The sequence below is a fragment of the Phyllostomus discolor genome, chromosome 6 (genome assembly GCF_004126475.2).
Source record: "Phyllostomus discolor isolate MPI-MPIP mPhyDis1 chromosome 6, mPhyDis1.pri.v3, whole genome shotgun sequence".
Taxonomy (NCBI): Eukaryota; Metazoa; Chordata; class Mammalia; order Chiroptera; family Phyllostomidae; genus Phyllostomus; species Phyllostomus discolor.
Window position 1 is genome coordinate 17,714,521 of NC_040908.2, and position 111,985 is coordinate 17,826,505.

Consider the following 111,985-nt stretch of genomic DNA (forward strand, 5'->3'; position numbering starts at 1 on the left):
GAAGTCTGTCCCGGGTTTGGCCAGTCAGAGTCTCAGGGGGACGGTGTTAGACATCTGTTGTGCTCCGCTGTGCCTTCCTCTCCTCCCCAAGCCTGCTCCTCGGCCTTCCCCACGCCCTTCCTCCACCTGACTCATCAGAAGCTAAGCCCTGCCCCTAACCAGAAGCTCAGAGGTGATGAAAACAAGGCTTTTTTTTTTCTGTTTTCACCCACTTCCTGTGAACTCACTTCATTGTTCCCAGAATTATCAGGTCACCAGGAAGCTTGCTATCTCGGGCAGGTTTTATTGTTGTCCTTTGTTTGTTTTTCTGGAATCCAGGCCCACTTGGGATCCAGACCTGTGTGTAAAGTGTGAGCTCATGGGGTTTCTTTGGAACTCACTTTTTAGGTCGATCGTGGGAGAAGCTGAGCGAGGGCATGGGGCTGAATGACAAAAGAAGGTGCCCTGCATGGTGTGTGGTTCCCAGAAGGCAATGCCTTCTTTCCTGCAGGAGCGACACACACACATTCTCTGAGTCTCCAGCGCTGAGCCGTGTTAGCTGGAAACAATCACGGCGGGAGTGTTTTGTTTATATCCCACGCATCCTTCTCCAGACTGCGATGGATATGAACTGGCCTGAGTCAGAATCAGGCCTGAGTCTTCCTAGACCTTTTGCTTACTCGGTTACTGCCAGAAGACCCTTAGTTTAGCCTTTTGTCAAATGGGCTCATCACGCCATTCATGTGCCTCCCCATGGACAAAAGCTTGGGGAGAAGCAAGAACAGTTCTGTCCTTTCCCCCGGGAAGCAAAGCCCTTGGAAAGCTGGTGTTTCTGCCAATAATGCCACTAAGTGTGTGCATGGAGGGAGCTGCCAGCTGGGAGCCTGGTGTAGGTCCCACTCTAGCGACATGAACTGAGTGTCCTCCAGCACATCACCTCTAAAATGAGGGTGTTGGCATGAAAAGATGCTCAATATCGCTAGCTATCAGAGAGATGCAAATTAAAACCACAATGAGATACCACTTCACACCAGTCAGAATGGCCATCATAAACAAAGCAACAAACAACAAGTGCTGGAGAGGTTGTGGAGAAAAGGGGACCCTAGTGCACTGTTGGTGGGACTGCAGACTGGTACAGCCACTATGGAAAACAGTATGGAATTTTTCTCAGAAAACTAAAAATGGATCTGCCTTTTGACCTAGCAATTCTACTGCTGGGACTATATCCTAAGAACACTGAAACAGCAATACAAAAGAACCTATGCACCCCAATGTTCATAGCAGCACAACTTACAATAGCCAAGTGTTAGAAGCCCATCTAGGTGCCCATCAGTAAACGAATGGATCAAAAAACTATGGTACATTTACACAATGGAATTCTATGCAGCAGAAAGAAAGAAAGAAGGAGCTCCTACCCTTTGCAACAGCATGAATGGAGCTGGAAAGCATTATGCTAAGCGAAACAAGCCAGGCAGTGAAAGACAAATACCATATGATATCACCTTTAACAGGAACCTAAACAACAAAACAAAGAAACAAGCAAAATATAACCAAAGACACTGAAATAAAGAACAGACTGACAGAGTTCAGAGGGGAGAAGAGAGGGAATTTCAGGGGAATTTCAGGGGAAAAGGAAGGGTTTACAGGAATGAGTATAAAGGACACATGGATAAAAACTAGGGGCGGGTGGAAATGGGAGGGAGGAGGGGAAGGCTGGGTGGGTGGGTTGGGATGGGAGTAAAAGATAGAAAATTGTACCACAACAACAATTTAAATAAAATTTTTTTAAAAAGAAATGAGAAATGACAACAGTAGGTATCCTAGCCTTGTTCCTGTAAGGAATAAACATTCAATATTTCACCATAAAAATAAATAAATAAAGGAATTTAAATGAATAAGTAAAAATAAAATAAAATAAAATGAGGGTGTTGGACTTATAACCTCTTTGACCTCTTCTATACCTATTTTTTAATGTTTTCAAGTGACCTTAGCACTAGCCAGTAGAAGTTTATGTGCTGATGGACATGTCCACTAAAACCAAGAGACAAAAACTGGCAGCCAGTAGCTCCAGGTGTCCACTGAGCACTTGAAATGGGCCTAGTGTGGACAAGCAACTTTTCTAATTCATTTAAATTCAAGTAGCCGCTAGAGGCTAGTAGCAACTGTATCAGACAACACAGGTCCAGGGAGCAGAATCCTATCTTTAAAAAATGTGTGTTCTTTCCATTCTCCCTGAAAATGCTGTCACAAGTCTATCCATTTCTCATTTCCATGGTGTCCACCCTTCGGCACAGCCACTGCCATCTCCCCTTGCTGGTTTCTCTTCTCCCACTTTCACCTCCTGTGATCCTTTTCCCACAGCACAGAGTGATCTTAAACACAAAATTAACCAACTTACTCTTCTCCTTGAAACCCTTCAAAACGTCCCCATGGCAATAAAATTGAAAACCGTTCATGGGCCCGCAGGGCCTGCACACAGAACTGCCTGCCCCTCAGCCCCGCCCCGCTCCTGTGCGGCCCCCCACCCCACACCGCACCCCAACACTCTGGGCTCAGGTACTTTGCATAAACATGCCCTTTGTTCTAGAGCTGTGCGGTCCAGTACAATGGCCACTAGCCACAAATGGCTTTTTAATCCATACATTTTAATTAAATAAAATTAAAAATTCAGTTCCTCGGTCACACTAGACACAGTCCCGGTGCTCAGCAGTCGCATGTGACTTGTGGCAACCATGTGGGACAGCACAGATATGGAATATTTCCATCACCACAGAAAGTTCCTTTGGACAGTGCAATTCTGGAACATTCGTCCCCATCCTCAAGCTTGCCTAACTGCTACACGTCCTTCAAGTCCCAGATTCAAGACCACATTCCCACAGAGGCCTTTCGGATCCCCCAGTCTAAATTAAGAGCCCCTGCTTTCTTTTTTTAGAGCCTGAAATTTTTCCTTTTTCTTGCAACTGTTCACAAAGTTATAGTTCCATGCATGGTTGTCTAATGCATGTGTCATCTACTAAAGTCTAGTGTCTTTTTTGTTCACCAATCAACCCCTATCTCAGTGCCTGACACTTAGAAGGAGCTCAATAATGTTGGGCGAATGAATAAAACAATGAAACAGGAGCTCGCTCGGGAGCCATGCGGTCCTGGAATAAAACCCTGACTTCCACACGTGTTTCAGCCAGTTGAACCTTCCCGAGCTGCCATCTCCCCACGTGTGAGAAGAAATGCTATTGTCCGCTCAGAGCACTGTGGTGGGCAGAGAATGGGGAAGGTCGAGCCATTCGCACACGGTCGGGGCTGCGTGTGTGTGTATCCTTTTCGTTTATCACTTCCCCTAAGTCCTTCCAGCCTTCTCTGTGGTCCTGTCCCCCTCACACTGCGTCTCAGGCTTTGACCTCTAAGTCTTCCATCCCTCAGTCCCAACCCCCTCTAAGTGGCCTTTAGTTTCCTTTAAACTGTCAGAACTCGAGGATCCAACTAAAAAAATTCTACAACGTAGGGAGACCACCTTGTCTGGGTCCCTCCTCGTTGCCTCCCCTGTCTCTGGCTATCACACTGATCTGGCCCACCTTCCCTCCCAGAACTCATAAAGGGACATTGTAACCCTGGGGATAGTCCCCGAGTAGCAGGTGTGCACAGCACCTGGCTGGAGGGGTCCCTTTCTTCTTCTGGGGCATTCTCAATCAATCCATATCTGTAGACCACCTGTATCAGCATCACCCCCCCCCCCAAGTGCTTATTTAAATTGCAGACTCCTGGGCCACGATCCTGACCCATTTAATCCCTGCATGGTGGAGCCGGGGCAGGGTGGGGGGGAGCGGGAAGCTACAGTCAGTAACCCGTGCAGGTGATTCTACTGCTCCAGCTGGAGGCTTCCCCAGGTACAATATTTAGCCCCACGGGGCACTGAGAGGCTTTCTCTGATATGTCACTCACTGGTCTTCTAGATAATTTGTATAAAATTCTTTTACATTAAAAGATTACTTACCAAATACCTACCTACCTAGGGAGTTAAGTAAATTGCTATTATTTTGGACCCATGAACTCCCATTAAACGGCTACTTGGGTTTACACCGGAACCAGACTCACCACTCCCCCACGGAGGAAGGCACTCCCACAGAACGATGAGCACCACCCTGTGGACTTCCAGGGGCGGTGCCCACACACGGCGCCGGACGTCCCCACAGACATGCAGGAGGACTCGCTGTAATCAGAGGACTGTCACTGTTATCTTGAGTTGATCATGCTTTTCAATTGCTGCCCTTTTTGGTCTTCAGTGAAAACTTGGGTTGGTTCATCATGGTCGATTTAGTTTATTGTAGTATACAGGGGTGCACTATATATAGTATATAGGGGTGCAGAATGGCATTGACACAGTGGGGCCTATCCGTTCCCGATAACTAGACTTGATACCATGTGGCTTGCTATTCAAATACAAATAATCTTAAAGCTAAAACAGATACATACATACATATATATATATGTCTATGTATACATAGACATATATGTGCATCTATATGTGTATAGACATATATGTGTGTATGTATATACATACACACACACAATACCTCCAAAATTTGCAGAGAGATTTCTCCGGCCCTCGAAGTAGCAGTTAGACGCCTCCCCAGCCCGATCTTCTTTCCCCTCCTCCCAGGGGCCCCCTAACCCTTCAGCGCCTTCCCCGGGCGGGAAACACAGAGCACAGCGGCAGCCCGGAGCTGGCTGCAGGCCGCCCTGGAAAAGGTCCCCTGGGTTCAGGAACGTGTCAGCCACCATGCTAGGCTCTTATGGGATCTTAACCCCTTACCATGGCACACGGCTGCCAGGTCAGGCTTACGTCTGTCTCTCTGGAGCAGATGGGGGAACTAGGGTGGGAGCTGAGCTTCCCACCAGGGACCCCTCCCTCACCATCTTTCATGGGAGGTCAGCACCTGGACGGCCTTTTGTGCCTTTTTCCTGTTTTTACTCCACCTAATCCCATGTATGTTAACTTGCTTAAAATCAGCAAGATTCTGCTGATTTGCAAACATAGAACCCATTTAACTCTTCAAAATATTGAAGATCATTTACCTACAGTGAAATGCGTAGTTCTTAAGTGAGTTTTGATAGATGCTTAACCCACACCCCATTAAACACACAGAATGTTTCCGTTGCCCCAGAAAGATCCTCCTGCTCTTTCCCAGTCAACCCCCACCCTCCAGAGGAAGCTGGGGAGGGACGTGTTTAGTTTTAAGATCTTCCAGTTTGTTCCAGCATCTGGAAGCAGCGGAAGGAGCCTAGGGAGAAAGCAGAGAAGCAGAAGTTGGGTAGAGTGAAAGCACAAATGCTGCCACTGTCCGAGCTTCGGCCTATAGCTTGCCCATTTTGCCTTCATCCCTTTGAAGCAACGTGTCTTTTGCTGTTTTCTTCCCTTTTCTCCCAAAGGCAACAACTTCCAGGAGCGGGTCCCAGCAAGCCTCGTGCCTGTCTCCCTGGTGGCTGCTGTCCAGGACTTGGAGCCTCCCCAGGCCCCCCACCCTGAGACTGAGGCCCTGCTGAGCTCCCACTGTCCCCCACAGCTCTCAACCACTGCTCTGATGCCCCCTCCTCATGCTGCAGCCTCAGGGTCCCAAATGAGGCCCTGGGGTGCAGCTGGATGGAGTTAGCAGCAAAGTTATACACACAGGTACAGCCGAGAGGCCCGATGAAGAATCCGGGCAAGGGGCCGTTCCCCTGACAGTGGCGGCTGCACCCAGGCCCCCTCCGCATTCCTGCTGAGAGTCCAATGACATCCTGTCCGACATGTCTGTGAAAACAACCCTTGTTGTGTTCATCTCCGCGTTGTTTATGACGGTGAAAGGGCTTGGGAACGAGCCAGATGTCAACATCGGCAGATTCATGAAGTAAAGCACGGTGCCATCCATACAATAGAAAACGACGCACCCATTAAAGATAACATTGAGGAAGAATATTAATAGGCACGGAAAGGCGGGTGGATATATCGGTAAGTTTTAAAGGCATCTCACAAAACAACAAAGCCTGAACAGTTGTTCGGTCAGAGTGTCAGGGTTATGGGTGATTATTACATTCTTCTGATTTGTCAGGAATTTGTGCAACCAGCGTGCAATATTAAATAAAAGGTATTTATCAAAGAGTCTCAGAATCACACTGCTCAACTCTGAGGACCAAAGCATACACAGGAAGTGTAGAAACGTCACCACAGCAATTTTGCTTGCAAAACTGAGGCTAGTGGCACTGTGCTTGCCACAGCCACCCTGCCAGGAGGCTGCGGCTGCCTTATTTCCATCCAAAGGACTCACTCTACCCGAGAGCCCGCACACACAGCTCAGCGTTTGGAAGAAACTTATTGGTCCACACCCTGGGAAAGGCTGGCTGTTCTCACTGCTCCTTGCACGCATGAGGTCTCCTTTGTCCTGCTTTGTTCTTTGCCTTCTCTCTCCCTGAAGAGCTCTGGCATGGCTCAGCACAAGTAAATTCTGCCCATGGGTGGTAGGCAGGATAATGGCTCTCCTAAGATGTTCATCTTCTAACCCCTGGATCCTGTAAATTTGTTAGCTTGCAGGACAAAAGGAACGTCACAGATGTAATTTAGGTTATAGATATGAAAGCAGGGAGATGATTCTGGATTATCCAGATGGGCCCAATCTAATCACATGAGCCCTTAGAGACAGAGAACTTTCTGGAGCCTGGGTCAGAAGAAATGTGGCAGAAGGAGGAGTCAGAGGGGGGCGCCACCCCCACGGCTGCAGGGGGCAACTGGGACAACATGAGCAGGGATGTGGGTGGCTTCTAGGAGCAAAGACAGCCCCCTCCTGCCCGCTGACAGCCAGCAAGAAAGAGGCCCTCAGTCCTGCCACCACAAGGAACAAATCCAGCCAGCAGCTTGAATAGGCTTGGAAGCAGATGCATCCCCAGAGCCTCCCGAAAGGACCACAGCTCGGCCAACACCTTGATTTTGACCTTGTGAAACTCTAAGCAGAGGACCCAGCAGAGCCACACTGACCTACAGAACGGTGGAATAGTAGCAATTCTCTTAACAACTTTTCAATACACAGGGCAGCAGTATTAACGACCGTCCCCATGGCGAACAAGGCGCTGTTGTAATGCACTGACCTGTCGATCTGTTAGGGCAGCAACAGGAAACTAACACACTAACACACCGCCCTTCAGCACCAGTGCAAACGCCACCCCATGAAGCGGTCTCTGGTCCCTGCGCCTGCAGGTGAGCGTCCCCTCTGAACCCCAAAGCCTTCTGCCCCTGAGTCTCCGCAGCTGTTCCCACAGTCCACCCCGCATCAGGGTTATTTCTGCACCCCTCCTGGGATTCCTTCTAGACTCTGTGCTGCTCAGCACAGTATCTGAGGCTCACTCATCTTTATTTTTCTTCCAGGGCACACATAACACATACCTCACGTGTAGTTGGTGCTAAACTTCCGTGGGAAAGATGCCTCATGACCTGCAAGGATGGTTATTGTTTAATAAAATGAATGGCTGTGGCAATGAGGAATTGACAGGTGGGCCCTGGAAATATTTGCAGATAGAGAAAGGAGCAGCTGATTGATGACGGATACTGACAGCGTAAGGAAAACTGGGACGTGCAAAGGCAGGACATACTAATGCAGGGACGCTTGGAACCTGAGTGCTCCGGCAGTGGACTCTGGAATGCAAGCTCATGCACAAAATAAATAGGATTGCATTGGGGACCAAAATGTCTTAAAATACAACCTCTTAAAATGTTCGACTTCTGGCAACATTAAGTCTTAGTTGAATTAATATTCTATTTCTGTTTCATATGGATATAAATGTTGTGGGAAATGCAACACAATTTTAACAGTGTTAAAAAAAGAAGAAAGGGAAACTCCCAAGTTTCAGAGAGAGAGAAGAGGGAACTCAAAGTCAGGATGTTAAGAGCAAGAGTTCCAGAAAGACCCCACATTCCAGCTGGTACAACTGCCAGACAGCGGAGCCGCCGTTCCCCTTGGCCTCAGAGTGAGCATGCAGAGCAGGCTGCACCAGCACCCTGCGACATGGCACAGGGAAGAAGACGCAGAGTGAATCCGCAGCACAGTGAAGAAAAGGGTAATTCATACCTAACCCAGAGAGGCAGCCTTCTGGCCCTGGGGACAGAGTCTAGTTTGGAGGGGGAGGCAGGCTTTTGCAGATTCGAGTAACTCATCGGAAAGCCTAGGACCACTCCAGAGCCACCAGCTACCATGGGACCAATGCCACCCATCCCAAAGGGCCTGTGAAGTCCACCAGATTCTTGCAAGAAGCCCTTACCCCACCTCCAAGAGGACAGAGAACACCTCCACTTGACTTTTCCTGGGACCCCTGGCTCTCAAGAATGAAGAAAAGGGACAAGACCCCATACACCCACTCTGCCATACATACAACCTGTATAGAAGGGCCTTCTTCCCAAGACGGACAGTCAGAGCCTCCCAGTGGACGTGGAAGAAGTGGCCCTGGGCACTCCTCAATAGTGGCCTCCTCGCTCCCTCCCTCCTGAGACCATTCGGACATGCCTCTGGCCCTGCAGGCTGTTCTGGGTTTGGACAGAGAGGAGAGTCTTCCTTTGGTGGTAGGTACTTTGCTTTTGGCAGTGAGCCAGGTCCTGCTCTTGACATTGGATTCAGAGACCGGGTAGAGGGGAACAAGAAGAGGGGAGTGGGGGGATGTGTGTGCATGCGTGTGCACATGTCCATGAGCTTTCCAGGGCTAGCAATCAACGCAAGTGTGCAAAGTAAAAAATTAAGAGCCAGCCTTGCCCCACAGAAAGAGCTCCAGCATTAGCTTTGGGAGACCTGGGTTTAAGTCACCGCTCAGACATGCGCTTCGTAAAAGTAGAAGCTTCCCTGTCAGGTGCTGAGTTTAGTGCTTCACCTGCATCTTTGGAGCCTACAGGAGAACCGTCAATATCCCCATTTCACAAATGAGAAAGTAGAAGCACAGAGATTTAAGCAATGGGCCCAAGACCACCCTAGAGCTAAGGGAGAGACGTGACACTGGAACACAGGAGCTGGCTTCACAGTAAGTGCTCTTGGCTGCACCACATCTCCCCGAGCCTCTGTCGGCCCATCCGTAAAATGGGTGCAATGGTACAACACACCTCAGAGGTGTATTGCGAGAGTTCCAGGAAACAATGCAAAGTAAAGTGCCTTGCATGAGGATGTCTGTTGTGTCATGATCAGACAAGATTAAATGTCACAGGTACCAGAAGGGAGGGACTGTCTCCTTCCGGCCTGTTGACAAAGGCCTGGGAAGACAGCGGGTGAGACAGCAGGGTGAGCCTGGAGGGCTCCATCTGCCTGGAGGGGTCTCGTCCGAGCCACTTAGTCAGCTGTGGGGAGCTGAGCGCCAGCCCTCCTCCCGCCCCAGCGTGCTGGGGAAATCGCATTTGTGTGAGAAGCCAAGACATGCTAATCAGTCATTTTTGTCATTTGTGCTAAAATCTAATAAGAGCTGGTCTTACCTGGTTTAAGACCACAGCTCTCCGTGTGCCGCCGGTTCCCCACCGCCCCCACCGCCCTGCATCTCATTACAGCCCAGGGAGCCTTTGACTCATTTCTGCACCTTCCCGCACACCTGCGTTTTGATCAAAGACCTGGAAACCCCAGCTCTGCGTTCTTCGAGGTGCTTTAAGCACCACTCTCTTTCAATCCTCACAACCGTCCAGCACGGAGATGGGTTTACCCAGGCCTATTTCACAGATGAAAAGACTGAGGTTCAGGGGAGCTAAGTAACTTGCCCAAGAGAGAAGAGGGGGGTAGAGGAGAAGCAGAGGGGCTTGGCCAGCCCTGCACTGCTACATTCAGGTCCTAGATAACCCAGCGTGGGCTGAGGTGGGTTCCCTGCGCCTGCCCCAGAGCAGGCTCTCGGGCCAGCCTCTGCGGGGAGCAAGGAAAGGAAGCACCCCTCACGATGTCAGGCAGCAAGGAGGACCCCAAGAAAGGAAGAACACGGGACAAATGCATGGGCTCGAAGGTCAGGATAATTGGCTGCAAAGGAGACAGCACCTGGTCCCCACCCCACTAGGACGTGGTGAAGGTGGGAGGTGAGGCGGGAGAGGAGGGAGCAGGCCTCTTTCTGTTTCGACACCCAGAACTGCGCTCTGGGCTCCCAGGGCTGCTGCAGACAACGCTGGAACAATGGGAGCAGCCTGGGCACCACCGTCCTCATAGTCCCCCCCCAAAAAAAGTCAGGGCTCAGTCCCAGGAAAGGGACCCCTGGTCTCCCCCTCAGGCTGTCACAAAGGCACAGCAGAGAGCCCTGCTGCCTTCTTCCCTGCTGAACAGGTGTGGCAGGGGGAGAGGACAATGTCAGGCTAGAACATAAGAAGCAGGGCAAGCGTGTGTATTTCTCCTGGGCCGCACTGAGAAAGCTGACCTAAGGCTATTTTGGTTCCTGGGCACAGGATGGTCCCTCCTTCTGTTGGAGTCCCATCACCACCACCACCCCCAGGCGGCCCTCCTGGGTGGCTCCCTCTAGTGCAGCCACACTGGTATTGGCGCCTGACACTGGGGGCAGTGCAGCTCACTCTTGCTCCCGTCCTGTCCCTCTCCTGCTGCCTCAGGCTGACCACACACAGCTTCTCAAGCAGCTGTCATGCTTCAGGCTCCTGAGTGGTCCCCTCGAAGCTCCCCGTCCAATGGCCTGGTGACGGGAATAACCTCCCCTCCCCTTCTCCTCTCTCTCCTCTTTGGAAGGGAAGAGGCACAGCTTGCTTCTTGAAAGAAATCCACTCTCTTCAGTCTCTCAAACTCTGTATTTCAATCCTTGATTCTCTTGAGGTAGGTGATGAGCTAAAGGGGGCAAGAGCGGTTTCCAGCCAGCCCTCCCCAAGTCCTGCCTACATGACTTAGCACCTCGCTTTGGAATGAGAGGATGTTTTGCACTTACTGTCTTGCGCCTACCTGTGGGACTTAAGAAAATCCCACCTCAGCTTCCTGTCCTAGGAGCTGAGGCAGCAGCAAGGCCTGTACCCCTCCTTGTCACAGAGTTCATCTCAGGCCCCAAGCTCTCCATGTCTTCTCCCTGAGCAGTGTGACTGGATGTCTGTCACACCCCCCAGCAATCTGACCCAAACGCATAAGAGAAGGCCCACGTGAGGAGTAGATGTATGACTTAGTGTAACGAGTCTGGATCACTAGTCAGACAGCCTTGTCGTAATCCCATCTCTCTTACTAAAGGGCTGTGCAACCCTAAAGGAGTCACTTACCCTCTCTGGGCTTACGTTTCTCAGCTCTAAAACAAAGGGCTTGAACTTGATGGTCTTCAAGGTCCTTCCAACTCTGGGATGCTGAGCTGGCATTGGGGATTGTGCAAGGCCAGGGCCAAGCCAGTTGAAGGGTGCAGATGATGCTAAAAACTCATTGGGCAGTGCCTGATTATTTCCACGCCCATCAGCAGGCTGCTTTGTGTCAGGTGACAAGGCTGCCACAGGATCTGTCTCCTGCCTTAGAGGACAAGTGCTCCCCTGGTTCAGGACAGAGACAGAAGAGCAGACCCCTGAGCCTGGGGGCCCCGGATAGCGTCACACCTAGCAGGTCGGGGAAGCTGCATGCTCCAAATAGCTGTATTCCAAGATCTAAAATAGGCAGCGAATGGGATGGTTTCCAGACTCCCCCTCAGCTAAAGATAAAAATATCACGGGCTCAGGGATGTCCCCAGTCATAAATCAACCAGCTAGGACTATTTCTGTCCTTGTCCCATGCCAGGGGTCCCATCCTGCGACCTCCATCCATCTCGTCCTCCCCTTCCTGGTCTCCCAGCTACCTCGGCTCTGATGCAAGAGGAGGCTCACTCTCTGCCTCCGGACAGAAGCTCAGCAGCTGGGCCACGCCAGCGTGAGAACCCTACCCCTGGCTACAGGTGAAGAGACAGGCATTCTGGTGCCTCCACCAGCCTCCATGAGCCTGCTGAGCGTGCATCCACTCTGACAGGCTGACCAAGTCCCGGTCCAGGCCAGGTTTCCCGCCTGCATGGCCAGCAGGCAGTCCCTGGGCTGGGCCGTGGTGCTTTTCCAGGAGTAAACATCCCTGGGTAAGCCCGCTGCCTGGCTGTGGGTGGGGCTTCTCCTCCATGTCATCACAGGGGTTAAAGTCCCACTTCTTAAGGGCACTGGGAGGATTAAATGAGACTCTGTACGTAAAGCGCTAAACCTAGCACCAGGCAAGTCACACAACTCGGAAAATAAGACTTTCCCCCCTGGCCACTGTCAGGAGCTGAGACTTTCACGGCTGACCCATGTCTTTAGGGAGCTCCTTTGAGGAGATTTTTGTCCATGTGAAACCCCAAGTCAGCTTCAATTCCAGCTCTCGGAGAGATCTTTGAAGACATTTCGTGCCCTCTGAGATCCTAAATCAGTTAGTTCCCTAGTGACTAACCACAGAAGGATGCGGCGGCGGCTGGGCCAGCAGAGACCGCAATCTCACGTCCAGTCTCTCACTGCCCTCTGCAGGTTCCAGTCGGTACTGCAGGCGTTGTGGGCAGCATCCTTGGGGCCTAGGATCCTTGCTCTGTAGACTTGAGGCTCATGGCTACTTAACTAATTACAAAAATTCTGAGGCACGCCATTTTTTTTGCCACTCTGACAAAAAATAAGTACACTTGTGATTCACAAAAAAAAATAATAATAGTAATCAACTACTCTTTTCACTCCAAAATGACTTTTTAAAATATCAGGTGCCTATACTTGTATGATTGGATTTCTGGTACCAAGACTTAACCAATCTGATGCAACGTCATTACGTGACATGACCGATAAAATGCAGCTCTATGACATACGACCTGTACACTGTGGTTTCCTGATGGGGCATTCACACTGGACGATTGTAATGTGGGCTGTTGTCATTTTTTTTACAATCTAAAGGAAAAGAGGCCAGTGCCCCTGACTAAATAGTCAGGTAGTGCATGTTTTAAACATTCTTGTGGCATACCTGTGGAAAATCACAGCCCTAGAACAGTCCAGAAAAAAAACATTTGAAACAGACAGGTGTGGATAGCAGTGTAAATACTGGATCAATTTTTCAAGCTCTTTAGTTTTGGTCATGTTGGAAGGGAATTGTGTAGGCAAATGTGTGTGTTAGTGAATGAAGGCACGTGAGTGTCGTGTGTGTGCAATCTCCAGGCATGACGGCGGGCTGAGATGGCAAACATCGGCATTCGGTGTGGCTGTAATGACTGGTAAACACTGCTCCTGTGCCGGCCAGTTCACGGTGGAGTTTATCAGTGACATCAGGCTCCAGGCTCAACCGCACGGTTTCCGCTCAACTTCCGAGGCCAGAGCCGTGGACCCTGTCTGATAACACATGGGCACTTCATGCCATGAGGGCACATGACAATGTCCCATCATCCACCTGGTTCCACAAAGCAATGAGGAGGGAAGTTCTCACCTGCTGGAGCAACTACAGGGTATCTGCCCTTCTCTCGCTCTTTGCCAGCCCTGGGGACTTGGAGGAATCTCAGCAGAGTTCCTTGGGCCCAGATATTACATCACAGTAAGCAAGCCAAGCTGTAACTGCAGATTCCTCATCTAACTGGAGTTTTCAGGTCACATATTTATAGACTTGAGAGCTAGAGAAGACCTCAGAGGTTACTCCAGTGCCGTCCTTTCATTTGGGAAACTGATGGACGGGAAAAGGGAACTGATGTCCAAGGTCACACGGGTGAAGACAGAGCTGGGTGAGAATCCAGGCTCCTTAGCTGTTTTTCTGCTGGCTGATCTTGATTTTGAGTACTATCCTTTCTAGATGGAAGTTACTCTGGCTTAAAGGAAGATTTGAACCCTGATCTTTTTTTTTCCTTTTCTTTCTTTCTTTTTTTTCTTTTTTGGACATACACAAAGGGGATGAGAAGAAACCTAGCACACTGTAGGTGCTCAATTAATCGTACTTTATGCAGCTTAACAAATTAGATCCAATTAACCTTGATTTGCTTTAATTCTTTATTTTTCTTCAATGAGCCAAAGGTTGTTAGAGGTTTGAATCTCACCCCACTGTCCCACTGTAAAACTGGGCACAGATCTAAAGTTACAACGTGACATTAACTGGTTTGAAAGAAAGCCTTTTGAGGAAGGCACATGGATTTAAAGCAACTTTGGTTTAAGCTTCTGGAGGTTTGTATGATTCTCTTTGAAGGACACTTGAGGTTATACAGTCTGCCCAGTGAGTAGCACGTAGCACAAACACTTCCTAAATCAGTTTAATCGTACACATGATTAAAACAGACATGAAATGACCCTTAATTGCATATTACCCACTTCAGTCTTGGGCCTAATAGTTTAGAATTGGCTTATCATTATACTTGCAAAGCACATTTTTGATCAAAATCTTCCAGTGCATTCAGTGTTCTTCCAAACACCATTCGGATGAAGCACAGCACTGTCACCCTGCCACTCCTGTAGATCCGTGTTCCGTGCTCCGTGGAAGCCCCGAATAGCAGAAGACAAGTCCGCTGGGGGCTTTCTCTTCAGACCCTCACAGACCAGGGTTTGCAGTTCTCTGGTATGCCCGTGACACACTGGAAAGGAACGATAGAGAACTCACTGCTTGGGTCTTTCCATAGTACATGTCTCCCCCTGTCCGTTCTCTCTCTCTCTTTTGTTTAATCCTCACCCAAAGATATATTTATTGATTTTAGAAAGAGAGGAAAGAAGAGAGAGAAACATCAATTGGTTGCCTCCCACAAGTGCTCTGACCTGGGATCAAACCCGCGACCTTTTGGTGCAGGAGATGCCACTCCAGCCAGCTGAGCCGCCCAGCTGGAGCCCCTCTGCCCTCTCGTACACAGTCACCTCCCACCACTGCCAGCCACCACCGTGAGGACCAAATGCCACTTCACAGTCCCGGCTGTTGGAAATGCCCCCAGGGCAGGACCCCTTATGTCCCTAGTCATTCCTTTATTTTTATTGAGCACTTTTCACGTGGCGGCCACCCCAGTAGGCTCTGGAAACACAGGGATGACCAGACACAGAAGTGGTCCCTCCTGCGGCACTCACCGTTCTTCAAAAGCATAGAATCAGCTACTCAGTCGTATCCACTGCAGGGATGTTAAATCAATGGTGCATTTTTACATAGCAAAGGGGCTTAGATTAGAATCTCTGCTCTAGGTCTGGGGCCTTGGAGTGGCTCATTAAATCATTGAGTTGTGCATCAGATTATTCACAAGGAGTAAGTCTGCAATCCATGCAAGCTTTTAGGGAGCCATGCAGCCCCTCCCCCTCCCCTCGGGGATGGGGCTGGGGAACGGTCAGCACCTCAGCACCGGGGGCCATGGCGGGAAGATTCTGGGCTGGGGAAGGCGGCTGCACAGCCATGGGCGCCCTCACTGCCTGGCAGCTCCACACACTGCATGCGTGGCTCTCGCCCCGGAGCTAAAGCTGCTGGCGGACCTGAAGGATGACCGTCCGCCTCCCTCACTCTCAGTGCTGAAGTCTGGGATGGCAGCTTTGCCTGCCCTGGGGGCTCTCCTGAACCTTCCCCATTCCTGGAACCCTCTGGGTCTGTAAGAACCCACTTCACCTCTAAACCCAAAGGGCCTATCAAATTTCCCACCAAATAACCCAGGAGGAACTCCAACTTGGGGGTCAGGAAGAGCCTGGTTCTGCCACCCCAGCAGAGGCTGCCAGTGCAAAGGCAACTGAAGAACCCTGTGTGTGCAGGAGCCTGGCTTTTCTGCAGCAGTAACCAGTCACCATACAATGACGCCATCTGGCTTCCTGCATCATCTTCGAGGGCACCTGTGTGTCCCCAGCATCAGCCTGGCACATGGCAATCACAGGACCAATGTGGGTCATCTAATTAATTAACTTGTTTCTCTTTTTCTGTCCATGTCCATGGTACCTCATGCTGTGATTTTAACAAAGCAGGATCTTAAAAACATGCTAGTGGTGGGCACGAATTAGGCTCTTTTGGAGTTTTATCCATCACCTTCACCTTCATGGGAAATAATGAAATCTGTGGGTGATAGCTCTGTATCACACAGCCCCCCTTCCTCTAAGGAGGCCCAGTTATAAGCTGCACTTAAAGCAGGTTTCTTATTATTTTTTTTGCAAGTTCAAGGGAGTGCCTCAACTGGCTGGCGGAGGGTGGCATTGACCCAAGGCTGCCCGGTTGAAAAACAGCCTAACATCTCACTGCCCTCTGCAGAGCCTTCCCCTGCAGCTCACAGGCCTCTGCCCCGGCCCCCCGCCCCCCGCCCCCCGGACTGAGTGGCTGCAGGCTGAATGGGTGCTTGAGAGGCATCATACCAGGGTAGTGAACTTGTCCACGCAGGCATTTCGGATCTTCTCCGGGGTGGCAGGGCTGTCTAGCCGGAAAAGCTCCTTCGCATTACCTGCATGCTGATCTCGAGCCGCCCGGATGGCATCCTTGATGGCAAAGAAGATGGAGGCCGCCAGGAAAAGAGGAGGTTCCCCGACAGCCTGAGGGGACAGCGTGGGGGACAGGAAGTCAGGCCAAGAGGCCCCGGCCCCCACAGCAGGAGGGTCAGCGATGCCGGAACCACAGCCACCAGCACCAGCCAGCCTCAGTGGGTCAGGGCTGGGAACAATCAGTCTAGTGAGTGACTTGACCTCACTGGCACGTTTCTTTGGACTCTGTGTGATTCTCTGATGACATCATGCACATGTAACGTATGATTAAAAGTAATATTTAATAGTTGTTCCGTACAAACAAACGAAAACAAAACCTGGCGTGGACTTCCACTCGCTCCTCAGTTATAAGCCGAGGGGAACCATCCACCCACGGCGCTGACCCCAGCATTGACGGGCAGCACAGTTATACTTACAGCAGCTACCGGAATACACACGTCACGGCAAACAAGAGCTAAAGCCTTTCCTAGCAGAGGCGATTTTGGCCCGCAAAGCACAGACCAAACACTATCTGTATCAGAATCACTAGGGGCACCTGTTCAAAATGCATGTTCCAGGGCCCTGCCCCAGACCTACGGAATCACAGTTTCTAGGGGTGGGCCCCACGGAACTGCATTTTTATCATGAACCAATGGCAGGGACTGCAGTGTCCACGGGCCTCCCAGGGTAACATAACCCATGAGACAGGCGAAGGAGTGGGTTTCACTGCTGGCAGGTGATTGTCTGTCTTCCTTAGAACTGTATCAATCAACTCGATTGATTTTCAACCATTTTTTTATACTTGTTGGGGACAGAGAAGAAACAGAGGACGGCTCCCATCCTTCAGACGTGTGGATCAAGTCTTAGGTCGGGTAGCAGCCACTGAAGGAGGTGGCGGGGGCACACAGAGGCGCTGCCCCATTTTCAGTGGGTCTGCTGGCTCTCACGGGATGACAGGGTGCTGTATCTGTGAGATCATCTCTGGGAGGAAACAGCAGGGATGCGTGCCCGAGACATGGGCGTAGGTCAGGGTTTGACCCACAGGACTGGGCTGAGGAATTCCTCCCGTGCCCTGGCTTCAGCCACATGGAGGTGGTGTCATGCTCAACCCGGTCCCCTGGTTCTCAGGCAAGGCTGCCCGCCCCTCCACCACTCTTGCCAAAGCCAGTGTCAAGCCCTCTTCTCTCTTCCAGATGAGCCACCTGCAGACCCACATGGCAGGCGGCTGGAGCCCCGTCACCACCCACGGCCTCCCACAGAGCAGGCAGGAAGGCAGCCCAGGCCCAGGGCAACCGTACCTTGGATGCATAGATGGCCTTCTTGTTGGGGCAGTCGCGGAGCAGGGACACCCTGAACTCAGTGGGGATGCTGCCGAATGCCGGGATCTTGTAGGTGCTGGGGCCACGTGTGTGCAGGACCCCATTGGGGGAGTAATGCAGCTCCTCCATGGTGAAGAGGCCCAGGCCCTGGACAAAGGCCCCTTCCACCTGCAGGGCAGACAGAGACCGTGGACACACTGCCTTGCCCACCCCCAGGGATGGGTCCTGCTTCCCACAGTGGGCACCAAGCCACCCGGACTGGGGCCTGGCAAGAAGCTGCAAACAGCCCTGCACTGCCTACCTCGCTCCTGCCCACCCTGGATGACCACTCTGGGCCTCCGCCAGGCATTGGCGCAGGAAGAGCACAGGCATTAACCCTGACGGTGAGTGTCAGAACTGGTCAGAGAGCCCAGGAGGCTCGAGCCAGGGTGGGCATGATTTCCCATTAAAACCTGACTTAGGGCAGGCGAAGATGTCCCTCCCATGTCGTCTTTGGGGAAATGGTGACCTCAAGCTGAGACAGAAGCTCACAGGCTGATGGTTGCTGAGTGTCCCCCAGGCGCCCACGCTCCTCCTGTGTGCTGAGTGGGACCGTGCTTCCGAGCAGCCCCACAGGAGAGGAGCAATTTTTCGGACAGTATATTCTAGGCTTTTTGAACTCCCGGCCCTCCCTGCCCTCTGGGAAGAGGAGTGGCCCTGCGGTAGCTTTCCGGTCTGTTCGGGGGCACCGCCACACTCCGCTGGCTCACTCGTCTGCTCCCCCGGCCTCGCTCCTCAGAATCAGGGAGTGGCGCGCACAGCCAGACAAGAAAGTCGGGGGACCAGGTGCTAACTACCTTCACGTCTGCAGGGCCCAGCGCAGGGTCTGCCCAACGGCTGATCGGTGAACGAATGAACTGACTGACCAATGATGCGGTTTCTGTGTACTCAGTAATTGTCCGCTTTTGAAAAATACAATTTACCTGTTCTACCAGATGCTCAGTACTTTAGGTTCTGATTCCTCCTTCTGTGTCTTCCTCTCCTACCTGCTCTGTGCAATAAATACTCTCATATTTTTTAAAGTGTGTTTCTTTGGGCCATCCCTTTCCTCCTGTTGTTGGAACCCACGCTGCAGTACATTGCTGTTGTGGGCGGAAGGAAAATGAGGAGCGGGTACCTTCCCTGACCTCGGACCTCACTTTCTGCACGTTGACCCCAAACTCAATCTCTATCCAACCGTGCTCCCTCTCACACTGTGCATGTGCACATGTGTGTGCGCACACGATGTTTTCTCCATTCATTTTGTTTTCCAAGGCACGAGTGCCCTTTCCAAGTCAATCCACAACTAATTTGTCCTCTGCCTCAAGAGGGTGGGGGCCCTCTCCATCTAACTCCCACTCTGAGGAAGACACTCTTGCCACCACATTCAGACCTGCCTAAAAATGACACTGGACAAGAAGCTGTGGCTGGTGGCCCTAGGAAGGGGATGGGCACCTCAACAGCCAAGTCTGTCACCACCCAGGCTCCTTACCTGTCCAATATCGATGGCAGGGTTCAGACTGGAGCCCACATCCATGACAATGTCTGTGCGAATATTCTACAGGGGAGGGCGAAATAACAGCAGTTGAGAAGAAAGGGATGTGTGGAAGCACATGTGGGTCCCGGTGACCCTTAGACTATGAAGCACCAACCCAGATGGCACTTTCCCAAGCAGAGTGCTCGGGGCACGCTCAGACAGGAGCACGCGCCCTCCTGCCCGCCTCTGCTGCCATCTTCACTGCGGAACTTCGAGTTCTCAGCAGCAGCTGGGAAGGGGTTGGGATGGCAATGGTCTCAGTAACCCAAAATAACTGCTCATCCACCCACGTGTGAGTGGGAGGGGCAGGTCTGTAGGCCGCTGGGGCTTCAGACCTGAGTCTGGGTGGATAACGTAAGGAAGGCGTCAGCAAAGTACGTTCTGTGGGCTGAATCCAGCCCCCTGTGTTTGTACAGCCTGTGAGCTAGGAATGGTTTTTACGTTATTAAGTAACCAATAAAAATAAAAAGAACATGTGGTGGCATGTGAAACCCATTCAATACATGCCATTCACACTCAGCGTGCATCAATAACATTGACGGGACACAGCGACGCTTATTCGTCTTCTTGCGTCCACAGCCGCCTGTGCGCTGCCATGATGATGTCGAGGCAGCATCTCCGTGGCCCAGAAAGCCTGGAGTTTTTACTCTCTGGTCCCGTGCAGGAAGTTTGCCAAGCCGCGATGTGAGACACCGTCTTCCCAACCACAGAGTTTGTCTCTTGGTGGTCCGGTTCAGTTGTTTCTCTTTTTCCTCCCTTTACTGCTGAAGTTCTGCAAACTTCTTACCTTATGATCCCCTGTGAGGCAGTCAATCTCCACTTCCGAGCAGGCCACCCCGTAGGAGAAGTAGTGGAAGGGGTTCCCTGAGTTGGTCTCAAAGCTGTAGCCAAGGTTGGGTGTTCTGGAGCAGAAAACGAAAAAACATTGTCTATATATATTGTGATGAATATAATCCCCCCATAAATATACGAGCAGCTTGTCCCACGAGATCTTAAGACCCCAAAGATTGTATTTTTTCATTCATCTGTTTTCCAAAAAGTCCACATGTTTGAATATTTTAGTAATTTAACAAAACCCAGGTATTCCAGAGCACTGTGTCTCTTGTCTCTGTTCCATTTTGCCAGCGGCCCTCGTACGAGTCATTCTGTGTGGCCGAGCGGTGTTTGGTATCAGTGCGCTGGCCTCTACGTGGTGGAAACAGAGGTGACAGAGTTCCCTGAGCTCACGAAGGACATGAAAGTCACACTCCAAAGGATCCACGAGCTACAATTTACAATCTCAGAACCAAAGGCTCCTGTGTGGACTGCCGGGCTGTTCACACAGGCTCAGCTTGGGCTGCTCACCCGCCCTCAGGGCTACACACCTGGTCACAGGGGAAAGTTAGCAGGATCACTATCTCAGACCAGCCTGGTGCATCTTTAAGCAGCCGCTTGTCTGCATTACCCTTCCTCTACAGGTCCCTTCTAAATTTCAACAAATGACTCGAGGAAAGTGTTAATAATAAAAGTAGATGCTCTCTTACATGTTTTTTTCCTTTTCAGTCCTGAGTATGTTATGCAATTCTGATTTTGCATGTCATGTATATGTATGTATATACTTGTGTATATTCTCACATCAGAGTTTATAGTACTCTGTATCTAATTTATTCTATACATGACACAGGAATAATGTGATGTGATCAGAATCTGCATGAAAATAAAATCGATACAGGACTGAGAAAGAAGGCTTCTCCCAGGAGGAAGCTCAACTTTCGTTGACCTCTCTTTCTGCCATCTTCATCTGGGTATTCCCTGATATAACCCCAGTGTTATCAGCTCCAAAATGAAATAGGAACTTATCAGAAAATCCACACTAGTTCATGTTTGCACAGACCAAACATTACATAACCCAGGGAGCATTGGCAAAACATTACTTTGCCTAAAAAATAAAAATAAAGATAGATTTATATATTTACAAAATTTTTTTAAGCATACAATGAACTATTTCCCAAATCCACTGATCTGTGAAAGGAAAAGTCCTAGTTAAACTTCCCAGAGAAAGCTAAAACATGACAGCTGACAGTCACTACAATCATATCTTTTCACAGCTTCTAAATCAGATGGGCCGACCTCCAGCTCTTCAAGCTACTACTGGACTTTACAGTTGCAGAAGATGGGTGCTCTTTTCTAAACCTCACTGTAAGCTCTGTGAGTCTGGCACGTTGTAACAAGGCCACATGCTCTAAATCCTCCTTCCATTCTTTTGAAGGGAAGACCCCATAAAGAAATCCAGTGCATGGTACACACTGACATACCAGGAAACTCAGAATACATGCCCCCCACCCACCCCAGCTCTCACAGGTGGGCGCTGATGGAGGCATGGTTGGAAATTGTTCCATTCTGTCACAGGTTTGTAGGGAAACAGTGATTTCCCCAAGGCCCATGTATTTTAGAACATCTGTAAGTGGAAATTAGTGGAAGTCCACTGAAAAAAGCAGAGTTTTGGTGGAACTGCTCTCTCCGGGCCGCAGGCCAACAGAACTGAGTGCTGGAAGGACCCCGGGAGGCCAGGATGACAGCACAGTGTGGGACGCGTGAGCACCCTACGTACTTATAAAACCCGGTGGCAGACAAGCTCACGGCACCCTGGTAGGCAGCCACGACCTGTGGAGAAGAAACGGCCATCAGGAAGGGGTCAGCATGGTTCCCACACACCCTGACCCGGCACCGAGCACCGAGCTTTGGTAAGCTCAACCTCCTCTTCTGGAACTCAAATGACACTTCACTGGCGGCTCTCACTGCCGCCCCCCCCACCCCACCCCGACCGACCTCCAGCCCTTGACTTGAAGCCTGGAGTGCTAACCGGTCTTCCTGCCTCAGGCTGCCTCCCCCAGCACAGGCAGAGTGAGCAGCTCACATACCACACTGCCCACGGCACTCTCTACTCTAGAACTGCTGATGACTCCCTGTTGCCTACAGAGCAAATACCTGATACTAAGGACCCCAGTCATCTCTGGTGTAGCACATACACCATGGCCACACCGGCCAAACTCAAGTGTTAACTTTCTCTTATCCCTTCCATATCCCCGTACCTGGGCACATCTGTGTATGTGGCTCCTCTACCATATCTGTCCAAACCCTCTTCTTCCCCCACCAACCAGCTCAAGCTTTCCTCTCCAATAGCCTCGCCTCGACAATTACTCCCTATACTGGCCATTATAATAGCAACTCTCTGTATTGCTCATTTGATACCTATGTTCTTGTGGATACTTTTCTATTAATAAAGTTATCCATCTATCTACCCACCCATCCTATCTCCTTAACTACATAATAAGTTTTTGAGGGTACCCTCAACACCAAGATCTAACTTATTGTTGATATAGTTTGCATTGTAATTGTCATCAATAACCAAGCCCTTAACTATGCACCAGGTGCTATTGAGTAATCTGCACACATTATCTTACTGAATATTCAGCATCACCACAGGACTGTTGAAACCCTGGATCAGAAATGTTCCTTAAGCAACTTCCCTCAACTATGAAAACCACTAGGAAAGGGGCCCAGCAAGGCTGAGCATCTGCTTGTCCTGGGAAAGCACCTGGACCCCTCAACCCCTCCCTGCTGTGCGACTGGGTCATCATCTCCCCTTCCTGCTCAGGGCGGGGACAGGGGCCTGTTCTCCATTCCACTCTCACTTGCAGAGGCAGCTGGGACCAGCTCAGACTCACCCAGTCTTCCCAGGAGCCAGAGGGATTCTTTTTCTTGAAGGGTTCCAGCCTTTTCAGGATGGTCTGACACGCTTCCTAAGGAACACACCCACCGCACACCAGACACGTCAGTCCTCTGCACGCCCTGGCTCAGGGAAAACCTCGAGGGCCCCCACAAAGCCACCTCCAAGTAATGTGCCCAGGGTGCTACTCAAACAGCTTTGTCACCGCTAAGGAATTACCGAGGCCCAGGGTGGAAACCACTCGACCCTTCCAAAGGGACCACCACTGGTGTTTGCTTGGAGAGTACTTCCTGACCCAGCTCTTAGGCTGACGAAGGGTGAAATGTTTGAGGGATCCCTAGGGAGGCACCTTCTCCCATCAAACTCTTTTGTTTGATTATATCCTCCACGTGGGAGAGAAGCCAATAGGTCAGACCTGGCCAACCCCACAACGGATTCTCAATTTCAGCCCATTGTCTGTGGCCAGTTCTCATGCCACAGAGTATGTCTTCCCAGAACCCCCTGCGTTTTCTCCAACTCTCCTCCCCCTGCTCCACTCATCCTTCTTGACTTTGGAGGAAGTAGTTATGGTTCTTGGGCCCCTCTCTCAGCTCAGCATTTGGAGCAGCAGGGTCCTCCTGGATGGTCAAAGGCATGGTCAACAGCCAAAGAGCCTGCAAGGGCTCTTCCAGCTCCCACCCCAGGGACTCCCTGCGCCCAAAGCCCTGGGCTGGCCCTCAACTCCGCCGGTTCCTGAGGCTCCTTACGTAGACGGCCTGCCCGTTGATGTCGCTGCTGACCGAGGCGGCCGTGGGAGAGGTGTTGGGCACCGTGCTAGTGCTTGTCTCGCTGATGTAGATCTTCGAGGTGGGGATTTTCAGAGCTCTGCTGGCTACCTGTGAAGAAAGACGGCATCGCCCTTTAGGGAAAGGGTGAGCGTGGGGCTAGGCTGCCTTTCACCCAAGACAGGACTCGGGTTCACAGGTACAGGCAAGAAAACGATTTCCGCAAACTATAATTCTACTGAGACTGGAATGTTCCCACATCTGCCTGAACCTGAAGCACTACTTTATGGAATGGTTTAGCTGGAAAAAATACTTCATAAATCTCATGGTGATTAAAAGTGCCTTTTTACAAATTGGTAGTTACAAGATAATCACAGGGACGTGAAGTGCAGCACAGGGAATATAGTCAATAATATTGTAATAACTACGTATGGTGCCAGGTGGGTGCTGGAAACAGCAGAGGGGACACTGTGTAAAGTATATGATTGTCTAATCACTGTGTGGAACACCTGAAACTAATACGATATAATATTGAATGCGAACTGTAATTGAAAAATAGAAACAATTTTAAAGTGCTTTTTAAAGCTAACCCTCATTTTTAAAAATCCCATTCAGCCAGTCCCCCGGAGTCAAGCAGGTGTGCTCACTCCAATCCAGCTCCACCATCCCTCTCCGCTGTGAGGGGTCGCGCATGCGTGCAGAGCAGACCCTTTATACACACAACACACCCACCTCACACGCAGTCACAGTACCCTACGATGTTGGTAACAGAAGTGACCTCAGAGATCACACGGCCAACACCTCTACACAAATGAAGACACCCAAGCCTTAAACCGGAGAAGTCTTGCTCAAGGCCACATTTAAGTGAGCAGCAGAGCCAGGGCCAGAGCCTAGACCTGATTCTGCTTGCGGTAGCTCCCGTCCTGCACACAGACCCCGCAGTCCGCAGGCTGCTCACCTGGACCATCTTGGTGTGAAGGCCTTGACCCATCTCAGTGCCCCCATGGGTCAGCAGCACAGAGCCATCGGTGTACACGTGAATCAGGGCTCCTGCCTGAGGGGAGGGAGGAAATCCAAACCCAGAACTTAGTGAATCCTTGTACAGCTCAAGACTTGAGACAAGAGGGACCACAGCCCAGGGAAAAAAAGAGACTCGACCAACAACATTTAAAATTAAAGTAGTATCAATCTCATGGTTTAATGAGAGAGCCCTTGAGCACTTTGGAAAATTTTTTCATCTTTTTTCCTTCTCTGTCTCTCTCTGCCTCCTATGCTCAGAGGGAGGTAAATCAAGTATCTTTGTCCTTGCTCTGTAGATGGAGAAATAAGATCAGAAAAATGCAGCGACTGTCCATGGTTCTGCAGCCAGGAAGGATGAGAGCTAGATTTGACCCCAGGTCTCTGAGTCTCCCGTTGCCCTCACTGCCTCATGCATGACACACTGGACAAAGACAGACAGGCAAACTCACACAACCGGCAAAGGGCCCCTCCAGTCAGCTCTGTCACCTAAGGCTTTCCCTTCAAACAGGAGGAAATGGGGTCCCAGTTCCACGGAGATAGAATTACATATAGCAATTACCTGATTCAGAAAAGCAAGAGTGAAGCTTATTCCAAACTTGGTGGGAATGATGCACAGTCCTCTCTTTTTCCAACAATTCTCCCTGGAGAAAAAGGAACATTCTCATAGAATCTCCTCCATCATGTTTATGCCAGATTGAACAGATTTTCAGTTAGCAACTTTGTAGAATCGCAATGAGGCATCCTCGGAGCTTCCCATATGGTCGCCGTGATAACTGCATTGTGCCCCGCTTGTGCAGACAGAATGTGAAACTCGGGAATTTGGGTTTTGGGTCCTTCCATGCCACTGGAGCAGGGCCCACTCCTGAGCATCTGACTTTAAAGTATCATCACCCTTCTTCCCCAGGTGTAACTCAGATTGGGTCAGAGTATCCTGGTGACCTTGAACTGAAATTGTCTCAGGGAGGACCTGTGGCTCACTGAGGATAATGGGAACACCTCCTCTGTGCTCTATATTTGGTTTTCTGAACAACTCAGTAGAGAACACAAAACCAGCATAATCATGGCCACCTTGCAGATGATGAAATGGAGGCCCAAGGAGATGGAGTGACCACCAAGGTCACATTTATAGATTAGCATTAGAGGCAGTCGCACAGCTGCGGTGTTCACAGTCCTGCACTGGTGTTCGCTGGAACGTGGTGTGCCCGGGAGGCAAATGAGCACAGAGAGATGAACCACGCTGAAAAGCTACGGTTCTCAGTGCAGGCTGGGAGCCCGCCTGCCCCCAGGCTGAGATCACTTCATAAACTTAAAGAGATGGCTATGAACGAGCTGGCTAACGCAGCAGCCTCATAAATTATTCATTGAATTACTAGCTTTGTATTCTGAGGTCAGCAAAAAGCCTGTAGAATAGGAAGCCCGAGAGGGTGCCAGAGTATCGGACTCTTCCCCTCCCGGCACTTACTTGTTGAACTTGTCAATCTCACTCTTCCGAGAGTGATACTGAGAGCTTTCAAGACACTCATCCCAGCACCTGGCCAAGGTGAAGCCCTCGAGCTTCTGGTTGAAATGTGTCCGGTCCCCTTCTTTGTACATGTTCTTCCTCCGTACCTTCGCGGGGAGAGAGACACTGAGGCTTGCTGTGCACAACAGGTGAGGGGGGCAAAACCTAAAGTGAAGCATCCGGGCCCCTCTCGTCAGCACCTGCCTATCCTCTGCCCCCCAGGGAGATGCCCAAAATGCAAAGCCACTGTCCCTCGGAGTAGAGTAACCCACTCTGACTGGTGCCACCCAAAACTCCCTGCTTACTTCTTCGGCAGGCAGCCCACAGGTCACTGCAACTTCACTCATCCAATGCTCGGCAATGAGCATCCCCTGGGGCCCCCCGAAACCCCGGAAGGCCGTGTTGGAGGCCAGGTTGGTCTTGCACAGCCGCCCAGTGCCCCGGACGTTGGGGATATTGTAGCAGTTGTCCATATGGAATAGAGCTCGTTCCATTATCTGAAGCAGAGGGAAGCAAAATGGGAGGGAAGAGGGCGTTGGTTTCATTGGGTCCCTGCCTTCCCCAGCCCCACAGTCCCCCGCCCTTCCACAGGCCCCGGTGCGTTCTTCCTGGCATACACTGCGGCACCTCTTCCCTGCCCCCCGACCCTCCATGCCTCCACCCTCTGACCTGTGCCTCCTCTGAGGTATCAGGTCACGTCAGGTCAGCAACTTGCTTAAAACCTCCATTTACTATCTTCAGAGTAAAGTCTACCTCCCAGCATAGAATTCAAGAGCTTTCTCCAATATACATTTTTTCCTCTTTTCTGAGCACAGGTTCCTTCCCCTGTCACACACTCCCCCTCACCTTATCCACCTGCTAAAGCCCCCATTCCTCTGTGAGGAAACCCTTCTCAGACCCTCTAGTTAGAATCGATCGCTTGCCTCTTTTTTTAAAAAATGTGACTTTATTCATTAATTTTAAAGTAGTTTTTATTCCCGTTCAAGTTAGACTGCAAGTAGATTAAAGGTTTCAATGCTTGCATAGATTATATTATGCAAAACAGGGCCCCCCTCCACCTTCCTTCCTTCCACTCCCCAGAAACAACCATTTGCAATTCTCACAGCTTATTCTTTAACCGCTATTTCATTACCATCCACATTTCCAAATAATGTGTGTATATTGCCACTTCCTGAGTTTTTCAGTTTTAGACTTAAAAATTTTTAATTTCACTCCCGCCTAACCCCTTTTCCCTGAATACACACCAGTTTCCTATCCCCTGTCCTCCCCATGTAGTTGTATTTTGATCTGATCAATAGTCAGTTGTGTTATTATTCTGTAAACATTACTTACAGCTGAACCATGCAGTGATATTAGGATTTCTTGCTTGATAACATTTCCCCCTGGAGTTAACAAATGGTCCTTATTTTTCCATTTGCTTAGATTTCTGTGCACATATTAATAAGTTAACTTAAAATGGTATGCTCATCATTTGGGAAAATTGCTTGAATTACTCCTGATAGTTCTGTCTTCTTTTTTTTCATTCTTTCTTTTTGAAAGTTCCATCCCATAGATTTTCTCAATTCAGCTGGTCCTCAAATTTCTCTGTATTTTGTCTCCTATTTTCCCACATTATTTTCTTATGTTTGGGGAGAGCTCCTTGAGCTGCCACAGTTTTAATTCATAAAGAGTTCATTTTAATTCTCTGACTGTTCCATTTCTATAGCATACTGTTCTTTCGTTAAGTTGTAATGACTCACCTCTCTGATGGAACAAATGATGGTTTTTATTTGTTTCATTTTGGGTTTAGCTTACTTCCCCACGTATAGTTTATCTTTCCCACAGGTGGTTTCGCGTGTCTAATTATTTCAGTCCTAATCATCCTGGACGATTTTTGTACATCTCAGTTAATTCCCTTTGTGCTTTCCCTCGAGTTCTGTCAGCTTGCACTTTTATTTCCTTTTGTTGGTTGTTGTCTGTCTCCCCCACCGCACTGTGAACTTCCCGGAGGCAGAAACAATGCCACATGCTTCCTGAGGTTGCCACCCTGGGCACTCGATAAATATTTGCTGGATTGAATTTATGATCTTTGGGGCCAAGTACTGTATTATCCTCAACCTCATTTTTCCTACCACACCAAGAAGCCAATGTTATAAATAGTAATAACACTAAAAGTGTTCCTTCTGCAAACAGCTTTTCACCAGATCTGAAGTGTGAAGTTTCCTGACTGAGCCAATTAGAGAGCCCCTAGGGGGGAGGGGGCGGGGAGGAGGCGAGCAGTGAGGAACTTCTGCTTTCCTGAAATGTTCGACTTTTTTTTTTACAACAGGAATCCGAGCACGTGCAACTAGTATTGTTATAAAATTAAGACTTAAAGAGAATTTTAAAGTAGTATCACCAAGATAACTTTGATCATTCTCAAAATTGACAAAAACTTGTCTGTCCAAGAGTTGGATGAGAATGGTCAAAGTGGCATTACCCATCCAGGCTATAAAATGCACATCACCCCAGCGTCCGCCGCGTGGTGAATGGAAACCAAACTACGGTCTATTCACATCAGGAAATACGACTCATCAATAAAAATGCATGGAGAAACGATGCATGCTCTAACTTAGATGAACATCAGGAACATTATTCTGAGAGAGAAGAGCCAGGGACGAAGGGCTACACAGTGTATGGTCGTAGTTACGTGAGAAGGAGCATTTACAAAGGCTAAAAGGAGATTTGTGGCTATCTGGGCCTGGGAATGGGAACCAGGGGGACTGCAACATGGGCACAAGAAGTCATTTGGGGGTAATAAAAATGTTCAAAAACTGAAATGTGATCATGGTTGCATGACTTTGAATTTACTAAAGAAAAACATTAAATTATATCATTCAAGTGGGTGAACTTCATGGTATGTAAACTGTTCTTCGATAAATTGTTTTTTAAAAGTAACTCAACTCATTATTTAAAATTCAAACATTACAGAAGCGTGCAATGTAGAAAATGCCCCCTTAACCCACCCAGTCACTGTCTGGTGTCTCTTCTTTCTGACTACAATATTATACACACATGCCCACACACACACAATGTCACCATACTATATATTCAGTTCTGTAACTAAGGTTCCTTGCTTGTCAAGAAACCTTGCACAAGAAAGATGAGTTTCTAATGAGAGAAGTAATATGATCACCTCTGTGTTCAGAGATGAACCAAGGATGGAGAACCCGAAGGCAGCGAGGACCAAATGGGAAGCTTTTGCAATAATAATAGGCAGGAATAGAGGAGGCTTGTAGCTGCCTGTGTGAACAGGCTGTGGGGCATGCCCTTGACCTCCCAGCCACCCCGGATGCAGGAGGCAGTCCTACTTACACTCTGAGACAGATCCATGGAGTTCCCGGCGTTGCTGAAGTGATCCACCTCCAGAGCCACAATCCTTCCGGTCCTCGTGAAGCCAACCTGAAGGGAAGGAAGTGATTTGTCAAGGGTCCCCTTTATCTCTACCACTCTCCCCCCTCTTATGTTACCCGGAGGAAACAGAAAGAGCAAGACTCCACACCGGGAAAAAAGGCGAATATAAGAGACCACCAGAACAAGAGACCACCTTGTATCTGGCCAAGAAGGGATGTCTGCCGCCGGTTATCAACATGTCCTCGTCACGATCCAGCATGCAGCGCACCGGGCGGCCGGTCCTGCGGGAGACACCAGAGGGTAAAGAAAACTGGGGTCTCTACAACAGCCCAGCCCCAGGCATCTCAGAGATGAAAACAGCAGGAAAGCCTTTCCCCACTTGGCACACTCAGAAGACCTGGGCTGGGCTGCTTTGCTGTCTAGGCATTGGGCTGGACAAGCTGAGCAATGGAGGATGTGAGCTGTGTGCTTGCCCTCAGAACCCTCACAGCTAGACAGGGGAGATAAGATGTGGACACAAAGAACTAGGTGATGTTATCTTCACCCCTATGTCCAAAATTTCTAACAACACAAGGCTGTGAAAATGCAAAGCAAAGAGAATCTGCTTTCCAATGGGAGAAATCCAGAAAGCCTTCCTGGCAGAGGCAGCTTTGTTCTTTTCAGAACCCACTAGGCAGACTCACTTGTATGCAGCCAGGGCTACTGCAGTGGACAGTAAGGTGCTCCGAGTCTCCTTCCCTCCAAAGCCTCCTCCCATTCTCTTCACTCGGACTGTAATCCGATTGTCTGGAACCCCCAACATACTTGCAACAAAGCTCTGTGGGCAAAAGAAAAAACGCTTGCTCTGAATGCATCATGTAGACTTACTTCAGGCTTGACCTAGCGCTGACCTGAAATGCGCAGGCCTAATTACTGCTGCGAATTCTGAAATTCTTACCTTCAAGAATCCCACTCCCTTCCCATTGCTGACCCTCGGGTAGTGGTGCTGGAGTCCAACACTCATCAGTCACTACAGACTGAATTTAGACACTTGTTTTTAACCAGAGGGGCAAGCAGCTAGTCACAGCATACTCTCAGAGCAAACTCATTCCATTAGGCCATGAACTGGTGGATCAAGAGGGTAGAACCAGGTGCCAAAAATTCTGGTATCCACTGTCACATTATAGGCGGTAGAGAAATGAGGAATATTTGAGCTGCTGCAGATAACTTAGTGGTCCCTGTGGCAATCACTTACCCAACCCCATCATTCTACAAATAAGACTGAGGCCAGATATGAGGTGACCAAGGCCACACAGCACTGGGATCATAATAGCTAACACTTACTAGGCTCTGTCCAAGTGTTAAAACCCATCTGATCATTACAACAACCCTACGAGGATCCATTTTGTATAAAAGAAAGATTATGTAACAAGCTCAATGACACTAGCTTGTTGGTGACAGGGTCTGGTCCAGGACCAGTACCGTCCAATTCCCTTCTGGACCCACCCATGTCTCCCTCTTCCCATTTCCCACAATGCCAGGAGCTCCCTGATGTCCTCCCCAGGCTCCTGAGTTGACCCACAGGATGCCTACCTGGGTCTTCATGGTGTTCTGTGTAGACACAAAGAGCTCCATCTCCCCTGCCTCGCCTTTTGGGACAGCAATGGTGCAGTGAGTCTCCAGGTAGAAGTGCTCTTGGCCGCCAATGTACAGCTCACCTGGGGACGCAACAAGACCCCACACAGTGAGCCTGCTGTTGCAGAGGGGACACATTTGCTTAAGAAGAACATGTACTTGCCAAGTACCCAAGGAAAAAACTGACTGCTCACAGGTAATCTCTATGCTCCTCAACTGATGTGAAAAAGGGCCTCAGTCTTAGCAACCTGGGAGCTGAACCCCAGCACCCCAACAAAGAAATCAGAATGACAATGGAATGCACGGGGCATGAAGCCCTCTTCTTACTGCAGCCAGTCAAAATCAAAGATTTTGGAACTATGACTGTAAAATTTTGGAAATGCGGAGAAAGAACCAACAGATGTGATTGAAAAGCTAAAAATACCGTCCAGAACTGAAGCTGTCAGGCCAGCTAGTGAGTTAACTTACTAGCGATAACAACGCACAATGGACAATGTAGGAAACAATTCCCAAAGGGGTCTGATCAGCAGTGTTGTCCTGAGGTGAGAGCTATGGGCCCAATGTCACAATGTGGAAGGTCGGGGAGAAGGGCCGGGGGGGGGGGGGGCAGTACTAGCTGAAGAAGGGTGAGGACTGCCTTCAGGTGGACAGGGAGTGTCAAGAGTCCATGCAGGGTTAAAGGCCTGGCAGATCAAGACTGCCCAAGGATCTGTGGCCTTTATCTTTCCTCGACTGTCTTCCAAACCTGACACACTACCATCTCTCTGGACTCATTTAGGTATATCCAGCCTAGAATTGGGATAGTGGAGATAATGCGAAGTTCTTTCCCAGCCAGCTGTCTACTATTTTGTCACAAACATCAGAGGAACTCTTTTGTTCAGAAATGATAGGAAATCACTTCCCCGCCCCAGGACTCCAGGTACAGCTCTTGAATTTCACTCATAAACCAGGGCCGACCCATCCCCGTTGCGGCATGATGTGGCTGCACCTGAAACAACGTTGTCTGCTTCCGAAAACCCCTTCTTGAGGTCTCCTTTCTCGATCTTCAGCTCGGATCCATAAAAAGAGTTGTTTTTTATAGCATCCTAAGGATCAAAAAGAAGGAAGTTTCAGTGACTTGACTTTCAGAGGGAGGAAGGTGGCTTCCCATTGAGGGGAGAAAAGTTTTCAGAATTTTTGCCTCTCTCTTCTCACATTGGCATCTTTACAAGCTTCTTATGCAGACTTAAAGTAAGTTCACATGTAGCCCAGAAAGTCATGTTCCCCCATTTCCTTAGACAGAGCTAGACAACCTTGGTCCTTGAGGAAAAGCAAAGCATCCCTCAAGGACTGAAATGGAGCTGAAATTGGGTAGAAGGGACACAGCGTGGCTGTTAGTGGACTGGGTCTAGGATCACGATGGGGAAGGTTTCACAGGACCACACAATCCCAAGGCTGGAGGAGACATAAAAACTATCTAGTCCAATCCCACCTGCAGCTCAAATCTCCTCTGGAGCACAGGTGACAAACACAAGGCCCGAGGGCCAAATTCAGCCCTCTACCTTGTTTTATTCGGCCCAGCACCTGGTTTCTACCCAGCAGCGGCACTGAGTTCCTTGCCCCTAGTTAAGGAGTAGTTATAGTTATACAGTCCTAACATTGCATTTGGTCCTTTGAAGGCAACTGCAAGGCTGATGTGGCCCCTGGTGAAAATGAGTTTGACATCCCTGTTCTAGAGGATCCTAAAGAGAACACTCTCAGAGATGTGGAGCTCACCCCTCTCCACAGGCAGCCCATCCTCAATTACCTCAATGGTGATGATGGCTGGAAGGTCTTCATAGGTGATTTTCACTCCTTGAGCTGCTCTCTGTGCATGTTCTGGGGTGTCAGTGACCACAGCACCAATGATGTGCCCAACACAAGTCACCTAGGAGGAGAGCCAGACTACTGAAGAACATCACAAAGCCCCTCATAAAGTCAATTATTTTGAATTGTCCAGAAAGACAAAGAAAGTCCCACACCCCCCACAATTTCCTATTAAGGCACATCTTAGGAATGTTCTTGGGCCTTTTCATTTCCTTATTCTATTATTTGGGTTGTGTGCTTCTCATAAGAGTTTAGAATCCATAGAAGTAGAATGGAACTTGTAGGTGACTACTATCAGGAGGGCAAACTCACTTCACCTCAAGGGACAATTCTGGTCATTTAGTACTGACAGCCTGTTGGGAAGTTGCCCTGGATACAATGTTGTGATTGATTAGTGATGTCTGCCATGAACAGCAGAATGGGAGGTATGTATCTGTCAACTTGGATCTATTCCAATCCCCTTGTTCTTCATACAAACAGATGGAGACCCAGCAAGATCACAATTGGCTTGTTACCAGACCATGATTACATGTTAGGCCCTGACTTCCAGTTTTATTTTCTTTCTACAACCCTACTCTGTTTTATTTTCTGCTCCCCATATTTATACCAATAGCCCCTCAAAGGTGGCAACCATATCTTATATTCATCTAGATACCCAGAAGCTATAGTTTCCAAATGCTAGTTCTTAGACTAGATGGCCGTTAGATTTATAAACCTGTTAGATTTATAAAACAATGATTATTGTTTTCTTTTCATTTAAAAGTTCAGTTCCAGACTTCTGGTCAAGATGGAGGCATGGGTAAACATGCTTCGCCTCTTCACACAACCACAGAAAGAGTTACAACTAGACCTCAAAACAAATAACACCCAGAACTGTCAGAAAATTAGCTGTATGGAAGTCTGACAACCAAGGATTTAAAGAAGCCACATTCATCCAGACAGGTAGGAGGGGCAAAGACATGGAGATGAGCAGAGAGATGCAGAGATTCAACGTGGCACAAAGAGGTGACAGAACAGGCAGTCCCATGTTCACATGTGGTGGATAAAAATTGGGAGGGATACCTTGGGAGCAAGTGATCACAGCCCCAGGCAGACCACACAACCCAGGGTTCCAGCACCAGGGAGATAAATCCCCATAGCTTCTGGCTGTAAAAAAAAATAGTAGGAGTTGGGGCAGTGGAAGAAACTTCCAATTTTCAGTAGACTTGGCAAAAAAAAGGCCTGCACAGACTTAAAACATACGCAGACCCACCTCCTCTAGGATTCAACACCAGAGCAACAGCTGGAAGAGTGCCAGTTGCACAGGGGGACTGCACAATTGTACTGGGGGAACCTCCAGAAGCCACGCAGCAACACTGAACCCTCTTCAAACCCTCCCCCAACACAGAGACACAAAGTGGTGAAGTGGGTTGCCCGACACTGGTGATTACCTCAGACTCTGCCCCACACAATATACAGGTACCTTTTCTACAAAAGACCACATTACTAAAACAGGGAGTCAAAGCAGCTCTACCTAATACATAGAAACAAACACAAGGAGGCTGCCAAATTGAGGAGAAAAAGAAATATGGCCCCAATGAGGAGAACAAAACCCCAGAAAAAGAACTAAACAAAATGAAGATAATCAACCTATCAGATGCAGAGTTCAAAACACTGCTGATCAGGATGCTCAAACAATTCACTGAGTATGGCAACAAAATAAAAAAGGCCCAGGAAGAAATGAAGGTTACAGTAAGTGAAATAAAGAAAAATCTACAGGGAACCAACAGTAGAGAGGTTGAAGTCAGAATTCAAATCAATGATTTGGAACATAAGGAAGAAATAAGCATTCAACCAGACCAGCAAGAAGAAAAATAGAATTTTAAGAAATGAGAATAGTATAAGGTGCTTCTAGGACATCTCCAAATGTACCAACATCCAAATCATAGGAATGCCAGAAGTAGAAGAAAAAGAGCAAGAAATTGAAAACTTATTTGAAAAACCAATGAAAGAAAACTTCCCTAATTTGGCAAAGGAAATATACATACAAGTCCAGGAAGCACAGAGAATCCCAAACAAGTTGGACCCAAAGAGGACCATGCCAAGACACACCATAATTAAAATGCCAAAGGTTAAAGATAAAGAGAGAATCTTAAAAGCAGCAAGAGAAAAGCAGATGATTACCTACAAAGGAGTTCCCATAAGACTGTCAGCTGATTTCTCAAAAGAAACTTTGCAGGCTAGAAGGGACTGATAAGTGATTCAAAGTGATGAAAAGCAAGGACCTACATCCTAGATGACTTTACCCAGCAAAACTATCATTTAGAATGGAAGGGCAGATAAAGTGTTTCCCAGGCAAGGTAAAGCTAAAGGAGTTTATCATCATCAAGCCATTATTACGTGAAATGTTAAAGGGACTTATTTAAGAAAAAGAAAAAGTTTGAAACTACGAACATTAAAAAGCCAACAAATTCACAACTATCAACAACTGAATCTAAAAACACACACATACTGAGCAAACAACCAGAACAGGAACAGAATCATAGCTATGGGGATCATTTGGAGGGTTATCAGCTGGGAGGGGGAAAGGAGAGAATGGGGAAACATGTGCAGGGATTAAGAAGAATAATTTGTAGGTATAGACAGGGGAATGTTAATAATACAGGAAATGGAGAAGCCAAAGAACTTATATGCATGACCCACGGACATAAACCAAGGTGGGGGATTGCTCGAGGGAATGGGGGAACCGTGCAGAGAAGGGTCAAAGGGGGAAAAATTGGGACAACTGTAAGAGCATAATCAATAAAATATATTAAAAAATAAAAGTTCAGTTCCTATAAAAGCTTAATGAACCTCCTTCAGACATAATTTTCTTCCAACATACACAAAAAAATAAATAACAAAAAAATTGTCCAACTCATCATTTTGGAATATGAGGTTTCTGACAATAAGAACCAATACTTAGTATGCCTGTCTCTGATAATCATTTCCTAAGGACCCTGTTAAGTTATCGACTTAATTGGCTAGTGAGACGGTTGTTGAAGCTGAATGATTCTCACTAACCATGATGCTAGTGGTGCTCCGGGGTGCTCTTGAAGTTTGTAAAGCAATTTGTTTTTCTATCACAGAGCCTCCAAAAGGCTCTCGTTTTGGAGTCCTTGTGTCTCAGGTCTATAGTTTTTCATTTGCTTCTTCACTGTCACAGCAATGATAAGATGAATTTGCCCTTCAGCAATTCCGGCCCACTTCTAATTTGCAACATTAGATCTGTACTGGAATCATAAAGTAGCTGTCTGAGAACTACTCTGTAAGTATATGGATTTTGTAGTAGCAGCTCTCCTGAATGTTTGGAAACTTGTTCATTGGCAGAATTCCACAGGTAACTAAAATTGATAGATGGATTTTCAAATATGTGAATTATCAATACCCACATAGTGGGGGCATTGTGATTTCTATATGGTCATTTATCTAATATATTTTTATTTTCTTTTGGTAATAGAACTTAATATTTTACCCTAAAGAACGTGATTGTTAGTTCAAATACAATCACCAGCCTTTTTTAATGCCACTTTGGCATGGAGTCATCCTACTATGTACAAACAGCAGCCATTAATTAAATTTAAAAGTAAGCATTAAGTTAAAATTAAAAGTGCTACCAAGCACTTTTCTATCTATCTTATTTATCTACTTTCTGTCTACTCTATTCTATCCCTTTACTGACTGTCCTGAACACTGGCCAGTTAGCTGATGGCAAGAACACGCGCAAATGTATAATCTTTTCGATATGAGGGATTTGGAAGAATGCATACAAATTAAAACCTCAATACTCAATTCCACCGACTTTATATTTTTTAAAAAACCCAAGACATACCTTATCCTTCGCAAAGATGGTCTCATCATTAATAAGTCCAGTTTGGTTACTCCCGGGAACATCATCGGCGGAGATAAAGCAAACAAACCCCGGCACCTTCTGAGCTTCTGAAATATCGATGGACCTGCAAGGACAGGCAGCGTGAGGGGCCAGGCAGGGAAACTCAGGGGCAGACCCATCCCCCCGCTGAACAGCTCTGTCCTCATGCTGGCAGTTTCCCTCCACCCTAATTTCTTCCTTCTCTCTATTCTACTCTATTCTACTCTATTTCAGTCTATTCTATCCTATTCTACTCTACTCTACTCTACTCTACTCTATTCTATTCTATTCTATTCTATTCTACAAGTGTTAATTAAATGCTTACCATGGGAAGGCCACTGTTCAGAGTCCTGCTGGGGAAATAAGATGAATAGGACAGGCCCTGCCCTCGTGGACCTAATACTAACCAAATGACAATCAACAGCCATCTAAATGCTGGCTGAAACCTACCTCACAGCTGTTACCCATCCAGAGTCAGCACACTAGGGCCCTTGCTGTGCCACTCATCCAATGCACCTGAACATCGTCACACAGATTTCTCTCACCACATTCGCAGAGCCACTCCAGAATGGCGGGGCGCCCTGGCTGTAAATTTAGACAATTCAGGCCTCAAACAGAAAAGGCCTGGAGAATTCATTAACTGTAACAGTCGGAACTAAGTCCTGCTGACTCTGGCGCATGCCCACATGAGGAAACAGGGCAGAGGCACCTGGAGAAAGTTATGGGAGCCTCTGTGAAGTACCAACCAACTTTCAAAGACGTAATCCTCAGAAAGTCATTGTTGTCACCCCGACTTTCCATCTGAGGAAACTCAAGCCCAAGGAAGTCAAAGAGCTCGTCCACTGCCACCCAGCCGGAGAGCAGCGCAGCGGGGATTAGGACTGGGGCTCAGTTACAAAGAGTGCCCAAGTCAGGTCTGCTTCTGCTCTCTGTCACTCTCCCTTCCAGGTGCACGTGCCAGGGACACCTTGATCACTGCAGTTATTACACAGTCCCCACCCCCACCCCCAGCCCCATCCTCCCACCTCCATTCAGGCTTCGCTAGGGAGGAGCAAAGCCGTTTGCGTGTAGGCTCTGCGGGTCATGGCACTGTCCATATGGGCTCAAGGCAAAGACAAAGGCAAGTAAATTGACCCCACAGTTAGCAACCATGCTATCATAAACAAATATTTTTTCAGGGACTTGGAGGAGTTTCACCATTCCTGGAGCCTTTGGGCTAGGGGGATCTGCAGAGGAAAAACCAATGACAAGGAGACTCGATCCCAAATCCACGCAGTACCAGGGCACCAGGAGGGTCATTCCCAGCCATTCTACTGAGTGGGACGTGTGTCTCGTGCCCACCAGGCAGGAAACAAGGGCCACGGTCTCTGCACTAAACATCCAGAGGCAGCCCAGCGCAGTTGCTGATGCTGCCTGGCTTCAAACTCCGGCTGCGCCACTTACCAACTGTGTGACCTGGGGCAAGTAACTTAGCCTGCCTGTACCTCCGTTTCCTCTTCTGGCACATGGAGATAATTATAGGGTTACTGTAAGGAGTAAGTGAGCCCATATATGTAAAATGCTTTGAACCAGAACATGGCAAATATTAAGTTTCATGTAAATGTCAGGTGTTACTACTACTACTAACTTCTACTATTACTACACAGGTGGCATTCTTGCCATTGAGACTCTCAAACTTCCATAAGCAGGTACAAGTGACTATTCTCTGCTGGGTCTTTTGTGGACACTATCCCTGGCAAAAATGACCACTAAACCTCACCAGAAAAATCCTGTTATGCGTGGGGAAACTCAGAGCTTAAGCACACAGGCCAAGGTCACAGTTGCTAAGCACAGGAGCTAGGGATTCGATCCCAGGTTCTCCCCTTTTGTGCTAACTCAAATTGTACTGAAACTGCACTGAAGTCTAGCCCAATTTCCAAAGTGCAGATCTAACCTGGTCCTGTTAAGGGCCTTTCAGCAGCCCTCCCCCACTCCTTTTTGGATCCAGCGTACCCTCCCCATCAAGCACTGCAAGGCTTTGCTGACCCAGCCCCTGCTTATCTCTGCAAGTCATCCCTGCACCCTCCCAAGCATCCCTGAGCCCCTCACCTCTCCTGCTCCTCTCTCTAGACTGTAGTTTTAAGATGAGCCCCATTTTCCCCTGTGGACCAACCGGGAGGGGTGCATCTCCAGTGCCTGGCAGGGCGGTCCCAACACCCTCCTGTCTGACTGTATTTACTACACTCACTTGATCTTGGCGTGGGCCCGGGTGCTGGTGACCAGCCGGAGGGACAGCTCATTCTCATAGCGAGGAATGTCATCACAGTACACGGCTTCCCCAGACGCCTGCATGGCCGCAGCCAGGTGGGGCAGGGGCCGGCCCACCGTGTCCTCCTCAGACTGACAGTTGGGCACCTCCTGGAAGAACACGGGTGCCAGTCAGGCTGAGCTGTGGAGGACACTGTTCTCCTCCAGGCCCAGGGAAACCATGCAGAGTTGCAGGCTGGGTGGCAAGGCACACCATAGACGTGAGAATGGAGGGGGATGGTGGGAAGGGAACAGCTGGAGGAGACAGAAAGGCACAAAGAAGTCAATGGGAAGGTGGTCATAGGTCACCACATACAGGGACAGAAAAGCCCAAAAGAAGAAGCTACAGGTCCACTCACTGGGGACTGGGTAAACATGTCACTGTCATACAGTGGAACAGTGTGCAACTGCAAAAACATGTCTTTGAAGAATTTTCATTAGAAGGAAGGAAGCTCATGTTAAGTGTAAAAACAGGATATAAAACTGTGTGTGTGTGTGTGTGTGTGCGCGCGCACACGCATGTAACAATGATTTGCATTACATGGTAAAAAAACATGTGTGATATAGTATATACATGTCCATATATGCATAAAATGGAAAGCAAACAAAAATATAATAATGATTTTTCTCTTGTAGGTGAGATTTTGGGTGACTTTTATTTTCTTCTTTATACTTTTCTGTATTTTTCAAAATGTTCTAGTGTATCCATTTCATAATAAAACTCTGTTTTATGTGTTTTTCAAATAATAATAATGGCTAATATTTATTGAACGTTTACGACGTTCCAGGAACTAACACATTTAAACTTCAAAAGGATCTATAAGACAGGTGCCATCATTACCCGTATTGTGGGCATAATTAACTCGCCCAAGAGGCACAGAGAAGTTGAGGGACTCGTCCAAGCTTCCACAGTCACGAAACAGGCTCGAGACCCAGGCAGCCCGGCCCCAGAGGTCACGCACTGCCCCGCTGCCTTCCACTGCGGGGTTAACACGTCGTAGCCCGTGAGCCAAATCTGACCCGCTGCCTGTTCTTATAATTAAAGTTTTATTGGAACGAAACACTTGCCTCTGGCTGGTTTTGTGCTACAATGCCAGGATCGGGGAGTCACAACAGAAGCTGCATGGCCCACAAAACCCAAAACGTTCACAGGAAAAGCCGACCCATTACCCAGTGCCTCTCAAAAAGCTTCTGCAGAAAGTGTGTGTTTGTTTATTTGCTCAAGAGAACTCCTAACTTTGCAGGTTAGTCCCACAGAGGAGCCAGAACAGACAAAATAGAAATAAAAGATCTTTTCTGTAAGGAGCAGCTGAAGACGAGAGTAATGCTGAGAGAGAAGTTTAGGTGAGTAAGGGGGCCAATAGCTTCACTGACATTCACGTAATTCCCACTTTCTTCCATGGAGGCTTACGCATGACAGTAAGGAGCTTGAAGCAACCTACAAACAACTCAAGTAAGTCATTCGCCAGTGGTCGGCACCCTCCGCTGCGGTCAGCAAGGGCTCCTGATATGAGCTCTGCACAGTCCGCACTTACTTGGAAGAGCTGGACGTTGGCCGGAGGGTCTTTCTGGAAGAGTAGGGTGGCACTGTTGAAGGTGGGGTCCAGTCTACCACACTTCTGTGGAGACAAGAGAACAGAAGTGATCATAACTATTTTTATCATTGACTCTGACCTTGGCTGTCCCCAACCGGTAAAAGTAAACTGTTCCCCCTCCTCGTATTTTACACTCCTTCCAGTACTGCCTGGATCCACCTCCACACCTGAGCATGGGCTCTGAGAAGTCAGTGTTGAGTCCCAGCCCCAGGCTGCCTGCCACTGCCCCTGCCCTCTGCGCAACGAGGGGTCGTGCTCCCTCCCGCACACGGACCACTTCGCCTCCTCCCCGTGTTCGTGGGTGCTGCCCTCCCAGCTGGGCCACCCTTCTCCTTCAGCCTTCCTGGGAAAGTCCTCCTTTTCCTCCTCAGTTCTGTGCGAGACGTAGTTAATGATACAGTAAACGTTCACAATATAATCTCCAAGGAATCAAGAGGGAAATAAAATTCCATATGCAGCATGACCCCAAATTTATTTAGAAAACGATAGATCCAAATCAAAAGACAGTAACATGATGGATGGAAGGAAGGACAAACAGAGAGAGAGATGGAGCAATCTCAGACAGAACGAGACAGGGGACAGAGGAACATAGGAAAAAGGTCAGAGGAATAAACAAAAATATTAGCAGCAGTGTAGGATCTTGGAATAATTTTTTTCTTTATACAATTCTGTATTTTTTAAGTTTTCTACAAGTTCTTATTACTTTTATATTCGGAAAAAAACAAGTGTCACGAATGTTTTTAAAAGAGGTATTTTGCTCTGCAGTCCGCACGCCTGTGAAGCTCCCCCCGTTTGGTCCCCAGGCTCGTCTCCACAGCGGTCACACTAGACTGGCCTTCACGTCCTCTCCCACTCTAGGCTGCCCCCTAGTGCCCAAGGCAATCTCACTGTATAAAAGGTGCAAAATAAATGCTTGTTGGCGAACAGATTGGGGAGGGGGCTGGGCCCCACCAGCCAGCACCCCCTCCCGAATGCACACCCTCGCAGTGGCTGTAGAGGCCCCACCTGACTCCACTGCACGCTCCCATCTACCTACAAACCACGGGTGCAGCAGATTTTATAGCGGAGACTTGGAGAGAGTAGTGACCTGGTCAAGTTCTCACATGAGATAATGACACAGCCAGGACAAGAATCCACGCCCCTGGCTGCCAGCCCAGGGCTCCGCCTCTCAGTCACCCTGCTGGCTTCCACCTCTGTGTGGCTGCCTGGGCTGTGACCCTGGCCCTTGGTCCTCTGCCCTTTGACAGCCAGAGGAGAGAAGCAAGTTCACCACCTGGTCCCCAGCTCTGCCTCACCCAGAGCAGCTGCCCAAACCCCCAAACAAAAGTGCCGCAGAGAGTCCGAGCCCGGCCCAGGCCCCCACACTCACATTTTCCGGGTCCTCTTTGCCCAGCTTCTGAAGCACCGTCAGGTAGAACTTGAAGAAGAAGCTGAGGGTGAGCGTGCGCCGGAACTCCACCATGCCGCCAGGGGCGTCGGGGGACAGCTGCAGCTCGTCTGCCAGGCCTGCGCACACCTCCTGCAGCAGCTCCTCGTTCCAGGAACTGCCAGAGAGCACGTGTGGGACGGCGCCCCTCCCCAGCCCGCAGGAGGTTTCGTGTGGACACTAAGCACAGGGCCTCAGAGTCATAGGAATCTGGGCGCAAAGTCTGCTTCAGAGACTCATCGTTACGTGACTGTAGACACGTTACTTAACCTCCTTGAGCCTCAGTCTCCTCATCTTCAAAAACAGATGAGGTTTAAAAGTCCACAAAGTAATAGTTAAATCTACTGAGTCCTTACAAGGTCCTAAGTGCTTTAGATGAAACATCATTTTTAGAAGGAAAAAAATTCATACTCATTTTACCAGTGAGAAAACTGAGGCATGGTTGGCTTATTATAGTACCCATCTGGTAAGTGTTGGAGCCAAGAACTGGAACCAAGGAGTCAAACCCCCAAGTCAAGCCTCATCTATCCATGCGGTTATGGCAAGGGTTACATAGGGTCGTGCCATGAAGTCCTTGGTACAATTGCTGCCATAGAGTAGCCATAGCAATAGCAGCAGCAGTGCTAAGAGAAGCAGTAGCAACACCAATAGTAGTAGTACCTGCAACAATGTTGCTGCTAGTAGTAATGCTAGCATTGACAGACGCAGCACTAGTAATAGTACTAGAAGAAGCAATAGTAATAGCAGTAGTAGCAAGAGAGGTAATATAGTAGTGGTAGTTGAAGAAGCAGTAGTGGTAAAATAATAGCAAAAGCACCGATAACACAACTAGTAGTGGTAGAAGTAGCAGCAACAGCAGTGATGTGCCTACGAGGAATAACAGTAGCAGTAGAAGCAGCAGTAGCAATAGCAATAGCAGTTGTGGCTGTGTAACAATAGCAATTGCAGGAGCAATAGTAGCGGCTGGAGTAGCAATGGTAATAGTACAGCAGCGGCAATACTATTAGTAGCGGTGCTACTAGCAGTAGCGATAATTGTATAGTAGTCATAACCATGGTGATAGCAGTAGCAATGGTAGTAGCAGCAACAGTAATAATACTGTGAGTAGTCATAGCAGCAGCAGCAGCAGGAGTGATATGGTAGCAGCAGGTTTATTTTGCTATTAGCTCTTACTTTGACAGCTGCTTCCGAGTAGTCTTAAGGGCTGAGATGGTTCTGTCGGACATTCCGCCGTAGCAAAGGGCCAGCTCCTTCACCTCTGTGGTCCCTGGATGGAACAGGACTCTCATGCCGCAGGTCACCTTGGCTATGTCATCTTCTCTCCGGGAGGCCTGCTTAAACGCTGAGAAAAACTCTCCCTGAAAAAGAACAGAAAGGTACCTGTTTCTTACCCTGTTTTGCAAGGACCGCAAGTGGCAAGCCTGAGACTGAGGCTCAGTAAGGAGACAGCGCCATTGCAAACCAGCAAGGGGCTACTGATGGGCATGCAAGATCAAGGCATAACTGACGACCACGTTTTCAGGAGAAGTTCCACGTAACATGCCCAGAATCTGGCGGGGTCAGGATTTCTGTCAGTCAGGAAACTGAGAGGCAAAGACAAAGAAGAACAACAGAGCACTCTCAACCCAACAGCTGGGAGGTGGGGGGCTGTTTTCACCCAGTCTCCTGAGAGACCCCCTCAGGCCCGCTCGGCTTCCCCACCCTGGGGCCCAGTCTCAGGGCGCACCGGCCTCTCCAGGGGGCTGTGCCAAAACCTCTGTTGGCCGGTCAGCCTCTCAAGTACACACACCAAAGTGCCAAAGGGTGTTTGAAACCGCCTCCAGCTCACAGCCTCCTTGGAGGCTAACTCGTCTCTCCCACCAGTCTAGTGGCTACGGCTCTCTCCCGACAGAAAGAATCGCACTATGAGACAGTCGCTGCCTCGGTGCTCTGATCATACGTTCCCCTGCCCGTTCATGGAAGCCGGGCTCTGTCTTTGCAAATAGAAAGAACGCATGATTACTTTCCAGGTGAGAACCACCTGAGGTCAAGTCCTTTCTATGTCACGTCCCCCTGAGACTTGAACTCACCCAGGCACCACAGATTCCGACTCACGTGACAGGCCGGCAGTTGAAGGAGAAGTTCACTAGAGAACACACAACGAGACACACCCGGGGGTCCAGCCCGACCTCGGGCTTTTGTGTGAGGGAGCCCCAGAAACCCCTCCTGAGGATCCAGCTAGCTCTGACTCCTGGCGTCGGACGTGGGCCTGGGGCAATGAGCACAGAGCTTGAACTTGGCTCTGGAACAGAGGCTGGGGCCGCTCACGCCCAGGACGGTGCCAGCCCACAGCGACACTTCACAGCAGCCGAGAAGGGCCAGTGTCGAGTTGCCCGCTGTCCTATCTTGAGAAACCTTCCTGCTTCGGGGTGTCCGAGTCTCCTCTCTTTTATGAAATATTCTGTGTGGACGTCCCTTGCCTGGCCACATGGAAACCGGGCAGAACTATGCTTGTTTTCATCTCCTTTCCCAACCTCACAATTTAATTTTTTTTTTACTGATCTGTGAAATACAAATTCCCAGAAAAACTCTGGGAATCGCTGCTCAAATGGTCTAATCTGAGGACAAGCTAGAAAACCATTAAGAAACCACCTCAGGGATGTAATTGCTCTAATCGAATTAGCATTCTCATTAAGGAGGTTAAAATTAGCAAGGGCGAAATGCCTGGGACACTCCTTCGAGCACTGGCTGTGGTGAACCCTTCACACGCGCCCTCCCAGCTGGCTCCCCAGCTTCTCACACATCATTTCTAAGAGGCCCGCCCTGGGACGGGTGGCTGCCGAGAGGGGCAAGAACCACAGCAGGCGAAGCTGCCGTAGGCCCCAGGAACCCGGCAAGGCGGCCAGAGGCTCCCAGACCGGCCTGAGAAAGCTGGGAAACCTGCTTGAGAAGCAGAGCTCTTCGCTCCACCAACCCAGAACACGGTCAGCGGGTAAACAGTTTCTCAAGCCCAAGGGCGGCGTGTGAGGATCTGACGTCCGGCGGCTTCTCCCCTGAGCGTGCAAGCCCCACACGTCACCTTGTGACACCGAGTCTCCCCTGACCTGGGCAGGAACACTCAGCTGCCGCATGGGTTCTTGACCCTGTGTTGCTGGCTGCCAGCTGGAGGTCTCCCCTGGCTCCCACGCATCTGCCACAAACCTTATGGATTATTGTTCAGTCCTCACAATACACTGCCCAGTAGGTACCCTTGTGCCCATTTTACAGATGAGAAAAACAGGGCTCAGGAAGGTGAAACAATGGGCTTGGGATCACACCTTTAGCTTCTGTCTATGTCCTTTGCTCCCTATGCTAAAACTTCTCATCATCCAGAGAGAAATATGGTTAGTCAAAGGCCAAGTTCAGAAATAAGAAGACTGATCTTAAAGTTGAGAGATGCTAAGCTTGGTCCCAAGGCCGACTCTGGTCTCCTTGTCTGCAGCCTGGCAGTTGTGGGGGTGATTTGGGCACCGCATCTTACCCTCCTGCTGTAGGGGATCTCAATGGAAAGCAGAATCTCCTCCGGAGCCAGCAGGGTCTTTCTGTAGGCAGGGAAGAAGGTGTGGTCCATTGGAACGGTTCTTGTGGTGCCTGTGCAGGGGCGAGATGGAGAGGGACCAGCGTGAGAGAGCACAGGACCACCCACCAGTGGGCTCCTCCATCCTGGTCCCTGCTGCCCCCAGTCAGAGGGAGCGGATGGCACAGTTGGGGTCAGGGTCCTCCATCTGAAATCCTTAAGCAATGGTGTGCTGGTGAATGCTTACCAATCGGCTCTGTGGGGTTGGGGGCTGGGGGAGGAACCCAGGTTCTGTGGTATAAATACTCCCACCATAGCCAATTTCAAGCTACCAGGTGACACTACTGAATGTGACGCTGAAAAGAGGGTAACAGAGTTGCCTCAGCGGGCCCGCTGTCCTCTGAAAGGCCCATTTACAAGGCCGGCCACTGTCTGTCCTCCGGGAACTCGGATCCCGGGAAAGGTCCTACCATTCCCTGGTAGGAACGGGTCATTGTGCCAAACTATTTATTAAAGAGCAGCTTGGTTTAAGCTGAGCACCTGCTTCCCTTCCGGGAGTCTGGACTTCGGTGTGTGCCAGGAAGAGCTAAACAACCAGCCCCCGTTAAAGCTCTAGGTGCTGAGTCTCTAACATGCTTCTCCGGTCGACCGCACTTCTTATGTGTTGTGGAGTCAGCCTGCTGCTGGGGAGTTAAGTGCATCCTGTTAAGTGACTCCATCGGGAGAAGACTCTGGAAGCGTGTGCCTGGTTTCCTCCAGGCTTTGCTCCAGGCGCCATCTCCCCCTGCCAATTCTGCTTTGTGTCCTCCTCGTGTAGCAAGTCCGAGCCAGGAGCACAGCCACATGCTGAGCCTGTGGTCCCTCCGGCCAGTCGTCCAGCCGGGGGAGCTGCTGGGGCCCCTCGGACAAGGGACAATGCACAGAGGCCCACCGTTAGATGGCATTTCTGCTGCGGACACAGTAGGTGGAAGTAACCTCAGCAGCACAGGCAATAGTGAGAGGAAGTAAAATAATTAGGAAGTGGTGACTTTTGAGTACTCATTACCTTAGTTATCAATACCATTTATCTCGTGAGTTTACTTAACTGAAGTCTTAACAATGGCCACGTTTAACAAACGCCGAAGCCCCAGCAATCAGCTACACTGAGCTGGTGCCTTCTGGCTCCTGCACACCGCTAGGTGGGGCACCTGGTGACAGAGCCCGTTGTGACTTCCTAATAAAGAAACGGCCCAGCTCTCCTGGCCCCCGTCATAGGGGACCCCTTGCAGCTTCCAGGAAACCAAACTGTAGGACAGCCAGGTCGTTGCACTTTGGACTCTGTGCCTCCAGAAAGTAACTTCTCCTGTGAGATGTTCTCCCCCAGGACCCTTTGCATGAGGCCGCTCACCTGTGGACACGATGGTCAGCTTGGCCCCGCTGGCCATGAACACGGGGTTGAGGTCAGAGATGGGGCTGGCGGTGATGATGTTCCCTCCGATGGACTAGGACGAGCGGAGAGTGCACGTGAGAGCCCACCCAGGAACCTCTGTTCGCCCAGCTGGCTCCCGAGCACAGGACAGGAGGGCGGCACCTGCTGAAGGGACACCTGACCCCCAGTCCCTGTGGACACGAGACTGGCACAGCGAGAGCCCCAGCACTCAGAACAAGGGGCAAAACTTGAGATCCAAGCAAACACTTGGGACCGGGGCACACGGGTCCGAGATCTACGGGTCGGTAAACCAGAGTCAGCACCTTGAAGGGCGTTCGTTTAATTTCACCCCAACTTCTTCTGAAATGGGGGAGGTGGTTTATCGCAGAGGTCACATAGAGTTGGTTCATCAGAAACAGGAGATAAAGAGAAAGGAAAACGAGAAAGAAGACTCAAGGATAAACAACTTGTTCTAACTGGACCCGAGTTTCCTGGAAACTTGGCAAAGACACGGGGTTCCCATTACTGGGAGGAGGAAGAAAACCAGCTGCAGAACAAAGCGAGTTCTTCCTGGAAGGGGAGTCCAGCCTCGCTGGGAACTCAACGGGGATTTCTGGGTTTCTATCTCCTCATCTACAGCCAGAACTGGCAGGTGCTGGGAGCAGGGTGTGGGGAATGAGAATAGGCTGTTTTGTTTTATTTTGGGTTTTGTTTTAATTTTTTAAAAAGTGGAACGGAATGACTAGTTTTCTTCCCACCAGCACCACCAATTACGAGCCTCCGTGGCAGGGGGCGTGTGCACACCCCTGCACCCTGGGAACCTGGAGGCCAGTTTGAAGGCGGGCTGTGAGCCCTGAGCCCGCAGGCAGACCCCTCCCTCCTCTCCGGTAGGTCTACCTCCGGCCCTACCCCCAGCTCTAAAACCCAGAGCCCCCTCCCTGTTTGGGCTTCTCTCTAACTTATCTCTCATCCACCTGCCGAGAGCCTGGGCCAAGTTCAGGATGAGGGGCCAGGAGACTCCACCTCCCCAACCTCAGGGGAGAGACTAAGTCACAGAGTGAGCATTACCTGACTGGCCCACAGACCTTCATCAGAAGCACCTGAGGGGCTTCCCCCCCTCCGCCCCCTGCCCCTAGAGTATCTAGGCCAGAACATCTGAGGGCAGGGCCCAGGGGTCTGCATCTTTAACCAACACCCCAGGTAGGTCTGAGCACTAAAGTTCAAGGCCCCAGAGTCTGCAGCAGAAGCCAGACCAGGCTTGTGAGGAAAGACCCCATCCTCTGGGCCTCATGGGCCCCCGATCAGGGGGGACTCACCGCCACAGACTTGACCTGCTTCCCCGCAAACCAGCGCAGCTGCTCCAGGACACCCCTGAACACCTCCGTTTTGTGCTCGGGGAGCTCGGCAACGGCATCTCGCAGGGTCTTTTCCACGGTGCTCAGGGGGCAAGAGGCGCCGAAGGAGATACCTGGGAACACACGCGCAGAGTAACAGCGATCCCTTCCCAGCACAGGGAACACTTTCCTACCCAGAATCCCCGAAGCTGCGCAGCAGCCTGCGTGCGGCCGCCCCAGGGCTCGCATCCCCGTATGAATGAGGAAGGGAAGGCCCGGAGAGCTCACGTGGCTGGCCCGACAACGCACAGCTAATAAAATGTCCAGGGCTGAACCCCAGGCCTCTTGTCCCACAGCCAGAGTGCTCTCTCCTCTAAACCAGTGGTTCTCAACTCCACAAAACCAGGTCTCTGAGGGTCGAGTCCTGGAATTTTTAAAAAAAAACGCCCAGGCACTCCCCCGCCACCTGACCCCTCACTCATCAGGGATTCTAATGTGCAGCCAGGATTAAGGCGACTATTAAAACTCTCATAGCCTTGCCCACGGGCGCCCTACCACGGATGCTACAGGGAAGAAGGCAGTGAAGGGTGCCCCTTCCCCTGTGCAGGGTGGCTCTGGGACAAGCAGGTGACAGAGAGAGCCAAAGGGGAGGGTGTCCTGGAACCCACCAACCCCTACGGGACCCTCCCCAGCATCCCAGCCCCCCTCCCCCGGGGGTTCAGATGAACCTCCCCTTACCCTCTGGTCCACGCTCCACTAAATTCAGCTCGGGGATCCAGGCGGGGCAGACGATCAGAGGAAACAGCCTGTTCTTAAACTTCACCTCAACGCCTCAAGAGAAATGGGAGCCTGAAGTTAGAGGCCTGTGTGTGTGTTTAATAACAGTTTTAGAAAGAACTCATGGATGCAGACAAGTGTGGTGATTGTGGGGGCAAGGGGGCTGGGTGGGAGAGGAAGACGGTATAGGAGGGGTAAATGGTGGTGAGAAAAATAAAAATAAATATCAGAAAACACAGGGAATTAAGATACGTCAGTAACCCTCCTGAGCACTACGTATGCATTTACTCCGCACGACAGCCCTGGGAGATGCTGTGGTTTCCTCTGTTCATCAAGGAAGAAACTGAAGCTCAGGGAGGCTAAGTTTCTTGCCCAAATTGCACAGGTAAGAATAGGCACATTTCAGTACTTGAGGTAGTCTAAGAGTCAGGGTACAATAGTAATCATAACACAAAAGTCTAATGTTCAGACATGGAGGGACATTGAGAGGGAAAGCTTTAAATCTGCTAATCAAGGTACAAACGTCTATGAACAGACTTGCCTGTCCATCAGACTGAGTGACGCAGGGCCGGAGAGGGACAAGGTTAAAGGAGAAATGACCGCCCATCATCCCACATCCCACACATGCTGCTCAGGAATCGTGAAGGGCGAGCCAGGCTTTGTGGCGCCAGACCCACCTGATAAACCAGCTCCCGGGACAAAGAATGTTTATAGATAGGTTTCTCTCTACCGCCAGCCTCCCCAACGGCCTGCCCCAGCTCTGGGCTACCAGCTACTCTGTTGGGCAGGTGTACAAGGGAGGAGGGGGTGGAGCAGATGGAGTGATCTTAAGAAATTATCTCTAATTTGAAGCTGCACAACTCAAGTCCCCCTGACCTGTTGGCATATTGTGGGACTCATGTCCCAGGTGGTGGCACCAGCAGGGCAGGTGGCCATGTCACAGGCAACACAGTCACATTAGGACATTTCCTCCCCTTTGTCTTGCCACAGCAGCCCCAGAAAAGGGTGGAGAGAGAGATTCGTGTATGGAACGACTAGCCTCCACCAGGCACACGGCCCCCTCCTGACTCAGGCGAGGAGACCCATGAGGAAGAGAGCTGTGTCCGGCTGACTTAGGCACCTCGGGCTCCCCCAGAGTACCTGGCACCGAGCTGGCCCTCTGCACATGTTCATGGAGAACAGTCATCAAGGATCTCGGTTAATACACAGAATAAGCCTCGAAGGAGTTATTATTCACGCACACATGAGACAGGACAATGAGCTCAGGGGGGGAGAGAGGTCGTTTTTCTAGAGACATGTAGCCAGCCTGGGGTTGAACCAGGCTGTTTGACTCCAAAGCCAGACTTCTGCAGAAGGTCAAGCGCCCACGCTTCCTCAGTGGGTCTCTGCCCCGAGGCAGCCCCAGGCCCCCCTTACCGATCTCCGTGTTCCCCACCACCAGCTTGGCATCAGGGTGCTGAACTTTAAGGTCCAGCAGCTCCTTCAGGGTCGAGGCCTGGATCCAGGTCACACGTTCCCCTTCAAAGCGCAGCTGCTTCAGAGGAGTATCCTTCAGCCTCTGGAAAACGACACTTTCTCACCGAGCTGTCTCCTTCTCCCCACCGCCACGCCCACTGCTGCCCTGGCTTTCGCGCCACGGTGGCACCGACTCTCCTACTGACTGATCACTGAATTCAGAGTGGAAACACCTGTCGGGGACAAGGGCGGGGAGCCACCTCGTGTGGCGCCAGGAACTAGGTTGCAGCTCTCACACTCCTGGTCTCGCTGAGTCCTTCGGAGACTCAGCGAGGGAGGCATTGTGAGCCCCGTCTCTTACGGGCAAAGGAGGAACCTGAGGATTGGGGAAGTTATGGGACCTGCCAACAGTCACCAGCCACAAGGCCACCTGAGCTATCCGCACTGTCTCCAGGAGGCGCAGCGGACAAGGTGTGGGGGAGGACCAGGAAAGAAAGGGGTGTCAGAGGGAATGCAACAGAGGGCTGGTTCCCCTGTATGAGGGGTGACTCAGGGAAAGACAACCCCAAATCAAACTGATTCTGTACAATCCCGAGAAAGACATCCCGGCGGCCTGCTGCAAAGCCCTCCTCTCTGGCCTGTTGAACCCGTAAGGCAGTCTTCATGGGCTCAGCCACCCCGGGAGGTGTCTGCACTGGAGGAGCTCTGAGGGTGGCTTGATTCCCTCCTGACCATAAACGATGGACTGAAGGAGCAGAATCATCAAGATAAGAAAGTGGGTGTGAGAGGCGTCCTTCACACAGAGCTGCAGGCCACAGGCTATGCCCTTGGAACACTGCTCTGTTTGTGTGCTTCCTTGCTTGCTTGTTTAATGAATGACTGCGTACAGAGAGGAGGTGGACTGCTGCGAGGGGGCGGGGGGGGGGGTGCGGGTATGCACTAGATTTAGCCAGGAGGTCAGCAGATGCGTCGGAAGCACCTGTGACTATACACAGTGTGCCAGAGAGATTCCATTCGGTGTCCTCAGAGTGACACATGGGAGACGGGGAGAAATGAGGGTCCCTGTGGGAGTCTGCAACAGAGATTTGACCCCTGGCTGTCAGAGAAAGGAAGGCAAGTTCAGGCGGAAACCTAAAGGGCAAGGAGAACACAAGTTCCCAGGGTTATGAAGTCAGGTGGGTATCTACGGGCTTATGACGCACAGCCCCCGATGGGCCTTCCCCGGGGCATCACCTACCAGCAGCTCCGGGGGAAAGATGGGCTCCTGGGTGGGATCCAAGGGCATGAACTCCTCGGGGTTGAACAGAGATGGCGAGAGAGTGATCTGCTGGGAAAGGGAACAGATGTGTGGTTCAGTGTCTCCTCTGTTGAAATGCCCCAGAGGACCAGCCCAGCCCTCGGTCCACGCGCTCCTGTGCAGACCACAGCAGGCTGGTGGAGGGGCAGGCCGCTCCTGCAGGGCAGGAACAGGAGGTCCCACCAGACGACCCAGGGCTGACGGGCACAGTCACCACCCTCTTCAGTCTGGGCACGACCATTTCCTCTTCCAGCCACTGCTGCCAAGAGTGTGGAGAGAGCCTGCTGGCTGGCTGGCTGGCTGGCGGGCCCCTTTGAGCTGATGTTGGCCCCCAGGATTCCAGAGAGAGAAGGGCCCACTTACCGTGCCCTCTTTCTTCTGGCTCATGCAGCAGTTCGGGTTGTCCGCATTTCCTCCGCAGCACCCGCCACCCTAGAGAGAGGACCGTCGTTCACACAGAAAGTACGTGCGAAGGGTTTTCACAGAAGGGGAAGAACCTACATTATTCATGGCCGGTGAAATCCAGCTCTGACATCTATTCCACCAAAAATAGTATTAGTGGGTACCTGGTCCCACCCCACCTGCCTTTGCACAGAGGTAAGGCCTCTGCTTTAACTACTTTTTCTTGCTTGTGAGTAACTTGTGAATAAACAAATGAGCTCTCTCTGGAAAGCAGCAGCGAAACTTAGTGATAAGAACACTTCTCCAAAAGGATATGTCCTCCTACTTTATCAAAGCATATCTTTGGGCCCATTTCCCCTCTCCAGTGCTGCGTCCTCAGGAAGCAATGTGACAGAAATTCTCCCGGTTCTCTCAGCACCCAAGGGCCCCCTCTTCTAGGTCCATCGGGTTCTTGCCTGGGCACCTCGAGGGCTGGAATCTTGGTGGCACTCCTGACAAGAGCACCCAAGGACTGGGTGCTGGGTTGGGAGACGTGCCCAGGGGGTGTGCCTGATGGCCTCGCCACTGCTTCCCAGACACTGCTCACCAGGACACGAGGCACTCCTCACTCCGCGCTCTGGGCCTGTCCTGAAGGAAGTCTACAGGCCTGACAATGACCCCTTACCAGTGGACTTGCTCGGGACCTCTCTGGAGCCAACAGCAGAGCACAGAGTCCGGCTTGACACCTCTCAGAACCGAGGCATCAGGAAAGGGGTGTGCTCACAGGACTGAGGTGCCCCCAGGAAAGCAGGAACCTCAGCTCAGGACCTCAGAAGCCCCTCCAGGATCATGGAGTGGTGCTGAGAGGTGAAAGTGGGGGAAACTTCCGGGCACCGCCGGGCGCATTCCCGGGGTGGCCAACTCCCGGAGGGGCGGACCTGCGGCAGCCCTTCTGCACTGAGTCACGGGAGACACCATTCCTCCCTGACATTTCCCGAAGGACAAGCCAAACCCACTGTTGTTCCCGAGAAGGCGGTCAGAAGGCCACAGTGCCGAAGCTGTGGCCTTCGAGAACTAGACGGCACTGCCAGACTGGGCACTGGCGGAAAAACCTCCCCTTGCCTCAACCCCCTGCAGACGCTGCTGTGCCCCCCGCACGCACGGCTTGGCTGTCAGAGCTCCGGGAAGCCCTGTTTTGGACTTCTGCACCCCCACCTTGCCCTTCCCCTTTCTATGTAGACGGAAAGGAAGAAAGAGAGGTGCCTGTAGTGCCTCTTCTTATCTTTCTTCTCGGGGGAGCGATGCAGGGGGTTCACCAGGTCCCAAGTGAAGTGAGGGGCACCAGCCGCACTAACCCAGTCCTTGCGGGAAGGGTGTCTTTCACAAGTACAGTTGCCAGGTCATTGAAGTGCCGGCACGTTCTTGCTTAAGTCTGTGATCCTGATAATTCACCGATGTGCTCGTGACATAGACTGTTGTAATGAACAGTGTCTCACCGCACTCAAGACCTACTGAGGCTGGGCATGACTGCCTTTTCCTCCCGGGGAGGTTCCCCCTTTTCTCAGTAGGCTAGGGCAGGCTTATTTCTTATGATTCCTTCATTTCCTTCCTCGCTGCTGGGCGGACACTGCCATTCCCTGCTGTGACCAGAGTGCCTCCCTCTAGCAGTCTCTCCTCACCCTTTTCTAGCATGTGCGATGGAAATGAAAACGACATGACCAGGTCTGTGAAAACTGTGTGTAAAGCAAGAGGTCAAAGGCTCTAAATGAAGGCTTGGGGGTCTCTAGTGAGTAACATGCATGAGCTTCTGAGGACGCTCAGCACAGGTCACTTTGGCTGCTCAGTGCACTCAGCTCTGCCCTGCTCTGCCAGGCAGCTGGGGTGAGGGGAGCGCCACCCACCAACAGAAGCAGGAGCCAACCCTGGGAAGGAGCATCATTGTCAGCTACACTGCAAAGCCCTTCTCTTTTGAGAAACTAGGAGGGCTGGTTAAATTGTTTCTCTTTGAGAAGCCTCCTCTGAAATCAATTCGTGGACATGATTAACAATCTCTGGTTCTCAGGGAAGGCTGAACAATTTGTAAAGATCGAATATTGAGTTGTAGAAGAAATGTACCGGCATCATGGTTTATGGATGTCATTTCCTGAATACTTAAGGTATGCCCAGCATCGTTCCGGGGGCTTTCCAAGAGGTACTTTCAAAAGCAATTACAAGGTAGGTGTTATTATAATCTCCCATGTTAGAAACAAGAAAATTTGCCCAAGGTCATGAGTGAGTAAAGGGGTGAAATGGGATTTGAATCGAGGTCTGCAGACTCTGATCTGAGCTTCCAACCACTCTCCCTTAAATTCACACCCCTGAGTTCCCCATCAGCGTGTGGTGTTTTCCACCCTTATAAGCCCCGTCTGCATGTCCACCCCCTTGGAATTGTTTGAATGAAACACTCCTTTTCTACGGTACCAACCCTGCAGGCCAGCAAAAGGCCACAGGAGCCTGTGGCTCTACCATCAACCCCAAATCTCACTGGCAGAGGGTGGTCCGACTGGAGTCAGGCTCAACATGACCCAGCTGGAGAGTCAGGTGAGAAACCTGAGGGGATTAAGCCAAGAAGGCAGAGGCCGTGTGTCTGTTTCTACAAGCAATGCCTGCACACCTTGGCTGGGGCTCCTCACCCGGAGTTCTACGGACACCGCAGGGGTTCACGAACTTGGAGAACTGATTAGCAGTTTCATAAGCCCAGCAGAGTGTCAGCCGCAGAAGGCAGCCAGGAAAGGCGGGAGCGCACGGGTGCGGAGTCGGGCTGGGTGGGTCGTTATTACATCCCACACTCAGCAACTACACCACATGCCGAGCATGCTGGTCTCCAAGGATGGCTGCCAAGCTGAAATACCCCGAAGGAAGTCAGCTCCTGGGCACCAGGCCTCTTCCAGAACCAGTTCCTCTGGGCTTTTTCATGTGGGGGTGGAGGGTGTGAGTCCCAGTGGTGCTGATGAGAACCCCTCTCCAAATAAGAAGGGCAGTATCTATTGCCTATGCCTGGTCCCCATAGGGAAAGGACCTGCCACCTGGCCGTCTGATCTCTCTTCTCCGTAACCCAGAGGCCCTTAGCATTCCTCCCAACTGTGATTCCTGAGTGTTGCTGCTTTAAGGGCGGGGCCACGGATGTCCTGGGGCCACCACTTACCTTGGCAAAGGTGCGGAAGCCCTGGAGGATGGGCCTGTAGCCTGTGCAGCGGCACAGGTTTCCTGGGGGAGGAGGAAGAAGTCACAGGGTCAATGCAGGCCACAGGGCAAGTGAGCAGTTTCTGGCTTAGCTCCAGCATCAGTCAAGTGCCTGCCACACATTCTGTTTTCTCTTCCTGGAATGCCCCTCCTTGTCCTCTTCCTCCCTGTACTTCCGACTTTAAAACATCTATCACTTCTTCCAGGAAGTCTTCCTAGAATGCCCAGACTAACTCAGGTGCCCTTTTAAGTACTTCCCTGGTACCTAGTCACAGCTTTATGAGTGAAGTTATCAAACTGCATTACAAACTCTCTTCCCCTTTAAAGTATCAACTCCTTGGAGTGAGGACTGGATCTTTCATCCCGTGTCCCTTGTTCCCTGTAGAGTGCCTGACGTATGCTGGGACTCAATACAATACGACTGAACAAATGATGGGCTGAGATGGTGAATGGACGAGGAGCCTTCTCTATTCAATGTCGAGAAACAGACACCTGGTCCAGAGTCCTAGGCCCACACACAGAGGGACGGTGAGAAGCCATCCCTGCCCACAGCTCAGAATCACGGCTGCCTTCCTCAGACGTGGCCTTTGCCCGGCAGAATCCTGCTCTGGCGGAAGCTGGGACAGAAGGGAGCAGTATCACTAGCCTCTGTGGATTTCCAAACGATGTCCTGAGCCAGCCGCCCACTGCCACCCCATCCTAGCGCAGAGAGAGGGCAGGAAGACACCTCAGAAAGACGAACTCTAAGGCAAGATGTCTCCAGCCTGAGTGTTTGTCAAACGAAGAGAGAGCCAACCCTCCAGCAGATCTTAGCCACCACACTGGGGTGCCCTGAGCTTTGTCTCCAAAGGACAGTGCCGTGGACTCCTAGCCCATCCCAGCTTCCACCTGGGCCCCGTGCTGACCCCCACAGGCCCCATCTGCCATACCACCTCCTGGCTGTGCCTAGAGGCCCGTACCTTGGAAAGCATCCTCGATCTCTTCGATGGTGGGCTCGGGCTCATTCCGGAGCAGCGTGTACATGCTCATGACAATTCCGGGGGTGCAGAACCCGCACTGGGAGCCATGGCTTTTGGAAATTCTCTCCTAAAAGGGACAGACAGCATGGGCACCCGCGGTGGGAGAACCCCTCTCAGACTCCACACATGGCTCAGCTGAAGCCAGGCCACACCAATGGGCGGTGCGGGGTAGGAGTCACGGCACAGAGTGAAACCCTAGTGCCACCACTCACCAAATGTCACCTTGGGCACATTACCAAGCCTCTCTGAGCCATAGGTCCCTCATGCTAGTGCTCACCTCTAGAGCAGTGGAGAGGATTCAAAGAGATATTTACATAAAACTTTAAACATTATACCTGGCATACACTGGGAATCCTGCCAATGTTAGTTATTCGTAGGAAAGTCCCTTTGAACAATAGTGACTCTCAGAAGCACCTTCTCAGCCTTCATTCCCTTCTCTGAACAAAGGAGGAAGCAGGTCCAGAGATTTAAGAGATTTATGCAAAGACACACGTGGTGAATGAAAGAGCTGCATCACATTCTGTTAACTACACTACCCCACAACCCAACTCAGCCAGCCTTTATTGAGAACCAGCTGAATACATCTTATTCCACACTAGAGTGCCACTGTCTCCTTAAGTGAAGGGAACCCCTGACACCCAGTGGGGACATAGGAATTGAAAAATGTTTCATATAGAACTTGCTATATGCATTGAACATCACAGAATTTTCATTCAAACCTGCAAGATTTCCATTACAAGGAGATTCTCCAGGTCCACATTATTGTTATTATTTTGTCTCTTGGGATCCTCTCCTGGTACTTACATAAAGTAAAATTGCTAGAGCCTCATATCCCCAGGGCCTAGCATTTCTTTCTATTCATTCATTTTGTCAGCATTTGCAAAGACCCTACTGTGCGACAGGCAGTGAAGAAGAGAGATGAGGTCTCTGGCCTCACGAAGCTCATGTCCGAGTAGGAAAACATATTGACCAAAAAAATAAATATACAAACACAAAGAAAAGTCCAGGTAAAGATCAGCACTATGTAGAGAATTTGTGGAGGATGACAGGACCCAGAGTGACTCATGGTTCCTTGGAGGGGTCCGAAATGGTGACTCCGAAAAGGGGACCTTTAAGTTGAATCAAATGCCACAATTTGGATCAGGGAAGGGTGTCTTCCAGACAGAGGGAACAGCAAGAGCAAAGCCCGGCGTGCTCGTCACTAAAAGGTCAGTGTGGGTGGAACCCGCTGGGGCAAGGGAAATCCTGGGGGAGATCACGCGGCTCCTCACAGGCCTGGGGAGGGATCCAGACTTGTACTCTGGGCGGGACGGGAAGCCACTGTGTAGTAAGGTCTAACTAGTGGTTTTAAAGAATCACTCTGGCTGTTGGGTGGGGAATGGGGGATAGGGGGCAAGGATAGAGGGGGCCCATGTAGAGAAACAGGGGACCAGGACGCTGTAGTGGTCCAGACAAGAGGGGATCGTGGCTCAGACCAAGCAGTAATAGGGAAACAGAGAAAATGAAGGTTTTATTTTAGGATTTGGAGGTAGACACTACTTCTGGACAGATGGGGGTGGTGTATAAGAGAATGAAAGATGAGGCCTAGATGTTTGTGTTGAGCAATCGGATGGATGCTTTTGCCACTGACTCACAGGGAGGAAGACTGGGCAAGAAAGGAGGAAAAGAATAGGGTTTTGTTACGTTTGAGACTAAGACGCCCATACAGTGATACCAAGTAGGCAGGTGGGAGTGTGAATCTAACCTCTGAGGAGAGGTCAAAGTGGAAGATACAAATGTCAAGTACTAATCGCATGTAGATGGTACTAAATTCACCTAGGGAGGGTGTGCAGATGCAGAAGGGAAGGGGCCCAGGCCAGTCCCGGGGGCGCTGCAGCCGTGGGGACTGAGCTAACGAGGAGCCAAGGAGCCGGTGCATGGTGCGAACACAGAGAGGGAGGGGAACGAGGGGATGTCATGTCACAGAAACCAGGGGAAAAACTAAGCGCACAGGGAGAAGTGGAATGTGGCTCTACAGCTCACCATATTTTGCCATATAGAATGTGCACTTTTGCCCAAATTTTTGAGGGAAAAATAAGGATGCACATTATACATGAGTAGTACTAATTCCATATTTATATAAATGTGTTTGATTCTTTTATTTATGCTTATGTGTTAAAAGTATAATTCTAGATAGCAATAATGATACCCATATGTAAAATAATACCCTGGAATATGATCATTGGTTTTGTTTCTAAATATAAATAAATTAAACATTGAATTAAAAAATTAAATTAAAAGATTTTTTTCCTGAAAGTATGGGCCAAAAGTGTGGGTGCACATTATATAGGCAAAATGCGGTATTTGGGAGCTGAAATAAGAGCATCAGGAAAAAGGACCTGTGTCATTGGAAAGGCGGGGTTGCGGCCTAATTATATGGCTGCTATTCCAGTGTTCAAACTGCTCATTCTTCCATCTCTTTGTCTCAGAGAATTAGTGCAAGCCCCAGTGAACCTTCCCACATGTCCTGCAGGTTGGAGAGGTTGAGTAATTTCCCTTTCCTCCCTCAGAAATAAAGCTGTAGAGTGAAGTAACGGCACCCCACCCTGCTCTGCCCTCACCTGACGGGTCCCAGAGGCTCCTCGCAAGGGGGTATAATCGGCTTGCTCAACCAGAGGCCCTGGCTCCCAGGTGCACGTCAGTGACCACGGAAGGCATGCCCTGAACAACAGGTCTCCCCAAATGGCCAAGGCAGGATTAAGACCTGGGCCTGCCTCCACACCCTCTGCGAGTGTAATCTCCCAAAGACACCTCCCCTCGCCTCAGCCTCCCCTAACAGAACACACTGGGAACTATGGTCTTTCCTTCCCATGGTGCTCTGCTCTCCTGTGTGCTCCCTGCCCCTCCGCCTGAGATCATCCTGATTTTCCCCACAAAGGCTCCCAGACTACTGCCCACTCTTCCCCAAAACGTTCCCAGTGCCAACCTGTTTCTGGGTGGCCTGATACCACCACGGAGAAAGCCTCAGTCAGACCCTCGCACGTCTCCATTCTGCTATTCGGGCCTTGCTTACCTCCATTCAGTGAGGACGGAGGCCTAGCAGCCCACATTTGTATTATCTGCCGGGGGCAGGTGAGAGGTGCAATGGAATTGCCCCTCAAGGAGCAGGGAGCATTAAGTGGAGCAAGGGGTGTGGAGCATTTGGAATCTTGGATCTGGGAAGGCAGGGAGTTACCTACGCATACTTGAGCTCAGTGTGAGGAAGTTCCCCCATCCCTCCTCTCTCCAGTTTCAGTGCAACTGGACCGTCTAGCCACCAGATCCAATTGGCCCCTTGGTTCCCCTGGAGTCACATTCACCCCACCACAGGAGGGAGCTGCAGCCTGGGCACCTACTCCTCTTTCTGTCTCATAGCGCCCACCTCCCACCTCCTCACCTGTAAGGAGATGGGGAGGTGGCTAGGCCACCATGTTTCCTTTGCACAAGGGTGACACTCAGCCCCACAACCCAAAGCAAGTCCTCACCCTTGTCATGAACTCCCTTTGCTCTGGTTACCTGCACAGGATGCAGCCTGGACTTGGTGCTTCCTATCCCTTCCACTGTCGTCACGGCAACATGGTGCAAGGAGCAGATGGGGGCCAGACAGGCATTGACAGAAAAATGGCTGCAACCGCATGTTAAGGCCATTCCGTTGTCTACTCAGGTCATCAGAGGGGACTGGAGTACGGAGCCTGGACTTTGTGATGCTGTGTGTCATTTCTCTTCACTCTACATTAAGTTCTTTTCTCTTCTAGAGGTGTCCTTGCCTCTCCTCCAAGACTCTGAGAAAGGGACAGAGGTAGCTCTCCTTCTGGTGGGCCCTGAGTCCCTCTAGCTCCTTGTGGGGTCAGGCATCAGTATACCCTAGCCCCCCCCCAGCTGGAGCAAGGGGGCCAGGGTCACTTTCAGACAGCTCTCACTCAGCTCATCCCTGGAGGAAGACCTAAGGGGAGGTTTACGGCAGGTTCCAGGCCCAAGGTGTGTTCCTCTTCCTGTAGAGCCTTCCTTAGCCTCTTCCATTTCAGCACCTCCAGCTGCTTTTGCTTCCGTTTCCACCCACCTCTACTTCTCCCATTTCTCAGAGAACATGAGACACCAACCCCTCAGAGCTTGCTCACATCTGTTCCTTTGCTCATCATTCATTCACTACTACAATCAACCCCAGTTATTGAGTGCCAGCCACACACCAGGCACTCCGCTGAGGGCTGAGAAATAAAGGTGAGTAAAATGAAATCTCTGCTCTTTAACAGCCTGCAGTCAACCCAGGAAAATAGAAGCCAGAGTGCAGGTGTAATCTCAATATCTAATGTTAAGTGCTCAGGAGGGCTGTGCACAGGGCACTATGGGACTAGTTCAGAAAAAGGGCACCTACCAATCTTGGGAGATCAAGAAAGGCTTCCTAGAGGAGGTGATATTTTTCCTAGTCCTAACGAGCTAGTCACATTAGCCATGCAGAGAAGTCCCAGAAGGAAAGATATTGGAAAAGACTTGAAGAACAGCTTATGCAAAAACCAAGGAATTAGTGGGTGTGGATTGTGATTGTTTACAGTTGTCTCTGCCTGGGGGACTAGGACCCACTGATGACTGGAGTGCTGGGCCCGTGTAGAGAAAGAGAACTGGAGAGGAAAGCGGGGTATGTTGTGAAGGGCTTCATGTGCAAAGCAAGGAGATGGGACTTTATCCTGCGGGCAACGGACACCTGTTGAGGGATTGATTACATGGGACGTGAACCCAGTCTGGGTTTTCAGAAAGGCTGCGCATGCACACGCACACCCACTCACTCACAAGCTGACCCCTGCTTCGTCGGCCTCAGATGGGCCATCGGCCAACAGGCAAAGGATACACGATCTTGTTCTGGAGACGATCATACTTGGAAAGCATCACGGTGCAAGCTCCACAGCCCCCTTCTCCACAGCCCAGCTTGGTCCCGCTCAGCCCCACTGGGTGGTCAAGGATTAAGGAACATGAACTTGAAGAGAACAAGAGTCTTTGCTGGGCTGCTGGGAGATACCTGGGCAGACCTGGGAGTGTAGAACCATCGCTGTCATGCACAGGCTCAGGCCCCTTCACCAGGGAGACTGCACATACACCCAGGCCTCCTCCGCTGAGCCCAGAGAGGTGGGGAATAGGGTCCCTCGCACCTTCCCTGAGGGAAAAGGCATCAGAGTCCCGCATGAAAACACCAAGTTACATCCTCTGGGACTTGAGTTCCGGGACTTAAACTTGACCAAGCCTTGAATCCTGATCATTTTCTTGGGGTCAGGGTCTTGTAGGCACAGCTTTGTAGGCCCCCAGCCCTGTGATACCCCAGGCAGGTGAATTAGCAACCTCAAAATCTGAGCAGGTCAGGGCAGCCGTCACATCTGCCCAGAGAGTGAAATGTTGATCTGTTCTGGGGTTTGCTGAGTCCCAGCTCTTTATCCTGAACCTTTGGGGCTGCTGAAGTCCAGGAATCCACCTGAGGGATGGACCAGGGCTTTTGAATATCCAGTCCATGGACTATGTGAAGGGAAATTAAAATGAAGACAGTCTTGAGGTCAGGGACCATTAATGGAGCCATGTCTTACACATACTTGCAGAAATAAATAATCGGACACTTGGCATTTGTAAAAGTGCCTAAGGAATGGGCTATTCTAGAAAACCGCAGTCGCGGTGGCCACTTTCCTGAGACACGTGAGTTCGGTTGCTCCTTTCCCTCAGAGCCACAGGCCTCTAACCATCCAGCTACCCGGTGGGGATGGAGGGAGCTGAGCTCATCACCTCCTGGGCACTTCTCTCAAGATGAGATTAGTTACTAACAATAATACAGCATCTTATACCCGGAAATCGCTTATACTCAAGAACTCTTCACACTAACTGGTAGCAAGCGGGGCAGGGACTGCTATTGCCCCACAGACTGAAACAAAATCAAACTACGACCCAAGAGGTCACGTGAGCCCTGCAAGCTCACACAGCCACTGTGTGCTCCAGAGGTGGGGGCTCTCCCTTCACCATGTGGCTGCCTCCTTTAAAACACATTTGGGGAGGACTTTCTGTGTCCTCAGTTATTCTTCCCGCTAGTCAGGACATGGGCAGTCAGAGCAGTTCAGACAACTCTGGGGGCATGTGAATAGCGATGGTAGCCAGGGTCCAGCTAGATTTTCTTCCAGCCTGGGGGTCTTTCTGGAAACCAGGAAGTTCTTCTCTCTTGCCTGGAACCCTCACAAATGAGCTCCCAACATAGGCAGCAATAAGCCACAGGGACTTTGTACTTATGTGCTGACCGACTTTCAGTTTTGGATTTCGTTTGCAAGTTGATCTTTAAACCAGCCAATGTCTACAACCGGGCCTTCCTGAGGCTTTCAGACTTTCAACACTTTAGTAGAAAATTAAACTTGATGTCGACTCTCTAAAAAACCCACTAGGTTCACGTGCTGTGAACCTCCAGACCTGCTCCCTCTAGCTGGAAAATCCAGGCAAAGCCCGCAAGAGCCAGCAACCCGGTGTGATGGGAAATGAGGGAACCAGAGACGAGGCCCTGGATTCCAGGCTCACTTGTAAACAACCCTGTGTGGTTCCCAAATACGCCACTGGAATCAGCCACTGTATCCCTGCCTCTGGGAGCAGGTGGGGTTTGTCGACAAAGGTCAGGATGAGCAATGTCCTGACAACAGACCCCTGGGAGTTTCCAGTACAGGTAGAAAGTTAAGAGTGTGGCTGTAGGCTTTAGTCTAGGCTCTGCAGGTGTCTGCCCAAAGTGCCTGAGCAAGAAGCAGGTCCCTTAACACGTGCAGGCCTCACCTCCCCCTCTGCGAAAGGGCTGGCTGTGCAGGTCAGTGAGATAACCTACAGAAATCACCTTGAACGACTCCACCTGCACATAGTAAGCGCTCATCAATGTTAGCTCCTATTATATTTTCACTATTATTTTTGTTCTAGGGTCTCAGAATATTTTCCTACCCTTAACAAAAGTCACAGGGGTACATTACAAAATAGTCACAGGGATACAGAGTACAGCATAAGAAATGTAATCAATAATATTATAATAAGTATGTAGGGTGCCGGGTGCGTACCGGAAATATCAGGGGGAACACTTTGTAAGTGTTTGATTGTCTAATCAACATGCTGCACACCTGAAACCAATACAAAATCATGTTGAATGTACACTGCAATTGAAAAACAAATAAATAAAAATAAAGTTTAGAAATGATATGGGGCCTCTTACAGGCACCCTCCCAGCACTGAGTGAAGAGCAGAATCCAAAGTCCCCCTAAGGTGTGGCCTTCTCCAAGCTTCTCAGTGTTGCCATTTCCACATGGATGGCACCTCTACACGGTTCCCCACCTCAAGTACCCCTTTCCCAACAAACACCACTTCTCTGACTCCCTCTCCACCTTCTCAGGGCTAGACACTTTCCCCAGTAAGCCCGCTGATGTATCAGGCAAAGACAGGCCGAGAAGAGCCAAGCTCCTCCCAAGAGGGAATGACCACAAAGCTCACCAGGGTTCAGGAGCGCCTATAGAAGCGGTTTGTTCTACAGGCCCAGGATCAGCCCTTGGCTTTACTAGAGCCAAGGCTAGAAGGAGCTTAAGGAACATCAGAAACAATCTCCATATTCAATGGCTGAGAATTTCAGCCCCAGCACTCAAATGACTTCCCGGGGTCACACAGCTGCCGACTGACAAAGCTGCGACCACAATGCAAGTGTCAGAGCCCTAGCCCACTGCCCCCACTCCCTCACCCCCACCCAAAGTCAGGATACACTTTCTTCTCAGGTAGGCCAAAAGGGTTGTTTCTGGATCTGCATTTTTCTCCACCACCTATAAAAAAACAACAGAAAAATACATCATAGATGTACTCAGCCATGGTCCTGCTGAAGAAGTTGTCAAGTTCGTAGGGATGGGTTAAATAGCTTATGAAGACTCAACAGTTTTTCTTGATAGTTCCATAAGAATGACATATTAACTACAAGCCACATTAGGTGTGTGCTGATAGCTTCCAATTTTCAGATTCTACATTAGTGCTCAGCTCAGGACCCACCACCGGGTGCCTGGGAATTGCACCTGCTGTGCTCGTCTGACCAAAGCGAAGCCCCCTTGACATCAAACACATCATCTCATTTCCAGCTGCTGGATCACACCCATGAAGACCAGGGACAGCCGAGAGCGGCGGCATGCATGTCTCTGGCTTGGCCTCCAGGGGCGTACATGCTCAGATGGCAGAGGGCGAGTCTGTGGGCCTGTGCTCATAGTGCAGTACTGTATGCATTGGGCTACCACAGTCAACATTTAACCCGTGTCAGAAATGGACGAGAAATCTCAAACCGAGAAGGGCCACGAGTGGAATTTTCAATAAGATGGAGAAGGTTGTTTACAACGCAAAATGCCAGTTTCCAATGCAAATTGTCAGGAAATCTGTGTAAAATCTTTCACTACTCCTCACCCATTATCAGGGGTAAAAGGGTTTGGATGGTTGGGATGGCAAAGGGGAGAGACTTTAAGGGGAGAGAAATAAGAATTTCTTTAGAGAGCACTATAGTATGAGTCCTACATTGTCCTAATGCCAGGAGAGGAGTATCTGCCTCACACCTCAAGCTTCATGAGGGTATTTCCATAGCGCCACACGGGAAGCTAACAGGGCACGTGGTGCGCCGGCATATCTACACAGCTAGAGGTGGGTTCGGCAGACAAGCTGAAGGAGAAAGCATCATGTCAATGTTGGGATTGGGGTACATACCCTGAGTTCAGGAGAGCAAAAGATGTGAAGTGTTGGCCATGGATAGGGTAGGCCATGCATGAGGGAGAGAGACGGAGACAAAGAGAGGTAGAGAGAGACAGAGACAGAGAAAGAACTGGCTTGGAGGTGTTTGAGTCACTCTAAAAACAATAACTGCAGGTGATGGGACCTCCAACAGGGTCTGTATGGAGTGGCCCTCCCAAAACCGGAGGCTGAGAGAGAGCAGCTGGCCTGAGAAAAGCATGTCCCCATGTCACAGAGCTGTGACTGAACACTCCCAGTGATGGCCAGCCATCTTATTCCAATACCAATTGAATGAAAACCTTCTTGAGACCCTCCCCTTTCTGTCCTGAACTGAAACTGTATTAGGCAACTTAGAAATGACCATAGGACTTTTTATTGATCAGAATTAATCAAAGAGGTAGCAAAACTGCCAGAATTCACCTCATGAACAAAGTTAAAAGGAGTAGAAGATAAAATGAAATTTCATTTTTGATTACACCCCACAGGTCCAGCTTCTTCAAAGTCCTGGTTACAAAGTTTACACAGGAAGATATGTCTGTTTCTTGGAGAAGAAACCATAAATGCACAAAATAAAGATCTTCATCACCTTTCCTGTAGACAACAGTAAAGGCCTCTTAACCCGACAGTCTCCTCCCCAAGCTGGTCCTTCTTCTTGCCCTCCACCTCTGCTTTCATAGCATCACATCAGTCCCCTGCTCAGTATTTTCAGTGACCTCCCGCATATTCAATGTAACACCCGAGTTCCTTACACTGTCTTTCAAAGCTCATTTCAATATGTTCCAAACCTTCATTGTCAGCCTTTCCCCCTCCTACTTTCTCTGCCAAGCTGGTCTTTGTACTCCTATGAAAATACATAACTTCTGACTCCAAAGCCTTTGACCACTTCATTCCTCTTGCATCTGCATCTTGACCTGTCAGAAGACCCCAACATGTCCCGAGGAAAGGCCCCCATATCACTCCAGCCACAAGTGGCCCACCTCCCTTGAATTCCTACAGAGAATGGCTGTGCCCCTCTCACAGCAGCATGGCTAGAGGGTTTGCCCCCAGCACACTCTGCAGAACTCATTCAACAGGGTGCCAGTGGGTACCCCAAAGGGAAAATACTTGGTGGGGAAATAAGCTTAGGAAACACTGGGTTAAGCAGATTGTTCTGGGAAACTTCAATCACCAAAACAAATAATGGCCAAAATAGGTTTATAACCCATTAAATAAAATTAAAACTTCCATGAATGTGAACTGATCATTAGTAAATAAGCAGACAAACAAATGGGAGGAAGAGGACGTTTTCTTGGCAGAAGAATGCCAGCTAATATACACGGTTGGCCATCTGGTAACCTGCCCAATAATTGGTCCAGCTGAGAATCATCAAAGGATACTAAAACAAGTGGATGAAACGTTGAGAATCAAGATATTTATGTAGTCTCAAAGTTCCTCTCACAGGTCATTTATTAATTATAAAGGCAAGAAGAGTACTACCTGGTGAATACCACTTTCACCAAATGACCCAAGTCCACATCGCACGAATGGGGAAAACTGACATGATGTCCTCCTGAGGAGGACACAGCGCTTCTCTGGCATTCCTGCCCGAATGCAGACTCTGAATCTAATGACAAGGAAGCATGACACAAACCCAAAATGAGGGACACTCTAAAAACTAACTGACTTGACCCCTTCAGAAACACCGATGTCACAAAAGACCAGGAAAGCTAAGGAGCTGCTCCAGACTAAAGCAGACGAAAGAGACGTGACAGTGAACTGCGAGACACAATCCTGGGGCAAGGCTGGGTGTGTTATGAAGGACGTTACTGGGAAAATTGAAATAATGCTGCATAAATTTCATAGACGAGGTAACAGTATTATATCAACACTAAACTTCCTGATTTTTAAAAGTAGACTGTGGTTCTGTCATAATATCCTTATTTGTAGTTTAAGGGGTAAAGGGGTGTGATGTCTGAAATTTACCCTCAGCTGATTCAGAAATAAAATGTCATGCTTTATATCTATTTCTAGTATTTCTATACATAAATAAACATATAAAACTATTTGTGTACTTAGAATACATATATCTATATATACCTGTGTATGCACCTATAAACACATACATATAGAGAAAGAGAGAGAATAAAAAGCAAATGTGGCAAAATGATAACAGGTGGGTAAAGTCTACCTAATAATTCTTTGTATTCTTCTTGCAACTTTTTTGTAAATTTAAAATACAAAGTTTAAAAAACAAATTTCTTTGCCAAAGGATTTCTTAGGGCTTTTGATATTCATCTATTCATTCCATCCACATTAATTGGGCACCAACTTTGTGTCAACACTGGGCTGAGTGGTTTAGGAATATCTAAGAAGAGCATCTCATGGAGATAGTTTTCCATGAAATACATTTTGGAATATATTACTTTGCCTAACCGTAATCCACTTCTCCAACTAGTTCATAAATTCCTGAGTGGCAAATGCCTCCAGCCTACACAGACCCCACAGGCTTAGGGCTCGGAGAAGCTTGCTAAATGATGTGAGGGAGGGAGGGAAAGGGGGAGGGTTAACTAATGCGTCAGTCAGTGACTGACGCTGACTTTTTGTGGGGATAACTGTTGGACACCTTCAGCTGCACCCTGCATGCTGAGTCTTCCCAGGTTTCTCCAGATCCACAATCTCCACTAAACAGAGAGGGATTGCTCAGAAAAGCAAGAATCCTACCCTCCCAATGATGAGCACTGCAATAATAACAAACGCCTGGGCAGCTCCTTCCCTTCTGCTCTGACTCCAGACCAGGAGATGTGAAAACAGCGGTCATCGGGGCCCACCGCCACCACAGAAGGCCCTCAGAGTATTTGAGAGTTGGTGTCTTACATCCTGTCCAGGATCCCAGCCAGAGAGGTGCCAGACAACAGTCTGAGACAGGGAGAAAAGGCTCACATTTAAGAGTGAGTCACTGAGACGGCTAATTACCTACAGGGGAGCTCCCATAAGGCTGTCAGGACATTTCTCAACAGAAACACTTCAGGCCGGAAGGAATTGACACAACATATTCAAAGTGATGAAAAGTAAGGACCTACAACCAAGACTACTCTATCCAACAAGGCTGTCACTTAAAATTGAAGGAGAAATAAAGAGCTTCCTGGACAAAATAAATAAATAAATAAATAAAACTAAAGGAGTTCATTACCACCAAATGAGTATTGCAAAAACCGTAAACGTTAAAAAGCCTGCTTTATGAAGAGGAGTGAGTCACCAAGTTCTGACCCCTTCTTTCGTAACTTCTTTTTATAACATCCTGTAACGAAAGGTCTAGAACATTTGGGAACAGACGTGGAAGCACACTCACAGCTGCCCTAGTTTGTCTTGGATTCCTTTGCCGGGCCTCACTTTTATAGCACTGTTTTCACCTCATGGCTCCTTCCCTCCTCGCCTGTCCTTTCCAGCAGTTTCTCAAGGGGCAACAAATTGTTTACAAATTACAAGCATGGACATCCATCACAGAAACTGGCAGTAATAGATGGTAGAGTTTGATGTAATGATACCATGCAAATTTTTTAAATTGCTTTCCTAAGCTGAAAACAAAATACATGGGAAAACAGTTTTTACCAAGCCAGATTTCCCTTGACATAGTCCAGGGAAGCTCTGGCCCAGTGGCTTAGTTGTTGGAGGGTCACCCTATACACCAAAAGGTTGCGGGTTCGATTCCCACTCAGGGCATCTACCTAAGTTTCGGTTTTGACCCCCAATTGGGGGTATGTATGAGAGGCAACCAATCACTGCTTCTCTCTCTCTTTCTCCCTTCCTCTCTCTCTAAAATCAATAAACATATCCTCAGGTGAGTATTAAAAAAAGAAAGAAATGCTCCAGTGAATCACAACCATTCATTAAGAAGAAGAGAAGCTGGTGCTGTCACACAGGAACTCATGGCTTAAGAAACAATCAAACCTTAAGAGTGAGACGTGGCCTTGGAAGTCACTGAATCCAGCTGCTCAACCAATGTAAAAATTGCTTACAAAGATTCCACAGAAGCCCCGGCTGGTGTGGCTCAGTGGATTGAGTGCTGGCCTGTGAACCAAAGGATTCCCAGCCACGGCACATGCCTAGGTTGTGAGCCAGGTCCCCCAGCTGGGAGCACACAAGAGGCACCCGCACACTAATGTTTCTCTCCTACTCTTTCTCCCTCACTCCCCCTGTGTCTAAAAATAAATTTTAAAAAATATTTTTTAAAAAAATTCCACAGAAGATGCCTTTGTGTAAGTAACCCTTCTAGAAAGCCAGTTCAGCAACTGTTTCTTAAATCTCTGCAGTATAATTGCTGAATGCAACAAAATTGTTTGAAATGTTGGATACGGAAGTTTTACCACCACCAACGTGGAAGCTTTGCCCTACCGCTTGGTTTGGTGCCAGATGCCAACTCCAAAGAAAAGTGGCACAGAAAGACAACTTTGAACCCCGAAGAGCATGGGGACCCCACTCTGCAGTGCCTCCTGGACACAGACATCCCTCAAACCGAATTCACAGTCTTTGGAGCACTGATGGCTCATGGAATTTTCTCACTAGTCATCCCAATACACCCTAACAATTTAAGCACTAGATGTCCTACAAAGCACATTTTAGTTCTTAAAAATTACCTTGAAAGTCACTCTGTTTCTTGTCTCAAAACCACCAATATGGCAAAACAAGTAAAATTGCTTTGGGGGGCAGGCATGTCCCCCTGGGCACATTCACCGCTCACACGACCATGTGCAGTATATGACTACGGAGCGAGGGCAGATGCCAGCGAGCGTGCCAGCAGGGGGTGAGGGAGGGCGCGTGGGGGGCGGAGGCAATGTCATGTATTCCCACCTCCTCTCTCTGCACCCGCATTAGAATTTGCAAAGGTCCTCATTTTTCCAGGGCTACGACGACTGGTTCCCACGTCCGAAGTTCCCCTCTTCCCCATGTCCCCCTCCCCCTCCCTAGGTCCCGTGCACGGATGAAGTGAACCCAAGTGGTCAGTTTTTATTAAAGTGAGAGATCCGCAACATGTGTATGTAGAACTAAGGGTGGGAGGGGAGCCTGCCCCTCGTGAAATTTAACGCGGCTGCCACAAGATGTCAGTATATGTCCTCCCGCAAGTTACCTGTAATACAGGGTCGGCACAAATAACGCCCCCGGTTTATTACAAACCCGTAGCGTGTAACTCTGTAACATAACAATATCACACTGAAGCCCACCATATGACATTTTACATGAAATGTTTAAATTAACACTATAAATGATTACACCATATTATTACCCTACCGACCACACTCCAGCAGGCCTTACTTCTGCCGGACCCTGTATTTCCATACATGAAATATCAGAAGCAAAGGCTGTGCACATCTTATATCCTGATACTGGCATGAAAAGACGTCCCCATCCCCTCCCTCGGGAAAGGGATCAACGGAAGCCTTAGGACACATTTGATTAAACACAGAAACAGAAGTGTGGTGGGTGACCTCCAGTCTCACCTGGAACCCTGTCCCCCTTTTCTCAGCCTGTCAGTGTCCCTACCGCTGCAGAGAGCGGGCAGGGTGGGGTGAGCTCACAGACATCGCTCTCTTCGCTCCACGCCCCCTCACTGCTTTGCCCCTTGAGTGTCTTGACTATGTTCTAGCCCTGAAAAGGACTTCTTTCCCTAATGTTACCCCAAAGGCAGCCCCGTGTTTAAAGGGAGAGAAAAACAGGAGAACAAGTGAGAGCAAACACGAAAGAGAGAGAACGAAATGACCTGTTCCACAGGACACACGGTCCTTCCCAGGCAGCAGGGAAGCCAAAGCAAAGGTCAGCTCCTGCTTACCTTTTTGCCATTCACAAAGAAAACCAGCTCGTCTGCTGTCATTGTCAACAGGTGGAGTGCCCAAACTCCCGGTACCTCACTCCCAGGAGACACTGGCAGTTATTACCACTCTGTAACTAGAAAAACACACCTCCTCTAAAAAATGAAACCAAACAGGCCAATGGGAGGGAGCTAGCTTACAGCTTCAGCGTATAAAAAGTTCCTGGCAAAAGCCACTGGTTTGCATCATCAAGGAAGTGTTAAGCAATCATTCTTGCAAATCACATCCTCCACAGCTGTATCGAAGAGCACAGTAAGGAACAGCGTCATCAAAAATATGTCCGACCATGGGGTCTTGGGCACGGCCCTGGTGGAAACTGCTTCACCCTCCCACTTGCCGAAGGCAGAGAAGGGGCAAGGGCCATTGTCAGAGTCGGGGCAATAGAACTGCTTCTCACCTTCCATGTCTACACGTGTCACTTCACGATTTACAGTTACAGAAACACACACTCGGCACTCACGTGCAGGACTCGCCCTACTGGAGGAGTGTGGAGAGCAGAAGATGCGATGCCCAGTGACTCAAATGAAACACTTGGTGCTGGTCCTCAGCCAGCTGCGTATTGCCTCCAGAACTCTGCTGCGTTCACCCCATAAATGGGAATATGAATGACACCAACAGCGAAAGGCTGAGGGACCTGTTATATGATACATGTTGGAAGTGCTCTGTAAGTTTGCAAAGAACCAAAATATTTATTACTCTTGCTAATATATTCTCAAACAACACAACAAAAAATAATCCTAAAAACAAACCAGTTTTGAGACTTTTCTTTTATCTCTCAGGAATATGCCCTTAATACGTCGCCAGAGTAACTCATAAAAATATTTCATAGTAGCAAAAAAATTAAAATGTGCACACAACCTAGGCACAGGCCAAGTTAACTCTGAGCTGGAACCCTCCCCCCATCCAATACTCATTAACCTTTCGGCGTCTCTGCGCCACCCTGGAAGAAGAAGAGTTGTCTTGGGCCACCCATTAAAGACATTGCGACATATAATCACAAAAACAAATTTCCTAATGTTTTAAGTAAATTTACGATTTTGTGCTGGGCCACATTCACAGCCATCCCAGGCTGCCTGCGGCCCGCCGGCCACAGGTTGGACTCCCGTCAGTAAACGCACATACGTGCCCAGCGCCCACTCAGGCAGCGCGACGGAGCTCTCCGCAGTCCAGCCCCCAACTGCCTCTCCCACACACACCAGCATCCCCTCTGGTCTCCTTCCGTCCTAAAAAGACCCACACAGGTACTCCAACGGCCCCTGTGATCACAAGGGAGTAGGACTAGTGGGGGAGAGAAAGGCGTACTAAGCAGATGGGCTTGGCACGGCAACAGCCTGGAGAAACTGCAGACTGTGGGACAGCCACGGTATCAACTCTTGCCTCTCTCCCAGGCACAGTATTAGCCTTTATTAGCCGGAGGTGAAATTTCACTCGTAGGGCAACCAGTCAACCCAGGGTGCCCCTGACCACCCTGGTGTTAGCCCTGAATCCCTTCAGTCCAGGGCAAACTGCATTGGTTGGTCACCATAAAACAATGATTCTTAACTGGGGCAGGGGACAGCACCCAACCCCAGGAGCCATTTGGCGATGCCTGGGGATATGTGTTAGTGCTATGCCTGGGAAGGGTTGTTACAGGTATCTAGTAGGTAGAGACCAAGCATGCTACTAAATACCCCACAGTGCACCAGACAGCCCCAGCGACAAAGAGTCATCTGGTCTTAAGTGTCAACAGGGCCAAGAGGAGAAACCCTGCCCTGAAAGAAAGAAGGAGAAAGGTGGAAAGAGGGAGAGTGGCTGAGCCTGGGGTAGTGGTTGTAATGGGGGACTTCTCCCTGACCCTTACGCCTTTGTGATGGAGAGGCCCACCCAGCTCTGTTCACTGGCCCACCCAGGTTTCCAAGGCCTCTGCCTCCTGGCCAGTCTCTAGCCAAAGTCCCAAGAAACTTTCAAGATAAAGGGGGAAAGCTGAGGAAACACCGCGGGTCTATTGTTAGGTAGGCTGGCTTGAATATTAGTTCCGCCACTTCTGTGTGACCTTTGGTAAAAATCGCTCTCTGGACCTCAGTGTACTTATCTACGAAAGGAGGGTGACTCTGCCTCGCTGGTAGAAGGCACTGGGGTGAGCGTTCAACAAGACTTGGGTTAGATGTGTGACCCACAGCACATGCTCGAGGTGCAGGTAATGGCTCACTTCTTCTCCCCACTCAGCCAGGCTTCAGCCTACTCCTCGCACTTGGAGGTAAAGTTCCCCCCAGTCACTGTGGAGCACTCAAAAGTGAGAATGCATTTTCAGTAAGGGCTGATGTTGTCCTTCAGATTTTATTTCTGTAATAACTATAATAACAAATTTACTTCTACAATACTGAAGTTTGACTAAAAAAGACATTAACTTAGTACGATTCCTTCTTTTTCAGCAAAATGCGTGTGACCATTTCTTTCTTTGATTTGTCCAGATTCATAAATTAGAGGAAAACCATGTAAAGTAAGCATTTTTTTCCCAAAGCTGACAATCTCCTAGATATGCTTCCAATGTTGAATGAATTCTCAAATTTGGGCTGAATTAATGGGATTTCATGGTCTGGGAATAGGCCAGTGATATCTTACATTACAGTAACTTACCCCATTTTTCAAAAGAATGTCTCGCTCTATAATTCGCCCTGCGTCGGTAGGCAAGGTGCCGAAGTCCGTGGAAAAGCCAGATAAGTCCTGAGGCCCCCTGAGCACAGACCTTCCTCTTGGAACGACACTTGCAGGAAGTCACAGGAGATATGAAGAGTCATAATGCTGCTGAAAGCCAAGTCATTATTTCTGGAAGAGTGAGCTCTTTGGGGCCACACGTTCCCTGGAAGAAGAACGATTGAGGAAAGGCTTCCAGCGTTCTCTGAAGGCCGGGTCAGGGCTGCAGCTCTGGCGGGTGGTGGCCTGGCAAGTCCCCGGCCTCCTGCAGAAGTCCCCGGCCACCCCTCCCCGCCACCGCAGCAGCCCCTCTGGCCTGCTCACTTCCTCTCTTTGCACCCACGTGTGCATCTCTGTTCGTGCCCCATGGGTCTTCCCTGTTCATTTTCTTCACTTACAACAAACCTTACTTGACAAGAGGAGAAATCAACTTTTATTTCAAAATATTCCATTGTTTAAACTTTTTTAAAATTAATGTTTTCTTCTCAAAGATGTGAGATGCCTGTTCTGGATGCAAGATTTTGCCACAGTCTCGGAGCATCACCGCCCAGCACCCACGTTGTCCAGATTAGTGACCAATCTTAATGACAGCTCTTGGTGCCTGAAGAGCATTTCTTTGGCAAATAACATGATTTCTTTTGATCCTTACACAAGCCCTGTGAGAGGGGCAGGGAAGTTGTCATTATCTCCTTTCTCCAGACAAAGAGCGTGAGAGTCAGGGAGGGTGACTTGCTAACCGTCTCACGCCGAGTGAGTGCCAGTTCCCACGTCTGTCACCCACTCCCCAGCACAGAAGTCATCTCTCTGCTGTTCCTTCACTGACTGTGGAGCACAAACCCGGGGACTGTGAGTATGACACTCAGCCCTTCGCAGTCTGGCCGAAACCCACCTGTTGGTTCGTGAAGCCCCTGAGATCGAGGCAGAATTGTGTTTACTACCGTACTGCCGGTGCCCAGCAGAGGGCCAGGTCTGTAAAACGGATCAAGAAATGTCTGTTGAAGTGAGCCCACAATCCGAGGAACAAGTTTTCCGACATGTCGAAGCCTCTGCCTTTTACCAAATACAGAATGTTCTTCCATAGCTAACACCATTCAACTTCCCTCACTCACAACTTTCCAACTAACCTTTTTTTCATTGATATGGAGTAACCAGCTAGTATTCCTCAACATAAAGGTCACACTACTCTATTACTAGGGAGGAAATCACCCTTGATTTTCTTCACACATCAGGGAAGTAGATCCCTTTAGAATCAAGAAGGTGGGATTATCCAAAAGAGGACACAGAGTCAAAACTAAAAGGACATGAACTCCAGCCTGGGTTAGTACTGGCATACTAACTGGCATACTGGGTTAGTACTAGAAGGTGGGTTAGTACTGGTAACCCACCAGTACTGGTACATAAAAGCTACAGGTATGGAAAGGGCACAGAGACAAATTTAAGCCCACTTTATCAGTCTTCATCTGTTATGTTTTTTGATAATATCTTTGGCATTCAGTAAACTCTGTAACTCCAGGGTCAGTGGTGGTGATGACAATGTGGCTTGTTCCAACACAAAGGAAAGTCTCTCTTTTCAGTCTAGCACAATTCAGCATTAAGGGCCTGTACTTCTTTTTTTTCCCCTACTTGAACATTTTTAATTTTTTTATTTTATTTTAATTGTTGTTGCAATACAATTTTCTATCTTTTACTCCCAACCCAGCCCACCCACCCAACCCTCCCCTCCTCCCTCCCATTTCCACCTGCCCCTAGTTTTTTATCCATGTGTCCTTTATACTCATTCCTGTAAACCCTTTCCCTTTTCCCCTGAAATTCCCCTGAAATTCCCTCTCCTCTCCCCTCTGAACTCTGTCAGTCTGTTCTCTATTTCAGTGTCTTTGTTATATTTTGCTTGTTTCTTTGTTTTGTTGTTTAGGTTCCTGTTAAAGGTGATATCATATGGTATTTGTCTTTCACTGCCTGGCTTATTTCGCTTAGCATAATATTTTCCAGCTCCATCCATGCTGCTGCAAAGGGTAGGAGCTCCTTCTTTCTTTCTGCTGCATAGAATTTCATTGTGTAGATGTACCATGTCTTTTTGATCCATTCATTTACTGATAATCATTTAGGTTGCTTCCAGCACTTGGCTATTGTAAATTGTGCTGCTATGAACATTGGGGTGCATAGGTTCTTTTGGATTGGTGTTTCAGGGTTCTTAGGATATAATCCTAGCAGTGGAATTGCTGGGCCGAGCCTTCTTCACTCAGAGGATCAACTCGCAGGTGCTCTGCAGACAATATGGCCCAATGAACAACCGTTTGGGAAAATTATTGTCATAATTGTTTTCACCCCCTTCCCCCCTCTGACTTTATTAATCATCTGAAATACTATATGATGTACTCACATATTTATTGTCTGTCTCTCTGCCCCCAATAGAATGTAACTGTGCAAGATGTCTCCACCTGCCCCCCAAATACTTAGGAGCTTCTTCACTATTGAAGAACTTCTGCTGGCAAGTCACCACCTGGCCAGGAACAACATGTCCCAGCCCCCTTCTACAGGGACAAAGCCCTATGATTACGTTCTGACGAATGTAATATGGGTGAAAGTGATGTTCACAATGTCCCAGCTCCCGCTCTCTCTCTCCCATTGTCTGACAATGGCTAATGTCAATACCCAAGGCGACCAGGAAGCCACACAATGAAGGCAGCAGAGCTTCCAGCCAGCCAGACTCCTTGGATAAGTACAGGAATCTGACCACTTCCCTCTCCCACCTTTGTCATGTATCTGACTTTATAGAAGCAAGAAATAACCCTGTATTGTGTTTGCCTCCTGAGATTTCCAGGTTAGCCTGTTACAGCACCTAGTAATAAATTCACTAATACATTAAGTTCCCCAAGATCAGAGATGTTTATCAGTTTTCTTCAGTGCAACACATTGCGTGAACATGGTAGACACAATTTATATTCAATAAGTACTTATTAAATAATGAATGAATGAATGAATGAACAAATGAATAACAGCAACAACAAAACCTGGTTTCAGCTAAAGGCAAGGGAGCATGGCTCAGATGTCTGGCCTGACCCACATGCAAAGCTGAGGAAATAACACCACTGAGACTCATGGGCTTCCAAACAGAATGGAACTTTGGTCTCATCCCCAAGTCTTTGGCCTTAATTATCTCCATCCTTATACTCTACTTTAAGAATGGATGGGCTTTAGAGCAACTTCTACACTAGATAATATTCATACATTCGTTAATTTATCAACTTCATGAGACTTTGCATATCTCAGGCACTGTGCTGGGCATTGTTTAACTAAAGGGTCAAAGGCGCCTAAAGAGCAGCCTCCTTGTACCTTATGGATAATTCGTGATCCCTGAGCCAACACAGTGGAAACTGAACCCAGAGCATTACCTTCCCTCCTAAATATCACCACTCCCTTGAGCAAAGATGCAGATTTTAGGCTTATTTTTGGTACCATTGGAATATCGTAGTCATCATATGAAAGCTCGAGAGCTTCTTTGACACCTCCCACGGCTTGTGGTTTCATGGCAGTGGCCTCTGAGAACTCAGTTCAGGATGCAACAGTCTACAGGAAGATCACTTGCTGTTCCCATTCTAAATTTGTCCTTGGACTAGAACACTCTCCACAGGAACTTAGTGTTACTAATATTGTTATTTGCTTTATTTTTCTTTTGAAAAGGAAGGAGCCCCTCCTCTCCTGGGGGGGGTGGTGGAAAAAGAGTCCATTAAACCACTATTCACAATCTGAGACATTCAACCTAAAAAGGCAGCATAGTTCCCCAAGCGATCCGGGGCAGAGATCAGGCCGACCACCTCAAGCCTGTTCTCTAGCATCTGTTCAGCTTCCCCAACACTCAAGGAGAGGAAAAGGAACACGGAGTGACCTTCGGGGGACAGGCTTCCCTACTGCATGAGTCCCTCGCTGGAGGTCTTGTCCGTGCCTGGCCAGTGTTGTCCTCTGCTGATGGGACCTTCCCTTCCACCCTTGGGTGTACTTTTGGGAGAAGTCTACCCCTCTCTCCAAAACCTTGAAGGCCAGTTAACCCTCAGCAGATGTGGATGAATGTTTGAGATTTTAGCTACTCATGAGCAATTCTGAAGTTTCACACCATGATACTTGCCATTTTTCTGAAGCATGAATTTCAGTCTCATGAGCTATAATGCTACATGCACACCACAGCCCACTGAGCAATTCTTGCTGACCAACTTAAGAATACTTATATTGTCAGCTTTATTTTGGTTCCTTTTGTGATGACTGGGTAAATTAAGACATTCCCATTTTCTTACTGATCTAACAAGTCATTTTAAACTCTCTTAGGAGAGTACACAGTTTTATAAATGCTACAGGTGGCAGCCTCTAATCCTGAGGCTAGCCTACTGGTCAAGCCTAAATCACCTCCACAGTACAGGCATTTAGAAGAGGACAAAGATTTATGGAGCCGCTGATAAGTACCAGATTCCTAGGCTAGGCATCCTACATGGGTCTCCTTTATTTCCACAACATCTGTATGAGATAGATATAATTTCTTGTTTCAGATATGTGGAAGATGGCAGGGCTCAGAGAGCATAAGTAACTCACGTGGCTCGTAAGGTGGAATCAGTATTTGAAGCTAAGTCCCTCTGATTCTAGAATCTTCTGACAGCAATAGACAGCAGAGAATAACAGGCTTTCCCTAGCCAGATGCCACCCAGAAAGTCCTTTCGCCCATGAACAGGAGGCAGAGGAAGGAGAGAAACCACTTTATGAACAAAGGTCTCAACGCTGAAGAGGTATCAGCGGTGAGAAGCGTTGGCCTTGAGAGAATCAGATTGAGGGGAGTGGAAAATGAAACAGAAAGATTGGTGTGCAGTGTAGACAGAAGCTGGCTTGGGACCCATCAGGCCTGTCTTCTGAAAAACACACAGAGGTGATTTATGTCTCTGTTGACACTTTTACAGTCCCTATAAAGTACTTTGAGAACAAAGATCGTCCAGCGAACAGAAATTAGATATCTGGCTACAAGAATCTTGGGAAATGTTTCGATCTCTAATGAAATCTAGAGTGTAAAAAAGTTACAGGGAGAGAGAAAACCAGACGATGGACAGTCAATACATCCTAGCCGTCACCCAGCAGACAATGTAGCAATTTGGGGACTTAGAAAAGGGCCCAGGTCCCAGTCTCGCTCCGCCAAGATAAGCAAATGAAACAGAAGGTGTGACTACTGCCACCTCTCCCCGCTCACCCAAGATGTGCAGAGAAGGGGCAAGGCAAGAGTATTCTTGCAGGCTACCCAGCACTTGAACTTGGCCCTTTTTCTCTCAGGAGAACCAGAAGGCTTTAGGTAAGCAGCATCCCTTGGTGGGTTGGTTGTTTCCTGGAACACTGAAGGAACATGAACCTGAATGCGGAAGGTTTTAAACCTACATAATGACACCTGTGGACCTGAACCGATGTATTGATAGACTTAGACATAAGCAAGCAAGAAAGAAGGAAGGAGACCCAAAGGCGAGGGTCCCAAGGTTAATGAACACAGGATTGCAAACATTTATCTCAGGGACCATGCCATGGCCTCTTAGTCAAGCTCCCATTCCCTATAATTATACAATCCTTGGCTGTCTTCTAGCTCTAGGTGAGGAGCCAGACCAGAAGAGTTAATAGTCCTTCATGCCCTGGCAACTATATTTGTTTAGCCTTGATCACTATCAGTGTTTTCACTCTATTAAATGTCCCACATTCATCATATCTTATTATCGCCATTATTCTGAGAATCTCATAGGAAAGTAGGAACTGGGCTACCAAGAACCTTGTGAATGAGTCACACAGTCCTAATAGCCACGTCTAGGTGCCAATGAAGTAGCAGCTAGAAGCTCCTGGCAAATCCATGAAGCACCTTGCCTGGAGCTAAATGGAAGCACTTTAGTGGTCAGGCTGTGAGTTGGTGAATTTATTGCAAAATAAATAAATAAATAAATAAATAAATACAACTTTTTCCTGGGCAAAATCTCAACAGTCTATGCTTTTGTTATGAACAGACAGAGGTCCCATTTGACCGGGCTGGAGAATTTTGGCAACAACATGTTAGGGTGAGATGAAGACACAGGAAGAGTCTCAGTCTAGGAGATAAGAGACACAGGATAGCCAAGGATCTGCTCCCCTCCCTGACCCTTCCAGTAAGACCCCTTCCCACCTGTAAACCACCACGAACCCTTCCAGACCTGGCATTCTGGGTATTAGGGTATGGGAAAATACTTAGGCTTTTCTTCCCACCTTTCTTTCCAAAGGCAAAGTCTACTCCAAGTGTCTAATGGCCTTTGTATTCATGTCCTGTGAGCCTCACCCATCTCTGAACCAATTGTGCCTTGTCACAGGACAGTCCCCCTTCTTTTTTTTAAAGATTTATTTATTTATTTTTTAGAGAGGAGAAGGGAGGGAGAAAGAGAGAGAAATATTAATGTGTGGTTGCCTCTCACGTGGCCCGCAACCCAGGCATGTGCCATGACTAGGAATCGAACCTGCAATGCTTTGGTTTGCAGCCCGAGCTCAATCTACTGAGCTATGCCAGCCAGGGCTCACAGTCCCCCTTCTAATCCAGCATCAGTGTGGCAGGAGTGTTAAAAAAAGAGAAATCAATATCAGATGACAGATGTGCTCTAGTTGATTTGATGCAAATCATTTTCATGTAACTGCTTGGACCAGTATTTTCCAATGTAGAGTATCTTGAGTAATCCTCTCCTTAGTACGACTCTGGAATGTTCATAATGTTTTGTAGAAGCACAAAATATGCTGTCTGCCTGAGATCCTTGTCACCCCATGCATAGAGTGGACTCCCTTGAAAGATCCACTGGGGAGTGGGGGTGACGAGAAGTCTTCCGGCGGTCGAGTCTGGTGCTCCCACAAGGTCAGCCCAGGAACCCTGAAACCAGCGCCTACCAAGGATAACAAGTGGCTGATCACAGCCCCACCCTGAGGCCCAGATAAGAGGTGACCCTGTCCTGGGCCAGCCCTTTATAGGTTATCAAACAAACACATTGCCAGCCATAGGACGAGATAAAGAGCCCAGTACCTCCCTGCACTGAGGCTCCTGTCTTAGATCTTAGTTGATTTCGATAACTAACCATTTGGGCTACAGGGGATTTTTTTCTCTTTCCATGCTTTAAATTTCGGCTTTCATGTTTTAAATTCACTAATAATGAGTCTATAAAACTCTAGTCCTCCCACCTTTGACCCCAATAAAAGCAGAACCCAAGGCTCACAGTCTCATTCTTTCTCTCTCACCTCACTGTGTGGCCCCAGGTATGTCATGTATTTTCCAGGTCCTGTTAAGTAATGGCCATTTCCCCCCAGAGTTTCCTAATGGTTACCGCTGAAGAATATCCTGCAATCATAATAAAAACCACAAAGTCTAGTCTAAACACAAGGTAGGCTACTGATAGGCTGAGACTCAAACACAATACGCACCCAGGAGAATTCATTGCTCCCTGCCTGTTTCCACTCTATTTCATGCCTACCTCTAGTATGGCATATAACACAGAGGCCAGATCTTACTTATTTTTGTACCTTTAGTAACACACACTAGTGATCAATAAACACAGTGATCAATGACCTCTGCTTAGCTGTAGAAGGCTGAAGGAAGGGCACCGACTCTTTTCTCAGGATTTGCCTAAGTCTGCCTCCCTCCCAGCCAGAAGTGAAAGTCATCTTACTCTCATGCTTCTTCTTATCATTACTCTTCTCTTTCTTTCTTCCTCTTCATTATTACTGTCATTGTACACTATGGTTTGTACAGTATGGTTTATACAGGTTCCTTTGTAATATTGGATTAATTCATGGTATCCTCATAAATACATGATGTTACAAGCCCCATCTTCATCTGAAGAAACAGGTTCTGAGAGTGAGCGAGGAACAGAGTTTGAACTTCAACCCCAGGTTTTAGTTCCAGAGTCAATGCTCCTTAACTCTACTAAATCTCCAGGATTATTTCTTGAGTGCCTTGATTGCTCTCATGGCTGAGAAACTTGCACAGACTCTGGAAACTGACCAATGCAGAGTTCTAATCAACACTGGATAACAAGAAAGCAGGGAGGAAACCCACAAGATTTATAAAACAAAGCACTGAAAACCAAGAACAAAAATCCAGGGATCAGGAAGTGCGTTCTGCCCTGGCTGGTGTGGCTCAATGGATTGAGCGCCAGCCTGAGAACTGAAGGATCACCAGTTTGATTCCCAGTCAGGCCACATGGCTGGGTTGTGGGCCCGGTCCCCAGATGGGGGCAACTAGTTGATCTCTTTCACACATCGATGTTTCTCTCCCTTTTTCTCCCTCCCTTATCTCTCCAAAAATAAGTAAAATCTAAAAAAAAAATGGTTAAAAAAAAAAAGTGAGTTCTGCTCACATAAACTCCACTTACCAGGAACATTGATTTAAGTAGGACTTTCAAGAAAACGGCAGACCTTAAGGGAGTTTCTCATGGTTTCAACTCTGTGACTGCAGGGTACTCTTGTGAGGAACACTTCAGAAGGGGCTTGAAAGGAATGTTTGCTAAGGAGATGGAATTAGTCCATAAATAAGGCAAGCGAAGACTATAAGGAAGGGTGAGAAAGGGACAGGTGGGAACACTGGTTTGGGCAGAGGATGAGGAGGGAAGCCAGGAAGTAGCTCAAGGAAAGCCAACCCCAGGCAGAAGGAGGGTGAGCCAGGCACATCCGCCCACCTCTGTGGCCCCGTGGTTTCCAGTGCCATGATGCCACCCTCACTGCACTATGCCAGGGGAGTCAGTTCTGACTCAAAGGACATCAGACCACGGGGCTGGCTGTCTGCATCTCCTCCATGGAAAGACCTGGAAAGCTAACATAACCTCTTCTCACCGCCCTTCTGGAAAGGAGCAGCTGCCCTGCTGGGCTGCCGGAGCAAACGTCTTTCCCGCCAGAAGTTCCCACAGGTTCCGCCTCGGAAAGCCAGACTTCCCACACTCAGGTCCCTTTCAGCTTACACACGGGGTAGGGAAGCTGTTATTTACTTTCACATTGTGTGGGAAGCAGCAGGGTGCTGCACCAGCCTTTGTAGAGTGAGATAAGAAATAAGTTAATGCCCAGCTCCTGTCAGTAAACGCCAGTTTCCCAGAATATAAGGACAGGGTATGAGAACCAGATACCGACTCCAAGAAGCAGTAATTGACATGCCCTGAATTAAAGAGCTTAAATTTGCTCCCATTTTCACACGCCTCGCATCTGCCTACTGCCTCAGTAAGGGCCTAGAGATTCAGCCCTTTTTTTTTACCAGCATCCACCAAAAAGAAGAGAAATGTGGGAGAAGAGGGCAGGAAGACGTTGTTTTCCTACAAAACTTAACACAGATATGCCATTCAAATTCCCAGCAAGAACTTCCTTAAGGGCCAGAAGACCACAGGCCCTAAAAAGCCTGGCAGAGCCACCACCGAACAATTAGTCACCGTCAGGAGCTGGTAGGTCAGCCTCGGGACAGACATGGCCGCAGCAGGCAGGAGCCACGGGCAGCATCGTCTGAGATGTGGGTGCTGTGGCTATTCCAGCATATTCCCCTGGTCATGGTGTGTTCTCTGGCTTGGGAAGCCCACGATGACTTCTGGGAAGCCATCTGATGGGGGAGGGACCCTGCAGCTCACCTTCTCATCTAGTGCATTTCACTGTATTCAGAGGGACACCAGGGGATGCCTCGGGGTCTGAAACATCCCCAAGAGGACTATCTCAGGCCAGTGGCTCTAAATAGGAGCTCTAGTAATCCCTGGGCTCACACAGCTTGTGCTGGAGTCACCAACAGGAGGAAAAGAAGATTTTGTTATTTTAATTCTCCAAGCTTGCCACCCTGGACTCTTTCATCACACTTTAAGAAATAGCTTTTGTTACAAAGGTATTGTTTCCAGAACAGATTGAAAAATATCCTTTGATGCCAGACCAGGAAGAGCTCCCGAGGAAAAAAGTCACAGAGATGAGATTTAAAGACTAGTAGTGCTATGTGCAATGCCACTAACATACAGAGAGAGGCAGACAAAGGCAGAGACAGAGACAGAGAGACAAAGAAAGAAGAGGAGGAAGAGGAGGAAATTAAAATGTGTGTTGAAAGTCTAGGTTCTCCACTCACCAGCTCTGTGCCCCGTGCTGTCTAAACTGATATCCCCACTTGTCTAATAGAGTTTATCCTTTCCTTACCTGGTGGTCATAAGGAGATGATGCTTGTTAATTTCCAGGAATGGAGCAGGTATGCAAGAAATGCTTCTTGCAGCAGAAGTTGGAGTGTGGCATTGTTTTGTACTGTATCTTAGCCACTCTTTCAAGAACCTCTTGACCGTGTACATCTGTCAATAAACCAATGACATCAATTAGACACTTTATAGGGGGAAAGTCCCGAATCCCACCAGCAGGCAGGGAAGAAGCATGGATTCCTCCTGAGAGCTTGCCTTGGGCCACACTGCTGCAGTAAGTACACAACACTCCTTCACTTCACTGGTGGGGAGCCAAGGAGAGAGGGAACTGGTGACCTCTGACATCCAAGATTTCAGGACCTTTCCAGGTTAGGTCCTACCCAAGAATGTGCTCAGTAGCCCAAGCCAGCAGTATATTTGTGTTATACTGCCTTATACTGCCTTATATTTATAAGGATATGGATGAAAGGGTCAAGGCCCTTCTGGATTAGGTGCAAAAGGTCTTCTTCCAAGCAATCTTATTCTCTCTCTCTTTACCAGGTCTTAAATATTGCACCTTCCCTACATTTCGTTCCTGATTCTTCACTGTTGCACAGCATTTGGGCCCAGAGGCATGACTTCTGAAGCCTGGAGAGATATGACCAAGCTAAACCCACCAAAAAGTGACACAAGGGACTTGCACTCACATTTTGTTGGTAGAAACAGTTACACTGGCCATATCCAACTTCAAAGAAGTGAGTCTATCAGTCAGCTTAGGTAGGGCTTAACTGTAACAAAGGTTTATTTCTCCCTCATGTGACATGCTACCTGCAGGTTCCCTAAGGCCTTGGGGTCCAGGCTGAAGCAGTAGCCCCTATATGGGACATTGCCATTCTCGTGATAAATGGAGATGAGAGTTTGTGGATTCATGCAATGGCTCTAATGTTTCTGCTCAGAAGTGGCACACCTCACTTACACTCTTAGGCCAAACTGAGTCACCTGGCCTATATCCGATATCAGAGAAATATAATCCTCCTACCTGGAGAGGTAGGTATCACAGGTCACGTGCGCAAACCTAATGGCAAAGGGTCAGGAGGTGTAATGATCTTATCACAAGAAGGAGTAGCAGACATTGAAATAATAATCTAACACAATAGGAAAACATCATCATCCTACCTGTAACATGAGGTGGAGGAGAGTGGAATGTTTGTTTAGTAATCTAACATTAGTAGCCTAGTCAGTGTAAATACAGAAGGCTATAAGATAGAACTTTGTAAGAGGAAATGATATGTAAGCCTGACGGATTAAGAGATTCAGGGCAGTTACACAGAAAAATGGACAATTGATCTCAGCCTGGGTTTGAAGAACTTATCATTACCTACATTATACTACAAAATAAAGTCATTCAACCAATACATATTGAGTATCTACTATGAGCCAGGAACTATAATCACTGATATACAAGGGCAAACAAAACAGCCCTGGTTTCTAAGCTCATGGAGATTAAATGTCTTTAAAGAAAATTGACATTAAACCAATACACATACAAATAAATATGTATTTACAAAATGGGCTGTTACAAGGCTGTCAAGAGATAGAAATGCAGAGAGAAGGCGATACTGAGGAAATGAGGTTAGAACTGAGCGCTAACTCAGAGTTAGGTGGGCAAAGAACATCCCAGGCAGAATGAATAGTTTATACCAAAATTCCCTGAAGGGAAAAGGAATCTGGTGTACTTGAGATGCCAATGCGAGGAGGGAAATCAGTGTAGTGATTGAGTGGAAAAGCAGTTCAAGGCCAAGTCAGGGAGGAAAGTCACATCATGCAGGGACTTCAGACCATGTAAAAGGCTTTAGATTGTGTTTTAAGTGAAATAAACCATTGATGGTTTTCAATGGTGGGGAGGCAGTTTATTTGAGAGTGTGCGATATAATCCTATCCTCATTTATTTAATCATTCTGGCTGCTACATGAAGAGTGGATTGAAGTGGAGCAAGAGCTGAAACAGAAAGACCAGTTTGGAGGTTAGGCAGGAGTCAGACAGGAGAAGATGGCTTGGGTTGTGTCTATGGAGATGAATATGGACATGTCTACGATAATTTCATGACATACTTTGGAGATAGACTCAATTGCAATTTGTGATGAATTAGACTGCATGTTGGGGGAGTGGAAGCAGAGAATGAGAAGAAGGTAGCAGAAAAGATGGAGCTGGTTCTGCCTGAGTGCAATTGCCCCAGAAGAGGAAGAATGATGCAATGAGAACGGGGGAATCAAATGTTTACTTTGAGGCATTGCAATTTTGAGATTTCTGTGAGCCATCTAGTTAGAAATATCAAAAATAGTCATTAACTATAAGAGTCTGGAGACCAGAATAAAGTCTAGGCTACAGATATTCATTCAAGGGTCATAGTATATAACGTAATACCACAAGTCATGGGGATAGAAGGGATGAGGATTTAAAGGGAGAAGAGAAGAGGGCCATGAACTATTTCCTGAGGAACTCAAATATTCGAGTTCAGCAAAGGGGCTGGGGTGGGAGGGAGGGAGGAAGTATTATAAGGTACTAGCAACAAAGTCTAAGAAGACCAGACAGTTGGGGAAAAAACAAGGGAATATGGTATGGAAGCCAAGAGAAGAAATACAATATTTTTTAAGTGGTTAAAAGCCTAGAATGCCTTGAAAGGTCCAATAAAAGGAGGACAGAGAAATCACCATTGACTTTGGCAGCATGAGTGACCTGGCAAGATTGCTTTCAACCTAGCAAGATTGTTTTCTACTGCATGGAGGAGGCAGAAGCCAAAATTGAATACAATGAATAATAAATAAGGGGTGAGGTTGTGATGCAAATAGCTCTTAGAAGAAGTGCAGCTAAGTAAGGAAACAAAGAATTGGGGCAATAGACAGAGAAGATTAGAAAAACATTAATATTCTATATTTGCGTATTCTAATAATATGCAAATATTGATTGGATGGATCCAATTGAAAGCTAAGGGTTCAAGAGGGTAAAAGCAGAAAATCTAACAAAGGAACAAACATCCTCATAAGGCAAAAGGGGAGCCTGGCTTTGCAAAGGAAAAGAGAAACCTCCTCAGACACAGGAGAGGAGGAAAATTGGGTGGTAATACCACCACATGCTTGGATTTGGTAGCTGGGAGAAATGGATAGGGCTTATATATTATATGCCATTTGGGGTTTTAGAAAACTTTACACAAAGCAAGGTGAGAGAAACATAGAATGGGACGCATGCAACTAGAAAACTGGAGAATGTACAAATATTCCTTGAAAAGAGTGAAAGAATGATCTTATCCCACCAGTGAGGTTGTACATCATGAGTTTAGAGTAAGTAGTTGGTCATCACAGGACTGAAAAGTCTTATCAATCTACCCAATTGTGGGATTTTTGCCCTGAAACACTCAGGTGCAGGCAGCCAGGCACACAGCAGGTAGTGACTTGGTTTATGTAAGGTTGAGTTGCAACAGGCAGATGGGTGGAATAGAGGCAAAAAAGAATTAAAGATATCTACAAGAAAGTGTTACCAGACTAAAGGCATCATTTGCCTGTGCCCATCAAAGCCCAATCAAATGCAAACAGGAGAGTGTGCAGCCCCCAAAGGTAAGGGTTCATTTGAGGAAATGTGGCCAAGCCCAGAGTCACAGGTAAGTAATGTCAAAAAACTGGCTCTCCAATGGCTTCTAGGGGATGGGTTATATAGCGGACTAAGGGAGTTAGGGTTATTGTCAGGGTTGTAGTCTCTACTGATGGTTTGGTACTAGGGTAGGAAGTAGTTGATCATTGTATCTAGTCCTGATGTCAGCCATGGCATCATTTAATCTAGTTTTACAAGGGTGTGTTTGGTAGGGTTGTTCCAGTTTTCTGAGTCTGAGACTAAAATGGAACCGAGGCCTAGATATTATCTTTGGTTATACTGAAACTCTGTCTCTGTGGTCAATAGACCCAAAGTTTTGTTCCTAAGATTGTTTAATGCTAACCAGGACCTCATTGTCCTGAGGCCCTAATGATTAAGGGAGCAGACACACAAGGAATGAGGGAGGCAGGTGAGTCATGGTGCTGGACAAGGCCATTTTGAATCAAAAGGAAAGAAAGGAGAAAAGCTCATAAAAGAAATAAATTTTCTGTGCAGTTATACCAATTAGACATACAGATGGCCAACAGACTTAGGAAAATGCTCAACATCACTAATCAGAGGAGAAATGCAAATCAAAACCACAATGAGATATCACCTCACACCTGTTGAAAAGGCTATGATCAAAAAGTCAACAAATAACAAATGCTGGTGAGGAGGTAGGGAAAAGGGAACCCTTGCACACTGTTAGTGGGATTATAAATTCAAGTAATAATATATTATAAAACCTACATTTTATATAGAGATTTTGTAAAACCTAAAAATATATATTTTAGACTTCTGGACAAGATGGAGGTATAAGTAGATACACTTTGCCTCCTCACACAACCAAAAGAAGTAAAACAAATTTAAAAACAAAAAATAACCAGAACTGCCAGAAAATTGAACAGTGTGGAAGTTTGACAGCCAAGGAGTTAAGAAGAAACATTCATCCAGACCAGAAAGAGGGGCGGAGATGGGCAGCCAGGATGAAGAGGACTCTCAGCAAGGCAAAGGCTGGAGGATCAGGGCAGGTGAGGCAGCAGCTGATGGATCAGGTGGTCCCACATTTGCATGCAGGTAAACTGGGAGGAACAACTGGGGAGCAAGACAGACTGTGCAACCCTGGGTTCCAGTGCAGGGATGTAATGCCTCAAAATCTCTGACTAAAAAAAAATCTGTGAGGGTTGAGGCAGTAGCAGAAACTCCCAGCCTCACAGGAGAGTTCCTTGGAGAGACGCACAAGGTCCTAAAATGTACACAAAGCCTCGTACCCAGGAATCAGCACCAGAAGGGCCCAATTTGCTTTTGGGTAGTGGAGAAAGTGATTGAAAGCCACTTCCTGAAGAGCTGAACAAGCAGCATTGTTCCCTCTTGGACCACTCCCCCACATACATCACCACAATGCAGCAACATGGGTTGCCCCACCCTGGCAAATACCTAAGGTCCCCCCCCTAATATGAAATAGGTCTGCCGAAACTAAAAAATATCCCCAAATGAAAGACCAAATCGAAGGTCCATAAAAATACAACTAAGTGATAAACACATAACCAACCTATCAGATGCACAGTTTAAAACACTGGTAATCAGGATGCTCACAGAAATAGTTGAGTATGGTAACAAAATAAAGGACAAAGTGAAGACTATGAAAAGTGAAATAAAAAAATGTACAAGGAACCAACAGCAAAGAAAGGAAACTGGTACTCAGATCAACAGTTTGGAGCAGAACTTTCAACCAGAACAGAATGAAGCAACAAGAACTCAAAAAAAATGAGGAGAGGCTTAGGAATCTCTGGGGCAACCTTAAATGGTCCAACATCCAAATCATAGGGATGCCAGAAGGAGAAGAGAAAGAACAAGAAATTGAAAACTTATTTGAAAACATAGTGAAGGAGAACTTCCCCAATCTGGCAAAGGGAATAGAATTCCAGGAAGTTCAGAAAGTTCAGAGAGTCCTAAAGGAGTTGGACCAAAGGAAGCACACACCAAGACACATCATAATTACATTACCCAACATTAAAGATAAAGAGAGAGTCTTAAAAGCAGCAAGAGAAAAGGAGACAGTTACCTACAAAGGAGTGCCCCTAAGACTATGAGCTGATTTCTCAAAAGAAACCTTGCAAGCAAGAAGGGGCTGGAAAGAAGTATTCCAAGTCATGAAAAGCAAGGACCTACATCCAAGATTGCTCTATCCAGCAAAGCTATCATTTAGAATGGAAGGGCAGATAAAGTGCTTCCCAGATAAAGTCAAGTTAAAGGAGTTAATAATCACCCAGCTCTTATTATATGAATCGTTAAAGGGACTTAACTAAGAAAAAGAAGATAAAAAATACGAACAGTAAAATGACAACAAACTCATAACTATCAACAATGGAACCTAAAAAACAAAAACAAAACCAAACTAAGCAAACAACTAGAAGAAGAACAGAGTAACAGAAATAGAGATCACATGGAGTGTTATCAGTGGGAGGAGAATGGGAGAAAAGGTACAGAGAGCAAGAAGCATAAATGATAGGTACCAAATAGACAGGGGGAGGTAAAGAATAGTATGTGAAATGGAGAAGCCAAAGAACTTATATGTGTGACCCATGGACATGAACTAAGGGGATGGGTAATGCTGGTGGGAGTGTTGGCACAGGGCAGAAGGGAATAAAAGGGAGAAAAAAAATGGGACAACTGTAATATTATAATAAATAAAAATGTTTTAAAAATATATTTTATTAGCATAAAAAAGCTAATAAAAAGTTTATGCTAATAAATCTCCCTTTCTTTTATCTGTCTTACTCAGGAATAGGGCTGAACTAACACACACCTATCCCATCACAAACAAAAATTCCCTTTCCTTTCTCCACCTTTCTCCTCCCCTGTCTTTCTCCTTCTTTCTATTTTCCTACTCTCTCTCTTCCTTTCTCTATCACTCTGTAAATGTGTGTGTGTGTGTGTGTGTGTGTGTGTAGGACTAAGAACCCTGACCCCTGGCTCCCTTTCCTTCATATTTCCTTTCTGTCTCATGAGCCTAGAATGCTTCCCCCCAAGCTTTTCCATCTCCCCCTTACCAACTCCCCCTATGCTGGGAACAGCATATTTCCCACATTACAAATGCCCCCCCTCAGCAGTCATTAATTATAGGTGGCCTTATACATCAAGGAATGCTATGGGATGATCCATCAAGCTAAACATTTATAGTGTGGGTCCCAGCAAGAACCTTTTCCCACACTTTGAATTAAACAGAATCTAAGCGTGCCTGTTAGATATTCTAGCAATAGAAGTTTATTTCAGGAACAGAGGTGACTTCTGGGCCTGAAACTTTCCTAAGGAAACAGAGAATCAGGCGAAAGCCTCTGTACTGGCCATAGGGGCCAGTTCAAAATCCTGGCAGATCCAATACAGCTTTTATTGCCAAATCAATAAAGAAAACAAAAACCACAAGCAAAACTTTCACAGAGAACTCTGTAAGACACTGCGGCTTTGACTTTGGTATGCCAGGGCCAGGCAAACGCTTAGCGTCCCAAGTGCTGAAGAGATGATGGAGCTGTCCCTGCCTTCTCACCTTCTCCTGAAAATGCTGTTAAGAGTGCATGCCTGCTGGGTCTTTAAAACACATATTTTTGTGGATGCTATAACTTCTGGGTGAACGTTTGATAATTACATGACCTCATAATATCTTCCCACAAATTATTTATTCATTAAAAAGGGGGAAATAAAACTACAATGGACAAACCTGGCAGACACCACCTCAACCCAGTGAAGAATTCAAACACCAGCGACAATGGACAAACCAGCACCCTGTGCTTCCTGATACAATGCACCAATGACACAGCATCGCTTTGCTGGAGTCCTCTTCGAGGATACATGAATGAAGGATAAAAACCACGTGATTATATCAATGGATACAGAAAAAGCATCTGATAAAATCCAGCACCTATTTATGATAAAAAACATTCAGCAAAGTGGGAACAGAGAGAGCATACCTAAACACAACAAAGGCCATGTACGGCAAACTCACTGCCAACATCTTATTCGATAGGCATTAACTACAAGCACTGCCCTTAAGATCAAAAACAAGACAGGAGTATCTGCTTTCACTTCTCCTATTCAACAGAGCACTGGAAGTCCTAGCCACAATAATCAGACAAGAAGAAGAAAGAAAAGGCATCCAAACTGGATGGAACAAGTAAAACTGTTTTTTTGCAGATGACATGATACTGTACATACAGAACCCTAAAGAGTCCACCAAGAAACTACTAGAACTGATAAATGAATCCAGTAAAGTAGCAGGACACAAAATTAATATCCAAAAATCAGTCAAATTTTTATCTGCCAATAATAAACAATCAGAAAGGGAAATTAAGAAAACAATTCCATTCACAGTTGCTTCAAAAAGAATAAAATACCTAGGAATGAATCTAACAAGGGATGTAAAAGACCTATACTGGGGAAGCTATAAGACACTGAAAAAAGAAACTGAAGAAGATAAAAATAAGTGGAAGCACATACCAAGTTCATGGATAGGAAGAATTAACATCATTAAAATGTCCATTCTACCCAAACCAATCCATAAATTCAACACAATTCCTAACAAAATAACGATGACGATGTGTTTCACAGAACTAGAACAAATATTTCAAAAATTTATACAGAACCATAAAAGGCGTTGAATAGCAACAGCAATCTTGAGAAAGAAAAACAAAGTCAGAAGAATCACGCTGTCTAATATCAAACTGTACTACAAGACCATAGTAATCAAAACAGCATGGTGCTGGCACCAACACAGATCAATGGGGCAGAATAGAAAGCCCCACATAAAAACGTGCATCTATAGTCAATTAATATTTGACAGAGGAACTGAGCACATACACTGGGCTAAAGATAGTTTGCTCAATGAATGGTGTTGGGTAAAGTGAACAGATATGTGCAGAAAAGTGAAACTAGACCACCTTCTTATACCACACACAACAATAAATTCAAAATTTATTATGGATTATAGACTTCAATGTTAGACCTGAAAACATAAAAGTCCTAGAAGAAAACATTGGCAGTAAAATCACAGATATTGCTCATAATGACGTTTCCCCTGATATATCTCTTCAGTCAAAGGAAACAAAAGAAAAATAAACAATGGGGACTACATCAAACTAAAAAATGTTTGCACAGCAAAGGAAATGATCAACAATGTAAAATATCTGATAAGGGGTTAATATCCAAAATGTGTAAAGTTCTCACAAAACGCAACATCAAAAAAAAAAAACTAATTTAAAATTGGGCAAAGGACCTAAATGGACACTTCTCCAAAGAGCACATACAGATGGCCAATCATGCATATGAAAAGGTGCTCAATGTCACTACTAATAATCAGAGACGCAAATTAAAACCACAATCAGATACCATCTCACACCTATCAGAATGGCTGTCATCAATAAAGCAACAAACAAGTGCTGGTGAAGATGGGGAGAAAAGGGAATCCTGTTGCATTGTTGGCGGGAATGCAAACTGGTGCAGCCACTGTGCAAAACAGCACTGGGCAGTTACCTCAAAAAAATTAAAAATAGAGAACTGGAGGCGACTGGCACAGTGGCTGAAAGAGTGTAGGCTTGGTCCAAATCTCCTGCGGGGGAGCAGAGGCTCGCCCGCCCTCCTGGCAGCTCCAGCCCAGCAGGGCGGCGGCTGCAACGCCAGCCTACCCACCCGCGCCCAGGCCGCGCTGTCCTGCAGGCTGCGCGCGGCCTTGGCGCCTGGTGTGACCCGAAGGCCTTTCCCACAACTGCGCCCACGCCCCACCCTGCGTCTTCTGCCACCCTAGCTGCTGGGGACTGCTAAACCCTGCGGTGGATTAGGCCCCTCCTCCACCATCTCCAGGAACAACTAAAGAGTTAATTTGGGATTTTCCTGAGTAAACAAATCTTGCTAAATGACATCTTTGAAGGATTTTTAAAAGCATTTGATTTTTTTATCTTTGTTTTTGTGACAGTCCCTCACCTGTACATTATTTGTCCTGATCATTTTTCTCTCTGCGCATTGCTCCTTGACCGCCGAGGGAGGGGACTCGGAAGCGGAGTTGGCAGGACGACGCACCAGAGCCCCGCCTTGGCCGCCAACCACAGCCCCCACTCCAGGACCTACGGCGGCGGCGGCGGCGACAGGGCGCCTTCCCGCACAACGGGAGCTGCTTCCTGTTGTCTGTGCACCCCCGCCCCCCACCACACACACACACACACACACACACACACACACACACACACAGGTGAGCCGGTACCCTCTTCGGTGCTGTGCCTGCTGCTCTACCTGCTGGGCGTTCCCAAGCCATCCCCTTCCGAGCCACCTCAAGCTGCGGTTCTGGTGCAGTCACCTTGGGTGCTGGGCCCCGGAAACTGCAGGACAGGCCAGACCGGAGCCTGGCAGGAGCAGAGGGAGCCGCCTGCAACCCGCTGCACGTGTCTTTTCGGGGCACCACCAGGTCGCTGGAAGGAGCTGCTGCTGCCGCACCCGCCACGGCCTGGGAAGCCTCAGCCTACGGCAGTGGCGGCGGATGCGGGCCTGACTGGCCAGGAGCAGATCTGGTGAACGGGCTTCAAAGGCTGCCCGTACTCCAGGCCCTGCCAGGCCTACATGGCAGACCCGGGAGCATCCTGGGCCGCTGCCGCCCCCCGCTTCCGCCGGTCTCTTTGACAGCCCGTCTTACACAGCCCGGACAGCCGCGCCAACCCTGCTGCCCTGCACCCCAGTCTCGTAGATATGTTGGATGACTTCTTGGAAGGCAATGTGTCTGCTGTGGGGCCGTGGCTGGTCCACTCTGGAGGCGGGATGGACAGGGCACTATGTAGGTAACACCTATGGTCTTTACCGCAAGATGAACGGATCAACCACTGCACCAGCTGCACGCTTCCGGCTTCCCACTTCCGGCTTCCGGCTTCCCGCCGAGTGGGCCTCTGCTGCACCCACCGCCTCTGCTGCGCAGGAGTGGAGGGTGAGCCCGCGTGCAGCGTCTGCGGCCTCTACAGGAAGCTCCAGTGTGTTCTCAGGCTTCTTGTGATGCAGAAAGGGGATTCAAACCAGAACACGGAATCTCAAGAACCTTAATAAATCTAGACCACCAGAGGGCCCCACTGGCAGTGAGAGCCCTGCTCCCACCGGCAGCGTTTCCAGCCACTGCATCACCCCCATGCCCAGCAGCAGCAGCAGTAAAGAGATGGCGCCCCACTGAGACAGAGCCCAGGCTGGCGTCCCACTACGGCCACAGGTCCCAGACCTTCTTGGTCAGTGCGATGTCTGCCCATGGGCCTTCCATCCACCCAGTCCTCTCGGCCCCGAAGCTCTCTGCACAAGGCAATATGCATCTTCTGTCAGCCAGTCACCACAGGTCAGCCCCAACCAAGCAGGACCCTTGGAACAGCCTGGCCTTGGCTCACTGTCATGGAGCACCACTCCCCCCCTCCTCAGATTCCTGCACAGACCTGGGACTTGGAGAAGAGCTGAGATCAGGCTCTAGGCTCTCACCAGCTGGCCTGCTCTGTCTGGGAATGGCTCCGGAAGAACAGCTGGGAAGACACTTGAAGTCAAGGATTTGGTGAGGGGAAGTGGGTGTTGGGTTTTATCAGGTACCTTTGCAAGATGGCGGACTGGAGAAGAGCCCTGACTCTGAACTGGGTGCATCGCCATTCACTGGGAGCACACTTCAGTCCCTTTCGTGGAGACAGGGGCTTCTTTCTCATTTCCTGCCCTGCTAGAGCCCCGATGAGAGATGAGCTGTCCCTCTGTATCCTTCCACTACTGTGGCCTGTGGTGATGGTTTTTCCATGGTGTTTCCAGCACCTGGGATCTGAGGGGGGGTAGAGGGGCAGGGTACTGGGACACCTGCTCCAGCCTTTGTCAGGGTATCTGATGTGCCTTTGGATGTGACGGGCAACCTCTGGGCAGCCCCTGCCTTGCCCAACACTCCCCTTCAAGTTCACCATGCCTCTGAACCCTCAAAACTGGGTCTTGACCCCAGAAACACTGGGTGTAGCACCCATGTTATCGGGTCATCCATGGGGAGAGGCAGGAGAGGCTGCTTCACCCACCATACGGTATGGCTTCGGCAGAATCGCCACTTGGCAAATCTGCCTCCCCCGCATGTCTTTCCCCGGCTCACAAACTCATTCCTTCTCTCCTCCTCTTCACCCCAAGGCCTCTGAAAATAAAAATTCCTTCCACTCCTAGGAGTGATTCGGCTCTGCCTTCTGCTTGAACACGCCTCCTCCTCAATGAAGCAAGAGCTCAGCAGTTGGGGCAATCAGCAGCACACCCTCCAAGCCTGTCTCCAAAATCCCCCGCCCCACCCATCACACACAGGGTTCTGAGTGAGAACAAGTTCTGCCAAAGCACTTATCTGAGACTTGAGATCTTTGTAGAGAGGCTGCCAGGGGGGGGACACCCTCCTGGGCCAGGGCCAGCGCTGTATGGGGTGGGGCAGGGGTTTCCATGAATCCTGAGTCACCTGCTCTCAGATCTTGCTGATGCCACTTCTGTTCCGCAGAGATGCACCTCTGGGCCAGAGAACAGGCCGAGTCCATCCAAGGGGTGCGGAGTGCCCACCCCCCATCCTTCTATCAAAAATCTCTCATCCAGGAAGTGAAAAGCTAGGGATTTTGCAAAATCAAGTCAAAACAAACAAACACAGCAAAACTCCTAGAAGGAAAGATGAGGGATGATAAGAGAAGACATTGAGGTGGGCCTTGTGGGCTCTCCAGTGCTGGTCTGGCATTGGCCTTTTCCTGGCCTCCACGTGTCCGTTTCCACCTGTAACACTGGGCTCACAGACCCCTCCTCCCATGCCTCCCTATCAACACAGCTGCCGCCGACTCGGGCCTTCCTAGGTCCTACCTTGAAACACTCAGCCCCATACCCCCAAATCCTACAAACTGTAGCAGAGAATATCTCTAAATGAAGATTCTGCTTTAATCATCACTTACATTACTTTCTTTCATGAAGGCCATCCTCATGTACCTTCTTCCCTAACCCACCAACCTTTTAACATTGTCTTAAGGTGAAGTAGCTATAAAATCAATATTTAACTAATAAATGTATCTGTACTTCTCAAAAAAAATTAAAAATGGAACTATGGCTCAGCAAGTCTACCTCCGGGTATATATACAAAGAAATTCAAAGGACTAAACTGAAAATATACGCACTCCTATGTTCATCGCAGTGTTATTTACAGTAGCTAAGATGTGGAAGCAACCCAAGTAAGTGCCTATCAATAGGGGAGTGGATAAAAAAGATGTGGTACATATATATAGTGGAATATTACTAGGCCACAAGAAGAATGAAATCTGACCACTTGCAGCAACATGGGTGGACTTAGAGGGTATTATGCTAAGTGAAATAAGTCAGACAGAGAAAGACAAATGCCATATATGGAATCTAAAGAGCAAAATAAATGAACAAACAAATTTTAAGAAAGAAGAAGTTCCATGTCACTGAACTGGCTTGAGTCCAGGATTAGGATGAGAGGACACAATTTTCCTATGGGGACACAGTCCGGTGCCTTTTGTCCAGATCTCAGATGGTTCTGGTTATACTTATTGCTTTAGTTGGCTGCCTGTCTCTCAGGCCTAAGGACGCTGGTCAGAGAGCTACCATGGGTCACCACATTTACATTGCTGTTCTAGGCCTACTGACCACTTCAGCCTTTGGTCCCAGGCTGTCTCGGCCGCTCTGATGGTGTGTTGCAACGGGGCACCTATCACTTTCATCACCAGATGGCAAGAGACAGATAGTACAGAACTTTGTGGAATTGTGGTGTTTCTTTCATCAGGGTATTTCTCAATGCTTTGGGTCTGCCTGGGGACACAGTGGAATGTGGGAGGGTCACACCTGTAATACGTATTTCAGCCTTCCTCTTCTTAAGCCTTTGAATTATACCGAAGAAGTTATGGCACCTCAGCCTCGTTGATCAGACAAGATCGGGCGTGTTCAGGGTGGTATGGCCGTGGACTCATCCCACTGAATGAAGCCACTGCCGAGTCAGGTTTCAGTCCACGAAACAAGCACCCTGACAGTAAACACTGTAGCTGCTCGAGGTAATATACAGAGATTTCAAAATTTCTGGCCATTGCAACCATGCCAATAAATACAGTTTTTAATATCTTTCTTTGCTTTTCATTTTATTTATTTTTATTTTTTTCAAAATGTCTGGCTATTGCATCTATATCAGTAAATTTTGATCCAACTTGAGGTGCCCTCATCCATGGTAGCAAATACTGTGTCAGTCAAGATTTAGTCAGAAAATGGAAATCGCCTTAGGTGTTTTCAGCACCGAGGGACTTAGTACTGGAGACACTGTGTAAAGTGTTCAAAGGACTAGAGGACTAAAGTGGGGAGACAGGGAGGGAAGTACTAAAAACCACTTTCTGGCACTGCAAAAAGTCACCACCACTTGTATTAGTCTGCTCGGACTGCCATAACAAAGCTATAAAACTACTGCCGTCATCAAAGGGAGGGAGCCTGGCAGCTGGGCTCCAGGCGAGAGCCGTGGGAATGGTTAGAAGAGGGACCTGTTGGTGAAGGAGACTGTGGGTGGCTCCAAGGTGGCTCAGTAGTGATTCCTAACACAGAAGCCAGAGTGGCCCTTGATCTGTGCACCCCTTCCCTTCCCTCTCTGCACTCTCTCCCACCATGATCTCGCCCGACCTCACGGATTTAAACGCCATGCATTTCTGTGTATGCCTCCAGCGCTGATACCCAACTCGTGTAACAGTGTCTTCAGATGTGCATATCCCAAACCAGGCTTAATTTCTCTTCTAGCTTTTCAAAAATGCTTCTGCTCTAATATTCCCCGTCACAGTGTTAATAAATTACTCAGGCCAAAAACAAAAATCTTGTCATTAGCCTTGACCTCTCTCTTTGCCTCACATGTTACCTCCACTCCATCAGCCATGGCATTAGTTCTACCTTCAAAACGGCATGTAAATTCAACCACTGCCTCTCTCTCCATCAGTGCCACTCTGGCTCTTGCCGCCACCCTGTCTCACCTGGACGCCTGCTGTATCCCCTGTCTGGTTTGCTTAAACCTACATTTGAGCCAGTATTGCCTATTCTCTGCAAAGTGAGAGAGTTATTATTCTTTCAACACTTAAGTCAGATCATGCCTGGCATCTGTCCACTTCCTGCTCCTTAATGGATAGAATGGACTCCACCTCTCACCGTTCGCATCAGGCTAAACCAAGGAGCCACAAAATCCAAACACTCCAGAGCAGAAGCCTACACCTTCCAGGGGGTTGACAGGTCTCCTTGGGCTTTGTATCTGATGCTCAGCCTTTTCAAATGATACTTCTTAGCCTGTCACCCTCACCTCAGCCCCACGTCTCCCTTGCACAAGTTTCTCAACAAAAATTCCTGAAGTGAGTGGCTCATAATCCTTCAGACTTCTTGCTTCCCACGTTTCCTCATTCTCCAAGTAGTAATAGAAAGAATATGGGTTTGGGAGTTAGCCAGACAATCTCTCAAAGTCTCGTATCTTTCTTTCATAAATAGCATGGACTCAATACCCGCTGATCATGGTTTTATGAGACTAAATGGGATAAAATATACAAAATGCCTGGCTATAGTCAGTTTGCTTTTCTACTCCTTTCTCCCAAAATCTGCTTACTTTCACTTTCTTCATTCTTTTTTCTGTTTTGTTCTTAGATCAAGAGTCAACTTGGTACGCACCCTGCCCCAGGAGACCTGCCAGGATGAAATGAAAATTGAGGGAGGTGGCCAAGCTGTCGCTGCACTCTCAGACTCGACTTCTAGTAACAACAGGTAAAACTCGCAGGTTAAAGCCATGCATCGTGCCACTGGAGACTAACTTAATTCTTTGGCTTGCCTGAGTTGAGGAGACCAGGTTTTACTTCCCTACCTGTCCAGCCTGAATTATCACTTAAGAGTCACCCATTTTTTACCATTGCCAAGAGTAATAAAATCTCAGAAACACGAGTGCTCAAGGATCAGGGAGGAGAATTCAATATGATTCAATTTGATAAGATACTTAGACCTCAGTTCCTGCACAGAAAGTCTCTTTTGTTGAAGTATGAGTGCATTTGGCTCACATCATATTTTTACTTATGCCATATAGCTTAGTATTATATATATTATATATATAAATAAATAAATGAAAGAGGCTGACCTTTTAAAACAAACCTGTTCTTAAAGTGTGTCCCCTGTTCCGTGAGAGGAAAGGGAGAGCAATGCATGAACTTTTGAAGGGAGTGAGGACTCCTGAAATAATTAGGTTCCTGGAGATGATTTTATGCAGAAAAATATGCTCGTAAGTACAAGCAGCAAACTGCTGGCAGATAAGGCGATTGTGGCCTCACTTCAGCAGAACCTGATTACACCTGCAAGACGTTATCAGGAAACTGAGACCGATTAAACAGACCGTGTATCTGTAGCAGCTGTTTTCTTGGTTTATAATCTGTTCCCGCATGTTATTTTCCCCTGATTTAATAATACAATAAATTTTTGTTTGGAGTTTTCTTTTACGTTTTAGGGTTTTTTAATGATTTTTTTTTTATTTTTTCGTTACAGTTGGCATACAATATATTACTTTCAGGTATATGTTCAGAGTTTTCAAAAACATCCTTTCCCGGTTTATTTACAAAGAAGCCGGAGCTCAGGCTTAGCTCTGTGTCCTTGGCATCCCTGTGGCATGGAGCTGAGGCTACCGAACCTTGACCCGTCTCTGCCTGCACGCACAGCTCAGGAAGGAGCTGAATCTCCAAGAAAGGGGAGTGACGGTCCAGCTTCCCGGGGGGACCACCCCCCAGCGGGTGAAGTCTGTGGGGTAGAGAAGTGACACAGAGCTCCTCCTAAAACTGACGGCCAGGAGACACCTTCCCAGCAACAACCCCTCTGACTCACACAAAGGAGTCTGACCAAGAGAGCAGACATTAATGAGCGAACTCAGGTGACTCGATCGTTCAGCTCGGGGAAGGTCTAACTGCTGGACAAGCACAAATTAATCAGGCAGTTTATTTGCCATGTTTATAATCAATTACAGCAGGGGCAGAGAGCAGCCACCGTAGATACTAAAAGGAACCTGTCTTCACTCAGGGGACTTGACTTCATTTTCCTTTATTTAAGAGGTGAGCTGGAGCAGTGGAAAGCCCACATTTCCTATACTACTAGTGTGTTGTTGTTGTTGTTTGCACATGTAATGAATAATTCTGCAACATTTTTTTTCAAAGCACCAGCATATTTCCAGACAAGTTTACAACACACCTTATGACAAGGTCTGTGCAGGTAATAAAAAAAAAAGCAAAGCATGCCAGGTATATTGTTGAAAAAAAAAAAACGGGTAGTAGTGGGGACTGTGACAAATTGCACAGATTGGACGGCACAGGCCTGGAATAAAGGGAGTAGCTGCCACCCGGCCCCCCGTTAGTATTGTCATTTGGGAATTCAGGTTTCAAGAGTAGATGAAAATCTGAATTTGTGTTATTTTTTCATTTATTGTAAACACTAGTTTAAACAAGCAAAATACTTTTGAGGCTCCTTGGTTTGCAACCTTTGAGTCAGCCAGTCACTCGGACCTTCCTGAGAAGTGCCCTGATGTTGGGGAGCAGGTGAGGTCCCGGGTCAGTCACCGACACGGTGACCGCAAGGGGACAAGGTATGAGGGGGAGATTATGAGTGCAGATGAGGGCCATCCAGTCTGGGAGAGGAAGTCAGGCACCTGAGGACGTTCTCCTGGGGAACACACCAACGTTTAGAAGGCCAAATGAGGAGGAGGAGGAGAGACTGAGGATTAACAACCCAGGAAGTAGGGGGAAAACAAAGAGGGGAAAATCATAAACACCTAGAGAAAAAAGGGAGTTAAGGTGGTCAGGAGGCTGAATCCTTTACTTGGGGTCTAGTCAGTTTGGGATACTGTAACAAAAATACCACGGTCCAGGGGGCGTACACAACAGAAATGTATTTCTCACACTTCTGGAGACTGGGGAGTCCAAGGTCAAGGTGGCAGCCAGTTCACTTCCCGTCAGGAACCCTCTTCTTGGTTATGAATTATACAGGGAAACACACTTTTCTTACTCCTGAGTTTTAGCTATTAACTATTAAATATAATGCTTGCTGTATTACTTAAAAAACATTATTTGTTAACTTAAGAGAGAAGTTTCTTTTATTCTCAGTTAAGAGGGTTTTTTTGTCATCAATGAAGATTGACATTTCTCAAATGCTTTTTAAGCACCTATTCAAACCATCACATAGCACTTCCTTTAATATGTTAATGTGAAGGATTACACTAGTAGATTTTCTGAATGTTGAACCACCCTTGCATTTCTGGAATAATCCCTCTTATTGTGATGTATGTTATTTATAAATATATGTTATGCAAACAATTTATTTGAGATTCTTGTATCTATACTTGCCAGTTGACAATAACTTTGATGCCAAGGTTAAATGAGCTCTGAAGCTTTCCATTTTAAACCATGTTCATGAGACAGAAATCATCTGTCCCTTGAAGGTTCAGTAAAACGTACCTGTAATAAATCTTCCCTTATCTGGGTGGGACAATTTTTAACTAGCAATTTATTTTAATAATGGTCATTACTAGTATAATAACTAGTGTTCATTACAATCAGTGCACCTTTTTGGTCAGTCTGAATCCCGGTTTTACCATCTGCACCCACTCCTAAAGTTTATTATTATTTACTTATTCAACCTTCTTTCCTCTTGAGACAATTTGGCTTATACTTTTAGAAAAAAATTGGTTTTCATATTTATTGGCATATAGGTTTTTATTGTCAGGTTGCTTTTCTACTTGTAATTATGTTTTTCTTTTCCTTGTTAAAAAATTGCATCTTTTGCTTACCCATAATCACTCTGGCTTAAGGTTTGTCTAGTTTTTCTCTCCAAAACACTACTTTTTAGTATGTTGAGCCTATGTAAATTATTTTTATTTTCATAATTCACTACTTTCTTTCTTTATTATTTCCTTACTTCTATGTCCACACAAGGACTTGTACACAAATATTAGTAGTAGCTTTATCTGTAGAGCCAAAATCTGGAAACAATCCAAATGTCCATCATCTGGTGAGTGAATGACAATATTCATATATGCATCTCATTCATTCAATGGAATACTAGTCAGTAAAAAAAAGTATTCATACACACAGCAATAATTAAAAAACACCAACTATACCTCATAAACATCATGCTGAGTGAAAAAAAGAGTATACACTTTGTAATTATATTCATAAGGGATTTTGGAAAAGACCGACTAATCAATAGTGACAAAAACACCTCAGCGGTTGTCTGATGTTGAAATGAGGGTGAGTTCATTGTTGACTGGAAAGGGAAAAATTTCCACATGATAGAAACACTACACACTACAATACATGCTGAGATCTGTCTGGAAAAGTCGGGCCATCTTTAATACAACAAGAACAGTTTGCGCAACATTGATATAATTTGGTAGTCACAGAGAGTGGCCTGAATGTGCATGTGTGAACAAAGACGCCTTCACTGTACCAGTCAGTGGGGACGGTAGATGCTGTTCAGTGAGCATGTGTACTGTGTGGCCATCACAGTCAAAACAACTGAGCAAGTGGAGCAACGAATCTGCATCTAATTTTGCACTAAGCTTGAATATTCCTCTGTGGAAACTATTCAAATGATTCAGAAGACCGCAGCTATGGGCAACTGGTGATTGGCAGCTTCATCATGACAACGCGCCTGCTCATGCATCATGACTCATGCAGAGTTTTTTGGCAAAATATTAAATCATCCAGGTGACTCAGCCCCACTATAGCCCAGATTTGGTGCCCTGTGACTTCTAGCTTTTCCCAAAATTAAAATCACCTTTGAAAGGAAGAGATTTCAGACCATCTATGAGATGCAAGAAAATATGATGGAGCAGCTGATGGTTACTGGGAGAACTGTGTGAGGTCCCAAGGCGCTTACATTGAAGGGGACTGAGGTGTCCTTGTCCTGTGTACAACGTTTCTTATATCTTGTATTTTCTTCAGTATAAGTCTCTATTTTTCATATCAGATGGCTGGATACCTTCTGGACAGACCTTTTATATTCTATATGTATTTTGGTGGTATTGTAGTTGCATAAATGCATAAATTTTTAAAACTCACCAAATTGTAATTAAAATTTTACTGTGCACAAATTGTACCTTCATAAGCTTATTATTTAAAAATACTATGAAAGAGACTTCCTGCCAAGATGGAGGTATAGGTAGATACACTTTGCCTCTCACACAACCAAAAGAAGGACAACAACAAATGTAAAAACAAAAAAATAACCAGAACTGCCAGAAAATCGAACTGTATGGAAGTCAGACAACCAAGGAGTTAAAGAAGAAACACTCATCCAGACCGGAAGGAGGGGCGGAGCCAGGCAGGCAGAGTGGAGAGGACTCACAGCAAGGCAGCACCTGGAGGACCGGGGCAGCCCCACATTTGTGTGAGGATGAATTGAGAGGAACCAGGGAGTGAGGCAGACCACACAACCCAGGGTTCCAGTGCAGGGAAATAAAGCTTCAAAACCTCTAACTAAAAAAAAACCTGTGGGGGTTGCAGTAGTGGGAGAAACTCCCAGCCCCACAGGAGAGTTCATTGTAGAGACCCATGAGGTCCTAGAATGTACACAAACCCACCCACCTGGGGAATCAGCACCAGAGGGGCCCAATTTGCTTGTGGGTCCTGCAGCAGAGGAAGTGACTGAAAGCCAGCTGAGAGCCAAGCAAGCAGCATTGTTCCCTCTTGGACCCCTCCCCCACATACAGCACCACAATGCAGCAACATAGGTTGCCCCACTCTAGTGAATACCTAAGTCTCTGCCCCTTACTAAGTAACAGGCACACAAAAATTATGGTCCTGCCCTGGCTGGTGTAGCTCAGTGAATTGAGAGTGGGCTTTGAACCAAAGGGTCACCAGTTTGATTCCCAGTCAAGGCACATGCCTAGGTTGCAGGCCAAATCCCTGGTGGGGGCCATGTGAGAGGCAACCACACACTGATTTTTCTCTCTCTCCGTTTCTTCCTCCCTTCCCCTCTCTATAAAGAAAAATTAAGAAAAGCTACTCTTTATTTTTAAAATATATATTTTATTTAGAGATATATATACATATCCCTAATGAAAGGTTAGATCAAAGTTCCAGAAAAAATACAACTAAGTGATTAAGAGATAGCCAACCTATCAGATGCAGAGTTCAAAACACTGGTAATCAGGATGCTCACAGAAATAGTTCAGTATGGTCACAAAATAAAGGACAAAGTGAAGGCTATGAAAAGTGAAATAAAGAAAAATGTACAGGTAACCAACACAAAGGGAAGGAAATTGGGACTCAAATCAATGATTTGGAACAAAGGAAGAAATAAACCTTCAACTGGAAAATAATGAAGAAACAAAAATTCAGAAAAATGAAGAGATGCTTAGGAACCTCTGGGGCAACTTTAAACATCCCAATGTCCAAATCAGAGGGGTGCCAGAAGAAGAAGAGGAAGAACAAGAAATTGAAAACTTATTTGAAAACATAGTGAAGGAGAACTTTCCCAATCTGGCAAAGGAAATAGAATTCCAGGAAGTTCAGAAAGTTCAGAGAGTTCCAAAAAAGTTGGACCCAAGGAAGCACACACCAAGACACATTATAATTATATTACCCAATATTAAAGATAAGGAGAGAGTCTTAAAAGCAGCAAGAGAATAGTATAGGAAATGGAGAAGCCAAAGAACTTATATGTGTGACCCATGGACATGAACTAAGGTGGGAATGCTGGTGAGAGTGTTGGCACAGGGCAGAGGGAAATAAAGGGGAGAAAAAATGGGACAACTGAAATAGCATATAAATAAAATAGGTATAAAAATTTTTTAAATACTACAAGATACCACTTCTAAGCCATTGGAATAGTTATTATCAAAAAGGCTGACAGTACAAATTTTGTGAGTATATGAAACAATTAAAACTCTCATATGTTGTTATATGAGTATAAAATGATAACTTCACTTTGGACAACTCTTTGGCAGTTTTGAATAATGATAAACATAGAGCTATCCTATTATCTAGCAATTCCACTTACATGTATATACCTAAGAGAATGCAGACATATGTCCACAAAAAAAACCCTTTTCCAAACATGTCGGTAGCAGCCTTCTTTACAATAGCGAAAAATGAAAACAACCCAAATGTCCATCAATAAGTGAAAAGATCTAAATAAATTGGGGTGTACTCATAGCATGAAATACTACTGATTTAAAAAAAATAACGCCTTCCTGGTGCACACAAGTTCACGGATGAACCAGTATGTATGTCTGTGTCACGTGTGGATCCGTGTTAGCAGGTGCAACTGCTTGGTCACACGTGCAACAGCTAGAATACTAGGTGTCTATTTCTACCCATCTCTCTTCAGTTTTTGTATCTATTGTCTGCGAGTTGTTTTTGGATGGATTGTGAAATCATCTGATATTTCCTCTTGTTGGAAATACACTGCTCTGTCCCCTGGCCAGCTGGGAAGCTTCGAACACCCTGGTGACGGTCACTTGTCTGTTGACTTAAGATGACCTCTTGGCCAGACCTGATCCAGAAAACCCGTTCCTCCTTTAGTGGGTGAACTTCTCCTTGATTTCACTTCTCTTCATTTTTCCTCACCTGGGAGGCTGAGGACAGGGGGTGGCCCAGAGCAAAGGAATCAAAAGACCTCTCTGCCTGTTTTTGGTGTCAACATCAGCCCAGTGCGAAGACAGCTGGCCAGCTGGCTCAGCAAGTATTTAATGGAAAAAAAACGCAATAATGCACTGTTTTTGCTTGAGGTTTTGCCTCTGCATAGCTCCCATGTGGCCACAGCGACTAATCTTGCAGGACTCTGGGAAGTTACATAAGGTCAGCCCAGTTGCGTAAACAGCCGACAGAGGAATTCTCGCTTTCATAACAATATAGGCACCATGCGGACAAAAATGGCGTGACAAGCATCGAAGAGCAATCCGACCTTCCCCAAGTGCTTTCTTCTCTTCCAGGAGGCATCAGCTTTGGCTGCCTGTTGCCCATTCAAAAGGATCGATTAGTTAGCAAACCAGCCACTCATTAGTAAAATGGATCATCAAAAGAAAGATTCAGAGAATCAATGAGCTGTCCTATGGAGTAGGTTGGCTTTGCACAAAATACGGACTCTGTTTCCACTAGGAAAGACCAACTTCATGGAAAGAAGGCAGAGGGAAATTACCACAGATTTCCCTTTAATAGAACTCTTGGTTCCAGAGAGCCCTTTGCTCTCTGTCTAAACTTCAGATGTTTGTTCGCTGGAGAAAATCTTCAGTGAGCTACAGAGAGCCCTTTAATCACGATTCACTCCCAGTTACAACATTCCTTTTTTTTTTTTCGGCTTTATGGTTATAACATTCTATGCAGATAAGGCAGCAAGTTACTGAGTACAGAGATAAGCCAGAGGGGCTGGAGGCCTGGCATATTTTTAGACTCTCAGTAAAGGGTAGGAAGCAACTGACAGCTTGTAGAATAGAGACTCGGGCCACTGTTCTGTCAGGGGCAGCCTTGATCAGACACCTCGGAAGGAGAAGTTCTGCTGTTTACATCTGTGGCAGGCAGATTGGGACCCAGTCTGCTATAGACAGACACACACATGGTGAGTTGAGGAGTGTTTGCAGGAAAAATGTGCATGAACTTGCATATCCTGGGGGGAATTCCCTGCAAACTTTGTCTTGCGTTGACACCTAGAATTTAGAGTTGAGTTCAAAGCTGATGGGTACAGGTTTAGCCTGAAACCAAGTGAGCCTGAGATCATGGATCTTCAGGGATTTGTGGGTAAGAGAAAGAGAAGAAGAAAGAGTCGCAGAGGGAGCAGAGGGGAGTTGAGGGGATTGTGAAGCTACCTATCAAATCAACAGCGGTTACTGAGCCCTGCATGGCCACACAATGCTTTGTGCTAAAATGGTACAAGGGTGAGTGAGACATGGGCTCTGGGCCACAGAGGGGACAAGACATAAACCCATACAATGATCAAGAAACCATCCTAGGGAGCACAGATTCTGGACCATGTTGTGCAGGACCGCTGGAAATTGCACGAACAGCAAAGCAGCAAGGGGAGAGAGTCTGGCCTCCCTCCAGGCTTCAGGGGTGCTGGTAAGACAGATGTGAGACTTGATGAGGATGCCAAAGAAGAGTTTGGATTTCCTAAAAAAATACACAGGGAAGGGGAGCCAGTCCTGGTTTGGGTGGAAGAGGAACAAAGCTCGCAGGGGGGAAATGAGTACAGAATATTCATGTGCCAGGAAGAAAGTAAAGTAGAGAAAGAGAGGAGATGGGTGTTCATACTGATAAGAACTAAGCAGTAGAGGGTCTTGGAAGCTGATGAGTTTGTTGGGCTCCATGCTTTAGGAAACACAACGCTGTGGCGGTAAATCTATCAGCTCAGGGGCCAGGAGTGAGGAAAAGGAGGTGAATGAGGTTCTTGCAAAATTTAAGGGGACACCAAGAAACTCGATAATCAAGATAAATAATATTCCAGTGTAGCACTTAAAAGACAAATCGATGTAAAAAATCTATAATGAACAAAGTATCAAGTTTCTGAATAAAGACTGGATCGGTTACAGCGGCATGCTGAGCCGTATTAAAGCCTGCGACAAAAGCCGAACTAAAGTCATGCTGATCTTGTCCTCTTTGGAAATTCATAACACATACTAGCATACTAAAGGCTTTGAAAAATACTGCAGAAAAGAACCCCACGTAACTTTGTTTAATCCTGCAGATCCCAAATGCATTTAACCACCCAACTTTTTTGCAAGCAATATCTCATATCACTGCAGACACGGGTGTCCAACCCACAGCCCGCAGGCCGCATGCAGCCCAGGAAGGCTACGAATGGGGCCCAACACAAAATCTTACATTTACTCAAAACCTTTCTTTTGCTTCCAAGTTTTTGTTAGTGCTTGTGTATTTAATGTGTGTCCCAAGACAACTCTTCTTCTTCCATTGTGGCCCAGAGATGAAAAAAGGTTGGACACTCCTGCTAAAATATCTTTCAGGGCAGACTAATATAGTCCAACTTTTTTTCTTTTACTGATAAAGAAACCAAGGCATTGAAAGTCAGCAAGATTTTTCTAGTTAACTGAAAGCAAATCATTGAAAAATGTGGTGAACATATGAGTTATTTTCGTCATTAAAAAGTATAATGACCAGTTTTTAACCTTTCTTTAATTCTTTTTACATTAATGCATTAAGAACTTCCTTAAATATGATTGTATGAATTGTAAGGAATTAAGTAAAATCTGTGCTGACTTCAAGGTAGAATGATACCCCTCGTCTCTACTTACCCTGTTGGGAAATGAACACCCAAAACCCTGATCTCGCTACAATACGAGTTGTAATATCTAGACAAAACCCAGAAACAACTATCTGAGGCTCTCTACAGACAAAACAAAGTGGAAAGTTTTTTCTTGGGGCGGGGGGAGCAAGGAACATGATGAGTTTCCAGGTTTTGTGGATTTCCTCTGAAGGTGGTCACTCAGACAAGGGTCAACAAAAGGCGTGCACCCTGAACCACAGGGAGAATACGACCACAGCCTTGTGGTTACGCGGAACAATTTCAAAAGGTCTGACATATATGCACATGTAGTTAAAGGAAAGAAAAGGGCAGAAAAAGTATTTGAAGAAATAATGGCCTTGAACTTCCGAAACTTGGTTAATGACTTAAATGTACAGATTTCATGGTTTCATAAGTCCTAAAGAGAATACATTTGAAGAGAATTATTCCTAGAAACATCACGCTGAGGCAGCTAAAAACCAAACGCAAAGAGAAAATTGTGAAATCATGATTTCTTAGAAAATGACACATTATGTTCAACAACTATTTGAAGGATCACAGTCCCCCCTCAGAAACCAAGGAGGCAAGCATACAGTGAAACATCTTTAAAGCACTGACAGAAAAAGAAAGTAGTGAATTTTGTGTCCTGCAAAATCGTCTTTCAAAAATGAAGGTGGAGTGAAGATACTTTCAAGTAATGGAAAACTAAGGGGATTCACAGCCACCGCATTTGCACTGCAAGAAATGTTACAGTGAGTTCTTTAGGTTGGAGATGAAGGACAGCACAGAAAACTCAGAGTAAATATAGAGATACCGACATAAGGCTGTTTCTTCTCGTAATTTCTTTGTAACACTGTTAAATGACAGTGTCTACACCAGCCTCTCCCTGAACCCTCCAGGGATGGGGAACTCACGGCCAGGTTTATTGTCTTCCTTAGGGTTAATCAGATCTTTCTCCCTTGAGGTCTACTTTTTATTTCCTTTTTGGGTCCTCTCCCCAGTCCCTGGGGTCCCCAGAGTTCTCATCCCATCCCTGTTTCCCACCACCCTTTCTAAACATCTAGACAGTGACCACCAGAGGGCACTCCAAGCACGGCTCAGTCTCTCACGTCTGTGTTCATTTCTTCCGTGCACACTGTGCATTGTGACAAGGGGTCCACTAGACAAACCAATCCCTGCCAAGAGATACAGTCATACCCTGGTAATTGCCAGCTTTAGAACTCGTCAAACCACGTACTCACGGCATTTTGACGAGAAAAAAAAAAGTTCCAGCACTCGGCGCTTGCTCCAGACTTGTCAGACTTGCTAGAAGTTATGTGAGTCAGGACTCCACCCCAGCAGGGAAAAAAAAAAAGCTTTATCGCTGGGTACTCGTCGGTTTCGGCACTCGACACGAGTTCCGGAAAGAATTAACGATGAGTGCCAAGGTACCACTGTATTTCATTGTTATTTCAGGTCTCTTGGTGCTTTAACCCAACTAGAGCAGATAGACGGGAAGGAGTAGAACTGCCAGGTTGTATGGTAAGCCTGTATCCCGCCAGTGATGGACGAGGGTTCTGATTTCTGCACATCCTCATTAACCCTTGTCACTGTCTCTGTGATTACAGCCCTTCTGGTGGGTGCAAAGTGGTAACTCATTGAGGTTTTGCTTTACCATTCCCTAACAATTAATGATGTTGAGCAGCGTTTTATGTTTCTTTTTAAGATTTTATTTATTTATTTTTAGAGAGGGGAAGGAAGGGAGAAAGGGAGAGAAACATGGATGTGTGGTTGCCTCTTGCATGCCCCCAACTGGGGACCTGGCCCGCAACCCTGGCATGTGCCCTCACTGGGAATGGAACTGGTGACCCTTTGGTTCGCAGGCCAGCACTCAATCCACTGAGCTACACCAGCCAGGGCTTTTTATGTTGTTATTGGACATTTGTGTATATAATTTGAAGAAATATTTTCAAATCTTTTGTCCATTTTTATTGGGTTATTTGTCTATTATTGAGTTATAAGAGTTCTTTGTAAATTCTGTATATAAATTCCATATCAGATATCTGATTTGTACATATTTTCTCACAGTCTGTGGGTTGTCATTTTACTTTTCTTGGTGGTGTCCTTTGAAGTACAAGGTTTTCTATTTTAATAAAGACTAAATTGCCAATCATTCTTTTATTGCTTGTGCTTATGGTATTGTGTCTTAAGCAATCATTGCCTAATGCAACATCACAAAGATTTATTTCTATTTTGCTTCTACAAGTTCTATAATTTTAGTTCTTATATTTAGCTTTATGATTCACTGTGAGCTAATTTTTGTGTGTTTTGTTAGTAGGGACTCACATCCATTCTCCTGCATGTGACTAGCCAATTATCTCCATATAGTTTTGCTTAATGAATGAATGAAAGTTTGATACAACTTGTGTTCAGAGATCACCGGCCATCTAGGTTTTTCCTACTGTCTTATGGGCTAAAAAAAAAAATAATCTATGAAACTGTCACAGGACAGAACAAATCTGCTTTGACCTATCCTATTTCTAAGACTCTCAGAATGGAGAAGAGAGTGCACTAGAACCGTTGAGAAAGCGTAATGGCATTTCAGCCACCTTGTGCTCTGCTAATAATTGTGCTGGCAACCCAGTGGGGGATGGGAGGGTTAGAGTATTCCTAGCACCTGTAAGTTTGGGAGAACAAATGCTTCACTGCCAGGAGAGTAGGCATCAGCTGAATTGCAAAGACCAGATAAGGACTATGCAGAATCCACAAAGTTGAAAGCACTACTATATAAAAGGCTTCAGGGCTTGCTTTCAACTTTGACATTTTTCTATCCTAGATTTTCAATTTACAACATTGAGAGTTTTGTCCATCCTAAAGAGTTCATAATGGACATAACGAGGCCCCAGGTGAGGAGACTGCCTCTCCGAACCCTTCCCAGACTCCTCCGCACACCTCTGCCCTCCGCGCCACAGCGTTCCCGGCTTTCTCAAGTCCTCAGTTCTGTCTTTCCAGCTCAGGGAGGCCAACAGCTCTGTCTGCGTTTC

The 111,985-nt window shown here is 47.7% G+C and overlaps 1 protein-coding gene and 1 pseudogene across 3 annotated transcripts; one reads left to right on the forward strand and one right to left on the reverse strand.

The window, feature by feature from the left end:
* Positions 1-13,775: 13,775 nt before the first annotated feature.
* On the reverse strand, positions 13,776-71,347 carry XDH (xanthine dehydrogenase). 3 transcript variants are annotated; one of them, XM_028516525.2, is made up of 36 exons: positions 71,211-71,347; positions 64,410-64,467; positions 61,512-61,608; positions 60,185-60,293; positions 56,591-56,717; positions 55,594-55,655; positions 52,392-52,460; positions 51,969-52,055; positions 50,693-50,834; positions 49,238-49,330; positions 48,482-48,633; positions 47,145-47,238; positions 45,722-45,831; positions 43,396-43,580; positions 42,166-42,340; positions 40,737-40,820; positions 39,143-39,312; positions 36,877-37,000; positions 32,968-33,087; positions 32,170-32,266; positions 31,140-31,264; positions 30,251-30,384; positions 29,761-29,848; positions 29,529-29,615; positions 26,501-26,692; positions 26,157-26,302; positions 25,254-25,335; positions 24,633-24,728; positions 23,657-23,785; positions 22,909-22,983; positions 21,792-21,844; positions 19,989-20,103; positions 19,157-19,222; positions 17,626-17,814; positions 16,226-16,399; positions 13,776-14,496 (listed from the first exon to the last, which is right to left on the reverse strand). In XM_028516525.2, exons 1-36 carry the CDS (start codon positions 71,250-71,252, stop codon positions 14,446-14,448), a joined length of 3,999 nt encoding a protein of 1,332 aa, XP_028372326.1. In that variant the 5' UTR covers positions 71,253-71,347; the 3' UTR covers positions 13,776-14,445. The 3 variants fall into 3 exon arrangements, with proteins under 3 accessions (XP_028372326.1, XP_035883697.1, XP_035883698.1); XM_036027804.1 differs by having other exon boundaries at positions 51,969-52,058; XM_036027805.1 differs by lacking the exon at positions 71,211-71,347 and adding an exon at positions 69,335-69,426 and having other exon boundaries at positions 51,969-52,058.
* A 16,756-nt stretch (positions 71,348-88,103) lies between these two features.
* LOC114498724 lies at positions 88,104-95,765 on the forward strand (annotated as a pseudogene).
* The last annotated feature ends 16,220 nt before the right edge of the window (positions 95,766-111,985 follow it).

Excerpts from the sequence above, each read along its gene's own strand:
- XDH (XM_036027804.1), bottom strand. The coding sequence starts at position 71,252 with ATGACAGCAGACGAGCTGGTTTTCTTTGTGAATGGCAAAAAG. Across the intron at positions 60,294-61,511 it reads CGTCTCCAGAACAAGATCGT|CCATTTTTCTGTCAATGCCT; the intron begins GTATCCTTTGCC and ends ATGCGGTTGCAG. Across the intron at positions 32,267-32,967 it reads CAGCCATCATCACCATTGAG|GATGCTATAAAAAACAACTC; the intron begins GTAATTGAGGAT and ends TTTGATCCTTAG.